Raw genomic sequence first — 144,179 nt, 5'->3', positions numbered from 1 at the left:
CGTTTTCAACACAACTTTGGACAGCGCAAGACCCACATCCGCATTCGTGCATTTCGTTACCGAGGACCCAAAGATCGCCGTGGTCACTGGGAAAGACGTGTTACCCATAACTGAAAATGCTACCATTCAGATACGAGGGTTATTTTTAGGGCAAACATATGTCAAAGTTTTATCGAACAGTTCCGATTTAGCCTCCGGCAATGGGTCGTGCCTATCTAAGGGAAGTAACTCGGCTAACACTTGGTGTGAGTTGGATAAAAAATATGAAATTATTGTAAGTCGTAAAACGAGACCCATTGACACTGTGTTTAATGTGGTGGTCATTTGCCTTGTTGTTGTGGCAAATATTGCCATGGGCTGTAAAGTTGAAATTCCTGTTGTCAAGGAGACCATGAAGAGACCAATTGCACCAATCACAGGACTAGCATCCCAGTTTATCCTGATGCCAGTGGTATGTACAACTTTTACTTTGTTTTATTTTATGTATTCAAATTTAATTTCATTTAAACATAAATACCTTAGCTCTAATGTGATGTTGATAATTATTAATTGTGACTGACACATTTGCACTTTTCAGTTAACTTTTGTCCCTATTCGGACACCCGTACGCTTTAACGTTGCCGTGAGATATTCATGTTATTTGTCCTCAGACATGCGGAGGTCATCATGCTTTCAGACTGGAAGATTAGGGGCCGACCATTTCATATTCTGTATTTGTGTGCATGCTGGGATTTTATCCCCAAAAAACTTATTGTCCCAGAAAATGACTGAAAAAAGTTATTCTGCTTCAGATTGTTGAACAAAATATAGATTGTTGCAAGGTGTTTGGGTAAAAAATATTTAGGCTCATGGTTTTAATAAAATAAACATCTAGTTTTGCAGATGTAGCTCAAAGCTATCTAGTGTCCAGACAAAATCCAAATCAAATTCTTAAGTTCAGAGGTATTTTAACATTATATTTTAACGTCACTTTCAATATAATAAAAATAAATTAAATCCTCTTTCTGATTGTTAGTTCTGTCATCAATGATATGCAAGTCGGTTCTAAGTAAGGATAAGATATATGGACAAACAACTTCTTTCTTACAATTTGGAGTGTTGTTTCGGGGTAGGTTTTAACACTGTTGGTGTGGGTTATAGCTAAACTGGCACCTCAGCAAAATGTCACCTCGCCTCAAGCACCTTTTTTGTTTTTACCTTGGTTCTGAAAAAAATGAAATTAAACTCACATGGTCATTTGCAAACATCAATAATTGTGAAGTGTTCAACATTTGGTACCGAACACGCCAACAAAGCAGCTGAATCAGCACTTAAATTAGAAGAAGTAAGCATCAACCTTCAAATATCTACAAACAAAATTAAATATATTACTAAGGAAAAAATCTTCCAAAAGGGGCAAAAAAACTATCAGAAATCAAACTGCAATCTAAACACCTGCTACAAAAGCCACTCAAAAACCCAAATCCATCATAAAACAAAAAACATTGACAGGGCAATAACCAAATTACAAACAGGCCACCCTGAACTAAACTCACACCTACATCAAATTAAAAAACATCAACCGGTAAATGCCCACATTGCAACCAAACTTCAGAAACTCCTGAACACTTAATACTACATGTCACACATTACCAACAACACAGAACGACACTCAAATCCACACTAAACTACAACAACCAAATGACTAGCAACTCAATTAAACCCCTTCAACAACTTACAAACCTATAAAGCACTAGGCATTTATCTCATCAAATAGGTCTACTCTTCCACATTTAAAAAAACACAACCAATAAAACATAAATCATAAATCTATAAAAACACATAACCTCACAAACTCCTTTAGTTCCCCCACCATGGCATATTTCAAAATTCTCGACATCCTTTCTCGACATCCTTTCTCGACATCACTAAATGGCCTGGTGAGCCTGTGCGTGAAATTTACATATGTTGGAAAGCACATGTTAAAACCCAAACTAAGTAAGTGAGTGAGTGCTGTCAGATCACAATGAATCACAACGGCCTTTTGATGTGTTGCAAGTGAGAAGAATGTAAGTAAAAAACAACATGCTGTATCATTGACAACTGTGAATATCTGTGAATATCTGTGAATAACTGGAAAACAAGTAATGACAATGTAAAACCATCATAAACAACATAACATGATAAATAACATGTAAATTAAGTATAAATTCAACTACATAATTCATTCTAATTGATATTAAGAGAGGTGCTGTTTACGCCTGACAAATAGAAGCCTTAACGCCTGACAAATAGAAGCCTTAACGCCTGACAAATAGAAGCCTTAATGCCTGACAAATAGAAGCCTTTATGCCTGACAAATAGAAGCCTTAACGCCTGACAAATAGAAGCCTTAACGCCTGACAAATAGAAGCCTTTATGCCTGACAAATAGAAGCCTTAACGCCTGACAAATAGAAGCCTTAACGCCTGACAAATAGAAGCCTTAACGCCTGACAAATAGAAGCCTTTATGCCTGACAAATAGAAGCCTTAACGCCTGACAAATAGAAGCCTTTATGCCTGACAAATAGAAGCCTTTATGCCTGACAAATAGAAGCCTTTACGCCTGACAAATAGAAGCCTTTATGCCTGACAAATAGAAGCCTTTATGCCTGACAAATAGAAGCCTTTACGCCTGACAAATAGAAGCCTTTATGCCTGACAAATAAAAGCCTTTATGCCTGACAAATAGAAGCCTTTATGCCTGACAAATAGAAGCCTTTACGCCTGACAAAATAGAAACCTTTATGCCTGACAATTAGAAACCTTTACGCCTGACAAAATAGAAACCTTTATGCCTGACAAATAGAAACCTTTACGCCTGACAAATAGAAGCCTTTATGCCTGACAAATAGAAGCCTTTACGCCTGACAAATAGAAGCCTTTATGCCTTACAAATAGAAACCTTTACGCCTGACAAAATAGAAACCTTTATGCCTGACAATTAGAAGCTTTACGCCTGAAAAATCGGTGACGTTTTGGTGTGGTGCCATTTTAGCCTGCACCCATTGGTGTTGGTCACATGCTTGATAACAGTGTTAGAACCTACACTGAAAGGTCGATCCTAATTGTATTACAGTTGTTCATCCATATATCTTGTCCTTCCTGAGTACTTCAACTTCTAAATGCTTCTCAGAGAAAGTAAGTCTGCTTTTCAAAGCCACAACATTTATACTAGTCATTGGAAACTTAAGGAATTGTTTGCATTTGATGCACAGACTTGGGGTTGAACCTGAGCCTCTGATCAGGTGCAGCTAATGCCCGGTGCAGCTAATGCCCGGTGCAGCTAATGCCCGGTGCAGCAAATGCCCGGTGCAGCTAATGCCCGGTGCAGCTAATGCCCGGTGCAGCAAATGCCCGGTGCCGCTAATGCCCGGTGCAGCTAATGCCTGGTGCAGCCAATGCCCGGTGCAGATAATGCCTGGTGCAGCTAATGCCCGGTGCAGCTAATGCCTTGTGCAGCTAATGCCTTGTGCAGCCAATGCCCGGTGCAGATAATGCGTGGTGCAGCTAATGCCCGGTGCAGCTAATGCCTGGTGCAGCCAATGCCCGGTGCAGATAATGCGTGGTGCAGCTAATGCCTATTGCAGATAATGCCTGGTCACCTTACTGCAGATACCATGTAACTCACACCTAACTCACACAAGTTTATGTTTCAGATATCATTCCTGTTCGCATACTTCATTGCCTTCCAGCCTTCACTACGTCTGGGGTTCTTTGCCCTTGGCTGCTCACCAGGGGGCTCTGCCAGCAACATATACTCATACCTGATTGGAGGAGATGTCTCTCTCAGCGTTACCATGACATTCATCAGTACTGTGGCTTCTCTAGGTAACGAGCAACAAGAGAGGACTTCCCTCTATCAATATCACAAATATCACCTTCACAACAAAAAAACAGATAATTTCAGATCACTGACTGTGTTGATGTCCGACTTGCTGTGTTGATGTCTGAGTTGACTGTGTTGATGTCTGAGTTGACTGTGTTGATGTCCGAGTTGCTGTGTTGATGTCCGAGTTGACTGTGTTGATGTCTGAGTTGACTGTTGATGTCCGAGTTGCTGTGTTGATGTCTGAGTTGACTGTTGATGTCTGAGTTGACTGTGTTGATGTCCGAGTTGACTGTGTTGATGTCTGTGTTGACATAGCTGACTGTGGTGATGTCCGAGTTGACTGTGTTGATGTCTGTGTTGACATAGCTGACTGTGGTGATGTCCGAGTTGCTGTGTTGATGTCTGAGTTGACTGTGGTGATGTCTGAGTTGACTGTGTTGATGTCTGTGTTGACATAGCTGACTGTGTTGATGTCCGAGTTGACTGTGTTGATGTCTGTGTTGACATAGCTGACTGTGGTGATGTCCGAGTTGCTGTGTTGATGTCTGAGTTGACTGTGGTGATGTCTGAGTTGACTGTGTTGATGTCTGTGTTGACATAGCTGACTGTGGTGATGTCTGTGTTGACTGTGTTGATGTCTGAGATGACTGTGTCAGGGTTCCCCCTAGACTCCAATATCTGAGAGTCACCTTGACTCAGCCTATGAATTTTTGGGAGTCAAATGTTTTATTGTATGATTAATGAAAAACTAGACGTAAATTTTAAGATGTTTGCATATATTGTCTTCAGATAATGTTTATAAATCAAGTTCAGGTGAGTAATTGTAATATTTTCATTCCAAAGCTGGTAAACAATTTCTGGACGTATTTTTCCTTAATTGAGAGTCATATACGCAAGAATTCTGCATCAGGGGAAACCCTGCTGTGTTGATGTCTGAGTTGCTGTGTTTCCATTGATAGAGTTGACTGTTGATGAAGTTGACTGTTGATGTAGTTGACTGTGTTGATGTCTTTGTTGACTGTGTTTATATCTGAGTTGACTGTTGATGTCTGAGTTGACTGTGGTGATGTCTGAGTTGACTGTGTTGATGTTTGAGTTGACTGTGTTGATGTCTGAGTTGACTGTGGTGATGTCTGTGTTGACTGTGGTGATGTCTGCGTTGACTGTTGATGTCTGAGTTGACTGTTGATGTCTGTGTTGACTGTGGTGATGTCTGCGTTGACTGTGGTGATGTCTGCGTTGACTGTTGATGTCTGAGTTGACTGTGGTGATGTCTGTGTTGACATACCTGACTGTGTTGATGTCTGAGTTGACTTAACTGACTGTGTTGATGTCTGAGTTGACATAGCTGACTGTGTTGATGTCTGAGTTGACTGTGGTGATGTCTGAGTTGACTGTGTTGATGTTTGAGTTGACTGTGTTTATGTCTGAGTTTACTGTGGTGATGACTGTGTTGACTGTGGTGATGTCTGCGTTGACTGTTGATGTCTGAGTTGACTGTGGTGATGTCTGTGTTGACATAGCTGACTGTGTTGATGTCTGAGTTGATATAGCTGACTGTGTTGATGTCTGAGTTGACTGTGTTGATGTCTGAGTTGACTGTGTTGATGTTTGAGTTGACTGTGTTGATGTCTGAGTTGACTGTGTTGATGTCTGTGTTGACATAGCTGACTGTGTTGATGTCTGAGTTGACTGTGGTGATGTCTGAGTTGACTGTGTTGATGTTTGAATTGACTGTGTTGATGTCTGACTTGACTGTGTTGATGTCTGCGTTGACTGTTGATGTCTGAGTTGACTGTGGTGATGTCTGTGTTGACATAGCTGACTGTGTTGATGTCTGAGTTGATATAGCTGACTGTGTTGATGTCTGAGTTGACTGTGTTGATGTCTGAGTTGACTGTGTTGATGTTTGAGTTGACTGTGTTGATGTCTGAGTTGACTGTGTTGATGTCTGTGTTGACATAGCTGACTGTGTTGATGTCTGAGTTGACTGTGGTGATGTCTGAATTGACTGTGTTGATGTCTGAGTTGACTGTTGATGTAGTTGACTGTTGATGTAGTTGACTGTGTTGATGTTTGAGTTGACTGTGTTGATGTCTGTGTTGACTGTGGTGATGTCTGAGTTGACTGTGGTGATGTCTGAGTTGACTGTGGTGATGTCTGAGTTGACATAGCTGACTGTTGATGTCTGTGATGATGTCTGTGTTGATGTCTGAGTTGACAGTGTTGATGTCTGTGTTGACTGTGTTGATGTCTGAGTTGACTGTGGTGATGTCTGAGTTGACATAGCTGACTGTGTTGATGTCAGTGTTGACTATGTTGATGTCTGTGGTGATGTCTGTGGTGATGTCTGTGTGGACTGTGTTGATGTCTGAGTTGACTGTGGTGATGTATGAGTTGACATAGCTGACTGTTGATGTCTGTGGTGATGTATGTGGTGATGTCTGAGTTGACTGTGGTGATGTCTGAGTTGACTGTGGTGATGTCTGTGTTGCCTGTGTTGATGTCTGAGTTGCCTGTGGTGATGTCTGAGTTGGCATAGCTGACTGTGTTGATGTCTGTGTTGACTGTGTTGATGTCTGTGGTGATGTCTGTGGTGATGTCTATGTTGACTGTGGCGATGTCAGAGTTGACTGTGTTGATGTCTGAGTTGACATAGCTGACTGTGTTGACTATGTTGATGTCTGTGTTGATGTCTGTGTTGATGTCTGTGTTGACTGTGTTGATGTCTGTGTTGATGTCTATGTTGCTGTCTGTGTTGATGTCTGTGGTGATGTCTGTGTTGATGTCTGTGTTGCTGTCTGTGTTGATGTCTGTGTTGACTATGTTGATGTCTGTGGTGATGTCTGTGTTGACTGTGTTGATGTCTGTGGTGATGTCTGTGTTGATGTCTGTGTTGACTGTGTTGATGTCTGTGTTGATGTCTATGTTGCTGTCTGTGTTGATGTCTGTGGTGATGTCTGTGTTGCTGTCTGTGTTGATGTCTGTGTTGACTATGTTGATGTCTGTGGTGATGTCTGTGTTGACTGTGTTGATGTCTGTGTTGATGTCTGTGTTGATGTCTGTGGTGATGTCTGTGTTGATGTCTGTGGTGATGTCTGTGGTGTTGACTGTGTTGATGTCTGTGTTGATGTCTGTGGTGATGTCTGTGTTGATGTCTGTGTTGATGTCTGTGTTGACTGTGTTGACTGTGTTGATGTCTGTGTTGATGTCTGTGTTGATGTCTGTGTTGATGTCTGTGTTGACTGTGTTGATGTCTGTGGTGATGTCTGTGGTGATGTCTGTGGTGATGTCTGTGGTGATGTCTGTGTTGATGTCTGTGTTGATGTCTGTGGTGATGTCTGTGTTGATGTCTGTGTTGATGTCTGTGTTGATGTCTGTGTTGACTGTGTTGACTGTGTTTATGTCTGTGTTGATGTCTGTGTTCATGTCTGTGTTGATGTCTGTGTTGATGTCTGTGTTGATGTCTGTGTTGACCGTGTTGATGTCTGTGTTGATGTCTGTGTTGATGTCTGTGTTGACTGTGTTGATGTCTGTGGTGATGTCTGTGGTGATGTCTGTGGTGATGTCTGTGTTGATGTCTGTGTTGATGTCTGTGTTGACTGTGATGATGTCTGTGGTGATGTCTGTGGTGATGTCTGTGGTGATGTCTGTGGTGATGACTGTGTTGACTATGTTGATGTCTGTGTTGACTATGTTGATGTCTGTGTTGACTGTGGTGATGTCTGTGGTGATGTCTGTGTTGACTATGTTGATGTCTGTGTTGACTGTGGTGATGTCTGTGGTGATGACTGTGTTGACTATGTTGATGTCTGTGTTGACTATGTTGATGTCTGTGTTGACTGTGCTGATGTCTGTGGTGATGTCTGTGTTGTCATGTTTCAGCTCTGATCCCCCTCTGGTTGTTTACACTGGGGACGCATGTCCTGGCTAAGGGAACTAACCTGAAGATTCCATTCACCAACATCTTCGCGTCCCTCGTGGGGCTGGTCATCCCCATCGCCATCGGTCTCCTCATCCAGCACAAGAGACCAGAATGGGCCAAGAAACTGGTGAAGATTATTCGACCAATTACTGTCATCTTCCTTGTGTTTGTTTTCACCGTTGGGGTGTACGCGAACTGGTACATATTCCGCCTGCTTGAACCAGTGGTCCTCATCGTCGGCTGCCTTCTGCCATACTGTGGCTTCTTCTTTGGGGGACTTGTTGCCTTCTTTGCTCGGCAGTCAAAGAAAAATATCATCACTATTGCCATTGAAACTGGAATTCAAAATACAGGAATAGCTATAGTTTTGTTGAGATTTTCCCTGCCTGCCCCAGCTAAAGATATCAGCATAGTAGCTCCTATAGCTTCTGCCATCTTCACTCCCATCCCCTTGGTCATTGCCATTCTGTATATTGAAATCAGGAAAAGATGCTTCAAGAAATATCCCGTGAACACCAAGGCCAGTTGTGATGACCATGCCGACATGATTGGTAATTCACACAATTCTTCCAAGGCCTCATCTAGGGCTCCAGTCTATGAAATTGCCAACAGCAAGGATCACGGAGATACGCTAGAGGGGTAGGTAGGTGTACGAGGAGAGTACGTTCCTATCAACATGTGGCTTCTTCTAATGTTCCACAGCAACTTCATGACCTGCTGCCTCGTGCTGCCTGACCGTCCGTGGAAACAGGAGAGACCTCTGTGTCTGTGTCTCATTCCTGTAGCCAGGAGTTGGACATGAACGTTAGCATGGCCAATGATTGTTGTGTGCAAAACATTTACATCAGTAGCAGTAATTAGGTGACAGTGTTGTAAAGGATTGTACATCAAAGATCATACTTCGAAAATCACACAATCAAAGATCATACTGGCTAGATTGGCTTTTGGTCGACAATTTCCTGTCTGCATTCTACACTGTGCATCCACTGTACAATCCCAGGGTTGTCAGAAGTTATAAATGGCTATAAAATGCTATATTTTGTACAAGGGTTCTATGGTTGTCCGCAGGCGTAATGGAACCACACGTCTCCCGATATGTGGGACTGCTGGTTCTGCTTGGTCAATACTGGTCAGTATGATGGCCAATCCTATGTTTTATGAAAGGTAGTCTTTTAACAAGTTTTATGACAGTGTTATAGATACACCCACATTGACCAGTGACAGTTTACATCCACGTTTTCTACCCCACTTGATCAATCAATGTCACCATGGTAAGGCTAAAAAAAAATAGTCTTGGTTCTCAGTTCTCAGCACAATTAGTTTTCATGTTCATTTTCAAAAAGAATTTAAAACTCCTAACACCTAAAAACAATGGTGTTCCAATATACATGTATATATGTTATGGTAATGGCGGCATGAGGAGTTTGTATGCATGTTCATGAAGGGAGGCACTTTCCCAGGTTGATGGTCCACAACTATTTAGGTGGTTACATACTAGTTGGAACAAGCAAAACACAAACTACTACCCGCTCGTACTATATTTTCAAAAGAACCAATTCTTTTCTTTTTTTTGCGCTTAATAGTCCCGTTTTTCTGGTGTGTACTGTTAAATACATAATGCTTAAGAGTGTCCTAAACACAAGAACACTGACCAAGCATTGGTGTCTGTATGCACACCAGCTTCACAAATCACATTGGTGGGAAGACCGCATTATGTGAAGAGTTGCGTTTGATATTGTTATGATGAATGATGTATGATCATGTATTTAGTATAGTGACCTACTGCAGGACTGCAAGCCCTGGGTCTTGTGGACCATGTTTATACACTGGTTCATAGACTGGACATGCAGGTTGTATCACTCGTACTATCAGGAACCTCATGGAATTATCTGTGAGTTGTTTTGAAACTATAATCTCAAAGTTGTCTCCCTTTGACCTTGGAGCATAATATGATAAGTCCGTAAGTTGCTGCCATATGTATAATCAGCTTAGTACGAGGCTATTTTTATGAAGATGATACCCCAGTATGTATGTGCCTTAATCTACATATGCCAAACCTGCATCCATTTCATCCCGGATGTCTCCCATCAGCTGTGACATCCATGTGTGAGGGTGAGAGAGGCGTGGTTTGTGAAGTCAATGAGAAAATATCCGTGTATGGTAAACATTAACAGATTCTCCAAAAGACCTTGTATCTGTTCCTGTGTGTTGTTGGTTATAGTCTTGTGTGAGTGTGGACACATACATGTGGCCTGTGTGTTGTTGGTTATAGTCTGTGTGAGTGTGGACACATACATGTGGCCTGTGTGTTGTTGGTTATAGTCTTGTGTGAGTGTGGACACATACATGTGGCCTGTGTGTTGTTGGTTATAGTCTGTGTGAGTGTGGACACATACATGTGGCCTGTGTGTTGTTGGTTATAGTCTTGTGTGAGTGTGGACACATACATGTGGCCTGTGTGTTGTTGGTTATAGTCTGTGTGAGTGTGGACACATACATGTGGCCTGTGTGTTGTTGGTTATAGTCTGGTGTGAGTGTGGACACATACATGTGGCCTGTGTGTGTTGGTTATAGTCTGTGTGAATGAGGACACATACATGTGGCCTGTGTGTTGTTGGTTATAGTCTGGTGTGAGTGTGGACACATACATGTGGCCTGTGTGTTGTTGGTTATAGTCTTGTGTGAGTGTGGACACATACATGTGGCCTGTGTGTTGTTGGTTATAGTCTTGTGTGAGTGTGGACACATACATGTGGCCTGTGTGTTTTTGGTTATAGTCTGTGTGAATGAGGACACCTACATGTGGCCTGTGTGTTGTTGGTTATAGTCTGTGAGAATGTGGACACATACATGTGGCCTGTGTGTTGTTGGTTATAGTCTGTGTGAGTGTGGACACATACATGTGGCCTGTGTGTTGTTGGTTATAGTCTTGTGTGAGTGTGGACACATACATGTGGCCTGTGTGTTGTTGGTTATAGTCTTGTGTGAATATGGACACATACATGTGTGGTTTACCTGACGTGGATGTCCATGTGGTAGACTCACCTGGACTTCCTGTCACTATGTATATTATAACATTATTTATTATCCAAAACTGGCTCTCATTGGTTACCATGACATCACAATCAAATGACATCACTAACGGCTCTGCTACTGAAGCTGCTAGCAGTACTTTTTACACTTAAGACACTGCTTATTACTGTCTACAAACTGAAAAAGTTGACAGAATGATGTAGGATGAAAACTAAAACTTCACCCTCGTGTCTTTTGATATAAAAAGTATCAACAAAAGACACTGGGGTGAGATTTTCTCTATGATTTCCTGTAGGGAGCAGTTATGTCTTTGTTCCTGTTTAAGTACAAATCTTAACATGTTTTACTTTATTTGGCGATTGAACATTTTTGAACGGGACCAAATTATGCATTTCACTGCCATGACATCACTTCCTGTCCAAGCCTTGTGTGGACTCCCAAGAACTGCAGTTCCAACCCCAGGATCACCATCATGGATCTGGCCTTGATGAGTGTGGTGAAGTTGGGTCAGGGAAACTCCCCGTGTTCCATATCCTGATGCTGCTGCACACTTTCCATTGTAGAAGCTGGAAACATGATGATGTTGTTGTTGTTGTTGTTGTTGTTGATACTCTATACATGTGTGAAACATCAAACCGGCAGGACCATGAATCGAAAGAAAGAATACGACGCTCGTTCTGGTTACATGTTCATTATGACATCAACACTCTGTCTGACCAGTGTTGGGCAGTATCAGCTGACCAATATATTTCTTCTAAATATTTTTATAACAAAAATTTAATATGAACTTGCTGTTGTCTGAAAATATACTAATTGAACCACAATGTATGAACAAGTCCTTCAAAGGCATTCAGGTGAAGGAGTAAGCATATACTCCGAAACTTTCTGATCCTCATTAAAAAGAAGTTGACACCCATAAATGCTCTTCTCTAATGTATGAACAAGTAGAATTTGAATGATTTTGTTGCGACTTTTGTAGCTAAACACAGAGTTGATGGTGACAGTTTCTGTCAAGGGTTGTACTGGTTGGATGGTGATATCCTGGATGGTGATATCTTGGATGGAGTTGACGAGTGCTGCTGTGTGTTTTCTCTATATTGATTGTATTGATTGCTCTATGTAGGTTCATGGCTACATGTTGGTATGTATATTCCATCCCTGTTGGTGATGGGGAACATGGCTACCACACCCCTGCCACAATCGTGTATACCTACCAAAACAACAATACTCAGGTGTGATGTCAGAGTTGGGGATGCCTTGATCTCTGTCGTCAGTATTACCAGTAGCACTGTGAAACACAACTGCTAGGGTTTTTTTAATGTCTAAAACTCACTGATCATGAGAGATTATTAATCCATGTACTTTATCCCAATGGCCCTGTGGAATATTTTTGATACATGTTATGAAATGGTCAGAGGTCAAGGTCATGAGATACAAAGATTACAAACACGATAACACATGGTTATATCATTCAAACACGATATCACATTGTTATATCTTTCAAACACGATAACACATGGTTATATCTCTGTAAGTTTCTAAGGAATGTTACCTGCATGAATGTTTCATGGGCAGTTACTGTTGCACGTGTGCAATCTTGGGACTTGGTAATTACTGGATCTTAACAAGTTGTTATTGAGGTCTGAAAGTGTGTGGTTGTACACTTTAGAACTTGGATGCAGTGGCAGTGGCAGGGCTGCTCTGTTCCTGCAAGTACCCGCAAACACCTGTAGATGATTCCCCTTTCACTTGTGTCTCTTGCAATGTAATACATATAGTTGAATATATAGTTATGTAAGTATTTTTGTGAATAATAAATAGTCATTCTGTTCATTTCCTTATTATTTTGAAACATGTACCGGGTACACACCTGGACAACAAATAACGAGGATGTTCTTTCAGCACAGTGGCGGTGGGTCACAGCTATACAAGCTGGATCACAGCTATACAAGCTGGGTCACGGCTATACAAGCTGGGTCATACCTATACAAGCTGGGTCACAGCTATACAAGATGGATCACACCTATACAAGCTGGGTCACAGCTATACAAGCTGGGTCACAGCTATACAAGCTGGATCACAGCTATACAAGCTGGGTCACAGCTATACAAGCTGGGTAACACCTATACAAGCTGGGTCATACCTATACAAGCTGGGTCACAGCTATACAAGCTTGGTCATAACTATACAAGCTGGGTCACAGCTATACAAGCTAGGTCATAACTATACAAGCTGGGTCACAGCTATACAAGCTGGGTCACAGTTATACAAGCTGGATCACAGCTATACAAGCTGGGTCATACCTATACAAGCTAGGTCACAGCTATTCAAGCTGGGTCACAGCTATACAAGCTGGTCATACCTATACAAGCTGGGTCATACCTATACAAGCTGGGTCACAGCTATACAAGCTGGGTAACAGCTATACAAGCTAGGTCACAGCTATACAAGCTGGATCACAACTATACAAGCTGGCTCACAACTATACAAGCTGGGTCACAGCTATACAAGCCGGGTCATTACTATACAATCTGGATCACAGCTATACAAGCTGGGTCATAACTATACAAGCTGGGTCACAGCTATACAAGCTAGGTCAAAACTATACAAGCTGGATCACAGCTATACAAGCTGGGTCATTACTATACAAGCTGGGTCACAGCTATACAAGCTAGGTCATAACTATACAAGCTGGGTCACAGCTATACAAGCTGGGTCACAATTATACAAGCTGGATCACAGCTATACAAGCTGTGTCACAGCTATACAAGCTGGGTCATACCTAAACAAGCTGGGTCACAGCTATTCAAGCTGGGTCACAGCTATACAAGCTGGGTCATACCTATACAAGCTGGGTCACAGCTATACAAGCTGGGTCACAGCTATACAAGCTGGGTCATACCTATACAAGCTGGGTCACAGCTATAGAAGCTGGGTCACAGCTATACAAGCTGGGTCACAACTATACAAGCTGGAACACAGCTATACAAGCTGGATCACAGCTATACAAGCTGGATCACAACTATACAAGCTGGGTCATACCTATACAAGCTGGGTCATACCTATACAAGCTGGGTCACAGCTATACAAGCTGGGTCATACCTATACAAGCTGGGTCACAGCTATACAAGCTGGGTCATACCTATACAAGCTGGAACACAGCTATACAAGCTGGAACACAGCTATACAAGCTGGATCACAACTATACAAATTGGGTCATACCTATACAAGCTGGGTCATACCTATACAAGCTGGGTCATACCTATACAAGCTGGATCACAACTATACAAGCTGGATCACAACTATACAAGCTAGGTCACAGCTATACAAGATGGATCATACCTATACAAGCTGGATCACAACTATACAAGCTGGGTCACAGCTATACAAGCTGGATCACAACTATAGAAACTGGATCACAACTATACAAGCTGGATCACAACTATACAAGCTGGATCACAACTATACAAGCTGGATCACAGCTATACAAGCTGGGTCACAGCTGCACAAGCTGGATCACAACTATAGAAGCTGGATCACAACTATACAAGCTGGATCACAACTATACAAGCTGGATCACAGCTATACAAGCTGGGTCACATCTATAGAAGCTGGGTCACATCTATACAAGCTGGATCACAACTATAGAAGCTGGGTCACATCTATAGAAGCTGGATCACAACTATAGAAGCTGGGTCACAGCTGCACAAGCTGGATCACAACTATAGAAGCTGGATCACAACTATACAAGCTGGATCACAACTATACAAGCTGGGTCATACCTATACAAGCTGGGTCATACCTATACAAGCTGGGTCATACCTATACAAGCTGGATCACAGCTATACAAGCTAGGTCACAGCTATACAAGATGGATCACGGCTATACAAGCTGGATCACAGCTATACAAGCTGGGTCACAGCTATACAAGCTTGATCACAGCTATACAAGCTGGATGACAGCTATACAAGCTGGATCACAACTATACAAGCTGGATCACAACTATACAAGCTGGATCACAACTATACAAGCTGGATCACAACTATTAAAGGTGGATCACAACTATAGAAGCTGGGTCACAGCTATACAAGCTGGATCACAACTATACAAGCTGGATCACAACTATAGAAGCTGGGTCACAGCTGCACAAGCTAGATCACAACTATAGAAGCTGGATCACAACTATACAAGCTGGATCACAACTATACAAGCTGGGTCACAACTATACAAGCTGGGTCACAGCTATACAAGCTGGATCACAGCTATACAAGCTGGGTCATACCTATACAAGCTAGGTCACAGCTATTCAAGCTGGGTCACAGCTATACAAGCTGGTCATACCTATACAAGCTGGGTCATACCTATACAAGCTGGGTCACAGCTATACAAGCTGGGTAACAGCTATACAAGCTAGGTCACAACTATACAAGCTGGATCACAACTATACAAGCTGGCTCACAGCTATACAAGCTGGGTCACAACTATACAAGCTGGGTCACAGCTATACAAGCTAGGTCATAACTATACAAGCTGGATCACAGCTATACAAGCTGGGTCATTACTATACAAGCTGGGTCACAGCTATACAAGCTAGGTCATAACTATACAAGCTGGGTCACAGCTATACAAGCTGGGTCACAATTATACAAGCTGGATCACAGCTATACAAGCTGTGTCACAGCTATACAAGCTGGGTCATACCTAAACAAGCTGGGTCACAGCTATACAAGCTGGGTCACAGCTATACAAGCTGGGTCATACCTATACAAGCTGGGTCACAGCTATACAAGCTGGGTCACAGCTATACAAGCTGGGTCATACCTATACAAGCTGGAATACAGCTATACAAGCTGGAACACAGCTATACAAGCTGGATCACAACTATAGAAGCTGGATCACAACTATACAAGCTGGATCACAACTATACAAGCTGGGTCACAACTATACAAGCTGGATCACAGCTATACAAGCTGGATCACAACTATACAAGCTGGATCACAACTATAGAAGCTGGGTCACAGCTGCACAAGCTGGATCACAACTATAGAAGCTGGATCACAACTATACAAGCTGGATCACAACTATACAAGCTGGGTCATACCTATACAAGCTGGGTCATACCTATACAAGCTAGGTCACAACTATACAAGCTGGGTCACAGCTATACAAGCTGGGTCACACCTGTACAAGCTAGATCACAGCTATACAAGCTGGATCACTAGACCGTTTCCATACATAACAAGGAGAGATCACACAACAATTTAAAAAGAATTTAATACTTGCAGTCTAATCAAACTTCATATTATTCACACACAGCAAAAGAAAGTATCAATCACAATAAAAACAGTCTTACTTTATGCTGTAATCCCAACATTTCGAACAAGATCCAGGGAATGTTTCATGTAATCCATAATTCACCTTAATTCACACATTGCCGACATGGCATACACAATTAAACTTTCCAATCTTGCCGACATGGCATGTCAGTTAACACCTAAACCCGACCTGGGAACTGACCACTTTGTCTACCTGTCGAGCAATAGCCAAGCCACAATTGCATAGATAGATAGATAGATAGATATTCTTTATTTCCTCCAGATATTGAAGATACATATCATATATGATATTATATATAATTACAGAGCTGTACAGTTGTACAATTTAACAATATTATGAGAAATGATAACTACAAAATGCATGAGAATCAAGCATTCTTATTACTGTTTTGTAACAGACACAGCCATTTCCTACAGTATCTTGACACAATAACCATAAGGTCACCCCATAGACTTTGAGATAAAGAGCTAACACACTCAGGCATACCGCCAAGTAGTACAGACAGGATTATATCATCGTCCTCACTACATAGTCTTGCAAATGTAGAGACATCTATCACCACAAATGATTTCAAATAGTTCATTTCTATCATTCATATTCAATGCACAATACAAAAAGACATGCTCAATAATATCATGAGCTACAATTCTACTTCGACATCCCCTAGATTCTATATTTAGACATCCCAGCCGTACAAGATGAGACAGGTTTGGGAACTGTTCAGGACGTTCAAGTGCAAGCAGCCAGTCTGTGTTCTTTATCATTACGTAGCGAAACATATCTATTTAAGTAAGTCTAGATAGCAGCTTAGAGCATACAGCTTCCTGGTCTGCAAAAATAATCCTTTCCTTAACAATATCAGACCATGCCTTTTTACTTGGGAAGCTACATTTAATTAGATAATCATCTATTTCTGCATAGAGATTGTATTTTTTGACAAGTCTAAGCATGTTGTATACAGGTGACAAAGCACATCGTTTTCTGAAGTTATCCAACGCTATTTCGTATCTAAACTGCCCAAGGCCAGTAATGAATACCTTTTTAAAAACATAGCTGTAACTGGACCGGCAGTAGTAGTAACAGTGACTGTTTGTCAATATAGGATTGGAGAGATATCAAGCCCATGTTGTCCACAGCAACAGTACCTGATGTACATTTTGGAAGGCCCTGTATTTTTCTACTGAAATGACGTTGAATAACTTCCAGCATATCGTATTCTTTGAGGGTTAATAGTCCCCAGACATTGCATCCATAGAGCCCGCATGGGAGTATCACTCGTTCCCAGATCAGTTTTGCTGGGATTGGATTCATGCCTCCAAACTTTAGTCCAGTATCGTTATTTCTATTTATTAACATTTTTAACTTTTCACAAGCTAATTGTGTTCGTTCTAAGGAAGACTTATCAGAGCTAATCCTGACACCTGCATATATTATAGATTGCTGAAGTGGAACACACATACTGCCCAGAGTACAGGGATTGAGAGCAGGTAAATTTACGCTGCACATCAAATATTAGAACAGCGCTTTTCGTGACATTGTACTTAAGCTGCCATTTATATGCATACTGATTTACAACATTGAAAAGATCTTGAAGGCCTGTTGGTGAGCTACTAAACAGTGTTGTATCATCTGCCAAGAGCTGGCCTGGAGTATGTGCCCACGGCAGATTTAGCCCTTGCTTAGAGCGTTCCAGCTCACATAACAGATCATTTATATATAATGTAAAGAGCCAAGCAGATATAACTCTACCTTGACCAACTCCTTGGCGTACATGAAACAAGTCTGATCTATTGCCTGCAAAGCTGACATAGGAGTACATAGACATATAAGAGCTACGTAGTATTCGCCATGTTTTACCCGTGATACCAAGGTCATAAAGTTTTAGAAAAAGTCCATCTAGCCAAACCCTGTCGAAGGCTTTTTCATTTTCTAGAAATGCACAGTAGACTGGAGAACTTCTTTCACTGTACATGTAATATGCTGTTGCTTCTAATAGTGTGAGGGCAGCAGTGTCTGACAGCTGCATTCTTGCGAAAGCCAAATTGGAGAAGATGTGGGAAATTACAGTTTTTAGTTACCCAGGATTCGATTCTGTTGAGTATGAACCTTTCCAAACGTTTACCAAAAGCAGATGTCATAGTTATTCCCCTGTAATTAGCAGGATCCGACTTGCTTTTACCATGACATTTATGCATTGGGAGGGTTTGACCTATGTTGTACTCACATGGTATATATTCATAGTCCACAACTGCATTGAATAAAACCATGAGATGGTGATGAATAGATCTACCTGCTTTTTTAATATGCTCGTTTGAGATTCCATCATGCCCTGGTGATTTACCTGTTTTAAGAGATTTGACAGTATCCATCAATTCTTCAGAAGTGAAGGGTTTTGAATGGGGAGATGCTATAGCTACACCATTATTGTCATGAGAATCAGTGCTATCTAATACCTCATTTTCAAGGTAATTAACACGTTGTTTGACGTGAGAGGAAAATAGAACATCATGTTTCGGATCAGTATCCGGGGCAGCTAGATTTCTGTAATATTCACCAAACATATCACATATATCTTTCGGGTCATTGGCGTCTTGTATCACGACCGCTTTCATTGTGACTGACATACTGAGGCAGTTCTTTCTCATCTTATGGTGATATTATTTGAATACACGTGTTGTGTAACTGAATACACGTGTTATGTCACTGAATACACGTGTTATGTCACTGAATACATGTGTTGTGTCACTGAATACATGTGTTGTGTCACTGAATACATGTGTTGTGTCACTGAATACATGCGTTGTGTCACTGAATACATGCGTTGTGTCACTGAATACATGTGTTGTGTCACTGAATACATGCGTTGTGTCACTGAATACATGTGTTGTGTCACTGAATACATGCGTTGTGTCACTGAATACATGTGTTGTGTCACTGAATACATGCTTTGTGTCACTGAATACATGTGTTGTGTCACTGAATACATGTGTTGTGTCACTGAATACATGCGTTGTGTCACTGAATACATGTGTTGTGTCACTGAATACATGTGTTGTGTCACTGAATACATGCGTTGTGTCACTGAATACATGCTTTGTGTCACTGAATACATGTGTTGTGTCACTGAATACATGCGTTGTGTCACTGAATACATGTGTTGTGTCACTGAATACATGCGTTGTGTCACTGAATACATGCGTTGTGTCACTGAATACATGTGTTGTGTCACTGAATACATGTGTTGTGTCACTGAATACATGCGTTGTGTCACTGAATACATGTGTTGTGTCACTGAATACATGCTTTGTGTCACCGAATACATGTGTTGTGTCACTGAATACATGTGTTGTGTCACTGAATACATGCGTTGTGTCACTGAATACATGTGTTGTGTCACTGAATACATGCGTTGTGTCACTGAATACATGTGTTGTGTCACTGAATACATGTGTTGTGTCACTGAATACATGCGTTGTGTCACTGAATACATGTGTTGTGTCACTGAATACATGCTTTGTGTCACTGAATACATGCGTTGTGTCACTGAATACATGTGTTGTGTCACTGAATACATGCGTTGTGTCACTGAATACATGCTTTGTGTCACTGAATACATGTGTTGTGTCACTGAATACATGTGTTGTGTCACTGAATACATGCTTTGTGTCACTGAATACATGTGTTGTGTCACTGAATACATGTGTTGTGTCACTGAATACATGCGTTGTGTCACTGAATACATGCTTTGTGTCACTGAATACATGCGTTGTGTCACTGAATACATGTGTTGTGTCACTGAATACATGCGTTGTGTCACTGAATACATGCTTTGTGTCACTGAATACATGTGTTGTGTCACTGAATACATGCGTTGTGTCACTGAATACATGTGTTGTGTCACTGAATACATGCGTTGTGTCACTGAATACATGTGTTGTGTCACTGAATACATGTGTTGTGTCACTGAATACATGCGTTGTGTCACTGAATACATGCTTTGTGTCACTGAATACATGTGTTGTGTCACTGAATACATGCGTTGTGTCACTGAATACATGTGTTGTGTCACTGAATACATGCGTTGTGTCACTGAATACATGCGTTGTGTCACTGAATACATGTGTTGTGTCACTGAATACATGCGTTGTGTCACTGAATACATGTGTTGTGTCACTGAATACATGTGTTGTGTCACTGAATACATGCGTTGTGTCACTGAATACATGCGTTGTGTCACTGAATACATGTGTTGTGTCACTGAATACATGCGTTGTGTCACTGAATACATGTGTTGTGTCACTGAATACATGCGTTGTGTCACTGAATACATGTGTTGTGTCACTGAATACATGCGTTGTGTCACTGAATACATGCTTTGTGTCACTGAATACATGTGTTGTGTCACTGAATACATGCGTTGTGTCACTGAATACATGTGTTGTGTCACTGAATACATGTGTTGTGTCACTGAATACATGCGTTGTGTCACTGAATACATGCTTTGTGTCACTGAATACATGTGTTGTGTCACTGAATACATGCGTTGTGTCACTGAATACATGTGTTGTGTCACTGAATACATGCGTTGTGTCACTGAATACATGCGTTGTGTCACTGAATACATGTGTTGTGTCACTGAATACATGCGTTGTGTCACTGAATACATGTGTTGTGTCACTGAATACATGTGTTGTGTCACTGAATACATGCGTTGTGTCACTGAATACATGCGTTGTGTCACTGAATACATGTGTTGTGTCACTGAATACATGCGTTGTGTCACTGAATACATGTGTTGTGTCACTGAATACATGCGTTGTGTCACTGAATACATGTGTTGTGTCACTGAATACATGCGTTGTGTCACTGAATACATGCTTTGTGTCACTGAATACATGTGTTGTGTCACTGAATACATGTGTTGTGTCACTGAATACATGTGTTGTGTCACTGAATACATGTGTTGTGTCACTGAATACATGTGTTGTGTCACTGAATACATGTGTTGTGTCACTGAATACATGTGTTGTGTCACTGAATACATGTGTTGTGTCACTGAATACATGTGTTGTGTCACTGAATACATGTGTTGTGTCACTGAATACATGCGTTGTGTCACTGAATACATGTGTTGTGTCACTGAATACATGTGTTGTGTCACTGAATACATGTGTTGTGTCACTGAATACATGCGTTGTGTCACTGAATACATGCTTTGTGTCACTGAATACATGTGTTGTGTCACTGAATACATGCGTTGTGTCACTGAATACATGTGTTGTGTCACTGAATACATGTGTTGTGTCACTGAATACATGTGTTGTGTCACTGAATACATGTGTTGTGTCACTGAATACATGTGTTGTGTCACTGAATACATGTGTTGTGTCACTGAATACATGTGTTGTGTCACTGAATACACGTGTTGTGTCACTGAATACACGTGTTGTGTCACTGAATACATGTGTTGTGTCACTGAATACATGTGTTGTGTCACTGAATACATGCTTTGTGTCACTGAATACATGCGTTGTGTCACTGAATACATGTGTTGTGTCACTGAATACATGTGTTGTGTCACTGAATACATGCGTTGTGTCACTGAATACATGTGTTGTGTCACTGAATACATGTGTTGTGTCACTGAATACATGTGTTGTGTCACTGAATACATGTGTTGTGTCACTGAATACATGTGTTGTGTCACTGAATACATGTGTTGTGTCACTGAATACATGCGTTGTGTCACTGAATACATGTGTTGTGTCACTGAATACATGTGTTGTGTCACTGAATACATGCGTTGTGTCACTGAATACATGTGTTGTGTCACTGAATACATGTGTTGTGTCACTGAATACATGTGTTGTGTCACTGAATACATGTGTTGTGTCACTGAATACATGTGTTGTGTCACTGAATACATGCGTTGTGTCACTGAATACATGTGTTGTGTCACTGAATACATGTGTTGTGTCACTGAATACATGTGTTGTGTCACTGAATACATGTGTTGTGTCACTGAATACATGTGTTGTGTCACTGAATACATGTGTTGTGTCACTGAGTACACGAGTTGAGGAACTAATTTATTTCGCGATACAGCTGGTTGTTGTATTGATGCCAGTGTAAACATGAAGTCACACCCGAGGCCATATAATAGTATGGTCTCTGGTGACACATACTAAATAAAATTGTGTGTAGATCTGGGCCTACATCCATTGAGGTAAAAACAATTGTAAGTTCCGACGTTCATACAATGTTTGGCCACGATCATCTCTCCTGCAGCAGTGACATCGTGAACACCATCATCTCTCCTGCAGCAGCGACACCGTGAACACGATCATCTCTCCTGCAGCAGTGACACCGTGAACACCATCATCTCTCCTGCAGCAGCAACACCGTGAACACGATCATCTCTCCTGCAGCAGCGACACCGTGAACACCATCATCTCTCCTGCAGCAGTGACACCGTGAACACCATCATCTCTCCTGCAGCAGCGACACCGTGAACACGATCATCTCTCCTGCAGCAGTGACATCGTGAACACCATCATCTCTCCTGCAGCAGCGACACCGTGAACACGATCATCTCTCTTGCAGCAGTGTCTCCTGCAGCAGTGCCACCGTGAACACAAGCAAGGCAATGCAATGCAAGGCAAGGCACGGCACGGCACGGCACGGCACGGCACGGCGAGGCGAGGCGAGGCGAGGCGAGGCAAGGCAAGGCAAGGCAAGGCAAGGCAAGGCAAGATAATTTACGGAGTTTGTTTTTCTCTTTAAAATGTTTGGTAACAAACTGTAATTTTCTCATTTCACTAGCAAATCGCCATGTGTGTGTGTGTGTGTGTGTGTGCATGTATGTGCGAGTGTATATATGTATGTATATATATATATTTATGTATGTATATATATGTATGTATATGTGTGTGTATACATATGTCTGAGTATGTGTGTTCGCCTGTGTGTGTGTCTGTATGTATGTGTATGTGTTGGTCTGTGTATATGTATGTTTTTGTATATATGTGTGTATATATACTGTATATATGTGTGTGTATGTGTGTCTGTGTCTGTGTGTGTGTCTGTGTATTTGTGGATATGCATGCATGCATGCATGTGTGCGTGTGTGTGTGCGTGTGTGTGTTGGACATACTTACAATCATTGTTAATGATACTATTTATATTCATGGTATTGTGCATGTTCTGTGTGGCCAGTGTGACTGTGACGTACAGTCAGATTTAAGTTTTAGAAGTTGCTTTATGCAGCTCCTCCATACATAGGAAGTCGAAAATCTTTGGCACACAGCACGTGCGAACATGTTGGAAACATTGCGATTCAACCAAAGAACACGCACGCAAGCACGCACGCACGCACACACTCTCTCTCTCTTACACACACACACACGTGCGCGCACGCGGTATGGAGACGAAAACGGATTAGTCGAGTTTCTACGAGACCGTTACCTACCAGCAGGGGTGTGAAACACGTGCCGTCGTCTCTACATTAGCATTGGATGACACGAAGCACATATGAGTCAACACATAAAGGATGAGCAACGTTTTATTCACGATTTATTTTGTTTGGGATAATAAACGTTTGAAAATATACAATGTACATACATATTCAACATAGAAACATCGCCCATTAAACCTGTTCCACAAAAACAACTGATTTCCGAGTACCCACGACAAACCACGGCTGAGGTACACACTGAGTCAAATATAACACACGGTAATACAGTAGGAGAGAACAATAGCCAACAATGATGAAGACGTTATTAGACACGTTGATGCTACATTTACAGATGAAGACGTTACCAGACACGTTAAAGCTACAGTAACAGATGAAGACGTTACCAGACACGTTGAAGCTACAGTAACAGATGAAGACGTTACCAGACACACTACAGTACAGGGTGAGGGGGTGAGGAGGGCTTGTTAAGGGGGGGGGGGGGGGGGCTTGTTTAGGGTGAGGGTGTGTGTGTGAGGGCTTGTTTAGGGGGGAGGGGGGAGGAGGTGAGGAGGGCTTGTTTAGGGTGAGGGGTGACGAGAGGCTATGATGAAGCAGGTATATAACATGTCGATGCCACAATGGTTTAGGAGAGAACGGGAGTATTGTGTGAGTCTTGGATGGCATCTGTGGACATAGCATTCCTTTAACATGCCATTCATGTTACATACCATCACGCATGCCTGGGTTTGTGTATGGCACATATGTGGTAAACGTCGAACGTAGAATAATTAAGGTTGTGGAATATTGTAACAAGGCTTGAATTGGTTCTTGAAGACAAACAGAGCTCCGGTCCGTGACTGACCGCGGGGTTCCATCACCAGAGTAAGGTGTGGTTGTGTTCCCACTCAGCGTCTTCTTGCAGCGGAGGAGGCTGTCGCGGTAGGTGGCACAAGGCGGCAGAGTAGGCAACGTGGTCACAACCTGACTGTAGATCACAGCTGATCACAAATCACAAGCACACACATCTATATAGATTCAATTTTCATTTCCAAAACAAACATGATCAATAAATATGCATCTTCCCGGGGCAAGAGCGTCCACTAGCCTATTATTAAATTCTAGTTTCCACCCTTGCCACTTCCCTGTGCTAAATATGATTGGAATGTACCACATATCGATAGTTCAATCAGAGAACATTTCATAAAATCAACATCCGGGTTCCGAAAACATGGCCGCTACAATATAACTTGTCGCAACAATTAAGCGGAGCCAAATATTTTCTAAGTTTTTCCAAGTTATAAATCGATTCGCCCAAGTTCTGTGCTTGTAAGCGGTACGATAATGAGAACAGTCATTAAACACGACTCGTACACATTCGTAGGAAAGTAATTTACAGCTGCCTGTCCCTTTTGACACACACATTTCTTTTGAGACCCTCGACGATTGCCATTGTTTGTCTGTCAGGGGTGAAATTGCGAATGTTTTCGTTATCTGATCGACGAGGTCGTCGACTATGGTAGTCGCCATCTTTGTGAAGCTGTACGAGATAAAAGCAGCTATCTGATTGGATATCGCGTTTTCATTACAAGGGGCACAACTCGTGATCTACGCGAGGTGGTGCCACAAATGGGTTTGATGTGGTAAGGGTAGAAGCTAGACTTTGCTATTGGCTTAGTAGACACACTGGCCTCGGGAAGATGATAAACATACTAAAGCCGTAATCCAGCTACATGTAACAAATACACACAGTCTGTGTCAACAGTACACGCAACCCACGACACGTTCTTCTGTCTGTATCATCTAATTAGTGAAAATGTTAGGAGGTACCCTTGTAGTTCCCCCTCCCTTCACACCTGCTACATCTCACTCAGCTTACACCGGCTACATCTGACCCAGCTTACACCGGCTACATCTGACCCAGCTTACACCTGCTACATCTGACCCAGCTTACACCTGCTACATCTGACCCAGCTTACACCTGCTACATCTGACCCAGCTTACACCTGCTACATCTGACCCAGCTTACACCGGCTACATCTCACCCAGCTTACACCTGCTACATCTGACCCAGCTCACACCTGCTACATCTGACCCAGCTTACACCTGCTACATCTGACCCAGCTCACACCTGCTACATCTGACCCAGCTCACACCTGCTACATCTGACCCAGCTTACACCTGCTACATCTGGCCCAGCTTACACCTGCTACATCTGACCCAGCTTACACCTGCTACATCTGACCCAGCTTACACCGGCTACATCTCACCCAGCTTACACCTGCTACATCTGACCCAGCTCACACCTGCTACATCTGACCCAGCTTACACCTGCTACATCTGACCCAGCTCACACCTGCTACATCTGACCCAGCTCACACCTGCTACATCTGACCCAGCTCACACCTGCTACATCTGACCCAGCTTACACCGGCTACATCTGACCCAGCTCACACCTGCTACATCTGACCCAGCTCACACCGGCTACATCTGACCCAGCTTACACCTGCTACATCTGACCCAGCTTACACCTGCTACATCTCACCCAGCTCACATCGGCTACATCTGACCCAGCTCACACCGGCTACATCTGACCAAGCTTACACCTGCTACATCTGACCCAGCTTACACCTGCTACATCTCACCCAGCTTAAACCGGCTACATCTCATCCAGCTCACACCTGCTACATCTCACCCAGCTCACACCTGCTACATCACACCCAGCTTACACCGGCTACACCTTACTCAGTTTACACCTGCTACATCTGACCCAGCTTACACCGGCTACATCTGACCCATCTTACACCTGCTACATCTGACCCAGCTTACACCTGCTACATCTGACCCAGCTTACACCTGCTACATCTGACCCAGCTCACATCGGCTACATCTGACCAAGCTCACATCCTCCTATACCAGGTGGACTCTACACAGACAAACAAGTCTCGTATGAAGAATGATTTGAACAAAAATCGCTATATGTAGTTCAAACACACATGAAGACACATCTAAACTACATAGTAAGAAATTATGCATCTACCGACTTTTATGATGCAACTTTTAAACACAGCTCAAATGTGATTTTATACAAAATGACGATATATAGACACATATTGTTGAAATATTCCGTGCAATCGACCTAACCATAGCGAAGGAGGATTGGGTAGAGTTGGGTGTGGTTGGTAGGGGCGGGGGAGTCATGGGGATCGAACTTCAACTAGTGATGATGGACCCGACTGACACCCGTACCGCTGCACTATGTTCGTTAAGTTAATCCCCTTTCTCAAAACATGCAGGGGCAGGCATTTTTTCCTGCTTGAATTCGACAATGAAAAAATAAACAATGTATAAAATCCAATAAACGTTATACGTGTTAAGATGTTTCCACGACAACGCGGAGATGTCATCACAATAATAACACACGTAGGTTAAGTGGGACAAACATACGTCCAAACATTCACAAGCTTTGCTAGTTGAACAAGGCATTAGATGCAGGTTTATATTTCTACGCGTATATGGAAATAAACCTACTTTAGCTTTACTGAAAAACAATAAGCTATGAACAAACTATGACTAATGAATGTTATATTACAAGCAGACGTCATTTAGAAAAGCTTAACATATCTCAGAAACAAGTGATTTATCTACTCCAACAGCACCTCGGGCTGAACACGGACTCGACAGTGGTCGAGGATATTGAAATACTCTTGTCACAAAGCAGAGGCAAACCATGGAAGATATATTTTCAAAGGCACTTTCAATAAAAAAAGCAGCCATAAACCGAGTAGGTCGTTGTACAGACATCACCATGGCAACACACAACAATAACAGAAAAAAATATATTGTACACGTTCACATATTCCAACCATGAGAGAGGCCGCAATACTTACTGGCATGGAGTTATCTATCATTTAGAGACTCACACAAACATACTGGACCTTAAACACCAACTGAGCACAGGCCTTGACAGGAATGACTTGTTTACCCTGACGTATCAACAAGTCGCCAAGGAAGTCGAAGTTTATGCTACAACCAATTGGATTTCTAAGGATCAGCCAAAGAGACTTAGTTGAACATGAACATATTAAAAGAACAACACACAATTGAGTATTAATTGATCGCGCTCTTAATTCTCCATAAGTGTAATTGATATTCGCGGATAAGAATTTTGCCCAGAGACCAAGCAACTGTCACATTCACCCATGAAACATGTGTTACATTCAACCCTGAAACACGTGTTACATTTAACCCTGAAACACATGTTACATTCAACCCTAAAACACGTGTTAAAGTTAACCATGAAACACTTGTTACAGGCAACCATGAAACACGTGTTACATTCAACCATGATACACGTGTCACTTTCAACCATGAAACAGGTGTCACATTCAACCCTAAAACACTTATTACATTCAACCCTGAAACACGTGTCACATTCAACCAGCAAACACGCGTCACATTCAACCATGAAACACGTGTTACATTCAACCATGAAACACGTGTCACATTCAACAATGAAACATGTGTCATATTCAACCCTGAAACACGTGTTACATTCAACTTTAAGCATCAAACATGTGGCACATTTATTTGGAATCCTAAATATTTAATACTGTATCCTGCACCCCATCCTCGGTTCTCCAGAGTACCATCTCTCTATTATGATACCTGGACCCTACACCTATAATTCGTTAGATTTCAATTCCATTCAGTTTACTACTCGGAAACCCACCAACGGTGGTCCTTGAGCATACATATATATACTGAACCGCAAAAGAAACGTCACCATTGATAGATATATGAGAAACCTTATTTGTCTAAACACTGTAAAGATACTTTGAGACATATTGAAAAGATGAAACTTGGCAAAACTGATCATCAAGGTTGAAATTAAAGTGACAAATGTTCTTTAAGTGAAACACAATACTAGTCTCTGAGAAAATGGCATCACTAGTCAGGATCTCGTGTGTCCGCTATGTGCATTGATGACTGCCGTGCAACGTCGATACATGGAATGGATGAGGCGGTTGATGAAGGACAAAGGCACTTGAGCCCACACTCTGAGGAACGCCTGACGCAGTTCAGCTGCAGTTGTCGGCCTTGGTCGGACGTCATTCAGCCGTCTTTGAATCTCGTCCCACAGGTGCTCACTTGGATTTAAATCGGGACTGAGGGCAGGCCACTGCATGGTTCTGCTGCCATTCTGCTGGAGAAAGTCTCTTGTTGCCCTGGCAGTGTGGGCACGGAAGTTATCATGATGAAACTCGTGGTTGCGGCGACGTGCCAAATGAGGTATGGCGTGTGGTCACAAGACTTGATCAATGTACCGAACTGCTGTGACACCATTGCTTCTCCCTGGACCGATGTTCTGGAAGACCACAGGGCCGACCCTCTGTGCAAGACCAATTCCACCCCACACCATGATGCGCGGACCACCCCTCTCTCAACAATACAAGCATCTGAATAACGTTCCCCGCGGCGTCGCCAGACTCTCTCACTGCCATCTGCTGTTGAGATACAGCAACGGCTCTTGTCTGAGAAGAGGACTCTTCTCCACTGCTGGTGGCGCCAATGTTGGTGCTGTGTTACCTACTGAAGACGGTCCCGGCGATGACGTGGTGTCAGAATGGGTACTCGGTGTGGCCTGTGACAGTGGCGGTGTCTGCTCTTCAATCGTCGACGCACGGTGTCCGCACTGATGTGTCGCTGGTGTGTCCCCATGGTCTGTCGAGCAGTTTCCGCAGCAGTAACAAAGCGATCTTGAAGATGCTGTCGCACGATCAGACGATCCTGACGTCGGGTGGTGACCCTTGGTCTTCCACTACGTGGTCGGTCATCTGTAGTGTCGGTGTGGTCTGGTACCGTTGCTGGAGCCGGTATATGGTCCTTACGTGGACTTGAAATGCATTGGCTGATTGCCGGGGAGTTTCCCCAGCTTGCAATCGTCCAAGGGCGTGGTGTCGCTGATTTCTTGTCATGTGATAGCAATTCAATAACGAATGAATGTTATCCGATCTGGGTGGATTTTTATCGGGCAAGAAATGTTTATTGTCGTCTGCTTTGATTTTTTATCATCAAATTTCATTTTTCAGATAGTTAAATGACAACTTTTTATGCAATGTTACTTGGGGTGACGTTTCTTTTGCGGTTCAGTATACATTTAATAAACAATACAAGCTGAAAGGTGTGGGGGTTTTGCTTCATCGGCGACATATTTAGACATAATATATTTAGAAAGATTCTTTATATTTTTCGCTTTCTTGGATGAGAACATTTCAATTTGTACATAATTGGCCAGTCATAGAATGGCTTGGGGATGTAAATAATTCGCCGCTGGATGAGAGCTTATAACAGATAGTGAATCTCCTCCCCACCTGCAGCAGCGTTACGTAGTTTACACTCTCGGAATGTTGTGCCAGCGGCCGGATTTAATGGACAAATTATGGTTATTAGTTATAAATTTGAGAATAGGACAACATGCATTATTGATCGAGAAGAAATACTATAAAAGATGAGTTTCTTTAAATTCTGTATAGTACAAACCCTTTGAACTTTCCCTCATGGAGCTTCGCCAGTTTCACAGATAATGATCTTTAAATCTTCCCTCTACCTTTGAAGCCAGTCATTGTGTAGATCAAAACCCGGTATCCCAAGCCTACCACCATTAAGCGTTTTATCATAAACAAATCCACTGCTGTTGATCTGCGGTGCGGGTTCCAGTGAGTGACGTCAGCGCTGCACTGCCCTCGTTCACGATCTGGCTTCAAAGTGCCCTTTCTCCATGCATTGAATCCCATAATTACTGCAGACTGTGATACACGAACTTTTACATGGAACACAAGCTTTCCTCAGAACAAGACAGGGGAAGGAAGTCAGTATGCTGCAAGACGTTCAGGTGAAATGAAGAGAGCCCACTAAAGTCAAATGGAGAACTTGTGATATCGCCCTCAATCATGAAAGTACATGTATGCCTAGACTACCATTTAGTCTATGAAAGTCTATAAATCACAATATCCTTCTTGACTCTAAAAAAATCAAAAAAATCCCTATGCTGATATCAGAGACTAAATGTTAGTCCTGCACCATGACCTTGGAATATATTTATTTTATAAAAAAAATAATATAGAAATGCATACAAAAGCAAGTCTAGCCAGCTCAAGCTAGCTCTATTCCACAGTCTCTGAAATCAGCATAGGGAATTTTTATTTTACTTTTAGAGTCAAGAAGGATATTGTGTAATATAAGATATCCGAGAATAGAGCTAGCTTGAGCTTGCTAGACTTGCTTTTGTATGCATTTCTAGGATTATTTCTTACATTTAATAAATATATTCCACGGTCATGGTGCAGGACTAATGCATGCCCTGATTCTGGAGTCATTCGACACGGACTCAGACGGAAGGTATGGTGGCGAATTGGTCCAGGACATTTATCCCAACACATACATGTTCTCACTATGTCACACATACATTCACATTCTATGACGCATACTGATTCTTACATTCTGAAACATACATATTCTCACATTGCGTAACACATACATATTCTCACATTCTTTAACACATACATATTCTCACATTCTCTAACAGATACTGATTCTCACATTCAATAAAATACTCTAACATTATGTAACAAATACATATTCTCACATTCTCTAACAAATACATATTCTCATATTCTATAACACATACAAATTCTCACATTCTGAAACATATATTCTCACATTCCATAACACATATATATTCTCACATTCTATAAAACAAAGTATTCTCACATTCTGTTACACATACATGTTTTCACGATCTACAAAGGCATGATAATCTCGCATTCTGTAACACATATATACACATTCCCACATCCTATAACACATACAAATTCTCACATGATTTTGTGACATGCTCTTTTTTGAATATTTTCGTCAGCAGATGCTTGCTTTTAGAGTAACACCCTTCTTCTTTGGCGTCCCTCTTCTTGGCGTTCACCTTCCGCTTGAGTCGGATCTGGCTGACGATGCCCACCAGGAGTTCGTCCACGTTGTGGTTCAGGACCACCGACGTCTCCGTGTATTTGCAGTCGTAGGTTTTGGCAACACTCTTGGCCTCTGAAAAATATATTATAAATCACAGGTCGGCTTTAACGTTGCACATGCACATGCCTGATACTCACCTCATTCGGGAACTAGATAAGTCGCTACACAATTTTAGAATAAGGAGATGTCACGTTCGATCGACCAGGCTGCACATTCCAGTGAACATGTTGCACACACAATCAGTGAACATGTTGCACACACAATCAGTGAACATGTTGCACACACAATCAGTGAACATGTTGCAAGCACAATCAGTGAACATATTGCAAACACAATCATTCTACATATTGCATACACACTCATTATACATATTGCACAAACACAATCAGTGAACATATTGCAAACACAATCATTATACACAGGGCACACACAACCAGCAAGCATGTGCACACACAATCAGTGAACACAATGCACACACAATCAGTGAACACAATGCACACACAATCAGTGAACACATTGCCCACACCAGCATTAACCACCAGCCTACTCCGCCGCACCCCAAAGGCACAAGGATACAGATTCTAAATACAGTTCAATTGTCACCTTCTGTTGTGATGTCCCGGGTTCTGACCAGGTCACACTTGTTGGCCACGAGAATGATGGCCGTGTTCATCTTGTCCACGTGTCGGATCTCGAACAGCAGGTCCGTGGCCTTCTCGAAGGTGGCGCGCTCGTCGATGCTGAACACCACCACGAAAGCGTCCACGCCCCCCTCGGAGTGCAGGCGCCAGTCCTGCAAGGAAATAATCGAGTCTGGACACGGCAAACCACTGCGACTGTTTGTTTGTTTGATAGTTGTTTAACGTCACACTCAGCAATATTCCTGGTATATGACGGTTGTCTGTAAATAATCGAGTCTGGACCAGACAATCCAGTGATTGACATCATGAGCATCGATCCACGCAGTTGTCATACGATAACATGCATCAACTAAGTCAGCGAGTCTGACCACCCGACACCCAGATACAATGTGGAACTGAAACCCCCGATAGTGGGTGTAAGTAGCACTAGAAATGTCACTAGAAACATGATCTAACGCTCTGCATCTGTGTTCAGGACTGTTGTCTACATGCCGGTGGTCCTGAGATGCAACGTCCCAGTTTCCAGGTGTAGGATAGACAACATAAGGGACGATTGTTAGGGAGGTTTCGCAGAGACTGAAGGTGGTGTGGGGTGTCTATGACAGTCTGGGGTGGAGTGTCTGTGACAGTCTGGGGTGGGGTGTCTGTGACAGTCTGGAGGGGGTGTCTGTGATAGTCTGGGGTGGGGTGTCTGAGAAAGTCTGGTGTGGGGTATCTGTGACAGTCTGAAGGGGGTGTCTGTGACAGTCTGAGTGGGGTGTCTGTGACAGTCTGGGGTGGAGTCTCTGAGACAGTCTGGGGTGGGGTGTCTGTGACAGTCTGGAGGGGGTGTCTGTGACAGTCTGGGGTGGAGTGTCTGTGACAGTCTGAAGGGAGTGTCTGTGACAGTCTGGGATGGGGTGTCCGTGACAGTCTGGAGGGGGTGTATGTGACAGTCTGGGGTGGGGTGTCATTGACAGTCTGGAGGGGGTGTCTGTGACAGTCTGGGGTGGGGTGTCTGTGACAGTCTGGGGAGGGGGTGTCTGTGACAGTCTGGGGTGGGGTGTCTGTGACAGTCTGGGGTGGGGTATCCGTGACAGTCTGTGTGGGGTGTCTGTGACAGTCTGGGATGGGGTGTCTGTGACAGTCTGGGGTGGGGTTCTGTGACAGTCTGTGTGGGGTGTCTGTGACAGTCTGGGATGGGGTATCTTTGACAGTCTGGGATGGGGTATCTGTGACAGTCTGGGGTGGGGTATCTGTGACAGTCTGTGTGGGGTGTCTGTGACAGTCTGGGATGGGGTGTCTGTGACAGTCTGGGATGGGGTGTCTGTGACAGTCTGGAGGGGATGTCTGTGACAGTCTCAAGGGGGTGTCTGTGACAGTCTGAGAGGGGGTATCTGTGACAGTCTGGGATGGGGTATCTTTGACAGTTTGGGATGGAGTATCTGTGACAGTCTGGGATGGGGTATCTGTGGCAGTCTGTGTGGGGTGTCTGTGACAGTCTGGGAAGGGGTATCTGTGACAGTCTGGGGTGGGGTGTCTGTGACAGTCTGGTGTGGGGTGTCTGTGACAGTCTGGTATGGGGTGTCTGTGACAGTCTGGGGTGGAGTGTCTGTGACAGTCTGGAGGGGGTGTCTGTGACAGTCTGAAGGGGGTGTCTGTGACAGTCTGGGGTGGGGTGTCAGTGACAGTCTGGAGGGGGTGTCTGTGACAGTCTGAAGGGGGTATCTGTGCCAGTCTGGGATGGGGTGTCTGTGACAGTCTGGGGTGGGGTGTCTGTGACAATCTGAAGGGAGTGTCTGTGACAGTCTGGGGTGGGGTGTCTGTGACTGGGGTGGGGTGTCTGTGACAGTCTGGGGTGGGGTGTCTGTGACAGTCTGGGGTGGGGTGTCTGTGACAGTCTGTGTGGGGTGTCTGTGAGTCTGAAGGGGTATGTGACAGTCTGGGGTGGAGTGTCTGTGACAGTCTCGAGGGGGTGTCTGTGACAGTCTGAAGGAATGTCTGTGACAGTCTGGAGTGGGGTGTCATTGACAATCTGGAAGGGGTGTCTCTGACAGTCTGGGGAGGGGGTGTCTCTGACAGTCTGGGGTGGGGTGTCTGTGACAGTCTGGTGTGGAGTGTCAGTGACAATCTGGGGTTGGGTGTCTGTGACAGTCTGGGGTGGGGTGTCTGTGACAGTCTGGGGTGGGGTATCCGTGACAGTCTGTGTGGGGTGTCTATGACAGTCTGGGATGGGGTGTCTGTGACAGTCTGGGGTGGGGTTCTGTGACAGTCTGTGTGGGGTTTCTGTGACAGTCTGGGATGGGGTATCTTTGACAGTCTGGGATGGGGTATCTGTGACAGTCTGGGGTGGGGTATCTGTGACAGTCTGTGTGGGGTGACAGTCTTGGATGGGGTGTCTGTGACAGTCTGGGGTGGGGTGTCTGTGACAGTCTGGGATGGGGTATCTTTGACAGTTTGGGATGGGGTATCTGTGACAGTCTGGGATGGGGTATCTGTGGCAGTCTGTGTGGGGTGTCTGTGACAGTCTGGGAAGGGGTATCTGTGACAGTCTGGGGTGGGGTGTCTGTGACAGTCTGTGTGGGGTGTCTGTGACAGTCTGGTATGGGGTGTCTGTGACAGTCTGGGGTGGGGTGTATGTGACAGTCTGGGGTGGGGTGTCTGTGACAGTCTGGAGGGGGTATCTGTGACAGTCTGGGGTGGGGTGTCTATGACAGTCTGGTGTGGGGTATCTGTGACAGTCTGTGTGGGGTTCTGTGACAGTCTGTGTGGGGTGTCTGTGACAGTCTGGGATGGGGTATCTTTGACAGTCTGTGATGGGGTATCTGTGGCAGTCTGTGTGGAGTGTCTGTGACAGTCTGGGAAGGGGTATCTGTGACAGTCTGGGGTGGGGTGTCTGTGACAGTCTGTGTGGGGTGTCTGTGACAGTCTGGTATGGGGTGTCTGTGACAGTCTGGGGTGGGGTGTATGTGACAGTCTGGGGTGGGGTGTCTGTGACAGTCTGGAGGGGGTATCTGTGACAGTCTGGGGTGGGGTGTCTGTGACAGTCTGGTGTGGGGTATCTGTGACAGTCTGGGGTGGGGTTCTGTGACAGTCTGTGTGGGGTGTCTGTGACAGTCTGGGATGGGGTATCTTTGACAGTCTGGGATGGGGTATCTGTGACAGTCTGGGGTGGGGTGTCTATGACAGTCTGGTGTGGGGTGTCTGTGACAGTCTGGTATGGGGTGTCTGTGACAGTCTGGGGTGGAGTGTCTGTGACAGTCTGGAGGGGGTGTCTGTGACAGTCTGAAGGGGGTGTCTGTGACAGTCTGGGGTGGGGTGTCAGTGACAGTCTGGAGGGGGTGTCTGTGACAGTCTGGTGTGGGGTATCTGTGCCAGTCTGGGATGGGGTGTCTGTGACAGTCTGGGGTGGGGTGTCTGTGACAATCTGAAGGGAGTGTCTGTGACAGTCTGGGGTGGGGTGTCTGTGACTGGGGTGGGGTGTCTGTGACAGTCTGGGGTTGGGTGTCTGTGACAGTCTGGAGGGGGTGTCTGTGACAGTCTGGGGTGGGGTGTCTGTGACAGTCTGTGTGGGGTGTCTGTGAGTCTGAAGGGGTATGTGACAGTCTGGGGTGGAGTGTCTGTGACAGTCTCGAGGGGGTGTCTGTGACAGTCTGAAGGAATGTCTGTGACAGTCTGGAGTGGGGTGTCATTGACAATCTGGAAGGGGTGTCTCTGACAGTCTGGGGAGGGGGTGTCTCTGACAGTCTGGGGTGGGGTGTCTGTGACAGTCTGGTGTGGAGTGTCAGTGACAATCTGGGGTTGGGTGTCTGTGACAGTCTGGGGTGGGGTGTCTGTGACAGTCTGGGGTGGGGTATCCGTGACAGTCTGTGTGGGGTGTCTGTGACAGTCTGGGGTGGGGTTCTGTGACAGTCTGGGGTGGGGTGTCTGTGACAGTCTGGGATGGGGTATCTTTGACAGTCTGGGATGGGGTATCTGTGACAGTCTGGGGTGGGGTATCTGTGACAGTCTGTGTGGGGTGTCTGTGACAGTCTGGGATGGGGTGTCTGTGACAGTCTGGGATGGGGTGTCTGTGACAGTCTGGAGGGGGTGTCTGTGACAGTCTCAAGAGGGTGTCTGTGACAGTCTGGGAGGGGGTATCTGTGACAGTCTGGGATGGGGTGTCTGTGACAGTCTGGGGTGGGGTGTCTGTGACAGTCTGGGATGGGGTATCTTTGACAGTTTGGGATGGAGTATCTGAGACAGTCTGGGATGGGGTATCTGTGGCAGTCTGTGTGGGGTGTCTGTGACAGTCTGGGAAGGGGTATCTGTGACAGTCTGGGGTGGGGTGTCTGTGACAGTCTGGGAAGGGGTGTCTGTGACAGTCTGGTATGGGGTGTCTGTGACAGTCTGGTATGGGGTGTATGTGACAGTCTGGGGTGGGGTGTCTGTGACAGTCTGGAGGGGGTATCTGTGACAGTCTGGGGTGGGGTGTCTGTGACAGTCTGGTGTGGGGTATCTGTGACAGTCTGTGTGGGGGTGTCTGTGACAGTCTGGTGTGGGGTATCTGTGACAGTCTGGGGTGGGGTGTCTGTGACAGTCTGGTGTGGGGTATCTGTGACAGTCTGGGGTGGGGCGTCTGTGACAGTCTGGGGTGGGGTGTCTGTGACAGTCTGGGGTGGGGTGTCTGACAGTCTGGGGTGGGGTGTCTGTGACAGTCTGGAGGGGGTATCTGTGACAGTCTGGGGTGGGGTATCTTTGACAGTCTGGGATGGGGTGTCTGTGACAGTCTGGTGTGGGGTATCTGTGACAATCTGTGTGGGGGTGTCTGTGACAGTCTGGTGTGGGGTATCTGTGACAGTCTGTGTGGGGGTGTCTGTGACAGTCTGGTGTGGGGTGTCTGTGACAGTCTGAAGGGGGTGTCTGTGCCAGTCTGGCGGGGTGGGATGGGGTGTCTGTGACAGTCTGGCGGGGTGGGATGGGGTGTCTGTGACAGGTTGGAGGGGTGAGATTGGGTGTCTGTGACACTCTGGCGGGGTGGTATGGGGTGTCTGTGAGAGTCAGGCGGGGTGGGATCAGGTGTCTGTGACAGTCTGGCGGGGTGGGATTGGGTGTCTGTGACAGTCTGGCGGGGTGGTATGGGGTGTCTGTGACAGTCTTGCGGGGTGGGATCGCTTGTCTGTGACAGTCTGGCGGGGTGGTATGGGGTGTCTGTGACAGTCTGGCGGGGTGGGATGGGGTGTCTGTGACAGTCTGGCGGGGTGGGATGGGGTGTCTGTGACAGTGTGGTTGGGTGGGATCAGGTGTCTGTGACAGTCTGGCGGGGTGGGATGTGGTGTCTGTGACAGTCTTGCGGAGTGGGATCGCTTGTCTGTGACAGTCTGGCGGGGTGGTATGGGGTGTCTCTGACAGTCTGGCGGGGTGGGATGTGGTGTCTGTGACAGTCTTGCGGAGTGGGATCGCTTGTCTGTGACGGTCTGGCGGGGTGGTATGGGGTGTCTGTGACAGTCTGGCGGGGTGGGATGGGGTGTCTGTGACAGTCTGGCGGGGTGGTATGGGGTGCTTGTGACAGTCTGGCGGGGTGGGATGTGGTAACTGTGACAGTCTGGCGGGGGGGTGTCTGTGACAGTCTGGTGTGGAGTGTCAGTGACAATCTGGGGTTGGGTGTCTGTGACAGTCTGGGGTGGGGTGTCTGTGACAGTCTGGGGTGGGGTATCCGTGACAGTCTGTGTGGGGTGTCTATGACAGTCTGGGATGGGGTGTCTGTGACAGTCTGGGGTGGGGTTCTGTGACAGTCTGTGTGGGGTTTCTGTGACAGTCTGGGATGGGGTATCTTTGACAGTCTGGGATGGGGTATCTGTGACAGTCTGGGGTGGGGTATCTGTGACAGTCTGTGTGGGGTGACAGTCTTGGATGGGGTGTCTGTGACAGTCTGGGGTGGGGTGTCTGTGACAGTCTGGGATGGGGTATCTTTGACAGTTTGGGATGGGGTATCTGTGACAGTCTGGGATGGGGTATCTGTGGCAGTCTGTGTGGGGTGTCTGTGACAGTCTGGGAAGGGGTATCTGTGACAGTCTGGGGTGGGGTGTCTGTGACAGTCTGTGTGGGGTGTCTGTGACAGTCTGGTATGGGGTGTCTGTGACAGTCTGGGGTGGGGTGTATGTGACAGTCTGGGGTGGGGTGTCTGTGACAGTCTGGAGGGGGTATCTGTGACAGTCTGGGGTGGGGTGTCTATGACAGTCTGGTGTGGGGTATCTGTGACAGTCTGTGTGGGGTTCTGTGACAGTCTGTGTGGGGTGTCTGTGACAGTCTGGGATGGGGTATCTTTGACAGTCTGTGATGGGGTATCTGTGGCAGTCTGTGTGGAGTGTCTGTGACAGTCTGGGAAGGGGTATCTGTGACAGTCTGGGGTGGGGTGTCTGTGACAGTCTGTGTGGGGTGTCTGTGACAGTCTGGTATGGGGTGTCTGTGACAGTCTGGGGTGGGGTGTATGTGACAGTCTGGGGTGGGGTGTCTGTGACAGTCTGGAGGGGGTATCTGTGACAGTCTGGGGTGGGGTGTCTGTGACAGTCTGGTGTGGGGTATCTGTGACAGTCTGGGGTGGGGTTCTGTGACAGTCTGTGTGGGGTGTCTGTGACAGTCTGGGATGGGGTATCTTTGACAGTCTGGGATGGGGTATCTGTGACAGTCTGGGGTGGGGTGTCTATGACAGTCTGGTGTGGGGTGTCTGTGACAGTCTGGTATGGGGTGTCTGTGACAGTCTGGGGTGGAGTGTCTGTGACAGTCTGGAGGGGGTGTCTGTGACAGTCTGAAGGGGGTATCTGTGACAGTCTGGGGTGGGGTGTCAGTGACAGTCTGGAGGGGGTGTCTGTGACAGTCTGGTGTGGGGTATCTGTGCCAGTCTGGGATGGGGTGTCTGTGACAGTCTGGGGTGGGGTGTCTGTGACAATCTGAAGGGAGTGTCTGTGACAGTCTGGGGTGGGGTGTCTGTGACTGGGGTGGGGTGTCTGTGACAGTCTGGGGTGGGGTGTCTGTGACAGTCTGGAGGGGGTGTCTGTGACAGTCTGGGGTGGGGTGTCTGTGACAGTCTGTGTGGGGTGTCTGTGAGTCTGAAGGGGTATGTGACAGTCTGGGGTGGAGTGTCTGTGACAGTCTCGAGGGGGTGTCTGTGACAGTCTGAAGGAATGTCTGTGACAGTCTGGAGTGGGGTGTCATTGACAATCTGGAAGGGGTGTCTCTGACAGTCTGGGGAGGGGGTGTCTCTGACAGTCTGGGGTGGGGTGTCTGTGACAGTCTGGTGTGGAGTGTCAGTGACAATCTGGGGTTGGGTGTCTGTGACAGTCTGGGGTGGGGTGTCTGTGACAGTCTGGGGTGGGGTATCCGTGACAGTCTGTGTGGGGTGTCTGTGACAGTCTGGGGTGGGGTTCTGTGACAGTCTGGGATGGGGTGTCTGTGACAGTCTGGAGGGGGTGTCTGTGACAGTCTCAAGAGGGTGTCTGTGACAGTCTGGGAGGGGGTATCTGTGACAGTCTGGGATGGGGTGTCTGTGACAGTCTGGGGTGGGGTGTCTGTGACAGTCTGGGATGGGGTATCTTTGACAGTTTGGGATGGAGTATCTGAGACAGTCTGGGATGGGGTATCTGTGGCAGTCTGTGTGGGGTGTCTGTGACAGTCTGGGAAGGGGTATCTGTGACAGTCTGGGGTGGGGTGTCTGTGACAGTCTGGGAAGGGGTGTCTGTGACAGTCTGGTATGGGGTGTCTGTGACAGTCTGGTATGGGGTGTATGTGACAGTCTGGGGTGGGGTGTCTGTGACAGTCTGGAGGGGGTATCTGTGACAGTCTGGGGTGGGGTGTCTGTGACAGTCTGGTGTGGGGTATCTGTGACAGTCTGTGTGGGGGTGTCTGTGACAGTCTGGTGTGGGGTATCTGTGACAGTCTGGGGTGGGGTGTCTGTGACAGTCTGGTGTGGGGTATCTGTGACAGTCTGGGGTGGGGCGTCTGTGACAGTCTGGGGTGGGGTGTCTGTGACAGTCTGGGGTGGGGTGTCTGACAGTCTGGGGTGGGGTGTCTGTGACAGTCTGGAGGGGGTATCTGTGACAGTCTGGGGTGGGGTATCTTTGACAGTCTGGGATGGGGTGTCTGTGACAGTCTGGTGTGGGGTATCTGTGACAATCTGTGTGGGGGTGTCTGTGACAGTCTGGTGTGGGGTATCTGTGACAGTCTGTGTGGGGGTGTCTGTGACAGTCTGGTGTGGGGTGTCTGTGACAGTCTGAAGGGGGTGTCTGTGCCAGTCTGGCGGGGTGGGATGGGGTGTCTGTGACAGTCTGGCGGGGTGGGATGGGGTGTCTGTGACAGGTTGGAGGGGTGAGATTGGGTGTCTGTGACACTCTGGCGGGGTGGTATGGGGTGTCTGTGAGAGTCAGGCGGGGTGGGATCAGGTGTCTGTGACAGTCTGGCGGGGTGGGATTGGGTGTCTGTGACAGTCTGGCGGGGTGGTATGGGGTGTCTGTGACAGTCTTGCGGGGTGGGATCGCTTGTCTGTGACAGTCTGGCGGGGGTGGTATGGGGTGTCTGTGACAGTCTGGCGGGGTGGGATGGGGTGTCTGTGACAGTCTGGCGGGGTGGGATGGGGTGTCTGTGACAGTGTGGTTGGGTGGGATCAGGTGTCTGTGACAGTCTGGCGGGGTGGGATGTGGTGTCTGTGACAGTCTTGCGGAGTGGGATCGCTTGTCTGTGACAGTCTGGCGGGGTGGTATGGGGTGTCTCTGACAGTCTGGCGGGGTGGGATGTGGTGTCTGTGACAGTCTTGCGGAGTGGGATCGCTTGTCTGTGACGGTCTGGCGGGGTGGTATGGGGTGTCTGTGACAGTCTGGCGGGGTGGGATGGGGTGTCTGTGACAGTCTGGCGGGGTGGTATGGGGTGCTTGTGACAGTCTGGCGGGGTGGGATGTGGTAACTGTGACAGTCTGGCGGGGGGGGGGGGGGGGGGGGGGGGGGGTCGGTGATGGTGATGAATCATTCTTGAAGCCTTTCAGTGCCACGGGCAGATATTTGTGCTTCGAATATTCTCGCTGTAACACAATGTGTTGCTATAGGAACGCACTCGTGGAGATATATCTTGCACAATACCTCAAGGGATTATAGTGTTTCTGGCTTCAAGGTGGATATTTCTAGACGCATATTACTTTTGTGAAATGATTTATTAAATGTCAGATTGTTAAATAAGTTATATTTCCAACGTCGTGACATATAGGTGACCATGACTGATGCTCGTGTTCCAAAGGCTAATGTCTCTGCTTGGAAGTGCACACATCTACAAACTAATCATTGCATCAAACATCATATGTCATAAGACATCTTGTGGACGTCAGGTTACAACGTTAGGGTCACTTTCTATCCGTCACGTTACAGTCACTTCCTGGCCCATTCGTGACCAGCTCGCTTTATTCCGGGACATGCCGCGTAGCGACTCGTGCCCCACTAGATGCCATTTTTGCGACTGGGTTTCGTCTTAAGCGCAAACGGGCAAAGCTTAAAGAATTGTCAACTCTTAGCGTAATTATTTACGTATATTTCCCCCATTTCATATATATTCCAGATGCTATTAAAACACATCCAGATTCACGGTATTATACAGTGTGATTGAATATGTTTAACTGTTTCTTGTGTATGTTTCTAGATGCAAGATGTATGTAAAATAAATAAAAAAATATTCCCGACGGATATTTTGACCCGAAGTACTTGAAGTCATACGCACATTCAGACTGGTTTGTCGCACATATCATTCATCGATAGGAGCCCGAGTCTTCTTGCAGGTGACGGAAAGAGGCGACTAGTGACGAATGTTCATGGCCGTCACGCTAAAGTAAAGGGGCTCCTGTTAGACTCCTATTGGACTCCTATGGGGCTCGTAACACACTCGTAGCGTACTCGTATGATTCTGGAAGTAACGTGGTCATCATGTTACAGTCACTTTCTGGAAGTAACGTGGCCATCATGTTACAGTCACTTTCTGGAAGTAACGTGGCCATCATGTTACAGTTACTTCCTGGTAGTTACGTGGCCATCATGTCCTTGTCATCATATTACAGTCACTTTCTGGAAGTAACGTGGCCATCATGTTACAGTTACTTTCTGATAGTAACGTGGCCATCATGTCCTGGTCATCATATTACAGTCACTTTCTGGTAGTAACGTGGCCATCATGTTACAGTGACTTTCTGATAGTAACGTGGCCATCATGTCCTGGTCATCATATTACAGTCACTTTCTGATAGTAACGTGGCCATTATGTTACAGTCACCTCCTAGTAGTAACGTGGCCTCCATGTAATGGTCATTATGTTACAGTCGCCTCCTAGTAGTAACGTGTCCATCATGTCCTCGCCATCGTCTTAAGTCACAGTTACAGATCACATTCTGTCCATCCCGATACAGTCACATCCTGTTCGTCACGTTACAGTCACATAATATCGTCACGTTACAGTCACATCCTGTTCGTCACGTTAGTCACATCCTCTCCGTCACGTTACAGTCACATCCTGTTCGTCACGTTACAGTCACATCCTGTTCGTCACGTTAGTCACATCCTCTCCGTCACGTTACAATCACATCCTGGTTGTTACGTTAGTCACATCCTCTCCGTCATGTTACAGTCACGTCCTGTTCGTCACGTTAGTCACATCCTCTCCGTCACGTTACAGTCACATCCTGGTTGTTACGTTAGTCACATCCTCTCCGTCATGTTACAGTCACATCCTCCCCGTCACGTTACAGTCATATCCTGTTCGTCACATAAGTCACATCCTCTCCGTCACGTTACAGTCACATCCTGTTCGTCACATAAGTCACATCCTCTCCGTCACGTTACAGTCACATCCTGTTCGTCACACAGGTCACATCCTCTCCGTAACGTTACAGTCACATCCTGGTTGTTACGTTAGTCACATCTCCTTCACGTAATGGTCACATCGTGGCCGTCACGCTACAGTCAGTTATTAGCCGTCATTTCACAGCCGTCACATAAGTCACATCTTCTCCTTCACGTTACAGTCACATCCTGGTTGTTACGTTAGTCACATCCTCTCCTTCACGTTACAGTCACGTCCTGTTCGTCACGTTAGTCACATCCTCTCCGTCACGTTACAGTCATATCCTGGTTGTTACGTTAGTCACATCCTCTCCGTCATGTTACAGTCACATCCTCCCCGTCACGTTACAGTCACATCCTGTTCGTCACATAAGTCACATCCTCTCCTTCACGTTACAGTCACGTCATGTTCGTCACGTTAGTCACATCCTCTCCGTCACGTTACAGTCACATCCTGTTCGTCACATAAGTCACATCCTCTCCGTCACGTTACAGTCACATCCTGTTCGTCACATAAGTCACATCCTCTCCGTCACGTTACAGTCACATCCTGTTCGTCACACAAGTCACATCCTCTCCGTCACGTTACAGTCACATCCTGTTCGTCACATAAGTCACATCCTCTCTGTCACGTTACAGTCACATCCTGGTTGTTACGTTAGTCACATCTCCGTCACGTTACAGTCACATCCTGGTTGTTACGTTAGTCACATCCTCTCCGTCATGTTACAGTCACATCCTCCCCGTCACGTTACAGTCACATCCTGTTCGTCACATAAGTCACATCCTCTCCGTCACGTTACAGTCACATCCTGTTCGTCACACAAGTCACATCCTCTCCGTCACGTTACAGTCACATCCTGTTCGTCACACAAGTCACATCCTCTCCGTCACGTTACAGTCACATCCTGTTCGTCACATAAGTCACATCCTCTCCGTCACGTTACAGTCACATCCTGGTTGTTACGTTAGTCACATCCTCTCTGTCACGTTACAGTCACATCCTGGTTGTTACGTTAGTCACATCCTCTCCGTCACGTTACAGTCACATCCTCCCCGTCACGTTACAGTCACATCCTGTTCGTCACATAAGTCACATCCTCTCCGTCACGTTACAGTCACATCCTGTTCGTCACATAAGTCACATCCTCTCCGTCACGTTACAGTCACATCCTGTTCGTCACATAAGTCACATCCTCTCCGTCATGTTACAGTCACATCCTGTTCGTCACACAAGTCACATCCTCTCCGTCACGTTACAGTCACATCCTGTTCGTCACATAAGTCACATCCTCTCCGTAACGTTACAGTCACATCCTGGTTGTTACGTTAGTCACATCTCCGTCACGTAATGGTCACATCGTCGCCGTCACGCTACAGTCAGTTATTAGCCGTCATTTCACAGTCACTCCACGTCACAGTCACAATCTTGCTATGACTTGTTATGACATTGTAATATTCTTATATACCTAAAGATAAGCACACCCCTATTTCTGAACCATGACAAATGGCACAAATCATGGCATGGGATGGCTGACCACAGGAGCTGGGCGATACCAATGTCATCGGATAGAACAAACATTTGATAACAAATAAATAAGATATTGGTGAGTTGTGATTGAAATATACTGACAAAAACACCATGGTAACACAGGTACTGTTTTTGATCTTAGACAATACCTAAAAAAAGTATGGAGCTGCTGGGTTAAGGAAACGAGTTACGTTTGATGTTTCATGTGAAAATGTTCCTTAATGTCTCAACTTGACATGACACGTGAACAGATCAGTAGCGGGTATACAGCCACGTGTCCGGATGACGCATTCCACCCTACTTCTCATGCCTCCAGTCAGACGTTGGATTTGTTCATTTGTTCAACAACCACTCCTGATGCAATGCTGCTCACAATTGGCATAAATCTTGTACAGGAGGATCTCGTGCCTGTATGCGCCGCCCCAGAATATCCCAAACATGTCCAAGGGGGTTCAAATCTTGGCTCATTGCTGGCCAGGGTAGAATCGTTATTGCATTGGCCCTCATGTAATCAACGACTGCATGCGAACGATGAGGCCTGGCATTGTCATCCATGTACTGAGGTCGAGTAGCAAGAGGGTGGCTGTCAAATTGAGGAACAACGACTGGCCTCAAAACGTCCCGGATGTACGGAGCTCCTGTTAAGTTGCCCCGTATGGTGACCAAATCCAACCTGCAATCATGAGAGAGACACCCTCACCATTACCAAGCCCCCGCCGTATGCAACAGTCGGTTCAATGTTCCTGGGGGTGTAGGTCGTGTTCCGGTGCTTCCAAACTCTCGTTCTTCCATCAGTGACTTGGAGCAGGAAGCGACTTTCGTCTGACCAGTGGATCCGTCTCCAAGTTCTCAGATTCAAGTGCTGTCGCGCAATACACCATGCTAAACGAGCAGCTTTGTGGTGATCTCTCAACAAGGGACGCTTTATGACTCGTCTAGCACTCAGTCCTGCTGCTTTCAGTCGGTTCCTTATAATTGGGCAACCACATCTGTCTCAGACGAGTACTTGTTAAAAAGGGTTCTCGGCGTATGAGACGAAGAAGGTCTCTGTCTTCGCGATGTGTCGTCACAGGAGATCTTCCGGATCTGGGACGGTACTGTAGAAACCTGTTTCTCGACAAGATGGCTTACGACAGTGAGATGATACCCCAAATTCCGACCAATGGCATTACAAGACATTCCTGCTTTATGCATGCCGATTATTTGCTATCTTGTGGCGTTTTATAATCGCCTTCGTGGCATGGTCACACAATGTCATGGAATAACTGTTTAAAACCGAGCTTAAGAAAGCAGTTTTAACGTTTGGATATACAGCTTTTAAAGATACTCGAGGGTAGCATGCTGCACGGGCATACCATGCATGGTACGTGAGCTTTCGTCACGCATGACTGATTACATCATCTCGAGAAAAAAAATTCTTCCCGGAATTATATCATTCATGAATGTTACAAATATTGGGACCAAACAATAATGGAATATATTAGGGTGTGCTTAACTTTTTGCTTTGTGTGTATCTTGTATCCCCAAGAAGAAAACAAAAAGGCAATCTCGACATATGATACCCGATTCTCCCTATGTTGTTAAATTACAGTGTACACAAGGAACCTACAAGTGATTCAGTGATAAATGCTTAACGCCGCAACAGCGATGTTGCAGCTATTCACCAATTAACAGCTTTGACATGTTTAGGTGTGTCGTGTGAGGTTTGTATCTTGCTTTCAGCCAAGGCTGATTCGATATCCATCAACCACCTCCTCGTGTCCTCGCCCCCAGATTGCAGTTAGCGATGTATTATATCTGCCCCCAGGCAGCTGGTGAGTCTCAACTGGCCAAATTCTCGAGTAAACAGTATCTTTTTGTCATTCCCTGACACATCATCGATTCCAGTGGTTGAACTTCGGTAAACCCGGTGCCACCTCGGCAGCATGGGTCTCTGTGGCAGCAGATCATTTAATGCCTGGGTTGATCTATTGAGACAAAACATAATTTCCATCCAAGTGTTTCTGGTAAATGTCCTTGCTATTACATTGGCATAGGCAGGACTGTGTGGTGGGAGTCACACTGCCATCAAGACGTGGTTGTGGTTGTGGTTGTGCGTTGGAGGCAACATGTGATGCCAAATGAGGAAATATGGGACGAGTCTTAAAAGGTCTTTTTAACTTGTCAATCTGCTGTGTGAGAACTACCCTGCCTGGCTGACCACAGTGATTCACTCTTTACGGCTTACTGGGGCTTGTCGGATGTGTTATAAATGTAATTTATTTCTTCTATTATATTTTGACGGAACAAATTATTGATCAGACCATCTCATGTTCGTGATGCACCAGAGTGATATAGTGATGACACGACAGACACCATCTTAAGTTTGTGATGCACCAGAGTGATATAGTGATGACAAGACAGACACCATCTTAAGTTCGTGATGCACCAGAGTAATATAGTGATGACAAGACAGACACCATCTTAAGTTCGTGATGCACCAGAGTAATATAGTGATGAGAAGACAGACACCATCTTAAGTTCGTGATGTACCAGAGTAATATAGTGATGACAAGACATACACCATCTTAAGTTCGTGATGCACCAGAGTGATATAGTGATGACAAGACAGACACCATCTTAAGTTCGTGATGCACCAGAGCAATATAGTGATGACACGACAGACACCATCTTAAGTTCGTGATGCACCAGAGTAATATAGTGATGACAAGACAGACACCATCTTAAGTTCGTGATGCACCAGAGTAATATAGTGATGACAAGACAGACAGCATCTCATGTCCGTTATGCACCAGAGTAATATAGTGATGACAAGACAGACACCATCTTAAGTTCGTGATGCACCAGAGTAATATAGTGATGACAAGACATACACCATCTTAAATTCGTGATGCACCAGAGTAATATAGTGATGAGAAGACAGACACCATCTTAAGTTCGTGATGTACCAGAGTAATATAGTGATGACAAGACATACACCATCTTAAGTTCGTGATGCACCAGAGTGATATAGTGATGACAAGACAGACACCATCTTAAGTTCGTGATGCACCAGAGCAATATAGTGATGACACGACAGACACCATCTTAAGTTCGTGATGCACCAGAGTAATATAGTGATGACAAGACAGACACCATCTTAAGTTCGTGATGCACCAGAGTAATATAGTGATGACAAGACAGACAGCATCTCATGTCCGTTATGCACCAGAGTAATATAGTGATGACAAGACAGACACCATCTTAAGTTCGTGATGCACCAGAGTAATATAGTGATGACAAGACAGACACCATCTTAAGTTCGTGATGCACCAGAGTAATATAGTGATGACAAGACAGACACCATCTTAAGTTCGTGATGCACCAGAGTAATATAGTGATGACAAGACATACAGCATCTTAAGTTCGTGATGCACCAGAGTAATATAGTGATGACAAGACATACACCATCTTAAGTTCGTGATGCACCAGAGTGATATAGTGATGACAAGACAGACGCCATCTTAAGTTCGTGATGCACCAGAGCAATATAGTGATGACAAGACAGACACCATCTAAAGTTCGTGATGTACCAGAGTAATATAGTGATGAGAAGACGGACACCATCTTAAGTTCGTGGCGCACCAGAGTGATATGGTGATGACACGACAGACACCATCTTAAGTTCGTGATGCACCAGAGTGATATAGTGATGAGAAGACAGACAGCATCTTAAGTTCGTGATGCACCAGAGTAATATAGTGATGACACGACAGACACCATCTTAAGTTCGTGATGCACCAGAGTAATATAGTGATGACACGACAGACACCATCTTAAGTTCGTGATGTACCAGAGTGATATAGTGATGACAAGACAGACACCATCTTAAGTTCGTGATGCACCAGAGTAATATAGTAATGACAAGACAGATACCATCTTAAGTTCGTGATGCACCAGAGTGATATAGTGATGACAAGACAGACACCATCTTAAGTTCGTGATGCACCAGAGTAATATAGTGATGACACGACAGACACCATCTCATGTTCGTGATGCACCAGAGTAATATAGTGATGACACGACAGACACCATCTTAAGTTCGTGATGTACCAGAGTAATATAGTGATGACAAGACAGACACCATCTTAAGTTCGTGATGTACCAGAGTAATATAGTGATGACAAGACAGACACCATCTTACGTTCGTGATGGGCCAGTGTAATATAGTGATGACAAGCTTGACAGGCTTGATGTGATTGTTACCAGAGATAATGCAAGAAATCCAAATACCATTATTTGTAAAACGGAGACAAAATATGAGTGAGTGAGTTGGGTTAAAGTGAGAGGAAAGCCTGAAGTACTAGTGATGCAGGGCTCAGACGTTTACCACGAGCACGGGTATGGTGCTGACAAACCTACAAACATAATCCTGGTGAACCGGGATTCGAACCGGCATAGGTTTCTGTGGTGCCCAAGGGACGCAACTCAAGACAGCGAGTTATGACGCCTTAGACGACTTGGCTACTTGTCCCCCCAGTCAAACATGAAGAGCCAAAATTTCTAAAACAAAAACAAAACCAAGGTTCTAAACTAGGGAACTACAAATATCGACAACCAGTTGAGAAATATCAGGCTTAAATCTGACTGGTATCAGTGGAGAGGTCAAGAGCAACATCAGAAAGGGACTAGCGCAAGTGTCTGCGGTGTGGCGCCCAGTTAGGTGATCATCATTCTACCATCACCTATACCTTGTAGCCAGTATTACATGTTTTCTACTAGCTCTAGTGACGAGTGTTAAACGAGATTTTGAAAAATGTTAACTTCTGATAGTGCTGATGTAATCTGACATCTCTATACATTTAATGACTGAAAAAATGACATGTAAATAATAAAATGTATTTCTATTTTTATTTATTACTTTAGTTTCATAGGTTAATGTGTATTAAGGTCTTCCTTCGGTCCGTATGCCAGTATTCCAGTTATAACACGGCGTGGCAGCTGAATATGGCAGCAAAGCCCGAAGTGATGAAGTGATGACATTGACCACTTCAGTGAACCCCAAGTGCACGGGTATGGTGCTGACAAACCTAGAAACGGGGCGAACCGGAATTCGAACCCACAATCAAAGGTTTTTGGGGTGCCCAACGGACGCAACTCAGACGACTGGTCAATCTAGTATGTACGAACTGTACGCAAGTGTTGGTAGTCTGTACGTACTGTACGCAAGTGTTGGTAGTCTGTACTCACTATACGCAAGTGTTGGTGGTCTGTATGTACTGTACGCATGTGTTGGTGGTCTGTATGAACTGTACGCAAGTGTTGGTAGTCTGTACGTACTGTACGCAAGTGTTGGTAGTCTGTACTCACTATACGCAAGTGTTGGTGGTCTGTACGTACTGTACGCAAGTGTTGGAGGTCTGTATGTACTGTACGCATTTGTTGGTGGTCTGTATGTACTGTACGCAAGTGTTGGTAGTCTGTACTCACTATACGCAAGTGTTGGTGGTCTGTACGTACTGTACGCAAGTGTTGGTAGTCTGTACTCACTATACGCAAGTGTTGGTGGTCTGTACGTACTGTACGCAAGTGTTGGTGGTCTGTACTTGGTGTACGCAAGTGATTGTAGACTGTACTTACTGTTTCATCCGAGTCAGGGTCTAGAAAGTCTATTGTGGATTCTTCTCCGTCCAGTAACACTGACACTATTCTTTCTCTCTCTCCATCTGAAAATACAACAGGTGCATGTCAAGTACAATGTATCTTGTGCTTTTAGTCAATCGTGAGATCTGTGTTGATGTTTGTTTAATATATAAGGGCTTTTATCAGCATCATGCATGCATCACTATCATAAGCTCCTACACAACGGCGGAAACATGAGGACATTACTCGGGCCCCACACTCAGGGGAGATAACTCATGGTGGCATAACTCGGGCCCCACGCTGGTCCTTGTGCAGGACAATCACAAACTCAGGGGAGATAACTCATGGTGGCATTACTCGGGCCCCACGCGGGTCCTTGTGCAGGACAATCACACACTCAGGGGAGATAACTCATGGTGGCATTACTCGGGCCCCACGCGGGTCCTTGTGCAGGACAATCACACACTCAGGGGAGATAACTCATGGTGGCATTACTCGGGCCCCACTCGGGTCCTTGTGCAGGACAATCACAAACTCAGGGGAGATAACTCATGGTGGCATTACTCGGGCCCCACGCGGGTCCTTGTGCAGGACAATCACACACTCAGGGGAGATAACTCATGGTGGCATTACTCGGGCCCCACTCGGGTCCTTGTGCAGGACAATCACACACTCAGGGGAGATAACTCATGGTGGCATTACTCGGGCCCCACGCGGGTCCTTGTGCAGGACAATCACACACTCAGGGGAGATAACTCATGGTGGCATTACTCGGGCCCCACTCGGGTCCTTGTGCAGGACAATCACACACTCAGGGGAGATAACTCATGGTGGCATAACTCGGGCCCCACTCGGGTCCTTGTGCAGGACAATCACACACTCAGGGGAGATAACTCATGGTGGCATTACTCGGGCCCCACGCGGGTCCTTGTGCAGGCCAATCACACACTCAGGGGAGATAACTCATGGTGGCATTACTCGGGCCCCACTCGGGTCCTTGTGCAGGACAATCACACACTCAGGGGAGATAACTCATGGTGGCATAACTCGGGCCCCACGCTGGTCCTTGTGCAGGACAATCACAAACTCAGGGGAGATAACTCATGGTGGCATTACTCGGGCCCCACGCGGGTCCTTGTGCAGGACAATCACACACTCAGGGGAGATAACTCATGGTGGCATTACTCGGGCCCCACACGGGTCCTTGTGCAGGACAATGACAAACTCAGGGGAGATAACTCATGGTGGCATTACTCGGGCCCCACGCGGGTCCTTGTGCAGGACAATCACAAACTCAGGGGAGATAACTCATGGTGGCATTACTCGGGCCCCACTCGGGCCCTTGTGCAGGACAATCACAAACTCAGGGGAGATAACTCATGGTGGCATTACTCGGGCCCCACGCGGGTCCTTGTGCAGGACAATCACACACTCAGGGGAGATAACTCATGGTGGCATTACTCGGGCCCCACTCGGGTCCTTGTGCAGGACAATCACACACTCAGGGGAGATAACTCATGGTGGCATTACTCTGGACCCAGGCGGGTCCTTGTGCAGGCCAATCACACACTCAGGGGAGATAACTCATGGTGGCATTACTCGGGCCCCACTCGGGTCCTTCTGCAGGACAATCACACACTCAGGGGAGATAACTCATGGTGGCATTACTCGGGCCCCACGCGGGTCCTTGTGCAGGACAATCATACACACACAGGGGAGATAACTCATGGTGGCATTACTCGGGCCCCACGCGGGTCCTTTTGCGGGACAATCACACACTCAGGGGAGATAACTCATGGTGGCATTACTCGGGCCCCACGCGGGTCCTTGTGCAGGACAATCACACACTCAGGGGAGGTAACTCATGAATACACAATGACATTCAGATGGTTGTCAAATGTAACAAATGTCACATTTGGGATTACATTTTCTTAGTAAAGCACAGATTGTAGTACTTCTTTTGGCCTCGGTGACTTTGTGTGCTGGCGATTAGGGGCCTCACTCGGTGTGTGTGTGTGTTCGAGTCCCGGATGGGACGCAACCCTAAAAAGTACTAGAATCTGCACTTTACTAAGTAAGCGTTAACCGAAATATATCATTTGTTACAGAGATACATGTTGGTTACACGAGAATACAGTTGGTCATTGTGCAGAACAATCACACACTCAGGGGAGATAACTCATGTTGGTGATGAAAATGATCCAACATTCGATCCAATTTCTAAAATGTCTTCTCTCCCAATCTCCAGTGAGTTTGTACACGAGGACTATTGTTTCCCACCTTCGTCCACTGTGTATTTAAAACTAATAACGACGGTCAACGGCGCCTGTCATAACGTGTCTTAATCACCGCCTGGTGACCATTACGGTCAACAGACGGTCATTATCACCTAAAACGTCCACGGCAGCTTTGTGAAATATCAAACACCATTAAAAGCGCATTCCCATCGTATTTAACAGCTAATGTGTTCGGGAAATGTGGCGTGTAGCCCCAGTAAGACTCGGCCCACATGAGGCTGGAGGCTACGCCTGCCCATGTGGAGGCTTTAAAAGATAATGTCCTGAAATGTTTAAGTGGCGTTTAGAAGCTGTAGCTTCCATGATGTCAGAACTGGCATGGCTTTATACTGTTTGGTCTCTGCTCTACCGAAAAATCGCACTGAAAGAATAAAAACAGCACAAAGCCATGTCGCACTTAATAAACTCAATACAAGATGAAATCTTTTGGTAGCTCATGCCATTATGTCCAGGAGTGCCTTAGCACCAGTACACGAAAAAGCGAAAACCAGATAACATTCAAAACATTTCACACACACAACATGCAAGTTGTATAGAAATTACTCAGACCCTAGCCTGCAGACTGCCATGGGGAATGTCGTTATTTGACACCAATGGATTCAGGCTGAAGCGCCACAATAATCCAACCTCAGCTACTAAGTCCAGCACGTTTAGGTCTGATAACAGCAAATAATTAATGTATTCTGGTCTTTCGACAGGAGGAAATACGGATATTTAGCCAATATCCCCCAACAGCGCCCGGAAGGTGATGAGATTTAGACGCGTGTAAACACTGATTGCTCTTCAAAGACAGCTCTTATAGCGGGATGCCGAACGTTCATTGGAAGGACGGACAATGAGGCAGACAGCACAGGGTAATACTCTGTACACCGACTTGCTTCAAACTGGACGAAATGTTGAAAGCTCGACATATTGTCGGCTCAGTGATGTTTTCTTCTCTGGGTAATTACGAACTGTATGATGAAAGGATTGTGAGGAGGTGCTTGTTTAAAGTAGGTCACGGAGCAGGACTAAAAATACGAAGAATCTAACTGTTAAAAGTGAATACACTGCTATAATCAAATGGGCGTCACGTAAAAAATGCCACAACAATTATCAAATAGCTCCGGGTATAAAGATGCTGATACACGTGCCCTGTTCCAGGTGTAGATAGACACACGTGCCGTGCTCCAGGTGTAGATAGACACACGTGCCCTGTTCCAGGTGTAGATAGACACATGAGCCCTGCTCCAGGTGTAGATAGACGCTCGTGCCGTGCTCCAGGTGTGTAGATAGACACACGTGCCCTGTTCCAGGTGTAGATAGACACACGTGCCCTGCTCCAGATGTGTAGATAGACACACGTGCCCTGCTCCAGGTGTAGATAGACACACGTGCCCTGCTCCAGATGTGTAGATAGACACACGTGCCCTGCTCCAGGTGTGTAGATAGACACACGTGCCCTGCTCCAGGTGTAGATAGACACACGTGCCCTGCTCCAGGTGTGTAGATAGACACACGTGCCCTGCTCCAGATGTGTAGATAGACACACGTGCCCTGCTCCAGATGTAGATAGACACACCTGCCCTGCTCCAGATGTGTAGATAGACACACGTGCCCTGCTCCAGGTGATATCACAGAGCCTTGGACCCGGTTCACAAAGCGAGCTTAAACTACTACCATGACTGTCACTGTTAAAGCCATGGAGTCCTGGATGCCGTTGCACAAAGCGATCCTAACGCTTAGGTGATCGTTACTCCGATACCGTAATATAGACTTACGACAGTCGTAGCGCTAAGGTTGTCTTAACAACGGCACCCCGATCGTCTGTGTCGACACACAGATGCAAACACTGACAAATATCAATCAATTACATGGAATTTGCTCTAATTATTTATTCTCTTGGATCTCCGAATCGTGTCACGTCATAGGGGAGACAACCCCTGCAGTTTCTACGTGAAGGTCGCGGACTCCCTGAGAGCCGCAGCTGAAGATTGGCGATAATAGCCTGAGAAGCAATGAGTGTGTTCAGCTGTTGACGACAGCCTCCTGTACCGACGCCGCAGTGCTAACATCTTCGTCAGCCAGAACAAATACCCGTACATGTCGACCAATGAATATACCCGTCTCCACGTGTAACAGGAGGCAATCTTGTGACAGTAGACTCACGATCGTTACACTGAGTCGTGGTACTCCTATATCCCTCCATCATGACTGAACCGCGCCCCGGGGAGCCCGTGCGGCGGAGTCAGCCAAGGCAAACATTCCCTGCAGTGACCCGCAATTACACAAAACTGTTGCCGACCTCTGCAAATATTGACCACGGCAAAGAACAGTGCAAATTAATTGCCCAATGAAAATATGTCAATAGCCTTAGCCACGTAACATTACTCTTGGGGCCTCTATAGGTTACAACCGGGGAATCATTGGATCCGACCGTGATTCGCCCAAACCAACAGAGTTGAGTGTCAGACGCGCGGATACGTGTCAGGCTTGTTTTAAGAGGCGACTAACGGGATCAGGCCCCGGGAAGTCAGGCTCGCTGGATGGTGGATGTCATCGTATCCCGAATAGGTGGATCGATGCTCATGATGTCAATCACTGGATTATCTGGTCCAGACTCGATTATTTACTGACCGCCGTCCTACAGCTGGAATGTTGCTGAGTGCGGCGTAGTCGCCTTTACGGCAAGCATGGGTTGCTGAAGACCTAATCTATCCCGAATCTTCACGGCAAGCATGGGTTGCTGAAGACCTAATCTACCCCAGATCTTCACGGGTGGCACAGGATGAGGATGAGGAACGTTTCTAACATATCAGTGGTACCCGCGATTGCATCTATACATCCGTGTCACGGTGTCGTAAAGGATGCATTCACTATAACCTATTCATTTCCATAAATATTCCGTTAGGTGCCAAGCAGGTCACTTCTGGAATACACATGTTGTGTTGTACAGAGTAGGTCTGCATGGGCAGACGCAAGGGGGAATTTGAACCGCATCCACATCCATAATAGAAGTGTAGTCTGGCAAACCAACACAAGCCGCTGACACCACTTACATATGTTACTGCTGCTGTAGTGAATCACCAGATAACTTTGATCCAGAGGATGTGGAAACATACCTGCCTTTGGATGCAAGTACCTTTACAGTCATAAAGCGCACATGGTGGAACAAATTGTAACTTGCCTGTTGTACTGTCAGAATCAGGAGACTTTGGCACATTTCATTTTAAATCTTACTGTGATATAACAGTAGAAAACAAACGTATTATGAGACGAAAACTAGTATTATGTTTGCACAGTGACAAGCCGAATAGCGACTCGTGCCCATCTCATAGCCATTTTTGCGACCGGGTTCCGTCTTAGCGCAAACGGCCATACCTAAAACAATTGTCAACTCGTTGCGTAATGGTTCACATATATTTCCCCCTATATTATATATATTTCAGATGCAACTTAAAGCAAATCTGGACATGCGGAATTATACAGAATGATTGAACACATTTAACTGTGTCTTGAGTATATTTTTAGATGCAAGACATATGTAAAATCAAAAATTAGTTCTGAGGGATTCTTTGATGAACAACTTGAAATCAAACGCGCTTTCTGATTGGTTTGTCGTAATTTCGCACATAACATTCATCGACAGGGGGACGAGTCTTCTTGCAGGTTACGGAAAGGGGCGAGTGGTGACGAATGCAAAGTGGACCTGCCCTGTATAACCTACTAATTGCCCCATGGCCAGCTTTATACGGTGATGGGCCAAGCTAACACCTAACACTGCATGCTTTGATTACACTGCATACTCGCTCAGCACATGAACTGACAGAATTGCTCAGACCAGCAAAGCATAAAGATGTAATCTTAAATAAGGTGAGTTAAATGGCTATAATCTCTGTTTTGTGTTGTTTAAAGTGTTATATTAAGTTAACTAAAAGTTTGTAATATAACATAAATGTTGGTTATGTCTAATTATTTAAATCTGCATAAGGTAAACTCAACAACCATTACTTATCACTAAAATATATTCTATCACTTCAATGAAATATGAGTAAGACTACCGCCATAATCCCCAGTACCAACTTAACCCGTCTGTTCGTAAACTGGTTTTATTCAGGTAGTCATCATATTCAAATGTGGGTGAATATGTTTAAAGCCTGTACATCACCATCCTTTAATACGCCGTATGTGATGTTGATATCTCATAAAAGAAATACACGACTCGTTGTCGTTGTTTATCTCCTCATGGTTTATTCTCCCTGCAGTGTTTTACTGCGCCCCTCGTGGTTTATTCTCCATGCAGTGTTTTACTGCACCCTCATGGTTTATTCTCTCTGCAGTGTTTTACTGCACCCTCATGGTTTATTCTCTCTGCAGTGTTTTACTGCGCCCTCATGTTTATTCTCTCTGCAGTGTTTTACTGCACCCTCATGGTTTATTCTCTCTGCAGTGTTTTACTGCGCCCTCATGGTTTATTCTCTCTGCAGTGATTTACTGCGCCCTCATGGTTTATTCTCTCTGCAGTGTTTTACTGCACCCTCATGGTTTATTCTCTCTGCAGTGTTTTACTGCGCCCTCATGGTTTATTCTCTCTGCAGTGTTTCACTGCGCCCTCATGGTTTATTCTCTCTGCAGTGTTTTACTGCGCCCCTCGTGGTTTATTCTCCCTGCAGTGTTTTACTGCGCCCCTCGTGGTTTATTCTCCCTGCAGTGTTTTACTGCACCCTCATGGTTTATTCTCCCTGCAGTGTTTTACTGCGCCCCTTGTGGTTTTTACTCCCTGCAGTGTTTTACTGCGCCCTCATGGTTTTTTCTCCCTGCAGTGTTTAACTGCGCCCCTAATGGTTTATTCACCCTGCAGTGTTTTACTGCGCCCCTTGTGGTTTATTCTCCCTGCATTGTTTTACTGCGCCCTTTAATGGTTTATTCTCCCTGCAGTGTTTTACTGCGCCCCTTATGGTTTATTCTCCCTGCAGTGTTTTACTGCGCCCCTTATGGTTTATTCTCCCTGCAGTGTTTTACTGCGCCCCTTGTGGTTTATTCTCCCTGCAGTGTTTTACTGCGCCCCTTGTGGTTTATTCTCCCTGCAGTGTTTTACTGCGCCCCTAATGGTCTTTGTTTCGCGATAGCGAGAACTAAGATTATATTCAAATGAGATTCGTGTTTTGTTTTAAAAGTTTGGTTACATTTTTCCAACTATTACTATCCCCAAACTTTCCCAAACCAAAAGCAAATAAAGTCCCTGGCGCCGTGCAATTAACACATACGTAACCTCAAGTTGCTTTAACACATGGAAATATGTTCCTGGGCAGGAGCGTCAATAAACCCTATCGATCTGTTTTCTACACAGGACATGTATTGTCCAATAACGACAAAACATTTCTCTATACCCATTACCTTGAGTGGAATGCTGAATGTGTGTTTTGCCAAGTTTTATTATTTTTGAACGTCTTTTCCGAAAGTAAATTCTGTCGCAAAAATTCCATATAATCCTTCAACAGCACATAAACAAGTCGGAGCGTGACTTGAAAACAAATATTCATCGAAATCAATAAGTAATTTTTTTCTGATGGGTCGAGAGTCTGTAAAGGACACGCGATGGAGTGCAGAGAAAGAGACGCTGGGAATCATTATTGATTGTGTCCATCTTTCCATACACCGCCACACCGTGGCCGGTCACTCACTCACCCAAACCCACTCACTCACTCACTCACTCACCCACCCACCCACCCACTCACTCACTCACTCAGTCACTCAGTCACTCAGTCAGTCACTCACTCACTCACTCACTCTGTCACTCACTCACTCACTCACTCACTCACTCACTCACCCACCCACCCACTTACTCACTCACTCACTCACCCACCCACCCACTCACTCACTCTGTCACTCACTCACTCAGTCACTCAGTCACTCACTCACTCACCCACCCACCCACCCACCCACCCACTCACTCACTCACTCACCCACCCACTCACTCACTCACTCACCCAACCACCCACCCACCCACCCACCCACTCACTCAGTCACTCACTCACTCACTCACCCACCCACCCACCCATCCACTCACTCACCCACCCACCCACTCACTCACCCACTCACCCACCCACCCACCCACTCACTCACTCACTCACCCACCCACCCACCCACCCACTCACTCACTCACTCACTCACTCACTCACTCACTCACTCACTCACTCACCCACCCACCCACCCACTCACTCACTCACTCACTCACTCACTCACAACACTGATAAACCTCTGTTTGAGGTTTGGATTAATTCCAATTTGATGCCGTTATACTTGTGCCGCTGTACTCGCCTGTGTTTAGTCATATCTTCTCATCATTTAACTCAACTGTTACAACTAACATATTAAAAACTATACAAAACCAAATTACAAGAGTGCTTTCTGAGTAGCTGGTGAAGCACAACACGCCTTCCACTGTAGATCTGACGTTATCTGAACACAGAACAGCCCCGTCCGTCACGTGACTGCCTGCAATGTCTCCTGAAGCAGTTGACGCCACGGAGTTCACTTGCAATTCATAATCGAGAGTCCAAACAACCCAACCCACTCACTTACTCTACACTCAGCCATTATTGACGTGTTGGATACAGATGTAGGGTGGCCCTGATCAATGTACTGCTTATCACTCATCTTCTTTATCTTCATCTGGTGACATCGTCACATATCGGCGCATCCAACCCTTCATGGGTATCGCACTGTTCATCTTCCGCCATACCATTATACTTGACAGCTTGAAATATCACCACCGGTATTGATATCCACACTCTGCCATCATCAGCTTACCCGGTTATAGCGTTAGTATCGACTATCCAGCTCTGTCCTCGTGGGCAAATCTTATCTGTTAAAAGGGGGGGGGGGGTGTGTGGGTTAATCACATTAATTATTATCCTGTGTGGGAGACATCAGGTTTAATCATATTTTCGAATTCATCGCTTGATGTGAGCCTTGACATAACGTTGAGAGAGGGATTCCTAGGGGGCGCTATGGTTACCTTTAAATGATATAGCGGTACACCGACCTTCCACTTCCTGCTACGATCACCGTTCTTCTCTCCCGGCTGGGTCGACACAGGAGGAAGATTACACGCAGCAATGCGTGACACTGTGAACAGTTTGTAACCACGTGAGTGAGTGATTGAGGTGGGTTGTCGCCAGTGTTTATGTGATGATCGTGTCAGCTAAATTTCCAGGGTAAATAAATATAGTAACGTTTACCACTTTAGCTAAACACTCCAGCGTGGGTATTTTTCTGACAGACCACAGTTCAACATCAATCCGAATGTTGGGTTCGAACCATGATCAGGGGATCCTGACACGCTAAAGGGACGCAACTCTGCTCAGCAAATTATTGCACATGTGATGACTTGGCTATCGACTTCTCCAGTAATCAAAAGGCTTGAAACACAATTAGACTAATAAAAGATGTAGTGTGATCTGATAACACAATTCCTGTGTTGTGTTTAGTTCTTTGTCTGAGACGCCGCAATTCGCAGCGGAGAGTTACGTCCCTTTGGCACTTCAGAATCCTATGTCTGCGGATTGGATCCCCGTTTCGACCCGATTATGTTTTCAGGTTTGTCAGCACCATACCAAAGTGGTTATTATACACAACACACAAAAGTTCCGAATTGTCATGTCTATTGTCTACAATACACAACTAACGTACGTCCCATTATTATGTCCACTGTCTCTTATACAGAAGAAACACAAGTCCAACTGATAGGCAGAGCATACGGATCCAGAATGAGAGATTTTTGAAGATTGTGGTCGACTGTGGTAAATTAACAGTCGATAAAACAACGCTGATCGTGTGTCAAACCTAGAGTGGGATATAACTAGTACGCCGCCTGTAGCATGACTGCCTGGAGCGTCTCCAGTAATCCAAGGGCAAAGAAGTGTGTCTTCCTGTCTCTTGCCTGACATCTCCCACGCCAGTACGTGGTATCACGATCTCTTTCCGTTTCATTGTCCTCTGGTCCTAGTTTTGAATGAACCCGGTAAGCTCCACATGGTGATGGTCGATGGTCTTTGACAATTTGTAGACACAATCTCCCTTCGTTCAACTATTGATCCTCAATAAAGTGGTTGACAGTTGAAAATAGCCGATATTGGCTATCCTACGTGTAAACATATCAACATGAACAGAGTGATGTTCATACAACGTCGTTATAATGTGAATAATACAAAGGAGTGCCTTCGTTAGTGTATGGTTGGGGGTTATAGCTGGAGACTCACTCAGGGGCCGGTCCAAGGTCACCTAATAACTGACGCAATGCTTTGATGCAGACACAACCACACAGCCAATAACCTCTGACAAAACGTCTGCGTATCACATCTGACAAAACGTCTGCGTATCACATCTGACATGACGTAGGCGTATCACATCTGACATGACGTAGGCGTATCACATCTGATATGACGTCTGCGTATCACATCTGACATGGCGTCGGCGTATATCACATCTGACATGACGTAGGCGTATCACATCTGACATGACGTAGGCGTATCACATCTGACATGGCGTCGGCGTATCACATCTGACATGGCATCGGCGTTTCACATCTGACATAACGTTGGCGTATCACATCTGACATAACGTTGGCGTATCATAGCTGACATTGCATCGGCGTATCACATCTGACATAACGTTGGCGTATCACATACGACATAACGTTGGCATATCATAGCTGACATGGCGTGGGCGTATCACATCTGACATGACGTAGGCGTATCACATCTGACCTGACGTAGGCGTATCACATCTGACATAACGTCGGCGTATCACAGCTGACATAACGTCGGCGTATCACATCTGACATGACTTCGGCGTGTCACATCTGATATGACGTCGGCGTATCACATCTGACATAACGTCGGCGTATCACATCTGACATGACAGCGTTCATATCAAACCCCCTGAGCTATCAGCTACTGTTATTTACTCGTTCACATGAGACAACAGTAAGCCTCTGTGAGTGGCCGACTTAGATCTACATTTTACATCTTAACTGATACTGATCCAGATCGCCATGACGTTGTGGTGTTTAATAAAGGACGGGGGTGCTTGTATCCATGACAACAGTCATGTGGCGTTGTACTTTAGGTAAAGGACGGAGGTGCTTGTATCCATGACAACAGTCATGTGGCGTTGTTCTTTGGGTAAAGGACGGAGGTGCTTGTATCCATGACAACAGTCATGTGGCGTTGTATTTTAGGTAAAGGACGGAGGTGCTTGTTTCCATGACAACAGTCATGTTGCGTTGTACTTTAGGTAAAGGACGGAGGTGCTTGTATCCATGACAACAGTCATGTGGCGTTGTACTTTGGGTAAAGGACGGAGGTGCTTGTGTCCTTGACAACAGTCATGTGGCGTTGTACTTTGGGTAAAGGACGGAGGTGCTTGTATCCATGACAACAGTCATGTGGCGTTGTACTTTGGGTAAAGGACGGAGGTGCTTGTATCCATGGCAACAGTCATGTGGCGTTGTACTATGGGTAAAGGACGGACATGCTTGTATCCATGGCAACAGTCATGTGGCGTTGTACTTTGGGTAAAGGACGGAGGTGCTTGTATCCATGGCAACAGTCATGTGGCGTTGTACTTTGGGTAAAGGACGGGTGTGTGTTTATGATTCCCTCCAGGTCTCACATGACGGACTGTCTGTTTGCCATGTGATCATGTCTCATCGTTTTACATCATCAAACTTCAATAGTGACAAATCCGTCAACTTAAATGTGAAGCCAAGTTGAATAAAATATAATAGATATAACTCGAGACAGAACGATTGCATCTAATAATGTTGTTTGGCCAGTGTTTACATGAGACTGTCTATCTTTATATTGGTCGTGATGTTGTTGTTAACACCCAGAAGCCAGTCTCTCCATCAAAACATGTTGTTAATCAAGCACTGAGTCGCCTCATCTGACGGTTGTGAATAGCTCGCTCATTAATGACATCTGGTCGCCGTCTCAATCCCACTCATCCAGGATCTGCTTTACTGAGCACTAAAGAGTAGCCTGCTTTTTGTGCATTACGGCTGTTTAGTAATGAGTGGTCCGTATTTAAAAAGGAACTGTCTGTTACTCACTGTCGTCCCATTACTAATATTACATCCGTGGGAGCGTTTATACTTAATAACCCCGATAACATTGATGTTTCTCTTTCCATCAGCTGATTGTCCATCACCATCATTCTATAGTCGACGATCGGGCTGCTGATGTTGGAGATATTTTGGTCTGAGAGATGTGATGCAGTTATAACCTCTATAAAGACTGAGTTGCCTGTACCGTGTCGCGTCTGCCGCAGAGGTAGCACGTCTTATCAGTGTGTATAGTGAGTGAGTGAGTGAGTGAGTTTGGTTTTACGCCGCTTTTAGCAATATTCCAGCAATATCACGGCGGGGGACACCAGAAATGGGCTTCACACATTGTACCCATGTCGGGATTCGAACCCGGGTCTTCGGCGTGACGAGCGAACGCTTTAACCACTAGGCTACCCGACCGCCCCCAGTGTGTATATGTAGCGGCCCGTGTCCCGTCATGGGATTCGAACCACAGACCTTCTCATCCGAAGTCGGAATCCTTGTCCACATGACTTGTGGGGTTATTTCGCCAGGAAGGTAACGGGTAAAGATATTACAGACCGTTTGGCTCCAAATGAGAACAGTGAATTGCAAAATAACTCAAAACCCGGAATAGTCTATTAAATGTCGATGCGGTAGACGGCAATGAATATAATGTACCACATTATATTTGCTGTTTGTTATTTTTATTCCTATCACTGGAAGAAAAGTTGTTTAAGAAACTATCATGATAATATGTGTAAAAGTTGACATCTTGAACGGAGGGGGAACAGCGCGTACAACACGTACTGCACGTGCTACCCAGCGGTACAGGGAATGACAACATAAGAGGGGTCGTCTCATCATAATTTAACTCGAAATCTGACTCGCTCATGTCACAGCCCTCGTCGTCGGAGTTGTTTGTGTCGCTGCTGATGGTCACAACCATTGGTTGCTTGCTGAAGTCCATCACGTGACCAGTATAGTTACTCGTTGACAACTTTAGTAACGATAGTCAGAGAAAAAAGACAAATGAATGCCGCTCGATCACCAGGTAAAGCAAGGAAAAACCACGCCATTCCTTCTCATGAACCGAGATCTCGCGTGATTCTTCTGGCCTTGACACCCCCAAAGTTGCAACAAAGAACCCAAAGGTGCTAACGCTGCGTTTGTATAGTTAGTCACGTGATGGATTGATAATCATGTTTACGAGAAGACAGAACGTTATTATCAAGCAGTGTTTTCCTGTTTCGACAGACATGAATGCCATCAATTCTAGACACTTGACAGAATATGTAGACGTAGCCGGGAGAACGGTTCAGTATGCATCTATATCTGTATATGTATCACGTGTGCTCGTGAGTTTCATCAAAGTGGTGAACGTCTACAATCTGGACTACTTCCGGCTTCCCGGTGTACTGTTCCCACCTGACCTACTGTGTTAACTGGCCTCACTCACTCACTCACTCACTCACTGATAACAGCTCCTATCCATGCACAGGTCGAATCCCATGTTGAATACACGCATGTCTGTAGTTGTAATTGTATCTGTATGCCTGGAGGGTGCAAGGTGAGATCTGAAGAACCTCCCTCGCCACCGTTACCTAGCTGCAGGGGAGACAATCCACCGAGTTGATCTCCACAACGTTAAATGTGAGGAATGTGAACTGAGGGAAGATCTTCCTATGGCGTGAAGACTGAGCAACACAGCAACACAGCAACACAGCAACACACACACATCCAAACTGAAATGAATAATTTAGAAGTTTTGGGACATGACGTAGACTTATGAAGGAGAAACGTTTCTGTGAAACATGGCGGGGACACATGACGGTGTCACATGACGGGACACACGACGGGGACACATGGCGGGGACACATGACGGTGTTACATGACGGGACACATGACGGGGACACATGACGGTGTCACATGACGGTGTCACATGACGGGACACATGTCGGGGACACATGACGGGGACACATGGCGGGGACACATGACGGGGACACATGGCGGGGACACATGGCGGTGTCACATGACGGGAACACATGAAGGTGTCACATGACGGGGACATATGGCGGGGACACATGACGGTGTCACATGACGGGACACATGACGGTGTCACATGACGGGACACATGACGGGGACACATGACGGTGTCACATGACGGGACACATGACGGGGACACATGACGGTGTCACATGAGGGGGACACACGACGGTGTCACATGACGGGACACATGACGGGACACATGACGGTGTCACATGTCGGTGTCACATGACGGGACACATGACGGGGACACATGGCGGGGACACATGACGGGGACACATGACGGTGTCACATGACGAGAACACATGAAGGTGTCACATGACGGGGACACATGGCGGTGTCACATGACGGGACACATGACGGGAACACATGACGGGACACATGACGGGGACACATGGCGGGGACACATGGCGGGGACACATGACGGGGACACATGACGGTGTCACATGACGGGGCACATGACGGGGACACATGACGGGACACATGACGGGGACACATGACGGGGACACATGGCGGGGAAACATGAGGGGGAACACATGACGGTGTCACATGACGGGTACACATGACGGGGACACATGGCGGGGACACATGGCGGGGACACATGGCGGTGTCACATGACGGGGACACATGACGGGGACACAGGGCGGGGACACATGATGGGGACACATGACGGTGTCACATGAGGGGGACACATGACGGGGACACAAGGCGGGGACACATGAGGGGGACACATGACGGGACACACGACGGTGTCACATGACGGGACACATGACGGGGACACATGACGGTGTCACATGTCGGTGTCACATGACGGGACACATGACGGGGACACATGGCGGCGACACATGACGGGAACGCATGACGGTGTCACATGACGGGGACACATGACGGGGAAACATGGCGGGGACACATGGCGGTGTCACATGACGGGGACACATGACAGGAACACATGGCTGTGTCACATGGCGGGGACACGTGACGGGGACACATGGCGGGGACACATGACGGTGTCACATGACGGGACACATGACGGGGACACATGACGGTGTCACATGTCGGTGTCACATGACGGGACACATGACGGGGACACATGGCGGCGACACATGACGGGAACGCATGACGGTGTCACATGACGGGGACACATGACGGGGAAACATGGCGGGGACACATGACGGGGACACATGACGGTGTCACATGTCGGTGTCACATGACGGGACACATGACGGGGACACATGGCGGCGACACATGACGGGAACGCATGACGGTGTCACATGACGGGGACACATGACAGGAACACATGGCGGTGTCTCATGACGGGGACACGTGACGGGGACACATGGCGGGGACACATGACGGGAACACATGACGGTGTCACATGACAGGACACATGACGGGGACGCATGACGGGGACACATGACGGGGACACATGACGGGGACACATGACGGGGACACATGAGGGGGACACATGAGGGGGACACATGAGGGGGACACATGAGGAGGTCGTGGAGTAGATACGTCGTGTATACACATGGACTACTATCACATTCCAGGGAGGTTGTACAGTAGCCTGGATGACTCCCCGTCTTCTCGGCTGGCCTTGATCGCCAGGGCAGAGAGCTGATTGCTTCCTGCGTTAAACAGCGCTAGATTACCTCGGGACATTATATATATATATATATATAACACATATACATGTGTGTTAACTGAGATTGCAAGGACAAGTTACTCCCCATACAAAACACGGACGTCCGTGTTAATACAACCTAATGCAGGCGACGCTCGCACTGCAAGTTGTACCTCCTCAGGCTGAAAGGGGACAAACGATGCCATGGAGACAGATGAACAACACTATTCAATCTTCCAATCGCTTCACGAGTATTGTTGTCATTAAAGTAGTGTCACAAGAACCCACAATAGATGGTGAGCTAATTAAGTGAAATCGATGATCACCTTGTTAAGGACAGCTGTTCCCAGTCTCAGTAGGCACGTGCAACACAACTACTCACGTGACATCCATTGTTGTAATGTACTTTTGTTTTGAGAAATCGGAATATTGAACCCTTGTTTGTATCAGTATGTGTCTGTGAACATGCTAGTCGAATACATTATCAGTGATATGTGATGTTTGTGATCCGCTGCTCGGCGAGTGAGTGAGTGATTCTGTTTAACCCTGCCTGCACAGATTCCAGTTATACCTCGGCGGGTCTGCTCCATGTGGGAGGGAAACCCGAGATGTAGGCTTGAAGCTACAGGTAACCACCAACAGCGGGTCTGCTCCATGTGGGAGGGAAACCCGAGATGTAGGCTTGAAGCTACAGGTAACCACCAAATGTTTACATAACGTCCCTCCGTGCCTTTATTTTGTCAGTCTTACTCGCAAATAACTCTTCTCTTATGCTGTGTATGAAGTGGTTTCCGTGGTTACGTGTTTCTTTGTAGAAACCATATGCCTGAAGATCACACAGAGAACATGAGATTAGTTCAGATTATGCCAACAGACGTTCTCCAATTCTGACTGAAACTCGATGTATTTGAATGCTGAGCTGAGGCGTCATGTTCTGTATCATCAGACAGCGTGGGCAGTGCAGCCTGACAAGGGTTAGGGTCATTCTAATAACAACACCCGTGAAGATCCGGGGCAGAGTAGGTCTTCAGCAACCAATACTTGCCGTAAGAGGGTGGTCAGGCACGTTGACTTGGTTGATGCATGTCATCGTGTCCCAATTGCGTGGATCGATGCTCATGGAGTCAATCACTGGTCGCATAGGTTATTGTCGTTAAGGTGCAGTGTTGATAGATTAGTACTTGACCAGCCAGGTCGGAGATTGAAAGCCTGATGTCAGCATCTACCGTCATGGGTAAATGACCCGACGTCAGACAGTCTCACCCCTTGCATGGTGAGATGACAAACAGGATCCAGGCTGATGACATCAGGATAGATCATCTACTTTACGACTTATTTCAAGTGAGTGAGTGAGTTATTTCTACAGTGTCACTTCACGAAGAAGAGCATGTACAGGGGGATGCCACCGACAGCCAACATACTATGGAACACATATGCTCGGTACAGATTACAGAGAACTTAAATTTGATACGCTGGATGGACATGAGGCCTGCAGATACAACACGACACTATTGGTGGTAGAATGCGCCACTATTGGTGGTAGAATGCGCCACTATTGATGGTAGAATGCTCCACTATTGGTGGTAGAATGCGCTACTATTGATGGTAGAATGCGCCACTATTGATGGTAGAATGCGCCACTATTGGTGGTAGAATGCTCCACTATTGATGGTAGAATGCGCCACTATTGATGGTAGAATGCTCCACTATTGATGGTAGAATGCGCCACTATTGATGGTAGAATGCGCCACTGTTGATGGTAGAATGCTCCACTATTGATGGTAGAATGCTCCACTATTGATGGTAGAATGCGCCACTATTGGTGGTAGAATGCGCCACTATTGATGGTAGAATGCGCCTCTATTGATGGTAGAATGCGCCACTATTGATGGTAGAATGCGCCACTATTGGTGGTAGAATGCGCTACTATTGATGGTAGAATGCGCCACTATTGGTGGTAGAATGCTCCACTATTGATGGTAGAATGCGCCACTATTGATGGTAGAATGCTCCACTATTGATGGTAGAATGCTCCACTATTGATGGTAGAATGCTCCACTATTGATGGTAGAATGCTCCACTATTGATGGTAGAATGCGCTACTATTAATGGTAGAATGCGCCACTATTGATGGTAGAATGCGCCACTATTGGTGGTAGAATGCGCCACTATTGATGGTAGAATGCTCCAACATTGTTAGAAGAACGTGACTTTATTGTTGGGAGAAAGTGACATTATCACACGGATATCTACTGGGGCGTCTGTCTGACATGGATATCTACTGGGGGTGTCTGTCTGACACGGATTTCTACTGGGGTGTCTGTCTGACATGGATATCTTCTGGGGCGTCTGTCTGACATGGATATCTACTGGGGCGTCTGTCTGAAACATATATCTACTGGGGCGTCTGTCTGACATAGACATCTACTGGGGCGTCTGTTTGACACGGATATATACTGGGGGTCTGTTTGACACGGGTATCTACTGGGGCGTCTGTCTGACACGGGTATGTACTGGGGGTCTGTCTGACATGGATATCTACTGGGGGTCTGTCTGACACGGGTATGTACTGGGGGTCTGTCTGACACGGATATGTACTGGGTGTCTGTCTGACACGGGTATGTACTGGGGGTCTGTCTGACATGGATATCTACTGTGGCTTCTGTTTGATATGGATATCTACTGGGGCGTCTGTCTGACATGTATATCTTCTGGGGCGTCTGTCTCACACATATATCTACTGGGGCGTCTGTCTGACACGGGTATCTACTAGGGCGTCTGTTTGACACGGGTATCTACTGGGGCGTCTGTCTGACACATATATCTACTTGGGCGTCTGTCTGACATGGATATCTACTGGGCGTCTGTCTGACATCTATATCTTCTGGGGCGTCTGTCTGACATGGATATCTTCTGGGGCGTCTGTCTGATATGCATATCTACTGGGGCATCTGTCTGATATGGATATCTACTGGGGCGTCTGTCTGACACATATATCTACTTGGGCGTCTGTCTGACATGGATATCTACTGGGCGTCTGTCTGACATCTATATCTTCTGGGGCGTCTGTCTGACATGGATATCTTCTGGGGCGTCTGTCTGATATGCATATCTACTGGGGCGTCTGTCTGATATGGATATCTACTGGGGCGTCTGTCTGAAACATATATCTACTGGGGCGTCTGTCTGACATAGATATCTACTGGGGCGTCTGTTTGACACGGATATGAACTGAGGGTCTGTCTGACACGGATATCTACTGGGGCGTCTGTCTGACATGGATATGTACTGGGGGTCTGTCTGATATGGATATCTACTGGGGCGTCTGTCTGACACGGGTATCTACTGGGGGTCTGTCTGACATGGATATCTACTGGGGGTCTGTCTGACAAGGGTATGTACTGGGGGTCTGTCTGACACGGGTATCTTATGGGGCGTCTGTCTGACACGGGTATGTACTGGGGCGTCTGTCTGACACGGATATCTACTTGGGCGTCTGTCTGACACGGGTATCTACTGGGGCGTCTGTCTGACACGGGTATCTTATGGGGCGTCTGTCTGACACGGATATCTACTGGGGCGTCTGTCTGACACGGGTATGTACTTGGGGTCTGTGTGACATGGATATCGACTGGGGCTTCTGTCTGACACGGGTATCTACTGGGGCGTCTGTCTGACACGGGTATCTTATGGGGCGTCTGTCTGACATGGATATCTACTGGGCGTCTGTCTGACATCTATATCTTCTGGGGCGTCTGTCTGACATGGATATCTTCTGGGGCGTCTGTCTGATATGCATATCTACTGGGGCGTCTGTCTGATATGGATATCTACTGGGGCGTCTGTCTGAAACATATATCTACTGGGGCGTCTGTCTGACATAGATATCTACTGGGGCGTCTGTTTGACACGGATATGAACTGAGGGTCTGTCTGACACGGATATCTACTGGGGCGTCTGTCTGACATGTATATCTTCTGGGGCGTCTGTCTCACACATATATCTACTGGGGCGTCTGTCTGACACGGGTATCTACTAGGGCGTCTGTTTGACACGGGTATCTACTGGGGCGTCTGTCTGACACATATATCTACTTGGGCGTCTGTCTGACATGGATATCTACTGGGCGTCTGTCTGACATCTATATCTTCTGGGGCGTCTGTCTGACATGGATATCTTCTGGGGCGTCTGTCTGATATGCATATCTACTGGGGCGTCTGTCTGATATGGATATCTACTGGGGCGTCTGTCTGAAACATATATCTACTGGGGCGTCTGTCTGACATAGATATCTACTGGGGCGTCTGTTTGACACGGATATGAACTGAGGGTCTGTCTGACATAGATATCTACTGGGGCGTCTGTCTGACACGGGTATGTACTGGGGCGTCTGTCTGACACGGGTATGTACTGGTGGTCTGGGGCCTCTGTCTGAAACATATATCTACTGGGGCGTCTGTATGACACGGATATGTACTGGGGGTCTGTCTGACACGGGTATGTACTGGGGGTCTGTCTGACACGGATATGTACTGGGCGTCTGTTTGACACGGGTATCTACTGGGGCGTCTGTCTGACACGGGTATGTACTGGGGGTCTGTCTGACATGGATATCTACTTGGGGTCTGTCTGACTCGGGTATCTACTGGGGGTCTGTCTGCCTAGGGTATCTACTGGGGCGTCTGTATTGAGAAAAATATCCACTGGGGCGTCTGTTTGACACGGATATCTACTTGGGCGTATGTCTTTCATGTAACAGTAAAGGTGGACAGATTTAGGGACAACAGGAACATGAAGACACCAGACGCATGCTACCTGAGAGAACTTTCAATAGTTTCTTTAAGAAATGTGTTTGTTTGTTTAACGCCGCACTCAGCAATATTCCAGCTAAATGACGCCTTAAAAAATATGAGCGTTTCTCTTGTTACAGAGATCGACAGAGATATGTATCCGACGTCAAGGGCCCTCCTCACTGATCAGCGAGCAGTCATACAACCACATGCAATTACATTGTAAATGTGTTCATGCTTTGATAGCCCTCTGTGCACGGCCATGACGGAGCCAACAGTGAGGTATCAAATGCGCTATACAACACAATGACACAATGAATTTATATTGGTATTTTTTAACTTCTATCAATACTCTGTTTCAATATCCTCGTATGTTATTTTCCACACCGATGAAACATATTGATTGCTTTGTCACATTCCACAGTCCTATTGTTAAAGTGCGTATACTGGATAGCATCTGTTGTCAGCATTATTCATTCCCCCCACAACATGAGTTGGGTCCTAATCGACAAAAACAATACTGAACAATAGTTACATATAATATGTTTAGATAAAACATATATCGAACCCGATAAAATCATGATCTTGAAAGGGTTTAGTTTCAAACAGTAGCCTAAACATTACACTAGACCAAGATTATGTCTTTATCTGAAGTGATGTTATATATGGCCTACGTTGTCACACGGTTGTCTGTGGTCTGCCTGGGTTATATATGGCCTACGTTGTCACACAGTTGTCTGTGGTCTGCCTGGGTTATATATGGGCTACGTTGTCACACGGTTGTCTGTGGTCTGCCCGGGTTATATATGGCCTACGTTGTCACACGGTTGTCTGTGGTCTGCCCGGGTTATATATGGCCTACGTTGTCACACGGTTGTCTGTGGTCTGCCCGGGTTATATATGGCCTACGTTGTCACACGGTTGTCTGTTGTCTGCCATGGTTATATATGGCCTACGTTGTCACACGGCTGTCTGTGGTCTGCCTGGGTTATATATGGCTTACGTTGTCACACGGTTGTCTGTGGTCTGCCTGGGTTATATATGGCCTACGTTGTCACACGGTTGTCTGTGGTCTGCCTGGGTTATGAATTGCTTACGCTGTCACACGGTTGTCTGTGGTGGTCTGCCTGGGTTAAATATGGGCTACGCTGTCACACGGTTGTCTGTGGTCTGCCTGGGTTATATATGGCCTACGTTGTCACACGGTTGTCTTTGGTCTGCCTGGGTTATATATGACCTACGTTGTCACACGGTTGTCTGTGGTGGTCTGCCTGGGTTACATATGGCCTACGTTGTCACACGGTTGTCTGTGGTCTGCCTGGGTTATATATGGGCTACGTTGTTACACGGTTGTCTGTGGTCTGCCTGTGTTATATATGGGCTACGTTGTCACACGGTTGTCTGTGGTCTGCCTGTGTTCAGATATCTGATTAGAGGACACGGCTGATCCTCGTCCTGTAGACAGGCGTGTCCAGATATCTGACGAGAGGACACGGCTGACCCTCGTCCAGTAGACAGGCGTGTCCATATATCTGACCAGAGGACACGGCTGACCCTCGTCCAGTAGAAAGGCGTGTCCAGATATCTGACGAGAGGACACGGCTGACCCTTGTCCTGTAGACAGGCGTGTCCAGATATCTGACGAGAGGACACGGCTGACCCTTGTCCTGTAGACAGGCGTGTCCAGATATCTGACCTGTAGACAGGGTCAATGTTCAGGTGTCTTCACTGCATCGATTTCTTCACGGGGGCTTGACGTATCGATGGCTGAATACATACTCCATCATCATCATTAATTTCGCCTCATCTTCATCACAGGTGGCGGATGTCCAGTGTATAATGACGTCTTGCTGAAGAAGACGAGGAGCCGTGTCGGACATGGAACAATGAAAAGCTACACGCCCAGAAACCATCAGTACTAATAGCGACTGACGACAGCATAGTGATTATAATCAGCTGCGTTAATTACAACTATAGCGACATTTTATGTTGATGCTAACAATATTCGTTGTCAAGCGGTATTAATGCCACACACGGATGAAGGATGTTGAGAGCATAGATTGTTTTCTTGACGATGGAGATGATATGGATAATTACTTTAAAGAAAAAGACAATGGTTTACCTGAGAACAGATCATACTGACTGTCGTGGAATGGGTGTGTGTGTGGTGTGTGGTGTGTGGTGTGTGGTGTGTGGTGTGTGGTGTGTGGTGTGTGGTGTGTGTTTGGGGGTGGGTGGGGAGGGGTTGGAGGTGTGTGTGTGTGTGTGTGGGGGGGGGGGGGGGGTTGGAGGGTTGGAGGTGGGGGTGTGTGTGTGTGTTGGAGGTGTGGGGGGTTGGAGGGTTGGAGGTGTGTGTGTGGGGGGTTGGGTTACATATGGCCTACGTTGTCACACGGTTGTCTGTGGTCTGCCTGGGTTATATATGGGCTACGTTGTTACACGGTTGTCTGTGGTCTGCCTGTGTTATATATGGGCTACGTTGTCACACGGTTGTCTGTGGTCTGCCTGTGTTATATATGGCCTACGTTGTCACACGGTTGTCTGTGGTCTGCCTGTGTTATATATGGCCTACGTTGTCACATGGTTGTCTGTGGTGGTCTGCCTGTGTTATATATGGCCTACGTTGTCACATGGTTGTCTGTGGTTGTCTGCCTGTGTTATATATGGCCTACGTTGTCACACGGTTGTCTGTGGTGGTCTGCCTGTGTTATATATGGCCTATATGGTATCATGATGTCAATCACTGGATTGTCTGGTCCAGACTCGATTATTTACAGACCGCCGTCAAATGGCCGGAATATTGCTGAGTGCGGCGTTAAACAACAAACAAACAAACAAACGTAACATGACGTTATACTGGTGTCACGTGACATCAGTTCAATGCCACGAAAACATTAAATACACTGAAACCATTGCCCTTAAACTGAAGGACACGATTGTTCTGTGCTGTGTAATGAATCTTGTGTTAGCGGTAGCCTGGTGTACGTTGAAATAACACTACGCGACCGTTGTAGATATATCACCAGTCAACATAATAAGGCATTTGGGAATTGACAAATTAGCCATTTTATCATCGGTAAAAATGGTCAATTCGATTTCGTGCTGTCGCTCATTTAGTAGTTTTTTTTAGCAGCATGGAATCGAATACTGACTTTTTACCAGGATAGATGCTTGCTAATTGTTGTAACTCCTGTATATGGTATAGTTCAGGGTGGCCTTGAGTATTCAGTGTATGAGTGAGTGAGTGAGTTTCAGGTTTAACGAAGCTTTGGACATTTATTCCACCGCGGGAGGGACGGATGGAAAGCCCAGAGTGATGCAGGTCTTGGACGTTGACCACTTTTGTGAAACCCATGATGACCAGCTTCATGTTGACAAATCTGGGATTCAAACCCCCAACACGGTTCATGGAGTGTGTGGGGTGTGTGAGTGTACGATGACGATGACGATGACGATGGCGTTGTCTCGGGTCCATCAACACAGACAGGCGTGTCCACGTGTCTGACCAGAGGACACAGCTGACCCTCGTCCAGTAGAAAGGCGTGTCCATATATCTGACCTGAGGACACGGCTGACCCTCGTCCTGTAGACAGGCGTTCTCCATATATCTGACCAGAGGACACGGCTGACCCTTGTCCTGTAGACAGACGTGTCCAGATATCTGACCAGAGGACACGGCTGACCCTCGTCCAGTAGACAGGCGTGTCCAGGTATCTGACCAGAGGACACGGCTGACCCTCGTCCAGTAGACAAGCGTGTCCAGATATGTGACGAGAGGACACGGCTGACCCTCGTCCAGTAGACAGGCGTGTCCAGATATCTGACCAGAGGACACAGCTGACCCTCGTCCAGTAGACAGGCGTGTCCAGGTATCTGACCAGAGGACACGGCTGACCCTCGTCCAGTAGACAAGCGTGTCCAGATATGTTACGAGAGGACACGGCTGACCCTCGTCCAGTAGACAGGCGTGTCCAGATATGTGACCAGAGGACACGGCTGACCCTCGTCCTGTAGACAGGCGTGTTCAGATATCTGATTAGAGGACACGGCTGATCCTCGTCCTGTAGACAGGCGTGTCCAGATATCTGACGAGAGGACACGGCTGACCCTCGTCCAGTAGACAGGCGTGTCCATATATCTGACCAGAGGACACGGCTGACCCTCGTCCAGTAGAAAGGCGTGTCCAGATATCTGACGAGAGGACACGGCTGACCCTTGTCCTGTAGACAGGCGTGTCCAGATATCTGACCAGAGGACACGGCTGACCCTTGTCCTGTAGACAGGCGTGTCCAGATATCTGACCTGTAGACAGGGTCAATGTTCAGGTGTCTTCACTGCATCGATTTCTTCACGGGGGCTTGACGTATCGATGGCTGAATACATACTCCATCATCATCATTAATTTCGCCTCATCTTCATCACAGGTGGCGGATGTCCAGTGTATAATGACGTCTTGCTGAAGAAGACGAGGAGCCGTGTCGGACATGGAACAATGAAAAGCTACACGCCCAGAAACCATCAGTACTAATAGCGACTGACGACAGCATAGTGATTATAATCAGCTGCGTTAATTACAACTATAGCGACATTTTATGTTGATGCTAACAATATTCGTTGTCAAGCGGTATTAATGCCACACACGGATGAAGGATGTTGAGAGCATAGATTGTTTTCTTGACGATGGAGATGATATGGATAATTACTTTAAAGAAAAAGACAATGGTTTACCTGAGAACAGATCATACTGACTGTCGTGGAATGGGTGTGTGTGTGGTGTGTGGTGTGTGGTGTGTGGTGTGTGGTGTGTGTTTGGGGGTGGGTGGGGAGGGGTTGGAGGTGTGTGTGTGTGTGTGTGTGTGGGGGGGGGGGGGGGGTTGGAGGGTTGGAGGTGGGGGTGTGTGTGTGTGTTGGAGGTGTGGGGGGTTGGAGGGTTGGAGGTGTGTGTGTGGGGGGTTGGAGGGTTGGAGGTGTGTGGGGGGGTGTTGGAGGTGTGGGTGTGTGTGGGGTGGGGGGTTGGAGGTGTGGGGTGTGGGGTTGGGGGGTTGGAGGTGTGGGGTGGGGGGTTGGAGGTGTGGGTGTGAGGGGTTGGAGGTGTGGGTGTGTGTGCGAGGGTGTGTAGGGGATAAGGACACTATTCAAGTAGAATGTATTGTGACCGCTGCCACCAACACGACGCTACACCCATACGGAATGAGGTTAGAACTTGAACTGAGCAAACCACTCTAAACTCCAGATATACTGTAAAATCTATTCGTTACAAGCGGTCTCGCAGCTACATACTGAGTCAGCACATTGTTATGAATCGTTCAATTCAAGTACTTATGACAGCCCGCGCAGCTACCCGGCATGACTGGCACGGAATTTAGATGTATCTTTGTCTCAGGCGTCTTCTTTATGATAACAAAACCTAAAGTACCGTTTACCGTTGTGACAGATGTGTGTTAAATCAAGGTCCCGCCACACAGACCCGCCACACAGACCCACCACACAGACCTACCACACAGACCTACCACAAAGATCTACCACACAGACCTACGTATATACCACACAGACCCACCACACAGACCCACCACACAGACCTACCCCACAGACCTACCACACAGACCCACCACACAGACCCACCACACAGACCTACCACACAGACCTACCACAGAACTACCACACAGACCTACCATACAGACCCACCACGCAGACCTCCACACGGACCAACCACACATACCTACAACACAGACCTACCACACAGACCCACCACACAGACCTGCCACTCAGGCCTATCACACAGACCTGCCACACAGACCTGCCACACACACACCTACTAAACAGATCTGCCACACATACCTACCACACAGACCTACCATACAGACCCACCACACAGACCTGCAAGACAGACCAACCACACAGACCCACCACACAGACCCGCCACACAGACCTGCCACACGGACCTACCACACAGACCTGCCACACAAACCTAGCACACAGATCCTTCACACAGACCTACCACACAGACCTGCCACACACACACCCACCACACAGATCCACCACACAGACCTACCAAACAGATCTGCCACGCAGACCTACCACACAGACCTACCATACAGACCCACCACACAGACCTGCCACACAGACCCACCACACACACCTACCACACAGACCTACCATACAGACCCACCACACAGACCTACCACACAGGCCTGCCACACACACACACCTACCACACAGACCTACCACCCAGACCTACAACATATCCTCCACATAGACTCACCACACAGACCTACAACATATCCTCCACATAGACCTACCACACAGACCTACAACATATCCTCCACATAGACCTACCACACAGACCTACAACATATCCTCCACACAGACCTACCACCCAGACCTACAACATATCCTCCACATAGACCTACCACCCAGACCTACAACATATCCTCCACATAGACCTACCACCCAGACCTACAACATATCCTCCACATAGACCTACCACCCAGACCTACAACATATCCTCCACATAGACCTACCACACAGACCTACAACATATCCTCCACATAGACCTGACACTTGAGGCATTAGGACTCCACCATGAAGGGGCAATTGCTAATTATCAGCAAGTTACCACACTCCATTTATTTCACCAAACCAAGAGGTCACGAGGTACAAGAAGGTCGCAACATACACAATGATCCTCTCCAAACCGATGGATCCAATACCATCTGGTGTATTTTGTCATCGATTGAGGAGCAGTTGAATGTCGATTCGTCCCAGCTGTGCAGATACCACAGCTAATCAAGTTAATAGTCGGTCATTGGACCGATACAAGAATGCGTGGTATGGATTTAGCGCTAATTACTACTCAAAATACCCATACTCTTTTTTCATTAAAACTTGCAGGAGGGCATGTGTTTAATTTGGGATTAGCGGATTAAATGTCACGTTTCTCTTTGCTGTTTCTGCACAGGGTCATTTAGAAATTATCGTGAATTAAACTTCCCATGAGACATAAAGCAAACCTTATCTTAAACCTACCCTGGATTTCCCTTGTCCACACTGTGTGACACTGAGATGGTCTGAGTATGACACTGAGATGGTCTATGTGACACTGAGATGGCCTGTGAGTGTGACACTGAGATGGTCTGTGTGTGACACTGAGATGGTCTCTCTTTGACACTGAGATGGTCTGTGTGTAACACTGAGATGGTCTGAGCATGACAATGAGCTGGTCTGCGTGACACTGAGATGGTCTGTGTGACACTGTGATGGCCTGTGAGTGTGACACAGAGGTGGTATGTGTGTTACACTGAGATGGTCTGAGTATGACACTGAGATGGTCTGTGTGACACTTGAGATGGCCTGTGAGTGTGACACAGAGATGGTCTGTGTGACACTTTGATGGCCTGTGAGTGTGACAATGAGATGGTCTGTGTGACACTGAGATGGTCTGTGTGATACTGAGATGGTCTGTGTGACACTTAGATGGTCTGTGTGACACTGAGATGGTCTGTGTGTAACACTGAGATGGCCTGAGTATGACACTGAGATGGTCTGTGTGACAATGAGATGGTCTGTGTGACAATGAGATGGTCTGTGTGACACTGAGATGGTTTGTGTGTGACACTGAGATTCCCTTGGACTATTGATATATTCATGAAACTATTTACACAAAGAAAGAACTATTGAAAACGTAAATAATTGACGTAAATGTTCACTCTTTGTGTAAGGGGAGCCAGAAAATATTGTTCATGTGTTGTATATCACGTGGATACACCTTTACATCTCACCTGTACATGATCTGCCGTTTGGGGAAGACTGAAATGTCAGAGTCAGTATGTGAGCAGACAGGTCTTCGTATATGGAGCCTCATTTGGTTTAATGGTTTACAGTCCTGCATGAGATTCATGTCCACAATCTTAAAATCTACGGGTCCGGAGTAGGTATGGAGTACGTCAACCGCCACATGACCATGCAGTATCTACCGCCAAGACACCTTCTGTTGTAAATTACGTTCAAATTAGAAAACTACCGAAAACGGTAAATTGTAGCCGATCAGGCTCGCCTTCACCCACCATCTTGCTGTTTGCTCGGCGCCCATACAGGGACACGTGTGATGCTGCGCATGCTCGTCAGTCGACAGTAATTGACAGTGTCATGGGCCGTAGATGTAGATTCGACATGAAGCATTGAGGGAGCTGGTTTCTAAAAGGTCAAGTTACAATTATCTCAAAGATCATTCATATTAGCTTGTGTTTCTCATCTCCATCGCCAGGTCCGAGGGCGTTGGGGGGATAACAGAAGCGGTCTGCTGTATAACAAACAGTAATAAAGCTTGCACTTCGACACTCTTATAATGCCCTTTGAACAATGGGAAAATGTGTTGGATAAAGATCACTACATGCAAGATCTCAGTAAAGCACAAAAAGTTGTATGATACACATGTGGAGGACATTTCCAAATTTGACGCATCAGTGACAAAAAATGATGTTCGATAAACCGCATTACATAAGAAGGGTGATAGGACTGACCCTAACAACTACAGGGCTATTGCACTAAGCAGCTGCTTAGGTAAGCTATTCTGTAAGGTTATTAATGAAAGAATAATGGAACACATGGACAAAAATCAATTACAAGACCACTGTCAGTCTGGATTTAGGAAGGGCTACCAAACATCAGATAATGTATTTGTTCTTAAAACATTAACACGTTCTACAAGAAGCAAAAAAGAAAAATATACACTTGCTTTGTAGATTTTCAAAAGGCCTTTGATTCATTTGACTGATCACTACTCCTAACAAATGTATTATCAAATAAAATCTCAGGAAACATATTTAAAATAATATCATTACTATACAGTGATATCTCTTATAAAGTGAAAACTGACAAGGGCATTTCACAATCCTTTAAATCCAACATTGGAGTACGACAAGGATGCATTTTGTCTCCCACATTATTTAATATATTCCTCAATGACCTTCCACATTATATAAAATCTGATAGCAATAATATAACACTCAATGGTTTCAACATTTGTCATTTGTTGTTCTATTGGCGATTCCCCCCAAAACTACAAGTGTTACTTGGTGGACTAAGTGTATTTTGTGCCACAAATAACCTAAAGATTAATAGTGACAAAACAAATGTTGTAGTGTTTGGAAAATCAATTAAAACAGAAGAAAAAAATACTTGGGCAATGGGTAATACAAAAATACTAGTTACGGATAGTTATAATTATTTAGGAATACGATTCGAAGAAAATGGTAAACTTAAAAACAGTGCTAAAACTCTCTTGAAAAAAGTCCTAGGGGCCTACCACAAGCTTCAGTCCACCATGTTTTAACCAATATATACCCATAGCTCTTGCTTGCAAACTATTTAAAACATTAATCGTGCCAGTAATTTTATATAATGGTGAAATCTGGAGAGTAAAATCAATCCTCCTGAACAAGTTTGATTCATTTATCTCCGAGAAACTGCAGGTCAAATTTTGTAAATCCTTGTTAGGTGTCAGCAAAACAACACACAACTGGGTAAGCCGAGCAGAACTAGGACTCAACCCTTTTATCGACACAGTATTAATCAAACTTAGGACATACAGGATAGTTAAAAAAATGAAATAAAATTAGAACCGAATCTCAGTCACTGTAAGAAAGAAAATATCGAGTGCACTTTTCTAAACTTATTAGGAGCGGTCGGGTAGCCTAGTGGTTAAAGCGATCGCTCGTCACGCCGAAGACCCGGGCTCGATTCCCGACATGGGTACAATGTGTGAAGCCCATTTCTGGCGTCCCCCGCCGTGATATTGCTGGGATATTGCTTAAATCGGCGTAAAACCATACACACTCACTCACACACACAAACATATTTAGTAACCATAAATTAAATATGGAAGACTTGGAAGACATACAAAGCCACCAATCCCACTTCATCAGAGGCTATGCTCTACATGTTCAACCATTGATGACGAAAAACACTACTTACTTTACTGTATTAAACACACTCAAGAAAGAAATATACTCTTTGGAAAATTATCCACACAAAACGTAAACGTAAATGTCCACAGTCATGAATACAAATTATTTCACTACATCCTGTCAAATAATGAAGCCGTCAATATCAACTGCATTTGTTTCCATGTCTATCATTTCAAATAATAAATACCCCTTCATCATCAACCGTTGACACTTTATGTATAATATCAAATATGTAATATTGATTGTTTTGTTTTTGTGTGTGTCTACAGACATGTAAATTATGTATGTCTGTATATATGTATAAATGAATCATAATGTTTGTTTTTTTTAAAAATGCACCTGTCCCGTAATGGAGCGTGCCCGCAATAAATAGTATCTTAGATATCTTATCTTAAGTCCCTGTGTTGACACATGTGTCTGTATCTTTCCAGGTGAACAATTGACTTGCTTTTGCATGTGGTTGTGATGGGTGCCACCGGTGGGACAGGATACGCTCACCTAGTCGTGAACACCTGGTTCCATCACTATTTGATAGTGAAACATAAACACATGCTCGTGATATAGTCTGAATCGCACAATCGACTCTGCTCTTAGTAGAGATTTCTGACGAATATCGAAATGGTTTTCTTCCTTTTGTTGACATGTGGGGGGCAGTATTGTTGGACAGATCATCATTCCGTCTTCAGGAAACACCAACGCCCTTGTATCGTGTCAGTTGTGAGTGCACTAGCAGGGCAGAGCAGGATGTAGTGTTATATCACGTCATAGGCCTGATGACGTTCTCCCACAACAAGGGGTGGAGTTTCTTTACATTCTCCCACAACAAGGGGCGGGGTTTGATTACGTCCTCCCACAACAAGGGGTGAGGTTTTATTGCATTCTCCCACAACAAGGGGTTGAGTTTCTTTACATTCTCCCATAACAAGGGGGCGGAGTTTCTTTACATTCAAGGGGCGGGGTTTAGTGACATTCACCCACAACAAAGGGAGGGATGATGACAATCTCCGACAACAAGGGGTAGAGTTTGATTACGTTCTCCCACAACAAGGGGTGAGGTTTGATTACATTCTCCCACAAAAAGGGGCGGGGTTTGATCACGTTCTCCCACAACAAGGGGTGAGGTTTAATTGCATTCTCCCACAACAAGGGGTTGAGTTTGGTGACATTCTCCCACAACAAGGGGTGGAGTTTCTTTACATTCTCCCATAACAAGGGGGCGGAGTTTCTTTACATTCAAGGGGCGGGGTTTAGTGACATTCACCCACAACAAAGGGAGGGATGATGACAATCTCCGACAACAAGGGGTAGAGTTTGATTACGCTCTCCCACAACAAGGGGTGAGGTTTGATTACAAGGGGTGGAGTTTCTTTACATTCTCCCATAACAAGGGGGCGGAATTTCTTTACATTCAAGGGGCGGGGTTTAGTGACATTCACCCACAACAAAGGGAGGGATGATGACAATCTCCGACAACAAGGGGTAGAGTTTGATTACGCTCTCCCACAACAAGGGGTGAGGTTTGATTACATTCTCCCACAAAAAGGGGCGGGGTTTGATCACGTTCTCCCACAACAAGGGGTGAGGTTTTATTGCATTCTCCCACAACAAGGGGTTGAGTTTGGTGACATTCTCTCACAACAAGGGGTGGAGTTTCTTTACATTCTCCCATAACAAGGGGGCGGAGTTTCTTTACATTCTCCCACAACAAGGGGCGGGGTTTAGTGACATTCACCCACAACAAAGGGAGGGATGATTACATTCTCCGACAACAAGGGGTAGAGTTTGATTACGTTCTCCCACAACAAGGGGTGAGGTTTGATTACATTCTCCCACAAAAAAAGAAAGGGGGGGGGGGGGGGGGGGGGGGGGGAGGGGTGATTACATTCTCCCACGAAAAGAGGTGGGGTTTAGTGACATTCTCCTACAAGAAGATGTAAGGGTTGGTGACATTCTCCCACAACAAGGGTCGGGGTTTGATTACACTCATGTCAATTATTAATCCCCATCAACGTCTTTCTGACTACAGGACTACTTAGCGGTGTGGTACGTCGTCACTCAGGACTGTCATGTGGGGGTGTCATGCGTTGCGCAGTCATATGGAAGTGCCTGCGGGACTGTAATTTGGGTAGCGTCATGTTGGGGTGTCATGTGTGGCAGTGTTATGTAGGGGTGTCATGTGTGGCGCTGTCATGTGGGGATGTCATGTGTGACACTGTCATGTGGGGACGTCATGTGTGGCACTTTCATGTGGGTGTGACACGTGGGGAAGCGACATGTGGGAGCGTCATGTGTGGCAGTGTCATGTGAGTGTGACACGTGGGGAAGCGTCATGTGGGAGCGTCATGTGTGGCAGTGCCATGTTGGGGGTGACATATGGTGAAGCGTCATGTGGGAGCGGCATGTGTGACAGTGCCATGTTGGGGGTGACATGTGGTGAAGCGTCATGTGGCACTGTCATGTGCGGGTGTGTTTCCCAGGTGATATCGTCTGTGCTGTATGCACCTGGCCTCAGTGTGGTGATAAAGTACGTACTTCGTGGTCGTGCAAGTCGAGCAAAAATTAGAAAAATTATCTGGATGGAATGTAGCAAGTTTCAAGACTTGCAGCAGATAAAACTAGACAGTGATAATCCGGTCCTGATGTGTGATAGTGGCGTCCTATGTTAGACTGATGTGTGATAGTGGCGTCCTATGTTAGACTGATGTGTGATACTGGCGTCCCATGTTAGACTGATGTGTGCTAGTGGCGTCCTACATTAGACTGATGTTTGATAGTAGCGTCCTACATTAGACTGATGTGTGATAATGGCGTCCTACATTAGACTGATGTTTGATAGTAGCGTCCTACATTAGACTGATTTGTGATAGTGGCGTCCTATATAAGACTGATGTGTGATAATGGCGTTCTATGTTAGACTGATGTTTGATAGAAGCGTCCTACATTAGACTGATGTGTGATAGTGACGTCCTATGTTTGACGAATGTATGATAGTGGCGTCCTATGTTAGACCAAAGTGTGATAATGGCGTCCTATGTTAGACTGATGTGTGATACTGGCGTCCTATGTTAGACTGATGTGTGATAGTGGCGTCCTATGTTAGATTGATGTGTGATAGTGGCGTCCTATGTTAAACTGATGTATGATAGTGGCGTCCTATGTTAGACCGATGTGTGATAGTGGCGTCCTATGTCAAACTGATGTATGATAGTGGCGTCCTATGTTAGACTAATGTGTGGTAGTGGCGTCCTATGTTAGACTGATGTGTGATAGGGGCGTCCTATGTTAAACTGATGTATGATAGTGGCGTCCTATGTTAGACTGATGTGTGGTAGTGGCGTCCTATGTTAGACTGATGTGTGATTGTGGCGTCCTATGTTAGACTGATGTGTGATAGTGGCGTCCTATGTTAGATTGATGTGTGGTAGTGGCGTCCTATGTTAGACAGATGTGTGATACTGGCGTCCTATGTTAGACTGATGTATGATACTGGCGTCCTATGTTAGACTGATGTGTGATAGTGGCGTCCTATGTTAGACAGATGTGTGATAGTGGCCTCCTATGTTAAACTGATGTATGATAGTGGCGTCCTATGTTAGACTGATGTGTGCTAGTGGCGTCCTACATTAGACTGATGTTTGATAGTGGCGTCCTACATTAGACTGATGTGTGATAATGGCGTCCTACATTAGACTGATGTTTGATAGTAGCGTCCTACATTAGACTGATGTGTGATAGTGGCGTCCTATATAAGACTGATGTGTGATAATGGCGTCCTATGTTAGACTGATGTTTGATAGAAGCGTCCTACATTAGACTGATGTGTGATAGTGACGTCCTATGTTAGACCGACGTGTGATAGTGGCGTCCTATGTTAGACAGATGTGTGATAGTGGCCTCCTATGTTAAACTGATGTATGATAGTGGCCTCCTATGTTAGACTGATGTATGATAATGGCGTCCTATGTTAAACTGATGTATGATAGTGGCGTCCTATGTTAGACTGATGTGTGGTAGTGGCGTCCTATGTTGAACTGATGGGTGATAGTGGCGTCCTACGTTAGACTGATGTGTGATAGTGGCGTCCTATGTTAGATTGATGTATGATAGTGGCGTCCTATGTTAAACTGATGTATAATACTGGCGTCCTATGTTAGACTGATGTATGATAGTGGCGTCCTATGTTAAACTGATGTATGATAGTGGCGTCCTATGTTAGGCTGATGTATGATAGTAGCGTCCTATGTTAAACTGATGTATGATAGTGGCGTCCTATGTTAAACTGATGTATGATAGTGGCGTCCTACATTAGACTGACATACCGAGGTACAGAAGCAGTAACACTCGACTTTTCCACAGCCTGCCAGACGCGGTGTTTTTTAGCTAAATGTGGACCAGGCTTCGGAGGTTCCTTCAGGAAACGGCGCACGTTTGATGGAAGTAGGCAGTTAACTTCAACAGGCCCGATACATCACCGTCCCTGCAGGCGGCGGCGAGGGCGTGGATGGTTGTTGCTGCTGCAAGTATTTCTGTAAATTTACAGAAATAACTTTGTGTTTGACATAACGTGAACTGCACGCAGATGAGGCGGGAGACAGTGTACACGCGTGGCGATGTATGAAGCTGAAACATGTACAATGTATGACCTCTAACCTCCACTATCGGACTAGCCATGAGAGTTCTGTATGACGTGCTGTCAACACATGTACAATGTATGACCTCTAACCTCCACTATCGGACTAGCCATGAGAGTTCTGTATGACGTGCTGTCAACACATGTACAATGTATGACCTCTAACCTCCACTATCGGACTGCCCGTGAGAGTTCTGTATGACGTGTTGTCAACACATGTACAATGTATGACCTCTAACCTCCACTATCGGACTAGCCATGAGAGTTCTGTATGACGTGCTGTCACACATGTACAATGTATGACCTCTAACCTCCACTATCGGACTAGCCATGAGAGTTCTGTATGACGTGCTGTCAACACATGTACAATGTATGACCTCTAACCTCCACTATCGGACTAGCCATGAGAGTTCTGTATGACGTGCTGTCAACACATGTACAATGTATGACCTCTAACCTCCACTATCGGACTAGCCATGAGAGTTCTGTATGACGTGCTGTCAACACATGTACAATGTATGACCTCTAACCTCCACTATCGGACTAGCCATGAGAGTTCTGTATGACGTGCTGTCAACATATGTACAATGTATGACCTCTAACCTCCACTATCGGACTGCCCGTGGGAGTTCTGTATGACGTGCTGTCAACACATGTACAATGTATGACCTCTAACCTCCACTATCGGACTAGCCATGAGAGTTCTGTATGACGTGCTGTCAACACATGTACAATGTATGACCTCTAACCTCCACTATCGGACTAGCCATGAGAGTTCTGTATGACGTGCTGTCAACACATGTACAATGTATGACCTCTAACCTCCACTATCGGACTAGCCATGAGAGTTCTGTATGACGTGCTGTCAACACATGTACAATGTATGACCTCTAACCTCCACTATCGGACTAGCCATGAGAGTTCTGTATGACGTGCTGTCAACATATGTACAATGTATGACCTCTAACCTCCACTATCGGACTGCCCGTGGGAGTTCTGTATGACGTGCTGTCAACACATGTAAAATGTATGACCTCTAACCTCCACTATCGGACTAGCCATGAGAGTTCTGTATGACGTGCTGTCAACACATGTACAATGTATGACCTCTGACCTCCACTATCGGACTGCCCGTGGGAGTTCTGTACTATTTTCTGGTGACACAAAGTGTGACAGTCTATTTGTATCCCGGAAGTAGACGGAGAAGCCTATGTAATTAGGTGTATGTCAAGAAGCTTTACGCAATTACACGAGAAACTACATCGTCCCTTTGATGTGACGCTTTAAAACGCCTGTTAATGGCTACAAGCTGTCCTTGAGATTACGTTGTTATTGTAAATAAGGCACTGCATCTCCAGATCTGGCGCCCTTTGCAACATGAGGATGTTTCTAACAGTGGTTAGCGTTTAATATTATTCAATGTGGTGTGCAATTACCTATAATAGCGAATGGTAATGCCATACGGTAATGTGTTTACCTACAGAGATGCGCCGCAGTAATTCCATCATGTCAATATCGATGTCTCGTTGTTTGTATTTCTTATTTTTGAATTATTAATAACCTAATCTTGCTTTCCTGAATGTAAACTAATAGATTAACGTAACACATAGTGACTGTTCAAAACATGCAGACATAGATTCGGTGATCTTGTCAGACATAGTCGGGCTCATAGAGACATAAGGTCTTAATTTGTGTTGAAACGTGAGTATCATAGAGACATAAGTGCTACATAAAGCAAGTGCTACAGAAAGCATGTGCTACATAAAGCAAGTTCTACATAAAGCAAGTGCTACATAAAGCAAGTTCTACATAAAGCAAGTGCTACACAAAGCAAGTGCTACATAAAGCAAGTACTACATAAAGCAAATGCTACATAAAGCATGTGCTACATAAAGCAAGTTCTACATAAAGCAAGTGCTACAGAAAGCATGTGCTACATAAAGCAAGTGCTACATAAAGCAAGTTCTACATAAAGCAAGTGCTACATATAGCATGTGCTACATAAAGCATGTGCTACATAAAGCAAGTGCTACATAAAGCAAGTGCTACATAAAGCATGTGCTACATAAAGCAAGTTCTACATAAAGCAAGTGCTACATAAAGCAAGTTCTACATAAAGCAAGTGCTACACAAAGCAAGTGCTACATAAAGCAAGTGCTACATAAAGCAAGTGCTACATAAAGCAAATGCTACATAAAGCATGTGCTACATAAAGCAAGTGCTACATAAAGCAAGTTCTACATAAAGCATGTGCTACATAAAGCAAGTGCTACATAAAGCAAGTTCTACATAAAGCATGTGCTACATAAAGCAAGTGCTACATAAAGCAAGTGCTCCATATAGCATGTGCTACATAAAGCAAGTGCTACATAAAGCAAGTTCTACATAAAGCAAGTGCTACATAAAGCAAGTTCTACATAAAGCATGTGCTACATAAAGCAAGTGTTACATAAAGCATGTGCTACATAAAGCAAGTGCTACATAAAGCAAGTTCTACATAAAGCATGTGCTACATAAAGCAAGTGCTACATAAAGCAAGTGCTCCATATAGCATGTGCTACATAAAGCAAGTGCTACATAAAGCAAGTTCTACATAAAGCAAGTGCTACATAAAGCAAGTTCTACATAAAGCAAGTGCTCCATATAGCATGTGCTACATAAAGCAAGTGCTACATAAAGCAAGTTCTACATAAAGCATGTGCTACATAAAGCAAGTTCTACATAAAGCAAGTGCTACATAAAGCAAGTTCTACATAAAGCAAGTGCTACATAAAGCAAGTGTTACATATAGCATGTGCTGCATAAAGCATGTTCTACATAAAGCATGTGCTGCATAAAGCAAGTTCTACATAAAGCAAGTGCTACATAAAGCAAGTTCTACATAAAGCATGTTCTACATAAAGCATGTGCTGCATAAAGCAAGTTCTACAATGGCTAAATGAGCGAGGACACTGGCAGTAAGTGTGTCAGTGGTACTTCCGGTGGAAGAACTCTCTCCGGCGGACCAAGGTTCACCTGCCAGTGTGATTCTGCCGCCTCCAAGCTGACGTGGCGACCTCGACCTTCATTCACGACGGGTGTTACCTAGACTTGCACAAACCTCTAAAGCAATAATTATTAGTTTAAATCTTAAGATCTAGATTATGTAAATTATAAGAACAAGCCTGGATTCCTGTACAGTCCACGTATTTAGACTTGCCTATTAGGAGGATAGAATTACTAAACATCAATGGACTCTTCTTTCAGTACAGCCTTGGAGCAAGGCTAGGTATTACGCAGCTTGACCATCACCTGGTATCACCATTGCAATTTGCCCCAGCACAAGGTGTCATCATTGCAATCTGCCCCAGCACAAGGTGTCATCATTGCAATCTGCCCCAGCACAAGGTGTCATCATTGCAATCTGCCCCAGCACAAGGTGTCATCATTGCAATCTGCCCCAGCACCTGGTGTCACAATTGCAATCTGCCCCAGCACAGGGTGTCACAATTGCAATCTGCCCCAGCACAAGGTGTCATCATTGCAATCTGCCCCAGCACAAGGTGTCATCATTGCAATCTGCCCCAGCACAAGGTGTCATCATTGCAATCTGCTCCAGCACAAGGTGTCATCATTGCAATCTGCCCCAGCACCTGGTGTCACAATTGCAATCTGCCCCAGCACCTGGTGTCACCATTGCAATCTGCCCCAGCACAAGGTGTCATCATTGCAATCTGCCCCAGCACAAGGTGTCATCATTGCAATCTGCCCCAGCACCTGGTGTCACAATTGCAATCTGCCCCAGCACCTGGTGTCACCATTGCAATTTGCCCCAGCACAAGGTGTCATCATTGCAATCTGCCCCAGCACAAGGTGTCATCATTGCAATCTGCCCCAGCACAAGGTGTCATCATTGCAATCTGCCCCAGCACAAGGTGTCATCATTGCAATCTGCCCCAGCACCTGGTGTCACAATTGCAATCTGCCCCAGCACAGGGTGTCACCATTGCAATCTGCCCCAGCACAAGGTGTCATCATTGCAATCTGCCCCAGCACAAGGTGTCATCATTGCAATCTGCTCCAGCACAAGGTGTCATCATTGCAATCTGCCCCAGCACCTGGTGTCACCATTGCAATCTGCCCCAGCACCTGGTGTCACCATTGCAATCTGCCCCTGCACAAGGTGTCATCATTGCAATCTGCCCCAGCACAAGGTGTCATCATTGCAATCTGCCACAGCACCTGGTGTCACAATTGCAATCTGCCCCAGCACCTGGTGTCACCATTGCAATCTGCCCCAGCACAAGGTGTCATCATTGCAATCTGCCCCAGCACAAGGTGTCATCATTGCAAACTGCCCCAGCACAAGGTGTCACCATTGCAATCTACCCCAGCACAAGGTGTCATCATTGCAATCTGCCCCAGCACAAGGTGTCACCATTGCAATCTGCACCAGCACCAGGTGTCATCATTGCAATCTGCCCCAGCACAAGGTGTCATCATTGCAATCTGTCCCAGCACCAGGTGTCATCATTGCAATCTGCCCCAGCACCAGGTGTCATCATTGCAATCTGTCCCAGCACCAGGTGTCATCATTGCAATCTGCCCCAGCACCTGGCGTCCGCCCGTACCTGCGCTGTGTGTCCTGAATGTATGTGTGACTGACAAGCATTATACTGCTCCGTGTTGCCCTCCGACAATGGCTCTGGAGTTACAAACTAATTATGGTTCAAGAGAATATGAGATCGATTCAGTTAAACATGGCAACTGTGCGAGAGTATAGTCGGCCCCTCCAGCTCGGTGTTATTATTTACCTCTCCGGTGACACCGGGTGTCATGTCCAGAGGATTCAACGTTGGCTGGCGCATCTGAGTGGGGGTTAAACAACACGTATCAGGCAGCATGGCTTCTTATGTTACCGAAGATTCGACATTAACAACGTAGCATCTCGAAACATCGTTACATACGCCATCCTACTCCATCGTTACATAGAGCATACCCCACCATCGTTACATACGGCATACCCCACCATCGTTACATACGGCTTACAACTCCATCGTTACATACGGCTTACAACTCCATCGTTACATACGGCATACCCCGCCATCGTTATATACGACATACCCCACCATCGTTACATACGGCATACCCAACCATCGTTACATACGGCATACCCCACCATCGTTACATACGGCATACCCCACCATCGTTACATACGGCATACCCCACAATCGTTACATACGACACACAACTCCATCGTTACATACGGCATACCCCGCCATCGTTACATACGAAATACCCCACCATCGTTACATACGGCATACCCAACCATCGTTACATACGACATACCCCACCATCGTTACATACGGCATACCCCACCATCGTTACATACGACATACGCCACCATCGTTACATACAGCATACCCGACTATCGTTACATACGGCATACCCCACCATCGTTACATACGACACACAACTCCATCGTTACATCCGGCATACCTCACCATCATTACATACAGCTTACAACTCCATCGTTACATACGGCTTACAACTCCATCGTTACATACGGCATACCCCACCATCGTTACATACGGCTTACAACTCCATCGTTACATACGGCATACCCTACCATCGTTACATAGAGCATACCCCACCATCGTTACATACGGCATACCCCACCATCGTTACATACGGCTTACAACTCCATCGTTACATACGGCTTACAACTCCATTGTTACATACGGCATACCCCGCCATCGTTACATACGACATACCCCGCCATCGTTACATACGGCATACCCAACCATCGTTACATACGGCATACCCCACCATCGTTACATACGGCATACCCCACCATCGTTACATACGGCATACCCCACCATCGTTACATACGACACACAACTCCATCGTTACATACGGCATACCTCACCATCATTACATACGGCTTACAACTCCATCGTTACATACGGCTTACAACTCCATCGTTACATACGGCATACCCCACCATCGTTACATACGGCTTACAACTCCATCGTTACATACGGCATACCCCACCATCGTTACATACGGCTTACAACTCCATCGTTACATACGGCATACCCCACCATCGTTACATACGGCATACCCTACCATCGTTACATACGGCATACCCCACCATCGTTACATACGGCATACCCCACCATCGTTACATACGGCATACCCAACCATCGTTACATACGGTATACCCCACCATCGTTACATACGGCATACCCCACCATCGTTACATACGACACACAACTCCATCGTTACAAACGGCTTACAACTCCATCGTTACATACGGCATACCCCGCCATCGTTACATACGACATACGCCACCATCGTTACATACAGCATACCCGACCATCGTTACATACGGCATACCCCACCATCGTTACATACGACACACAACTCCATCGTTATATACGGCATACCCCACCATCGTTACATACGACACACAACTCCATCGTTATATACGGCATACCCCACCATCGTTACATACGACACACAACTCCATCGTTACATCCGGCATACCTCACCATCATTACATACAGCTTACAACTCCATCGTTACATACGGCTTACAACTCCATCATTACATACGGCATACCCCACCATCGTTACATACGGCTTACAACTCCATCGTTACATACGGCATACCCCACCATCGTTACATACGGCATACCCTACCATCGTTACATACGGCATACCCCACCATCGTTACATACGGCATACCCCACCATCGTTACATACGGCATACCCCACCATCGTTACTTACGACACACAACTCCATCGTTAAAATTGACCGCACAACGAGATGTGATATACTTCTCCATTGTTTTTTCGACATTGGGCGATACGAGTTTAAATTCATAACCTCCCTCCCCTCCCTCCGTCCCTCCCTCCCTCCCTCACTCACTCACCCACTTACTCACGGACGAATCAACGTGGAGTGATAATGACAGATTAGAGTGAGTGAGTATGGTTTTACGCCGCTTCTAGCAATATGTCAGCAATATCACGGCGGGGGACAACAGAAATGGGCTTCATACATTGTACCCATGTCGAGAATCGAATCCAGGTCTTCGGCGTGACGAGCGATCGCTTTAACCACTAGGCTACCCGACCGCCCCTTTGACAGATTAGAATCACGCATATCCTAATGACGAAAAACTAGCAAATAGAGAGTCCAAATTGAATTTACAAGACCATGAAATTACGAAAAACGTTCATAGAAATCGTATTCCACCAAATCAATGACACACAGCGACACGGAAGCTCGCTCTGTGAGGCCAGCCAGGACCCTACTGACATCGACAGCTCCTCAACACACTGTGCCGGCCAATAGCTCTCCAATATATCAGAATCCAGGCGAGTGATCCCCCCAAAATGATATTGACAAGACTGGGTGTGCAATGTACTAGAAACCTCTACATCAACGTCCACTCCTCCACGTGACGTGCTATCTCCTCCGTGTAATGTACACTGATGTATGGTACGATACTCAAACTGCAGGGAGACGGTTCTTAGCGAGCTGGGAGGGCTTCAAGGCCCTCTATGTCGGGTGTGTGTGCAGCTAAACCGGAACACGTAACATTGTTCATATGGGCGGTCAATACAGGATTACTACCATGTGACTGTCACTTCATCATCAAATCAGATCGATTAAGATCAACGGAATGGGTGACACGATTATCAGCTGTTGTATCAGCGCTAAATAATGAAGTAACAAGATTAATCGGAGGAAACCATCCGATGCGATTAAAATTAAATCTGTGACATCCGAATCTTCAGCACCGCGGAGAGGTAAAGAACAAAAACTTCCGGATAGAGTTAGCGTGAAATATTTATACCAGCCCGGTGAACTGGAACGGGGTCAACGCCGTGCAACTGATCCGATTTGGTATCTTAAGATATATAACATTAGTCGGTTGGTTATGAAAGAAGGCGAGCCTTTTCTATATTATCTTAAAGATGGACGGGGCAGGAGATTTGTACGAGAAGTGTTGCTCATAGTTCCCAGCGATACAGTATTACCGCCCTAAGTAACCATAAGCATAGGTAGTTACACCATCCTTATCAATCCATCTCTTTGTATCTAAGGGGGATAATGATGTCTTGTTCATTCTTAATCCATATATCCTGTGATTGTCACGTCACATACGTTTTGGCAGGTTTTTATGAAAGTCCAAATGTATTTATTATATTAAACTCCTGTTAGTCACGATATGGCTGAAATATTGCCGATGTGACTTTTTACTCACTCACTAACTCACTCACAACCGGGTACCCATTACGTCACTACCGGGTACCCATTACGTCACTACCGGGTACCCATTACGTCACTACCGGGTACCCATTACGTCACTACCGGGTACCCATTACGTCACTACCGGGTACCCATCACGCATCAGGCCCTCGTCACGTCTGGTTTAAGGCTGCAGGGATCCTTGTGGAACAACTACTCCGACTAGCCCCATAATCTATGTTGGTTCTACTTCCACTGAACTGGCGCAGTATTTATAGAACTTAAACTAACAACAAGGAACATGGGGCCGGTCGCTTTTGTCTCCCCGATTCCATCCACAATCACATTATCAGCAAAACAAGATGGAATATCGATATGACCAGCAGTTGGGGGTGGACATTCTTCTTCCAGTTTGGTAAGAGGCGGACATCTGACGGTGCTAAATTAGATCAGAACCACGAGGCAGTATGTTTCTAACTCTCTCATGAGAAATACCTATACTGTATTGGCTATGTGACGTGTGGTGAGTCGTCGATCTTCCATTATCATGTCATGTATTTTATCCACAGTCGAACAATCGTTGTCATGGTGTCTGTATGCTGCATTCATCCAGTCCAACAATCGTTGCCTTGGTGCCGGTATCTTGCCTTAATCCAGTCCAACACTGGTTGTCATGGTGCCTGTATGTTGCCTTAATCCAGTCCAACACTGGTTGCCATGGTGCCGGTATGTTGCCTTAATCCAGTCCAACAATCGTTGCCTCGGTGCCTGTATGTTGCCTTAATCCAGTCCAACACTGGTTGTCATGGTGCCTGTATGTTGCTTTAATCCAGTCCAACACTCGTTGCCATGGTGCCTGTATGTTGCTTTAATCGAGACCAACAGTCGTTGCCATGGTGTCTGCATGTTGCCTTAATCCAGTCCAACAATCGTTGCCTTGGTGTCTGCATGTTGCCTTAATCCAGTCCAACACTGGTTGCAATGGTGCCTGTATGTTGCCTTAATCCAGCCCAACACTGGTTGCCATGGTGCCTGCATGTAGCCTTAATCCAGCCGAACACTGTTGGTCATGGTGCCTGTATGTTGCCTTAATTCAGTCCAACACTGGTTGCCATGGTATGTTGTCTTCATCCAGTCGAACACGCGTTGCCATGGTGACTGTTTGTTGCTTTCATATGAAGAAGATTGAAATCCAGGCCGTGTCTACTGGATGCATCACAAGGACGTTCTGACATTTACCTTCAAATTACTTTTTTATTATTTCAATGAAGAAAGTATCAAAGTGATATCTTTTATCTTTGAAGAGAAAGCGTCACGTTTCAAAAAATTAATTATATCCGGAGAACTACAACCCTACATGCACAGACCCAGGATGGCCGCAGTCAAAGACTAAACGTTCTGATCCAAAGGTCGGATTAAATGTGAACCGCGTTGTGTAAGTAAGAGATGAAGATGTTGTGTTGTGTAGAGTAACACAGCCGTGTGTGAAGTGTAGTGTCATACAACCGTGTGTGAAGTGTAGAGTAACACAGCCGTGTGTGAAGTGTAGTGTCATACAGCCGTGTGTGAAGTGTAGTGTCATACAGCCGTGTGTGAAGTGTAGTGTCATACAGCCGTGTGTGAAGTGTAGAGTAACACAGCCGTGTGTGAAGTGTAGTGTCATACAGCCGTGTGTGAAGTGTAGTGTCATACAGCCGTGTGTGTAGTGTAGTGTCATACAGCCGTGTGTGAAGTGAAGTGTCATACAACCGTGTGTGAAGTGTAGTGTCATACAGCCGTGTGTGAAGTGTAGTGTCATACAGCAGTGTGTGTAGTGTAGTGTCATACAACCGTGTGTGAAGTGTAGTGTCATACAGCCGTGTGTGAAGTGTAGAGTAACACAGCCGTGTGTGAAGTGTAGTGTCATACAGCCGTGTGTGAAGTGTAGAGTAACACAGCCGTGTGTGAAGTGTAGTGTCATACAGCCGTGTGTGAAGTGTAGTGTCATACAGCCGTGTGTGAAGTGTAGTGTCATACAGCAGTGTGTGTAGTGTAGTGTCATACAGCCGTGTGTGAAGTGAAGTGTCATACAACAGTGTGTGAAGTGTAATGTCATACAGCCGTGTGTGAAGTGTAGTGTCATACAGCAGTGTGTGTAGTGTAGTGTCATACAACCGTGTGTGAAGTGTAGTGTCATACAGCCGTGTGTGAAGTGTAGAGTAACACAGCCGTGTGTGAAGTGTAGTGTCATACAGCCGTGTGTGAAGTGTAGTGTCATACAGCCGTGTGTGAAGTGTAGAGTAACACAGCCGTGTGTGAAGTGTAGAGTAACACAGCCATGTGTGAAGTGTAGTGTCATACAGTTGTGTGTGAAGTGTAGTGTCATACAGCCGTGTGTGAAGTGTGGTGTCATACAACCGTGTGTGAAGTGTAGTGTCATACAGCCGTGTGTGAAGTGTAGTGTCATACAACCGTGTGTGAAGTGTAGTGTCATACAACCGTGTGTGAAGTGTAGTGTCATACAATCGTGTGTGAAGTGTAGTGTCATACAGCCGTGTGTGAAGTGTAGTGTCATACAATCGTGTGTGAAGTGTAATGTCATACAACCGTGTGTGAAGTGTAGTGTCATACAGCCGTGTGTGAAGTGTAGTGTCATACAGCCGTGTGTGAAGTGTAGTGTCATACAACCGTGTGTGAAGTGTAGTGTCATACAGCCGTGTGTGAAGTGTAGTGTCATACAACCGTGTGTGAAGTGTAGTGTCATACAGCCGTGTGTGAAGTGTAGAGTAACACTGCCGTGTGTGAAGTGTAGTGTCATACAGCCTTGTGTGAAGTGTAGTGTCATACAACCGCATGTGAAGTGTAATGTCATACAGCCGTGTGTGAAGTGTAGTGTCATACAGCCGTGTGTGAAGTGTAGTGTCATACAACCGTGTGTAAAGTGTAGTATCATACAGCCGTGTGTGAAGTGTAGTGTCATACAGCCGTGTGTGAAGTGTAGTATCATACAGCCGTGTGTGAAGTGTAGTGTCATACAGCCGTGTGTGAAGTGTAGTATCATGCAGCCGTGTGTGAAGTGTAGTGTCATACAGCCGTGTGTGAAATGTAGTGTCATACAGCCGTGTGTGAATAGTGATCAAACTAAGACCTCTGACGTTGTCCTCTTAGGGGTGGATTAAACTAATACATGTTGTACAGCCTACCTCAGGACGGGAAGCGGGTAGCCTTGTGGTTAAGTCACGCCGTAGCCTCGGGTTCGATTGCCCTGGTGACTTCAACACGTGACACTCGTCTTTAGGAAGGATTAAACTTATACGCGTGACACTATCTTCCTTAGGAAGAATCAAACTAATACACGGGTCACTCAACTTTAGCAAGGATCCAACTAATACATGTGCCTCTGTCTTCTTTGACTTTTAACCTAATGACGTCGTATTGCTGCAAATCGCACAGAATCGGTGTTGTCACTAAACGTCGAGTTAACCTGATGACATGGTACGTCTCCCATGACATATGGCTGCATCATACCTTTGTGGTATCTCATGCGGAAGCCAGTTTTGGATGCCATGTCCGACAAGCTGGTTTCACTGCGATGTCCGACAAGCTGGTTTCACTGCCATGTCCGACAAGTTGGTTTCACTGCGATGTCCGACAAGCTGGTTTCACTGCCTTGTCCGACAAGCTAGTTTCACTGCCATGTCCGACAAGCTGGTTTCACTGCGATGTCCGACAAGCTGGTTTCACTGCCATGTCCGACAAGCTAGTTTCACTGCCATGCCCGACAATCTGGTTTCACTGCCTTGTCCGACAAGCTGGTTTCAGTGCAATGTCCGGCAAGCTGGTTTCACTGCCTTGTCCGGCAAGCTGGTTTCACTGCCTTGTCCGACAAGCTGGTTTCACTGCCTTGTTCGACAAGCTGGTTTAAACTGCCATATCCGGCAATCTGGTTTCACTGCCTTGTCCGACAAGCTGGTTTCACTGCCATGTCCGACAAGCTGGTTTCACTGCATTTTCCGACATGCTGGTTTCACTGCCATGTCCGACAAGCTGGTTTCACTGTCATATTTCATACATACACAGACACACACACAGACACACACACAGACAAACACACAGACAGACACACACACACAGACGCACGCATGCACGCACGCACGCACGAACGAACGCATGCACGCACAAACAGACAGAAACACGCACGCACGCACGCACGCACGCACACACACTCACACACACACACATCCTTGGCTCTCCATACTGCGGCCTAATGTTACCCGGCCGTTGAGTGCTATTGTTGTGATGACTCCACGCATTAACGGGCTATACTACCTGGAGCCTTCCATGCTGCCCCCAGTGTACTTAATGTGGGATCTCATCAGCTGTCAGGTGAGCCTGCCTGTGCGTATCAGGTTGACTGTCTCCCGTAGCATCATTTAATTCAGTTTTCTATATTTCACGGAAAGTCTGCCGATGTGCGCTGTACGATTTACAGCAAGCATCTTCATCTCCGACTGGTTTCAAATTCTGAAATTATTTCTAATATATATACCAACATTTAATCTCTTCAAAATTTATTTACCTCTACTTGCTTTATTTCATCGAAAATGAACCCTGAATAAGGATTCCGGATCGAAAACAAAAACCTCTGGGGTTTTTGTAGGAGCCGCCAGCTTTGTTTTTCAAAACCCGTACCAGTTTATGATTTTAATCTTAAATCAATATTGTGTTCAGAAGAGGAAATGACTGCAGGAATGTATGTTAGCGAGGATAGAAATATGACACATCAACGCCACAGAATAACTCGTCTCGATTACAAGCCGAACAGATAACATTGGGCGTATATGGCGAAATAGCGTTAAAATGTATGTGAATGTATGGCTACAAATCAGTGATGACACCAGGTGTTCGTGTATGGCTACAAATCAGTGATGACACCAGGTGTTCGTGTATGGCTACACATCAGTGATGACAACAGGTGTTCGTGTATGGCTACAAATCAGTGATGACACAAGGTGTTCGTGTATGGCTACAAATCAGTGATGACACCAGGTGTTCGTGTATGGCTACACATCAGTGATGACACCAGGTGTTCGTGTATGGCTACAAATCAGTGATGACACCAGGTGTTCGTGTATGGCTACACATCAGTGATGACAACAGGTGTTCGTGTATGGCTACACATCAGTGATGACACCAGGTGTTCGTGTATGGCTATACATCAGTGATGACACCAGGTATTCGTGTATGGCTACAAATCAGTGATGACACCAGGTGTTCGTGTATGGCTACACATCAGTGATGACACCAGGTGTTCGCGAGAAGGATCAGCGTGTTCTGCCCTGCCATGAGCACCCGACAGTCGCTGATGTAGCACAACAGTCAAGTGGCTCGGAGCTCACACTTGATTCTACTGCAGCCATCAGGCGCAAGAAAGGACTTTCGTCTTCGGAGGAAGTAATTTCTGTGAGATGGAAGAAACAGATTAATTTCACCAGAAACAGTGAATGAACACCAGCTGGAATGGGGATTCGCGATTCCAAATAGGAAACATGCAAACACTCAATCGATCGGGTAAGCTATTGAAATATCGCGCATAGTCAATCCTGGTGCCTATTTGTTAAACAGACATAGCATGCTTCGTGTGATAGGTGCATATTTGTTCTTTAGATGGGACGCATAAGACCACATTTACCCCCAGGGATCCCGCAAAACCGATATCTTACTGACATTGTAAAAAAACGTTTAAACAAATTCTTCAGCATTGATAGAAAACAACTGTTCAATTGAGTTAAGGTTAATATAACTTGTGCCATGTCACGTGAGTATCACTGACTCGGGGGAAAAAGCGTCTGCTTTTTACTTCGAAGCGGGGTATAAGGGATATATACTCCATCTGAGAAATAAACGTGCACACTGTTATCTTCGTGGTGGGTTATAAGGAATTTATTCCCCCTCTCAGAAATTCAAGTGCAGCCTGTCTTATTCGTGTCGGGGTATAAGAGATTGATTCTACCGCTGAGAAATGTATTTCCCTCCAAGGCGGGACACATCAAGGTCACGTGAACCAATCAGATCTCATCATTCTGATATGGATGTATTCTAAATACATGTTATTCAGATATATCATTCGTCGTTACGACAGATACATAGGTGTTACACAGAAATATCATTTGTCATTACGGTATACATATAAACATCATCATTTAGACCCTTTTAACTTGAATTTAGCGTTTTAGCATACATTGGGATAAGTCAGAAAGTTTGATTGCGTGTCCGTTCAAGGATATTCTCGCTACGACCCCCCCCCCCCCTCGCTACAACCCATCCTCGCTACAACCCATCCCCGCTACAACCCATCCCCGCTACAACCCATCCTCGCTACAACCCATCCTCGCTACAACCCATCCTCGCTACAACCCATCCCCGCTACAACCCATCCTCGCTACAACCTATCCCCGCTACAACCCATCCTCGCTACAACCCATCCCAGAGAACAAAAGGAAGGAAAGTACATCCAAACTTTCGTAGTATCGACTCGATCCGTGTCTAGACTACAGTGACAATCTAGTATCACAGTACACCTTAGTATCACAGTACACCTTAGTATCCCAGTACACCTTAGTATCACAGTACACCTTAGTATCACAGTACACCTTAGTATCACAGTGCACCTTAGTATCACAGTGCACCTTAGTATCACAGTACACCTTAGTATCACAGTACACCTTAGTATCACAGTACACCTTAGTATCACAGTACACCTTAGTATCACAGTGCACCGTAGTATCACAGTACACCTTAGTATCACAGTACACCTTAGTATCACAGTGCACCTTAGTATCACAGTGTACCTTAGTATCACAGTACACCTTAGTATCACAGTACACCTTAGTATCACAGTACACCTTAGTATCACAGTACACCTTAGTATCACAGTGCACCGTAGTATCACAGTACATCTTAGTATCACAGTGCACCGTAGTATCACAGTACACCTTAGTATCACAGTACACCTTAGTATCACAGTACACCTTAGTATCACAGTACACCTTAGTATCACAGTACACCTTAGTATCAATGTGGCACATCTTTTACTTTTCAATCATCGGCCAACACTATGACTGACACATCATATAGCCACAGGTTCATTAACAACTTCTGAAATTTCTCCCGTCACGTTTATTATGTCGTATCATGACGTGTGGTCCTTGACTAACTGAGGTAGTTCATAACAGACCTTTCTCATCTAATGAGGATACTATTTGAATACATTTCTTGTAAGGAAACAACAAAGTTGTTCCCGTAGAACACGTTGAGCATACATACTCTCATTTCACTACTCGTTTTGAGGAACTATTCTATTCCGCGACACAGCTGGTTGTCAGTGGAAACATGAAGTCACACGTACTAAATATACTAAAATAAAAAAAGTATAAGCATTTACTTTCACTTTCTCACAGGCTCCGACGTTCATACAGTTTGACCCTCACACTATGATGGGTCAATATATTATTCTTAAATGTCATTCGTCGTTACGGTAGATATGTATGTGTTACATAGGTATAGCATTCGTCGTTACGGTAGATAAGTATGTGTTACAAGGGTATAGCATTCGTCGTTACGGTAGATATACATGAATATAGGGGTATACCATTCGTCGTTACGGTAGGTATATATGTGTTACATGGGTATAGCATTCATCGTTACGGTAGATATATATGTGTAATACGAGTATACCATTCGTCGTTACGGTAGGTATGTATGTGTTACATAGGTATAGCATTCGTCGTTACGGTAGATATACATGAATATAGGGGTATACCATTCGTCGTTACGGTAGATATATATGTGTTACATGGGTATACCATTCGTCGTTACGGTAGATATGTATGTGTTACATGGGTATAGCATTCGTCGTTACGGTAGATATACATGAATATAGGGGTATACCATTCATCGTTACGGTAGATATATATGTGTAATACGAGTATACCATTCGTCGTTACGGTAGATATGTATGTGTTACATGGGTATAGCATTCGTTGTTATGGTAGATATACATGAACATAGGGGTATACAATTCGCCGTTACGGTAGATATATATGTGTTATACGAGTATACCATTCGTCGTTACGGTAGATATACATGTGTTACATGGGTATACCATTCGTCGTTACGATAGATATATATGTGTTACATTGGTATACAATTCGCTGTTACGGTAGATATGTACGTGTTACATGGGTATACCATTCGTCGTTACGGTAGATATATATGTGTTACATGGGTATAGCATTCGTTGTTACGGTAGATATACATGAATATAGGGGTATACCATTCGTCGTTACGGTAGATATGTATGTGTTACATGGGTATAGCATTCGTCGTTACGGTAGATATATATGTGTTACTTGGGTATAGCATTCGTCGTTACGGTAGATATATATGTGTTACATGGGTATACAATTTGTCGTTACGGTATATATATATGTGTTACATGGGTATAGCATTCGTCATTACTGTATATATATATATATATATATATATATATATATATATATATATATATATGTGTGTTATACGGGTATACCATTCGTCGTTACGGTATATATATATATATATATATGTGTTATAAGGGTATACCATTCGTCGTTACGGTATATATATATATATATATATATATATATATACATGTGTTATACGGGTATACCATTCGTCATTTGATGTTAGAACCTACATCTAGAGTAGATGGTACATTTTGAAAACAGGTGGTGGACGCCACTTCTATATATCTGTTACGAATGTTACAATTCATGTCAGTTTCAACTGTCTCGTCATGTCATGCTCTTGTAACATTAGCCCTGCCTTCAACACACTCCATGCATGGTTGTCAGTACAGATGTCGCTTGAGGGAAACACGCAACCCCACGTAACATTACACCTGCCTTCAACATACTCCAACACGCAACTACACGTGCAGGTCACCCACACAGTCTCTAGTTTCTCATATATACTACTCAAAACAAGTTAAGGGTGAACCAGTTTGAAGCAATAATGAGGTCATTGGACCAGAACCTGTATATACAAAATGCACCATTTCAACGAAAATGAGTATTAACAAGTATTCTTGAATCATTTGTCACGCGCCATGTGTCGTACATGTGTTGCACAAGTGTTGTACAAGTGTCGTACAGTTGTCGTTTAAGTGTCGTTTAAGTGTCGTTCAAGTGTCGGACAGCTGTGCAAGTGTCGTTCAAGTGTCGGACAGCTGTGCAAGTGTTGTTCAAGTGTCGTGCAAGTGTTGTTCAAGTGTCGGACAGCTGTGTAAGTGTTGTTCAAGTGTCGTACAGCTGTGCAAGTGTCGTTCAAGTGTCGGACAGCTGTGCAAGTGTCGTGCAAGTGTCGTGCAAGTGTCGTTCAAGTGTCGGACAGCTCTGCAAGTGTTGTTCAAGTGTCGTTCAAGTGTCGTTCAAGTGTCGGACAGCTGTACAAGTATCGTTCAAGTGTCGTGCAAGTGTCGGACAGCTGTGCAAGTGTTGTTTAAGTGTCGTGCAAGTGTCGGACAGCTGTACAAGTGTTGTTCAAGTGTCGTGCAAGTGTCGGACAGCTGTGCAAGTGTTGTTCAAGTGTCGTGCAAGTGTCGGATAGCTGTGCAAGTGTTGTTCAAGTGTCGTACAGCTGTGCAATTGTCGTTCAAGTGTCGGACAGCTGTGCAAGTGTCGTTCAAGTGTCGGACAGCTTTGCAAGTGTTGTTCAAGTGTCGTGCAAGTGTCGTTCAAGTGTCGTACAGCTGTGCAAGTGTCGTTCAAGTGTCGGACAGCTGTGACAAGTGTCGTTCAAGTTATATATATATATATATATATATATATATATATATACAGTAATGACGAATGCTATACCCATGTAACACATATATATATACCGTAACGACAAATTGTATACCCATGTAACACATATATATCTACCGTAACGACGAATGCTATACCCAAGTAACACATATATATCTACCGTAACGACGAATGCTATACCCATGTAACACATACATATCTACCGTAACGACGAATGGTATACCCCTATATTCATGTATATCTACCGTAACAACGAATGCTATACCCATGTAACACATATATATCTACCGTAACGACGAATGGTATACCCATGTAACACATACATATCTACCGTAACAGCGAATTGTATACCAATGTAACACATATATATCTATCGTAACGACGAATGGTATACCCATGTAACACATGTATATCTACCGTAACGACGAATGGTATACTCGTATAACACATATATATCTACCGTAACGGCGAATTGTATACCCCTATGTTCATGTATATCTACCATAACAACGAATGCTATACCCATGTAACACATACATATCTACCGTAACGACGAATGGTATACTCGTATTACACATATATATCTACCGTAACGATGAATGGTATACCCCTATATTCATGTATATCTACCGTAACGACGAATGCTATACCCATGTAACACATACATATCTACCGTAACGACGAATGGTATACCCATGTAACACATATATATCTACCGTAACGACGAATGGTATACCCCTATATTCATGTATATCTACCGTAACGACGAATGCTATACCTATGTAACACATACATACCTACCGTAACGACGAATGGTATACTCGTATTACACATATATATCTACCGTAACGATGAATGCTATACCCATGTAACACATATATACCTACCGTAACGACGAATGGTATACCCCTATATTCATGTATATCTACCGTAACGACGAATGCTATACCCTTGTAACACATACTTATCTACCGTAACGACGAATGCTATACCTATGTAACACATACATATCTACCGTAACGACGAATGACATTTAAGAATAATATATTGACCCATCATAGTGTGAGGGTCAAACTGTATGAACGTCGGAGCCTGTGAGAAAGTGAAAGTCAATGCTTATACTTTTTTTATTTTAGTATTTTAGTACGTGTGACACTTGTACGACAACTTTACGACACATGTTCGACACTTGCACGACACTTGCACAGCTGTACGACACTTGAACGACAACTGTACGACACATGTTCGACACTTAAACGACACTTGCACAGCTGTCCGACACTTGAACGACACTTGCACAGCTGTACGACACTTGCACAGCTGTCCGACACTTGAACGACACTTGAACGACACTTGCACGACACTTGAACGACACTTGCACAGCTGTACGACACTTGAACAACACTTGCACAGCCGTACGACACTTGCACAGCTGTCCGACACTTGAACGACACTTGAACGACACTTGCACGACACTTGAACGACACTTGCACAGCTGTACGACACTTGAACGACACTTGCACAGCTGTACGACACTTGCACAGCTGTCCGACACTTGAACGACACTTGAACGACACTTAAACGACACTTGCAAGACACTTGAACGACACTTGCACAGCTGTACGACACTTGCACAGCTGTCCGACACTTGAACGACACTTGTGTCAAGTGTCGGACAGCTGTGCAAGTGTCGTACAGCTGTGCAAGTGTCGTTCAAGTGTCGTACAGCTGTGCAAGTGTCGTTCAAGTGTCGTGCAAGTGTCGTTCAAGTGTCGTTCAAGTGTCGGACAGCTGTGCAAGTGTCGTACGGCTGTGCAAGTGTTGTTCAAGTGTCGTACAGCTGTGCAAGTGTCGTTCAAGTGTCGTGCAAGTGTCGTTCAAGTGTCGTTCAAGTGTCGGACAGCTGTGCAAGTGTCGTACAGCTGTGCAAGTGTCGTTCAAGTGTCGGACAGCTGTGCAAGTGTCGTTCAAGTGTTGTGGAAGTGTCGTTCAAGTGTTGTACAGCTGTGCAAGTGTCGTGTAAGTGTCGAACATGTGTCGTACAGTTGTCGTTCAAGTGTCGTACAGCTGTGCAAGTGTCGTGCAAGTGTCGAACATGTGTCGTAAAGTTGTCGTACAAGTGTCGTAAAGTTGTCGTACAAGTGTCGTTCAAGTGTCGTACAAGTGTCGTACAGCTGTACAAGTGTCGTACAGTTGTCGTACAAGTGTCGTATAGTTTTCATAGACGCCTCGTCTCGTATAAGTGCCGTACAATTGTCTTTCAAGTGCCGTGCTGTCGAAATGGAGGTGACAACTTTCAAATACAGAATCATTCACCCACCTGTGTTTATCCCTTACTTATCATCCATCTATCCCTCGTTCATCCTCCATTTTTCTCTGCTTATCCTTTAGTTATCCCTGTCTTATCCTTTATGTATCTCTCGCTTATCCCCTATTTATCCCCTGCTTATCTTCCATTTATCCATTACTTATCCTCTATTTATTCTTGCTTATCTTCTATTTATCCATTACTTTTCCTCTATTTATCCCTTGTTTATCCAGGGGGCACGGGTGGCCCAGTTGTCTAAGGCGCCGCGATTCGCTGTGCAGAGTTGCGTCACTTCGGCACGCCAGAAACCTATGATTGTGGGTTCGAATCCCGGTTCGCCCCAATTATGTTTCTAGGTTTGTCAGCACCATACCCGTGCTCGTGGGTTTCACCGAAGTCGTAAACATCTAAAACCTGCATCACTTCGGGCTTTCCTCCCACATTAAGCTGACACGCCGCGATATGACTGGAATACTGTTAAAAGCGGCGTTAAACCTAACTCACTCACTCACACCTTGCTTTTCCTCATGTATCCCTGGCTTATCATCTATTTATCCCCGGCTTATCCTCTATGTACCCCTGGCTTATCCTCTATGTATCCCTGGTTAATCCTCTATTTATTCTCGGCTTATCCTCTATTTATCCCCGGCTTATCCTCTATGCATCCCTGGCTTATCCTCTATTTATCCCCAGCTTATCCGCTATGTACCCCTGGCTTATCCTCTATTTATCCCTTGCTTGTCATCTATTTATCCCTCGCTTGTCATCTATTTATCCCTCGCTTATCCTCATGTATCCCTGGCTTATCCTCTATTTATTCCTTGCGTATCCTGTATTTATCCCCAGCTTGTCCTCTATTTACCCATGCCATCTGCCCTATCATTGATTCGAGGACTGATCAGCAAGCAGCTGGTTGAAATGTTCCCAAGCTGGTGTTGAGACACACAAAGCTGATCAGGTTCAGTATGCACTTTGCTTGTTAGTGACTGCATTCACGGCTAGGTACATATGGCAGCCTAGTGGTGCCTTCACGTCAGGGTATATATGAGAGCTCAGTGATGCCTTCACGGCAAGGTACATATGGCAGCCTAGTGATGCCTTCGAGTCAGGGTATATATGACAGCTCAGTGATGCCTTCACGGCATGGTATATATGGCAGCCCAGTGATGCCTTCACGGCAAGGTACATATGGCAACCCAGTGATGCCTTCACGACAAGGCATATATGGCAGCTCAGTGATGCCTTCAAGGCAAGGTACATATGGCAGCCTGGTATGTGGATCCCTTTTACCTTACCTCGGACAATGTCCGCATGCGTTTTCTGAAATAGATTCAAAGTTTTTATCTCGGTAGTTAAGTTTCTCAAAGCACGAAATATAGATTACCTTGGTAGTTGGTGATTACTTGCAGTGGCAGGGTTACATCCCCTGTTGTCGAGAGAGGTGACGCTCGCCTCGCCACACCAACGGGATTTACAAGTCCATTACTACACTCTTCTTTAAGTGGATTTAGACCGCGGAACTATCGCCCTAGTATCTCCCTCAACTATCATCTGGAACAATCTCCCTTGTGCAGTACTAGACAGCTGAGTATTTGCTATCAAGTAACAAATTAATCACCATGTTTTCGTGGGGTTGGGTAGGCAAGAATCATCAACTCTGTACGACGTATTATCCGACCAGAACGGTCATCCATCTTCTTCAGCGCCACATATGAACACAGCATAGCCTAACCCCTCACCCCGCGTCAACACTTTACTCTTTCTGGACGTCGTCATAACATAATGACACACACACCCGTACGCATGCACGCTCGCACACACGCACACACACGCACACGCACACACACACAGAGGCAGATATATACACCGACTTATAGTTCGGTCAGTACAGGAGTATCACAGTTAGGTGAATGCAACAGTGTCACAGTTAGGTAAGTACAGGAGTATCACAGTTAGGTGAATGCAACAGTGTCACAGTTAGGTAAGTACAGGAGTATCACAGTTAGGTGAATGCAACAGTGTCACAGTTAGGTAAGTACAGGAGTATCACAGTTAGGTGAATGCAACAGTTTCACAGTTAGGTAAGTACAGGAGTATCACAGTTAGGTAAATGCAACAGTGTCACAGTTAGGTAAGTACAGGAGTATCACAGTTAGGTGAATGCAACAGTTTCACAGTTAGGTAAGTACAGGAGTATCACAGTTAGGTAAATGCAACAGTGTCACAGTTAGGTAAGTACAGGAGTATCACAGTTAGGTGAATGCAACAGTGTCACAGTTAGGTAAGTCTGAAATATTCAGAGAAAGTTGGTTTAAAGATGACACAGTTTCGTTCCACAATCACCGTCCTTATTTTGTCGTATTCGTTTTCTATTGTGTGCATGCATTATTTCTGCATCTATTGAGGACAATAGGGCCACTGGTAATCAAACAAAACCAATTGTGTTTTGATATCGACCGCAAAGTAAATTATCAAAGTAAAGGTTATTTGTCAAGTAGAAATGTTGTTTTTTTATTGTCGCACACAATATAGACTCAATGCACGGCATTTCCCCCGATAGTTTTAACCATCTATTGTTTAGGCGTTTTCCAGATAGTTTTAAGTATCTATTGTTAGTGGTGTTTTATCACCTAGCTTGGATAATCCTGATAAACAGATTTTCCAGAATGACGAATCTGACTGCGGAATAACGTTCGTGCAGAGGTTTACACTGCAATAGAGCATGCGGGTCCCTTGTACACTGCAATAGAGCATGCGGGTCCCTTGTACATCGCAATAGAGCATGCGGGTCCCTTGTACACGGCAATAGAGCATGCGGGTCCCTTGTACTCGGCAATAGAGCATGCGGGTCCCTTGTACACGGCAATAGAGCATGCGGGTCCCTTCTACACGGCAATAGAGCATGCGGGTCCCTTGTACACGAGAATAGAGCATGCGGGTCCCTTGTACACGGCAATAGAGCATGCGGGTCCCTTGTACACGACAATAGAGCATGCGGGTCCCTTGTACACGGCAATAGAGCATGCGGGTCCCTTGTACACGGCAATAGAGCATGCGGGTCCCTTGTACACGACAATAGAGCATGCGGGTCCCTTGTACACGGCAATAGAGCATGCGGGTCCCTTGTACACGGCAATAGAGCATGCGAGTCCCTTGTACTCGGCAATAGAGCATGCGGGTCCCTTGTACACGACAATAGAGCATGCGAGTCCCTTGTACACGGCAATAGAGCATGCGGGTCCCTTGTACACGGCAATAGAGCATGCGGGTCCCTTGTACACGGCAATAGAGCATGCGGGTCCCTTGTACACGACAATAAAGCATGCGGGTCCCTTGTACACGGCAATAGAGCATGCGGGTCCCTTGTACACGACAATAAAGCATGCGGGTCCCTTGTACACGACAATAGAGCATGCGTCCCTTGTACACGGCAATAGAGCATGCGGGTCCCTTGTACACGGCAATAGAGCATGCGGGTCCCTTGTACACGGCAATAGAGCATGCGGGTCCCTTGTACACGACAATAAAGCATGCGGGTCCCTTGTACACGGCAATAGAGCATGCGGGTCCCTTGTACACGACAATAAAGCATGCGGGTCCCTTGTACACGACAATAGAGCATGCGGGTCCCTTGTACACGGCTCTCGTGCTGTCTGTGTGTCCGACTCTGTATAATGGCTGGAGTGATAAACTGCTATTTTATCTGACCACTTCATGTCGGGACTACTTTCACACAAAACAATTTTTTTTGGTCAAATAACATGTTTATCTCATCTCCTGGTTTAGTTTTGATTGCTTGCGTCACTCAGGAAAACATCAGCATGTCCACATCACTCAATAACATAAACATGTAATATGACAAAAAAAGAAAGAAATAGTTTTGTGTGTAATGTTTTTGTGTACTGATCTAAAAACCCTGGGCCGACAGAGTTATCCTGTATGTGCTGTCCAGTGTCGCGAGCCCAGGAGAAGCCCAGCATGTCTCCGTTCATCGGAGTCATCTCGTTCTCCCGATCAATTCACATTGTGTTTACATGTACAATATGTCGCCAGCAATAAAACACTCGTTTGGAAACACATGCCTGAAATATTAAAAAGCACCACATATGCCTTTTGATGAAGTACTTTAATGTGCTGGTATAACGTTCACACCACACTATACGTGAAGGTGCTGTTTTAGTGCCCGAGGCTGACCTCTGGTTGTTAAACGCCAGCACCTGTTTCACCAGTCCACGGGCATGCCGCACATCAAGATGTCCTCTGATAAAAACAACTAACTCGTATATCGTGATACGGTCCTCTGATCAAAACAACTAACTCGTATATAGTGATACGGTCTTCTGATCAAAACAACTTTGTCGTATATAATGATACGGTCCTCGGGCCAAACAACTATGTCGTGACACGGTCCTCGGGCCAAACAACTATGTCGTGATACGGTCCAGCGTGCGGGGTGATTGCAAGGGACAACTGGCGTTAATCATTCATGATATTGATATAGTGGACATTCCTGTCCAGCGTAAAACGACTCTCCCTTGAGGCTAATTATCCCACCATCCACACAATGCCTGCCTTCTATCACATGCGGCCTCATCACTGCTACATTGGAAAAGGATATACTGTTAGAAATAGCGACCAGAACCCACTACATCCGTCACATACAGACTGCTACACGGTTTGAGATCTGTAGATGCCGCCGAGGATGTTAACAACGTGGGCAGTTCATCTAGCGGCGACATCAACATCGACGTCCTTGGGACCAGAGCTTGACAGAACGAGCTCTGATGATAGACTGTTTATGTAGTGAAGACCAAACACTGACATGATGTCCTACCAGAGTTGTTCTCCCCGTCATCACAACAATCAGCTGGTACAGTGTACAGTATGCGACTAAGTGGTGCTGCACAATGTTGGTCAATATAAATTATTCTTCCTAATAAACAAACAACATTCGAAATGTTTCAATACATATAAATCATTCTGTGAATAAGTAGAAAAGCGTTAAACACCTTCGCTCTTCTTGACATGGGGGTTAAACAATGTGATGCGCTGCCATGTCTTGGCTCGATCTCCCCTCCAAGCCTACCTCCCCTGTTAACACTGCAACAGTCTCGACTCGGACCTTCGTAGTCCTGCACCATGACCGTGGAATATATTTATTTTATGAAAAAATAATAATCTAGAAATGCATACAAAAGCAAGTCTGAAATCAGCATAGGGAATTTTTTTTATTTTTAGAGTCAAGAAGGATATTGTGTAATATAAGATTTCAGAGACTAAATGTTAGTCTAGGACCTTCGCTATTAAAGTGTGTGTGTGTGTGTGTGTGTGTGTGTGTGTGTGTGTGGAGGGGGGGGGGATCATTGTTTTATCGGGGACAGTGAAATAATGGAGTTATGGATTACTCAAAGATCGTTTGTTTGTAGCAACCTGCAACTCACAGCTGTGTGTCGTCCGTGCTGCACGACGCCAGCGTGACTGATCACACAGGCATGGGAGGAATGGAAACCCAGTGTTAACACTAAAGGAGTCGACCACACTCTCTTATAAAATAATTGATCGGGTGGTCAGGCTCGTTGATTCATGTCATCGTATCCTAATTGCGTGCATCGGTGTTCACGATGTCGATCACCGAATTGCCTGGTCCAGGCTCCATTATTTACAGAACGCCGGCATATAGTTGGAAAATTGCTGAGTGCGGCGTTAAACAAAAAACAAACAAACAAATAAACAAACAAAAACTGACTTGATACGCAACAGTCAGACATCAGTTCAGTCGAGGAGTCCACATGGGACGACATAGCCCATGTTTCATAGGGCATAGGACGAGATATAGGAGGCATAGATGTTCATATTAATATGAGGTTGGGGCTTATATAGCCGATGTATTGCTAAAGAGCCGATGAATTGCTGTATAACAGATGTATTGTCTGTATGAATGATGTAAAAGCCTTTTCGATTGGATTTGGTACCATTGTCTGTCATGGTACCGAGGCCCGTGGGTGCTGACTGGTTTGTAGATTCAGAACACAAACATAGCTGCTGGTGACGGATTTACCGGAGACGCATGTGGTCACCGTGGTCAATGATTGATTCAAGTGTAGTTACTTTCTTAATGTACTAACACCGCCTCAACCACATCTGCTGGCTAAGCCTGTGAGTGACGATGTTAGGATCACATGTAAGTGTTATACTCAGGTCTGTGTCGGAGTGTAGTTGTTACCTCCACGCATGGCGTAGTGCAGTGTGAGAGGTTCTTCAAACAGTTTATATGTACTTACCTATGCTAATGTCTAGATCTCCCAGGTAGTCTGACGTCGTGAACTGGCGAGCGATGGACGTTTTTCCCACGCCCATAGTTCCAACAACTAAAACTTTGAAAGGGTTAATCCCGAACGCTGACCCGGTGCTGTTGGCCACGCTGCTCTGAGACAGCGAACTGGACGTTCGGGAGAGGGGGGTCAACTCTGTCATACTCCCGCTGCCAGAACTCAGCACACTGTTAGTACTCCTTGACCGGAGCGAGTCCCCTCTGTTCACGACACGCCCTTTAGAAGTTGTCACAAAAGACCTCAGAGTATACACACTGTCATATTCCGCACTTTCGCTGTATGGAGACAGGTACTGCACTGGCTTCTTTAAGTCGTTTCGTGATGGCAAGCTGCTAGTCCTGGGTCTCATTTCTTCTAATTCAACATTTTCTAAAAATCGTCTTTTAGGTTTCTTCAGAGAGGTTGCCCTTTTCTTGGGGCGAGGACTTATGTTTAAGTTGGACATTTGTTTGACTGGGCTGCCCCTCGAGAGACTCCCGGATTCTCCCTGGTACTCCGCCATCCCTACTGTGCAGCCCCACAGACGTAGGGATAATCCTGACCACCTCGTCACAGCGAACGCTGCATTGATTTTCACCACAACCCTCTGCAAGCGTTCTCCAATACCCAGTGTGACAGTGCTGCCGTAGTAGCCTATAGTCGCACAGGTTGCCGGAGTGAATGACTGTTTAATGCGCAGCTTAACATCGGCCAGAGTGTGCGTGGTCATTGCTATTCACAACAGGCCGCCAGCGGTTATCAGCAGAAGACATTGCGGGTTTACACAGCTCCTAGTTCCGTGGTACATAGCTCAAGCCTCAGACGCTTGTGTCGGGAGGTGCAGAAACTGTTGTAGTTGTGTCTTGTGTTATTGTGTTGCATGATATCGTTTTTTTATTAGCTTCTAGTGTCAGAACACGTGTGATCAGTGTTGTGTTTTCACAAGGGAAGGTATCTTTAATTCACCAGCTTCAGCTACTCTGTTCTAGGGGTGGTGGGTAGCTAAGTCGGTAAAACGTTCGCTCGTCACGTCGAGGACCCGGGTTCGATTTCCGACATGGGTACAACGTGCGAAGCCGGCCATTTCTGGTGTCCCCGTCGTGATATTGCTGGAATATTGCTAAAACGACGTAAAACCATACTCACTCACTCACTCACTTTACTGTTATACTTGACACCACTCCTCACCCCGTGGGGGACATCGGCTGCCACAGCACGGGGACGTGGTTCTCCCTGGTTCCGGCTCGAGACGGTTACGTCAAACACTGTAACGTGTAGGTCTGTAACGTCAAACACTGTAACGTGAAACTCTGTAAGGTGAAACACTGTAACGTGTAACTCTGTAAGGTGAAACACTGTATCAATCAATCAGTTTATTCATATATAACTGTAAGGCCACAGGCCCATAGTACAGAATACATGACAATGTGGAAGCCGTTAGGAATGTTACAAGGATTCATTTCTTAATAACATGAACAAAGAGAGAGAGAGATTTTGTATAGCCGTTTGGCTCACGTGTGAAATTAAAGAGATAAACTTGTATTTATTTGGATGTACATAGTATTTCTGTTCAATATATTTTTTCCTTAAATTATCATATTTACAACATACAAGTAGAAAATGAAAGTCATCTTCGACAACATTTAATGAACATTGTTTAACTAATCTTAAACATTTGGGTATTTTGTTTTGCCTGCCAACTTCAACCATTAACCTGTGTGAGCTGCATCTAAATTGTGTTAATGATATTCTGCGTTTTCTTATATTTACATCAGTTAAATATTTTTCTGCGCATATTTGCATTTTAAAATATCTATAATATTCGCATTTGCTAGAAACATCTACAGTAGATCTCCATGTTTGAAAGTACATGTCAAAAAGCGTCTGCCTTATTTTCAATATGAACATGGCATGATTCTCTAAGAAACATTTGTTTTCCTAGATGTAACCATACCCACATTTATACAGTAGACATTTAACATTGTATGCCCAATTTTGATCTCCATTCTTTTCATACAATACCATCATATTATAACATATTTTTGGCAATCTACTTACTGGCATTTTTAGTAATTTTAACCAGTATCTTATGATTTTTAAGTAGTGATATATATACAAGGGCATGCGACCACATTCACCATAAACCATTACGTTAGACGTACTATGTTTAACACCAAGAAATCTTTTGCATGCGTATAAATGTACGAATTCAATTTCTTTAGCCTCTGCAAAACCCCATATTTATGAAACATAGGAAAGAATAGGAGCTATTTTTGTGTCAAAGATTTTGAAGAAAGATTTATAAGCACACTCGCTAAAATGTTCAAACGTTTGTAAAATGCCCAATAGCATCTTTTTAGCTTGGGTTGCTGCATTACATATATGTCGGTTCCATGATAATTTACTTGAAAATATTACACCAAGATATTTATATGAGGTTTCAGTTTGGAGTAACTGTCCCCGAAAGTACCACTTTTCGTTGTTTGACAGCGTATTTCCTTTGCTAAATACAACAATTTTTGTCTTATCTAGATTAACATTAAGTTTCCACGTATCACAGTACAATTCTAGCTGATTTATCAAAGTTTGTAAACCTTTTACAGTACTCGAGAACATGATTATATCATCTGCAAATAGTAACATAAATATTTTCATAAGTTCAGGATGTAATTGTATACCATCATCATAATTTCTTTTGATTTGGCCTGCAAGCTCATTAATAAAAAAAACAGAACAAAAAGGGGCTTAATATACATCCTTGGCGTACACCAGTACGACATATAAAAGAATCTGAATACATGCCGTTTTGTTTAACACATGATTTAACTTCCTTATAAATACCACATAACAATTTACCCATTTTATTACTGACACCATGTGAATTAAATAGATACCATAACTTGTCTCTACAGACTGAATCGAATGCTTTCGAAAAATCTACAAATATAGCATACAATTTTCCACGTTTACGTTGAATATACCTATCTATAAGAGCCTGGAGAATAAACATATTATCAGTGGTTGAGTAACCTTGTCGAAAACCTGCTTGCTCTTCCTCAATCTTATCAAGTGCTTCCGATCGCAATACCAAGCGTTTATTAATAATGCTAAGAAATATCTTACTGAATATACTGGTAAGTGTAATTCCCCTATAATTTTCAACATCAGACACTGAGCCTTTTTTTGTGAATTGGAACGATAGTTCCAAGTGTCCAACCTTTTGGAAAGTAAGAGGTATCCATTATTGTATTGAATAATATTTCCAAATACGACAGGGTATTATCAAGAGAGTATTTAAAGAATTCTGTTCAGATTTGGAATAACAGATTTAATTTCTTCTTTGAGATTGGGGAATCTAATATTTCCGTTGCAAAATTGGTTTCATCATTATCAAAAGAGTTCAACTGGAAGTTGTTTGTGGAATCATCACCGCTGAAAAGATTTTTGAAGTAATTAAACCACTCATGCATTTCTATGTGACTTTTAGTTTCCTTCTGTTTGCTGATGCTTTTCAAGGTCGTCCAAAACTGTTTTGATGAGCTGATACTTTCTTCTAGTTTTTCTCTGCTTCTATCCATGACATTTTGTTTCTTTTTTCTGCAAGAAGCTTTATACATATTTTTCGAATCAGTGTACTTAGCAAGTGAGTCTTTATCCTTTAATTTCCTGAAATGGTTTAAAAGAGTGCATCTTTCCTTCTTTAACAACTCACATTCCCAGTCAAACCACTGTTTACTTTCTCTGTTAGGGGTTACTTCCCTTTTCATTACATTCCCTGCATATGTAATAGCTTCTGTAAATAACAATACACTTTCATCAATATTTGTAAAAACAGAATCAATAGCTTCTCTTAGGAGGCATGCAAAGGTGTCTGATAACAGTCGTTCTTGGAAAATATCTGCTTTGCTGTTATCCCACTTAAACATTGAATGACTATGGTATGCGTTTTCAAATGATGTTTTTCCACCTGAATGAAGCGCTCGTAATGACCTTGTGATAGGCAGGTGCTGTGATTCGTGGCGTGACTCAATATCAAAATGTTGGCACAAGTCAAATATATCTATGGTGCTAAAAATGTAGTCGATAACCCTTGCTCCAGCATTGCCAACAAATGTAAAATCACCTTTCTCGGAATCACTTGCACAGCGGCCATTCATAATGTGTACATTTAAAACAGCACATAAATTGATAAAACATTTTCCAAAGTTATTAAGAATGGTATAGTTTGAATATCTACACAGATTAAACCTGTCTAAGAGGAAGTCCCAGTATGAAGTATCCTGTCATGGAGATATTCAAGTATATCATCCTCTACATAATCTGGCTCTTTGCCAGTTCTTGCATTAAAGTCACCCCCTAAAATGCACGAAATGTCAGCTAGGATGTCAAGCAGTTCATCCTGAAATAGCACTATACCGTTTGTAGATCCAACATTACTGTCGTACCATGTAGATCCTTCTTGGTGAATATACACACAGCAGTATAACACGTGTTTTTCAAGTCCAAACAGTGACCTGTCTAGTAAAAGATATACACCATTTGCTGTGATCCATGAGTTTTTAACACAAGCTAAAAGATGCTTTTTAACGAGAACACAAATTCCACCTGAAGGTCTTCCAAAATTTGCTATCTTGTCTGCTGTCTTAATAAAGTCGGTATATTCGCAGAACGTATCATCAAAATTTAGTTTCTGGGTCCATGTCTCTGTCAAACCAATTATGTCAAATGTTTTTAAAAATGATAGACACTCACAGTCTGATAACTTTGAGAGCAACCCTGAGATATTCCAAAACACTAGTTTCACAGCATTAATGATTGCTAATTTCATGTCTTCTAGGTTTTTATTTAATGGCCCAGGGTTTAACTCTATGTCTCCTGACAGATATATAAGAGTACATGCACATGGGTTACACATCCAACTGTCTCGAGACTAGTCTGGTGTCGAACATACTCAGATAAGAACACACGTAGCTTGCGTTGTTTGCAATGGCCATACCTGAAGTGTAGATCGACAGTAATAACACTGTGCAAAGTAGTATCCGATATGCCATGTCTGTTCCTGGCGTCCATTGCGATGTTGATCGATACGGTTGCATTTTTTCAGTCCGTTCGTAACCCCTTGGCTGCTGAAAACATCCGATCCGGGCTCTCCATATCTTTATCGGAACACCCATGCTTACTGAGTAGGATTTTGTCACTTATATACCTTCTTTTCAAATCCTTTTCTCCGATGTTTGTGGGAGCTATGATAACAACAACCGCTTCCAACGGGAGGTAACTCACCATAACACTGTAACTTGTAACTCTGTAACATGTAACTCTATAAGGTGGAACACTGTAACGTGTAACTCTGTAACGTGTAACTCTGTAAGGTGAAACACTGTAACTTGTAACTCTGTAACATGTAACTCTATAAGGTGGAACACTGTAACGTGTAACTCTGCAAGGTGAAACACTGTAACGTGCAACTCCGTAAGGTGAAACACTGTAACTTGTAACTCTGTAACATGTAACTCTGTAAGGTGAAACACTGTAACGTGTAACTCTGTAACGTGTAACTCTGTAACGTGTAACTCTGTAAGGTGAAACACTGTAACATGTAACTCTATAAGGTGAAACACTGTAACGTGTAACTCTGTAAGGTGAAACATTGTAACGTGTAACTCTGTAACGTGAATCACTTTAACGTGTAACTCTGTAAGTTGAAACACTGTAACGTGTAACTCTAACCCGGAACTCTGTCACGTGAAACACTGTAACGTGTAACTCTGTAACGCGACGGGGCGGTCGGGTAGCCTAGTGGTTAAAGCGTTCGCTCGTCACGCCGAAGACCCGGGTTCGATTCCAGACATGGGTACAATGTGTGAAGCTCATTTCTGGTGTCCCCCGCCGTGATATTGCTGGAATATTGCTAAAAGCGGCGTAAAACCATACTCACCCTGTAACGTGTAACTCTCTAAGGTGATCACTGTAACGGGAAACACTGTAACGTGTAACTCTGTTACGCGACGGGGCGGTCGGGTAGCCTAGTGGTTAAAGCGTTCACTCGTCACGGCGAAGACCCAGGTTCGATTCCCGACATGGGCACAATGTGTGAAGCTCATTTCTGGTGTCCCCTGCCGGGATATTGCTGGAATATTGCTAAAAGTGGCGTAAAATCATACTCACTCACTCACTCACTGTAACGCGACACACTGTAACGCGACACACTGTAACGTGAAACACTGTAACGTGTAACTGTAACGTGAAACACTGTAACGTGTAACTCTGTAATGTGAAACACTGTAGCGTGTAACTCTGTAGGGTGAAGCACTGTAACGTGTAACTCTGTAATGTGAAACACTGTAGCGTGTAACTCTGTAGGGTGAAGCACTGTAACGTGTAACTCTGTAACGTGAAACACTGTAACGTGTAATTCTGTTACGTGAAACACTGTATCGTGTAACTATAACGTGAAACACTGTAACGTAAAACACTGTAACGTGTAACCCTGTAACATTTAACTCTGTAAGTGAAACACTGTAACGTGTAATTCTGTAATGTGAAACACTGTAACGTGTTACTCTGTAGCATGAAACACTGTAACGTGTAACTGTGTAACGTGAAACACTGTAACGTGTAACACTGTGGCGTGTAACTCTGTAAGTTGAAACACTGTAACGTGTAACACTGTGGCGTGTAACACTGTAAGGTGTAACTCTGTAATAGGGTGAGCCACCTGCCAACCCTCCTCCCACAGCACACATGGCATACACAGACAACAGGGTGAGCCACCTGCCAACCCTCCTCCCACAGCACACATGGCATACTCAGACAACAGGGTGAGCCACCTGCCAACCCTCCTCCCACAGCACACATGGCATACTCAGACAACAGGGTGAGCCACCTGCCAACCCTCCTCCCACAGCACACATGGCATACTCAGACAACAGGGTGAGCCACCTGCCAACCCTCCTCCCACAGCACACATGGCATACTCAGACAACAGGGTGAGCCACCTGCCAACCCTCCTCCCCAACACATGGCATACACAGACAACAGGGTGAGCCACCTGCCAACCCTCCTCCCACAGCACACATGGCATACTCAGACAACAGGGTGAGCCACCTGCCAACCCTCCTCCCACAGCACACATGGCATACACAGACAACATTTTTAAAAACAAGATTATTTGTCTAATATATACATATTTCCGAGAGGCATTTCACAAAATATTTCATGAACTGAGAATTATACTAAGAATCTGGCCAAGCTGCTGAATGACATAGGACAAAGACAGGTATCTGTACACTCCAGCATTCAACTTATAATATGTACAAAAGCGCTTGAGGTGTATATTCTCATGGTCGTCCAGCTGATGGCGTCCTCGTCGGATCGCACGGTTCTTGGTTTGACAGGTCCAGATGAACTGTCAACTATCAACTGTCACGTGATTCAGGGATCTTGATGTGATAGGTCCAGACGAGATGAAACGTCTTCTAATGATGTTTTAGCAATTTTCTAGAACGACTCGCACAACAACATCACTACTTCCCGCGGAGAGGTGAACACTGTGGCGTACAGAATAAGTCATTACGACGACCTTTGATGTCCTGACTATCTGACAACCGTCAAGGAGCACAACATACATATCTGATTACCGCGCAGCCAAGCACCTCTACCTCCAGCAAACACTGGCCATCAAATCCAGGCGTTATCGCAGCGGATATATCGCCATTGCTTTCATTGCTGAGACGCGAAGTCCGACATGAGTTATTTCCAGTGATTACCTGACTTGACAACATGCAATTGACAAATCCTTATTGTGCATATCATAGCTGACTGAGTATACCGGCCTCTCGCATGCACTTCCTTCAGGGCTGTCTGGCATCGTGTGATCTGTACGTACATTCATTATAGGGAGCGACGTCCGTGTTTGTTGTTCAGGTGGATAATCCGGCTCATAATCTGCCTTATCTCTGCTGTGGACTCCCCACTATAGGTCGCGCACTTTACAGGGAATCAGTGAGCTTTGTTTGTCTTTTGTTTGTTTCTTTGTTTATTTGCTTGCTGTTTAACGCCCCATTCAGCAATAATCTAGCTATATGACCGCGATCGGTACACAATCGCGTCTGGACCAATCCAGTGATCGACATCATGAGCTTGTATCCACGCAATTGGGATACAACGACATGCATCAACCTAGTCAGGGGGGGGGGAGGGGCCAGGCCTGATTGACCTGACTGGTTTCTTATCTACTGGCCAAGAGCAGGATTAAAAGTTGGAACACTATACAGGAACGGAGGCAGGCCTCTTTCAAAACATAAAACATAAGTACAACAGTGAGCGCACTAACTTTAATTATAGGGCATGCTACTTGTTGATGCTGCGACGTATTTGACCCATTGTATTACATTTTTGATGTAAAACTGTGTTTAGATAAAGCGTATTAATTATTCATGACAAAACAAGAAGGAACGCTAGAGTTCTGATTCCACTCCATACCTCACAATGAACACGCCTTTTCACACCCACTAGAGGTATATACGTTCTGATTCCACTCCATACCTCACAATGAACATACATTTTCACACCCACTAGAACACTAGCACTGTGAACAACTCTTTTTGCGCGCACGCATGTGTGTATGTGTTTATGCGTGGGTGCGTGCGTGCGTGCGTGCGCGTGAGTTAGATAGATAGATCTTTATTTCCTGAAGATAACAAGGTATACAATGAAAAGACAACATCTATAGTATAATTGTGCACACACACACATACATATGTATATTACATATTTGTCAGAAGTAGTTCATATACAAATGTATCATATTGGTTAATTGTGTTATTAGATGGACAATTAGCATGTGCTATTTACGAATATACACTTGCTTACAATACATACATTGTTTGGTATAAGCAGCTTTGATGACTTCTTCCCACTTTTTAACTGCACCACCAATATTTATAATGCCCTCTGCCCATACATTGTAGTTTAATTCAACTTCAAGTTGTTTAGGTAAACCGCCAAGCAGAAATGTCAGAAAGGTGTCATCTTCTACACAGATTCTCACAAATATTTTAACATCAAGCAAATCGATGATTTTATCAAATATGATATTTCTTTCTTCTAAATTCTTTTGACATGACATGAAAACGTGTTTCAGTATATCTTTCGCAACTGTTCCACAAATACATTCCTTTGAATCTATTGGCATAAATTGTTGGGTAAATCTATTTGTTCAGCATTTATTTTAGACTATGATTACAACTTGACACCCCTACAGTGGGAGATGTCACGTTGATTTCCAAGAAATGATTTGGTCCAAGCAATGATTATATGCAGTATGTTGATTCCCAAGAAATGATTTGGTCCGAGCAATGATTATATGCAGTATGTTGCGAGGATATGAAATCTATATCTATGGAGGGTTATTTCATCAATTACTTTTGAAAACCTATCTACTATGTAACCATTATTTTGAACCAGTCAATAATAACCGTATATGATAGTGTATCGGAGTAATGTTTGTAATGTGTTTCGGTACATGTGCACCTTAGAAGCAGGTTCTAAGAAAACTGGCCTGTGAAATCGAGTGTAATTATGCTGCCATACACCTACGACTTTTACAGCGTTCTTGCTGTTTTGTCCTACTGTTGTGAAATTTGACGTAGTCTCTGATGATTAGATACATCCAATTTATACATTTGAAACTACGCTAAAGCGTCCGGTTCCAAATTAAAATGAAAGGTATTTAAGCTATAGTGGGACTACATCAAATTTCACAACAGGTTAATCTCCTGATTGATCTTGTGCGGTGATTCACTCAGTTCCCAGTTTTGCCCTGTGTGTTCCGACTTCTGGATTAACCTGTGTTTCAATGTGAATCACCTCGTGACACTATGTAGTATTTCTGTGCACATGACTGACACAGTGACAGAGAATCAACACTGGACCAGAACGTGACTGACACAGTGACAGAGAATCAACACTGGACCAGAACGTGACTGACACAGTGACAGAGAATCAACACTGGACCAAAACGTGACTGACACAGTGACAGAGAATCAACACTGGACCAGAACGTGACTGACACAGCGACAGAGAATCCACACTGAGCCAGAACGTGACTGACACAGCGACAGAGAATCAACACTGAGCCAGAACGTGACTGACACAGTGACAGAGAATCAACACTGGACCAGAACGTGACTGACACAGCGACAGAGAATCAACACTGAGCCAGAACGTGACAGACACAGTGACAGAGAATCCACACTGGACCAGAACGTGACTGACACAGCGACAGAGAATCCACACTGGACCAGAACGTGACAGACACAGTGACAGAGAATCAACACTGCACCAGGACGTGACTGACACAGTGACAGAGAATCAACACTGAGCCAGAACGTGAGGTGACCAGGCGCCAGGGAATTGCCAGCAGAAGCACTGTACAGCGGAATGATCGCTTCTCGTTTGATGGCATGATACACTCAGGTTCTCGGGTATCACTCTCGTTAATTCACGTTGTGTAGGATGGGACACACATGCCTCATGACTTCCGGTTTCTGGTCCATTTCCGGTAACTAGCCTCTTGTATAGACTTGCTGGTGTTGACTACTGTACCATTAATACTCACTTCAGCACAGCGTGGACGTCATGCCGTGACTTCATTAAGGTGACGTCTTTCTGATCACCAGATCACACAGTCTAGTCACGTGTTTGGTGAGGGGTGAGGGGTAGAGAGGGGTAGAGTGAGGGGCAGAGTGAGGGGTAATGTGAGGGGCAGAGTGAGTGGTAGAGTGAAGGGTAAAGTGAGGGGCAGGGTGAGGGGCAGAGTGAGGGGCAGAGTGAGGGGAAGAGTGAGGGGCAGAAAGAGGGGTAGAGTGAGGGGCAGAGTACGAGGAAGAGTGAGGGGTAGAGTGAGGGACAGAGTTAGGGGCAGAGTGAGGGGTAGAGTGAGGGGCAGATTGAGGGGTAGAGTGAGGGGTAGAGTGAGGGGTGGAGTGAGGGGTAGAGTGAGGGGCAGAGTAAGGGGCAGATTGAGGGGTAGATTGAGGGGTAGATTGAGGGGTAGAGTGAGGGGTAGAGAGAGGGGTAGAATGAGGGGCAGAGTGAGGGGCAGAGTGAGGGGTAGAGTGAGGGGCGGAGTGAGGGGTAGAGTGAGGGGCAGAGTGAGGGGCAGAGTGAGGTGCAGAGTGAGGTGCAGAGTGAGGGGTAGAATTACGGGGTAGAGTGAGGGGTAGAGTGAGGGGTAGAGTGAGGGGCAGAGTGAGGGGCAGAGTGAGGGGCAGAGTGAGGGGTAGAGTGAGGGGCAAAGTGAGGGGTAGAGTGAGGCTGGCACAATGTCAAGCTGCAACTGAAAATTGTTTATTTCAAAAACGAGAATGTGTGCTTAACTGTACAGAGCCAGAAGGTTAAATAGTATGTTTAACTGTAGAGAGGGAGAAGGCGAGATAGTATGTTTAAGTGTAGAGAGGGAGAAGGCGAGATAGTATGTTTAACTGTACAGGAGGAGAAGGCGAGATAGTATGTTTAACTGTAGAGAGGGAGAAGGCGAGATAGTATGTTAAACTGTACAGGAGGAGAAGGCGAGATAGTATGTTTAACTGTAGAGAGGAAGAAGGCGAGATAGTATGTTTAACTGTAGAGAGGGAGAAGGCGAGATAGTATGTTTAACTGTAGAGAGGGAGAAGGCGAGATAGTATGTTTAACTGTAGAGAGGGAGAAGGCGAGATAATATGTTTAACTGTAGAGAGGGAGAAGGCGAGATAATATGTTTAACTGTAGAGAGGGAGAAGGCGAGATAGTATGTTAAACTGTACAGGAGGAGAAGGCGAGATAGTATGTTTAACTGTAGAGAGGAAGAAGGCGAGATAGTATGTTTAACTGTAGAGAGGGAGAAGGCGAGATAGTATGTTTAAGTCTACAGGAGGAGAAGGCAAGATAGTATGTTTAAGTGTAGAGAAGGAGAAGGCGAGATGGTATGTTTAAGTGTAGAGAGGGAGAAGGCGAGATAGTATGTTTAAGTGTAGAGAAGGAGAAGGCGAGATAGTATGTTTAAGTCTACAGGAGGAGAAGGCGAGATAGTATGTTGAACTGTAGAGAGGGAGAAGCGAGATAGTATGTTTAAGTGTAGAGAGGGAGAAGGCGAGATAGTATGTTTAACTGTAGAGAGGGAGAAGGCGAGATAGTATGTTTAACTGTAGAGAGGGAGAAGGCGAGATAATATGTTTAACTGTAGAGAGGGAGAAGGCGAGATAGTATGTTAAACTGTACAGGAGGAGAAGGCGAGATAGTATGTTTAACTGTAGAGAGGAAGAAGGCGAGATAGTATGTTTAACTGTAGAGAGGGAGAAGGCGAGATAGTATGTTTAAGTGTAGAGAGGAAGAAGGCAAGATAGTATGTTGAACTGTAGAGAGGGAGAAGGCGAGATAGCATGTCATGCACCCGGTCCCAATCCCTTTGTCTTTTTGGACAATGAAACATGTTTGAATAAAAACGTCCTTGGTGATTGACTGTGATGTACTCGGTGATTGACTGTGATGTACTCGGTGATTGACTACGATGTACTCAGTGGTTGACTGTGAAATACTTGGTGATTGACTATGATTCTCTCGGTGATTATCTGTGATGCTTTCGGTGATTGACTGTGATGTTTTCATGATTGACTGTGATGTACTCGGTGACTGACTGTCATGTACTCGGTGATTGACTGTGATGTACTCGGTGATTAACTGTGATGCTTTCGTTGATTGACTGTGCTGTTTACAGTGATTCGCTGTGATGTACTCGGTAATTGACTGTGATATACACAGTGATTGACTATGATGTACTCAGTTAGTTGACTATGATATACTCAATGATTGACTTCGAAGTACTCGGTGATTGACTATGATTCTCTCGGTGATTAACTGTGATGTTTTCGGTGATTGACTGTGATGTACTCGTAGATTGATTGTGATGTACTTGGTGATTGACTGTGATATACTCAGTGATTGACTGTGATGTACTCGGTGATTGACTGTGATATACTCAGTGATTAACTATGATATACTCGGTGATTGACTGTGATATTTTCGGTTATTAACTGCGAAGTACTCGGTGATTGACTTTTGGTGAATGAACCTCATAGACAGTACACCCTCCCCAACACGTATCCTGCCATACAACAGCCTGGCCTGGTACACGTGACAAGACGGTCCTCACATGGTGGTGCACATAGCTGATGCATGTCTGCTGTGCTCTTTACTTGCACCATCCTATAATGTTCCACCGGGTGTCGTGTCGGACAGCATGCATCGGGTGTCGTGCCGGACAGCATGCATCGGGTGTCGTGTCGGACAGCATGCACCGGGTGTCGTGTCGGACAGCATGCATCGGGTGTCGTGCCGGACAGCATGCATCGGGTGTCGTGCCGGACAGCATGCATCGGGTGTCGTGTCGGACAGCATGCATCGGGTGTCGTGTCGAACAGCGTGCACCGGGTGTCGTGTCGGACAGCATGCATCGGGTGTCGTGTCGGACAGCGTGCACCGGGTGTCGTGTCGGACAGCATGCATCGGGTGTCGTGTCGAACAGCGTGCACCGGGTGTCGTGCCGGACAGCGTGCACCGGGTGTCGTGTCGGACAGCGTGCACCGGGTGTCGTGCCGGACAGCGTGCACCGGGTGTCGTGCCGGACAGCGTGCACCGGGTGTCGTGCCGGACAGCGTGCACCGGGTATCGTGCCGGACAGCGTGCACCGGGTGTCCTGTCGAACAGCGTGCACCGGGTGTCGTGCCGGACAGCGTGCACCGGGTGTCGTGCCGGACAGCGTGCACCGGGTATCGTGCCGGACAGTGTGCACCGGGTGTCCTGTCGAACAGCGTGCACCGGGTGTCGTGCCGGACAGTGCGACAACGGTGGCTGGCCCCGCCCACACAGCACACATGCGTGTCTGTCCTCGTGCTGTGACCCTCATGGCATTCTTTGTAGGATGCTCTCAGTCACGTCCAGCTGTCACGTAAAAAGACACAGCCTGTGAATATGTCACGGACACATTGTCGTTGTGTAGATGTTGTGACCTCTCTACCACACATCTCGCCAGTCGATACACTGATACAGACTGTCCAACATGCGAAGTACTTAAACAGGTGCACCTGTCACTACATGTATCCAACCTGTTTACGTCAATCACCCCACCCCCACCCCCACCCACCCCCACCCGACTCCGAAACCCACACCACTCCCACAGCCCATATTGCACAGGTGTTTCTGTAGCCACGAGTATGACATCAGCAGGTTTATCTTGTGAATTAGGTTTTTAAACTGTGTAACATCAGTTGCTTTTAGACCAGCACATGGAACTTTCGATATACATGTATGAATATGACAATATGTGATGTCACCGAGTCTAACTGCAGCTTCATTACTTGTGTGACTCTCTGTAAAAGGTCCCAGTACAACATACAGTGTACTGAACGTCTTCCCTACAAACAAGTCATTAATAGGCATTGGGAGAACATGAATACATGACACTTTTTTATGGATGGCAGCTTCATTCATTCTCTGTACGTTTCAGAGCTACTCCTTGCTCCTTCATTCACCGGAAGGAGTTGCTATCCATAAAAAACTGTCATATGATCATGCTCCTTGTAAAGGTTGCAAAAGAAAGGACATTTTAAAATTTGCATAATTAAATAGAAGTGTGAAATCAGCGACCATCTCCTGGTGCTTCTACCGCTGCATGATCAATTCCGGACCACCAATCCCCGGGAATTATCACATTACATCTCACACGACTCTATTTGCTTAATTGATTGATTGAACTCAAGGTGTTCTTGTCAAGACGGCTGGCCTTTGTGCTGGCAATGGTTGGTCGATTTCAGTTATAGCCTCTTGCATTGAGATTTAATAGAGAAGGACAGCCTTCACACATTTATAATCTCATGTAATGGACAGACTCCAGCAGAGTGGCCAATACAGCTGGAGAATACCACACGGAAGACCCATCTGATGGCTAGTACGTTGATAGACAACCACACGGAAGACCCATCTGATGGCTAGTACGTTGATAGACAACCACACGGAAGACCCATCTGATGGCTAGTACGTTGATAGACAACCGCACGGAAGACCCATCTGATGGCTAGTACGTTGATAGACAACCACACGGAAGACCCATCTGATGGCTAGTACGTTAATAGACAACCACACGGAAGACCCATCTGATGGCTAGTACGTTGATAGACAACCACACGGAAGACCCATCTGATGGCTAGTACGTTGATAGACAACCGCACGGAAGACCCATCTGATGGCTAGTACGTTGATAGACAACCACACGGAAGACCCATCTGATGGCTAGTACGTTGATAGACAACCACACGGAAGACCCATCTGATGGCTAGTACGTTGATAGACAACCACACGGAAGACCCATCTGATGGCTAGTACGTTGATAGACAACCACACGGAAGACCCATCTGATGGCTAGTACGTTAATAGACAACCACACGGAAGACCCATCTGATGGCTAGTACGTTGATAGACAACCGCACGGAAGACCCATCTGATGGCTAGTACGTTGATAGACAACCACACGGAAGACCCATCTGATGGCTAGTACGTTGATAGACAACCGCACGGAAGACCCATCTGATGGCTAGTACGTTGATAGACAACCGCACGGAAGACCCATCTGATGGCTAGTACGTTGATAGACAACCGCACGGAAGACCCATCTGATGGCTAGTACGTTGATAGACAACCACACGGAAGACCCATCTGATGGCTAGTACGTTGATAGACAACCGCTCGGAAGACCCATCTGATGGCTAGTACGTTGATAGACAACCGCACGGAAGACCCATCTGATGGCTAGTACGTTGATAGACAACCACACGGAAGACCCATCTGATGGCTAGTACGTTGATAGACAACCACACGGAAGACCCATCTGATGGCTAGTACGTTGATAGACAACCGCACGGAAGACCCATCTGATGGCTAGTACGTTGATAGACAACCACACGGAAGACCCATCTGATGGCTAGTACGTTGATAGACAACCACACGGAAGACCCATCTGATGGCTAGTACGTTGATAGACAACCACACGGAAGACCCATCTGATGGCTAGTACGTTGATAGACAACCACACGGAAGACCCATCTGATGGCTAGTACGTTGATAGACAACCACACGGAAGACCCATCTGATGGCTAGTACGTTGATAGACAACAGTGAAGAAGAACATTCCGACCGGATGATAAAGTTGTATAGCGATGTCATGGACGAGAAACACCCTCAATATATGTGTTTGAAACCAGGCTCCCGTCTGACTGTATCTTTGTTATGGATCCTTTCTTCAAAGCCGCAGCAATCACGTGACAAGTAATTTCAGTCAGTGCCACAGAACCGTTATACAGCCAGTTTGTGCCAGTGTGTACCAGTTTGTGTTGGAAGAGTCGCTCGTTGGAAACAGATATGTTCACTTGCGTGTATAGTCGTGTGCTCGGAATTAAAGCTGTAACTCTTCATGATAATAAACAACAATCACATCAAGGAACAACGGAATAGGGTCAAATGTCGTCGCCCACAGCAGAGAAATGGTTGCACTGTCCGCTCTTTAATACTCATGGACATAGCCAGTGGCAGCGCGAAGCCTTCAAGTCTAGTGGGCTTTCGTGTCATGGCTCAATACTCATTTTTCTCTTAAATGGAAAATCGAGAAAAAGGAACCAACTGACAACTGAACTACAGTGCCCCAAAAGCTCAGTTATCAGTAAACATGTTGATGTGTTTATTCCGTGTTCCGATGTTTTAGAGATGATGTCTCCCACTAAACGGTTATATACTGAACCGAAAAAGAAACGTCACCCCAAGTAACATTGCAGGAAAAGCTGTCATTTAAATATCTGGCTAAATTTTGTCAAAGTTTCTAAAATTTAACATTACCTTGTCCGGAAAAATGAAATAATGATGATAAAAAAACAAAGCAGATGACAATAAAACCGATCGCCCAAACGTATTACGGCAGCTGCCATGGTAACCCGAGTTCCGAGTAAATTGAAATGCACATGCGTTCCCCCAGTTCTTGCCCTACAAAAATCCTCCCAGATCGGATAACATTCATTCATTATTGAATTGCTACCACATGCCAAGATCGACAAGCAATCAGCGACACCAAGCCCTTGGACGATTGCAAGTTTGACAAACCGCCCGGCAAGTAGCCAATGCATTTCAGGTCCACGTAAGGAACATTTCAGGCTCCAGCAACGGTACCAAAACCACCAACACTACAAATGACCGACCACGTAGTGGAAGACCAAGGGTCACCACCCGACGTCACGATCGTCAGATTGTGCGACAGCATCTTCAAGGTCACTTTGTTACTGCTGCGGAAACTGCTCGACAGACCATGGAGACACACCAGCGACGCATTAGTGCGGACACCGTGCGTCGACGATTGAAGAGCAGACACCTCCACTGTCACAGGCCACATCGAAGGCCCAAACTTACACCACGTCATTGCCGGGACCGTCTTCAGTGGGTAACACAGCAGCAGCATTGGCGCAACCAGTAGTGGAGAAGAGTCCTCTTCTCAGACGAGAGCCGTTACTGTATCTCGACAGCAGATGGCAGAGAGTGAGAGTCTGGCGACGCCTTGGTGAACGTTATTCGGATGCTTGTGTTGTTGGGAGAGACTCGTTGGGTGGTCGGAGCATCATGCTGTGGGGTGTAATTGGTCTTGCACAGAGGGTCGGCCCTGTGGTCTTCCAGAATAACGGTCCAGGGAGAGGCAATGGTGTCACAGCAGCTCGGTACATTGATCAAGTCTTCAGGCCAAACGCCAAACCTCATTTGGCACGTCGCCGCAACCACGAGTTTCAGCATGATAACGTCCGTGCACACACTGCGATAGCAACAAGAGACTTCCTCCAGCAGAATGGCATCAGAACCATGCAGTGGCCTGCCCTCAGTCCCGATTTAAATCCCATTGAGCACCTACGGGACGAGATTCAAAGAGGGCTGAATGACGTCCGACCAAGGCCGACAACAGTTACCGCAGCTGAACTGCGTCAGGCGTTCCTCAGAATGTGGGCTCAAGTGGCTATGGCCTTCATCAACCTCCTCATCCATTCCATGTATCGACGTTTCACGGCAGTCATCAATGCACATGGCGGACACACGAGATGCTGACTTGTGATGCCATTTTCTCAGAGACTAGTGTTGTTTTTCACTTTAAGAACATTTGACACTTAAATTTAAACCTTGATGATTAGGTTTGTCAATTTTTATCGTTTCGATATGTCTCAAAGTATGTTTACAGTGTTTGGACAAATAAGGTTTCTCATAAATCTATCCATGGTGACGTTTCTTTCGCGGTTCAGTATATTTCCTACATGCAGACATTTCAAACAATGCATGTATATGTATCCTTTAGATGCCCTGTACTAAGGTACAAACACAATCACAGTCACGGACACGACACAGTGGCATACCTTAACAAGGACATACAGCAGTCTCAGCACTGAGGTGATCGTAACACACCTTAACAAGGACATACAGCAGTCTCAGCACTGAGGTGATCGTAAAACACCTTAACAAGGACATACAGCAGTCTCAGCACTGAGGTGATCGTAACACACCTTAACAAGGACATACAGCAGTCTCAGCACTGAGGTGATCGTCACACACCTTAACAAGGACATACAGCAGTCTCAGCACTGAGGTGATCGTAACACACCTTAACAAGGACATACAGCAGTCTCAGCACTGAGGTGATCGTAACACACCTTAACAAGGACATACAGCAGTCTCAGCACTGAGGTGATCGTAACATACCCTAACAAGGACATACAGCAGTATCAGCACTGAGGTGATCGTCACACACCTTAACAAGGACGTACAGCAGTCTCAGCACTGAGGTGATCGTCACACACCTTAACAAGGACATACAGCAGTCTCAGCACTGAGGTGATCGTAAAACACCTTAACAAGGACATACAGCAGTCTCAGCACTGAGGTGATCGTAACACACCTTAACAAGGACATACAACAGTCTCAGCACTGAGGTGATCGTAACATACCTTAACAAGGACACACAGCAGTCTCAGCACTGAGGTGATCGTCAAACACCTTAACAAGGACATACAACAGTCTCAGCACTGAGGTGATCGTAACACACCTTAACAAGGACATACAGCAGTCTCAGCACTGAGGTGATCGTAACACACCTTAACAAGGACATACAGCAGTCTCAGCACTGAGGTGATCGTAACACACCTTAACAAGGACATACAGCAGTCTCAGCACTGAGGTGATCGTAAAACACCTTAACAAGGACATACAGCAGTCTCAGCACTGAGGTGATCGTAACACACCTTAACAAAGACATACAGCAGTCTCAGCACTGAGGTGATCGTAAAACACCTTAACAAGGACATACAGCAGTCTCAGCACTGAGGTGATCGTAACACACCTTAACAAAGACATACAGCAGTCTCAGCACTGAGGTGATCGTAACACACCTTAACAAGGACATACAGCAGTCTCAGCACTGAGGTGATCGTAACATACCTTAACAAGGACATACAGCAGTCTCAGCACTGAGGTGATCGTAACACACCTTAACAAGGACATACAGCAGTCTCAGCACTGAGGTGATCGTAACATACCTTAGCAAGGACATACAGCAGTCTCAGCACTGAGGTGATCGTAACATACCTTAACAAGGACATACAGCAGTCTCAGCACTGAGGTGATCGTAACACACCTTAACAAGGACAAACAGCAGTCTCAGCACTGAGGTGATCGTAACATACCTTAACAAGGACATACAGCAGTCTCAGCACTGAGGTGATCGTAACATACCTTAACAAGGACATACAGCAGTCTCAGCACTGAGGTGATCGTAACACACCTTAACAAGGACATACAGCAGTCTCAGCACTGAGGTGATCGTAACACACCTTAACAAGGACATACAGCAGTCTCAGCACTGAGGTGATCGTAACACACCTTAACAAGGACATACAGCAGTCTCAGCACTGAGGTGATCGTAACATACCTTAACAAGGACATACAGCAGTCTCAACACTGAGGTGATCGTAACATACCTTAACAAGGACATACAGCAGTCTCAGCACTGAGGTGATCGTAACACACCTTAACAAGGGCATACAACAGTCTCAGCACTGAGGTGATCGTAACACACCTTAACAAGGACATACAACAGTCTCAGCACTGAGCTGTTTCGTACCACGGTGCACATGTCATTCGACACAGATCAGACAGCTCCAGACAACAGTCACCCCATTCAATACTGACGAAACGCACGCTACTAAGGTGCTGCTGTAGTTGTATGTCAGTATAACACAAGGGTGGTTGTATTTCACAATGTTGGTATAACACAAGGGTGGTTGTATTTCACAATGTCAGTATAACACAAGGGTGGTTGTATTTCACAATATTGGCATAACACAAGGGTGGTTGTATTTCACAATGTTGGTATAACACAAGGGTGGTTGTATTTCACAATATCAGTATAACACAAGGGTGGTTGTATTTCACAATATCAGTATAACACAAGGGTGGACGTATTTCACAATGTCAGTATAACACAAGGGTGGTTGTATTTCACAATGTCAGTATAACACAAGGGTGGTTGTATTTCACAATGTCAGTATAACACAAGGGTGGTTGTATTTCACAATGTCAGTATAACACAAGGGTGGTTGTATTTCACAATATCAGTATAACACAAGGGTGGTTGTATTTCACAATATCAGTATAACACAAGGGTGGTTGTATTTCACAATGTCAGTATAACACAAGGGTGGTTGTATTTTACAATGTCAGTATAACACAAGGGTGGTTGTATTTCACAATGTCAGTATAACACAAGGGTGGTTGTATTTCACAATATCAGTATAACACAAGGGTGGTTGTATTTCACAATATCAGTGTAACACAAGGGTGGTTGTATTTCACAATATCAGTATAACACAAGGGTGGTTGTATTTCACAATATCAGTATAACACAAGGGTGGTTGTATTTCACAATGTCAGTATCAGTACAGTTGTCACATCATTTGCCAGGAGGCATCAGGTGTTGTGCTGGTGTGTTCAGGGGGAGCACTATGAGGCTCTTACGCCGGAGTGCCGCATCAAGGAATGTGTCTCCTTCAGTTGACATCGTGGTTGTTACCGTGGTAACAATTGTTTCCATAAAAAACAATCCCCTGACGCAACGTGTCACTTTGTGTGAATCTCGGTGTCCTGCATAGCGGGCGCCTTCACAAGGGAACAGTCCCAGATATGACGTCAGTGTCAAGCATACTCCTGTCACATGGCAAAGGACTGTATAACATCGACCACACACCCCAATTATAGAAACATGGTCAATTTCATCGCAACCTGTTGCGAACATTGCAATGCTTGGACTCAATTGAATCATTTATTTAAAATCAAATTGAAATTTTCATTTGTATGGGGGACAATTTGTAGAAATAATGACAAAAATCATGAACTGATAATTCCCTACACACATCCATAAATAACATTAAGCACCCATTCGTTTGAAATAACTCCCCGGCGGTCAATACATATTCAGAATGACGATCTCTCAAACATGACCTTGGACCTCGAAGACTTTATTTCACTCTTCACTGCCTGTGGCCGCCATAATAGCTGTTTATGATGACCGTATTATTTACATATTTCACTGCGGCAAAGGCGCAGGTTGATTTACAGCTTATTCCAAATTCTAAGTGGGGTTGGTATTTTGCATTTACCGGATACAAGTTCATGCTTTAGACCGGACGTCAAATTTCCATTCATTGGAAATATTCCCATAGAGGATTTCCGATCACCATTAACACCAAAGTTGATTTTGTCATGAAGCACAATAATATGTCACTGGGCAGAAGGTCGACGCCAACAAGATCATCTCGAGGAGGGGCCTAGCGGTTAAAGCGTTCGCTCGTCACGCCTAAGACCCGGGTTCGATTCCCGACAAGGATACCATGTGTGAAGCCCATTTCTGGTGTCCCCCGCCGTGATATTGCTTGAATATTGCTAAAATGCTTGTTAACTTTGAGATATCTAATGGAGTCAGGTACCTGATCTTAATGTAATCGGAATAAAGCATTCTTCGGTGTTTTGGATTAATCGACCTGTCAATTCAAAGACAATCTGTAGAGAACTTAAAACAAGACTGGATAAATACAATCTTGGTACCTACCTTCGTACATATACTCAGTACGGTACTTTCCCTACAAAATTGAAATGGAGAAATCTTGCTAATGAAACTATATGCAAATACGAAGAACAATTATGTATGGCTCACATACGTAATGAATAAGGCAAGCATGCCCCATTATACGAGAATCCATACGAAATTAACATGCCATGTACTTTCGCAAATAGCTTTTCTGTACCCGGAATATCGACCTGCTTTACACCTTTGTGTGAAAGTCTCATCACGCAGTAAACATTCGAAAGAGTGCATGCTCTGTGATAGTCATGCTTTCGGCTATGACAGCCACATTATTTTACATTGTGAAGCGCCTATATCAGAAAGAAATGCGTTTTAATGCAAGACGAAACAGACATGTTATCATTCTTATTTGGGGCTGAAACAAACTTTCCTCACAATCTGGATCAACACATCTGTGAAACTATCATGCTACAATTTGCCTCTCATCTGAATGAAGCACGTGACTATCCCACACACTATAATATACTACATGTGAAATAGAGAGCCACAAAGACAGTTAGATCGTCCGCGTGTGTTATTCATTACATTTAGCGATTTCTTTGCGGTGTTGGAAGACTGGAGGTTCCGTATCAGCAACTCTACAGTTCATACTTTTGCCAAGAAAACTCTTTAATCCCAGCAGCAGTAATTTTAAAGTAGGCGGTCCATCCTCCTGGCACCGCCGACCTGTTGTAGATACTTCACAGTTAGTGCCGGTGTTGTTGGGAAGCACTCAGCCTGTCACGTGACTCGGTTGCACTTGGCCTTGACCCTTTAATAATGAGTGACGATCTTGCATTTGTTGACGGTGGAATAATATATCACGATCAAGTGTAAAATAGGATGCCATGAAGCTTTTAAGCTAACGACCTGTAATTACCTTTTGTCAGTCACAGCTAAACCAAAACATCAAAATACCAACAACTCACTTCACAGTGGGTGTACAAAGTCTGTTGGAAGTGAAGGTTGATTTTGTCCGTCACGATTTTTGTTAAAAACACCCAGTTATGCAGTACCGAGAGTGTCAGGATATCGTGATGACCATGCGTAACTCACACACGAAACAGGAGAGGCTCTGTCACCTGTCACGTGATACACATATGTACCTGTCTCTGTCACCTGTCACGTGATACACATATGTACCTGTCTCTGTCACACGCAATGTGATACATATATACTCTCATCTGACTGCCTTTTGACAGGAAAAATATCAACACAAGTCCCTTAAAGTCGCAGGACACAGTGTTGATTGCAATGATTAACAAACTAATTTTGCGATGCTTAATATTTGTGAAGAGTACTATCTAATTATGATGTGAACCATTTTCCAATACTGTTCCTCCTCTACTAAGCGATGAACACTCAACTATGCTCCTTGACTTGTGTACTTGATCGTCTCTTTCAGGATTGATTGCCGCAACACTCGTTCCCCACAGACACTCCTGGAACGTTAGGACTGAGAGGGGTTAATTCGAGCAGAAACGTCATTGAAATCCTGAAAACAGATCTTGATGCACAGAAACCCTATTACCATCCCATCACCATTCCATCACGATCCTGGAACCATCCTATCGTCATCCTATCACGATCCTGGCACCATCCTATCGTCATCCTATCACGATCCTGGCACCATCCTATCGCCATCCTATCGCGATCCTGGCGCCATCCTATCACCACCCTATCACGATCCTGGCACAATCCTATCACGATCCTGGCGCCATCCTATCACCATCCTATCACGATCCTGGCACCATCCTATCACCACCCTATCACGATCCTGGCACCATCCTATCACCACCCTATCGCGATCCTGGCACCATCCTATAACCACCCTATCACGATCCTGGCACCATCCTATCACCACCCTATCACGATCCTGGCACCATCCTATCACCATTCCATCACGATCCTGGCACCATCCTATCACCACCCTATCACGATCCTGGCACCATCCTATCACCATTCCATCACGTTCCTGGCACCATCCTATCACGATCCTGGCACCATCCTATCACCATTCCATCACGATCCTGGCACCATCCTATCACCATTCCATCACGATCCTGGCACCATCCTATCGCCATCCTATCGCGATCCTGGCACCATCCTATCACCATCCTATCGCGATCCTGGCACAATCCTATAGCCATTCCATCACGATCCTGGCACCATCCTATCGCCATCCTATCGCGATCCCGGCACAATCCTATCACCATCCTATCGCGATCCTGGCACAATCCTATCGCCATTCCATCACGATCCTGGCACCATCCTATCGCCATCCTATCGCGATCCTGGCACAATCCTATCACCATCCTATCGCGATCCTGGCACAATCCTATAGCCATTCCATCACGATCCTGGCACCATCCTATCGCCATCCTATCGCAATCCTGGCACAATCCTATCACCATCCTATCACGATCCTGGCACCATCCTATCGCCATCCTATCGCGATCCCGGCACAATCCTATCACCATCCTATCGCGATCCTGGCACCAACCTATAACCACCCTATCGCGATCCTGGGACAATCCTATCACCATCCTATCACCACCCTATCACGATCCTGGCACCATCCTATAACCACCCTATCGCAATCCTGGCACCATCCTATCACCACCCTATCGCGATCCTGGCACCATCCTATCACCATCCTATCACGATCCTGGCACAATCCTATCACCACCCTATCGCGATCCTGGCACAATCCTATCACCACCCTATCGCAATCCTGGCACCATCCTATCACCACCCTATCGCGATCCTGGAACCATCCTATCACAATCCTATCACGATCCTGGCACCATCCTATCACCACCCTATCGCGATCCTGGCACAATCCTATCACTAACCCTATCGCGATCCTGGCACAATCCTATCACCACCCTATCGCGATCCTGGCACCATCCTATCACCATCCTATCACGATCCTGGCACCATCCTATCACCACCCTATCACGATCCTGGCACCATCCTATCACCATCCTATCACGATCCTGGCACCATCCTATCACCATCCTATCACGATCCTGGCACCATCCTATCTCTATCCTTTCACCGCCCTGTCACCATCATCTCATTACCCTGTCACCATCTTGTCATTACCGTGTCACCATCTTGTCAACACCCTATCACCATCCTGTCACCACTATATCACCATCCTGTTTCCACGTCAGCACCTGCCTCACAATATACATCTGATGTCTCCACGTCCACACCTGCCTCACAATATACATCTGATGTCTCCATGTCCACACCTGCCTCACAATATACATCTGATGTCTCTATGTCCACACCTGCCTCACAAAATACATCTGATGTCTCCATGTCCACACCTGCCTCACAATATACATCTGATGTCTCTATCTCCACACCTGCCTCACAATATACATCTGATGTCTCCATGTCCACACCTGCCTCACAATATACATCTGATGTCTCTATGTCCACACCTGCCTCACAATATACATCTGATGTCTCTATGTCCACACCTGCCTCACAATGTCTCCATGTCCACCCCTGCATCACAATATACATCTGATGTCTCTATGTCCACACCTGCCTCACAATATACACCTGATGTCTCCATGTCCACACCTGCCTCACAATATACATCTGATGTCTCCATGTCCACACCTGCATCACAATATACATCTGATGTCTCCATGTCCACACCTGCATCACAATGTCTCCACGTCCACACCTGCCCCACAATATACATCTGATGTCTCCATGTCCACACCTGCATCACAATGTCTCCACGTCCACACCTGCATCACAATATACATCTGATGTCTCCATGTCCACACCTGCATCACAATATACATCTGATGTCTCTATGTCCACACCTGCATCACAATGTCTCCATATCCACACCTGCCTCACAATATACATCTGATGTCTCCATGTCCACACCTGCAACACAATGTCTCCACGTCCACACCTGCCTCACAATATACATCTGATGTCTCCATGTCCACACCTGCCTCACAATATACATCTGATGTCTCCATGTCCACACCTGCCTCACAATATACATCTGATGTCTCTATGTCCACACCTGCCTCACAATATACATCTGATGTCTCTATGTCCACACCTGCATCACAATATACATCTGATGTCTCCACGTCCACACCTGCCTCACAATATACATCTGATGTCTCTATGTCCACACCTGCCTCACAATATACATCTGATGTCTCTATGCCCACACCTGCATCACAATATACACCTGATGTCTCCATGTCCACACCTGCCTCACAATATACATCTGATGTCTCTATGTCCACACCTGCCTCACAATATACATCTGATGTCTCCATGTCCATACCTGCCTCACAATATACATCTGATGTCTCCATGTCCACACCTGCCTCACAATATACATCTGATGTCTCTATGTCCACATCTGCATCACAATATACATCTGATGTCTCCACGTCCACACCTGCCTCACAATATACATCTGATGTCTCTATGTCCACACCTGCCTCACAATATACATCTGATGTCTCTATGTCCACACCTGCATCACAATATACACCTGATGTCTCCATGTCCACACCTGCCTCACAATATACATCTGATGTCTCTATGTCCACACCTGCATCACAATATACATCTGATGTCTCTATGTCCACACCTGCCTCACAATATACATCTGATGTCTCCATATCCACACCTGCCTCACAATATACATATGATGTCTCTATGTCCACACCTGCCTCACAATATACATATGATGTCTCCATGTCCACACCTGCCTCACAATATACATCTGATGTCTCCATGTCAAGTACTGGTTCATACTTCATGCTTGATGTCTCCATGTCAAGCACTGGTTTACAATGTATGTGTGATGTTTCCATGTCAAGCACTAGTTCAGAATGTATGTGTGATGTCTCCATATCAAGCACTGGTTCATACTTCATGCTTAATGTCTCCATGTCAAGCATTGGTTCACAATGTATGTGCGATGTCTCCATGTCAAGCACTGGTTCACAATGTATGTGCGATGTCTCCATGTCAAACACTAGTTCACAATGTATGTGCGATGTCTCCGTGTCAAGCACTGGTTCACAATGTATGTGCGATGTCTCCATGTCAAGCACTAGTTCACAATGTATGTGCGATGTCTCCGTGTCAAGCACTGGTTCACAATGTATGTGCGATGTCTCCATGTCAAGCACTAGTTCACAATGTATGTGCGATGTCTCCATGTCAAGCACTAGTTCACAATGTATGTGCGATGTCTCCGTGTCAAGCACTGGTTCACAATGTATGTGCGATGTCTCCATGTCAAGCACTAGTTCACAATGTATGTGCGATGTTCAAACGAACTTCTAGACACCCAAGATACCCACCTCTCCACAAACAGTAATCCGACTCATCAACTCCTGCATCAGCTCAACATACTTCGCCTGTCACACATCAACCATCAACAAGAGCTATATGAAGCCGTCACACATGACCCATCACCGTGATCTACATGAAGCCGTCACACATCACACATCACCCATCACCGTGATCTACATGAAGCCGTCACACATCCCCCATCACCGTGATCTACATGAAGCCATCACACATCACACATCACCGTGATCTACATGAAGCCATCACACATCACACATCACTGTGATCTACATGAAGCCGTCACACATCACACATCACACATCACACATCACCGTGATCTACATGAAGCCCTCACACATCACCCATCACCGTAATCTACATGAAGCCGTCACACATCACACATCACCGTAATCTACATGAAGCCGTCACACATCACACATCACCGTAATCTACATGAAGCCCTCACACATCACCCATCACCATCACCGTGATCTACATGAAGCCGTCACACATTACCCATCACCGTGACCTACATGAAGCCCTCACCCATCACCCATCACCGTGATCTGCATGAAGCCATCACACATCACCATCAACGTGACCTACATGAAGCCCTCACACATCACCCATCACCGTGATCTACATGAATCCCTCACACATCACCATCACCGTGATCTACATGAAGCCCTCACACATCGCCATCACCGAGATCTGCATGAAAACCTCACCCATCACCCATCACCAAGATCTGCATGAAAACCTCACACATCACCCATCACCGTGACCTACATGAAGCCCTCACACATCACCATCAACGAGATCTAGATGAAGGCCTAACACATCACCCATCACCGTGATCTACATGAAGCCGTCACACATCACCATCACCGTGATCTGCATGAAGACCTCACCCATCACCATCACCGTGATCTGCATGAAGACCTCACACATCACCAATCACCGAGGTCTATATGAAGCCCTCACACATAACCCATCACCGAGATCTACATGAAGCCATCACACATCACCAATCACCGAGATCTATATGAAGCCATCACACATCACACATCACCGATATCTACATGAAGCCGTCACACATCACCATCACCGAGATCTACATGAAGCCATCACACATAACCCATCACCGAGGTCTATATGAAGACCTCACACATCACACATCCCTGAGGTCTATATGAAGCCATCACACATCACACATCACCGATATCTACATGAAGCCCTCACACATCACCCATCACCGAGATCTATATGAAGCCATCATACATCACACATCACCGAGATCTACATGAAGACCTCACACATCACCCATCCCTGAGGTCTATATGAAACCATCACACATCACACATCACCGATATCTACATGAAGCCCTCACACATCACCATCACCGTGATCTAGATGAAGGCCTAACACATCACACATCACCGAGATCTACATGAAGACCTCACACATCACCCATCCCTGAGGTCTATGTGAAGCCATCACACATCACACATCACCGATATCTACATGAAGCCCTCACACATCACCATCACCGTGATCTAGATGAAACCAACATCCACATATGCAGCTCATCATGTTAGAAAAAACCAACACCCATGCATGCAGCTGACCATACTAGAAGAAACCAACACGCACACATACAGCTCATCATGGAAGAAGGAACTAACACCAACGCATGCAGCTCATCATGGAAGAAGAAACCAACACCCACGCATGCAGCTCACCATGGAAGAAGAAACCAACATCCACGCATACAGCTCACCATGTTAGAAGAAATAAACATCCAAGCATGCAGCTCATCATACTAGTAGAAACCAACATCTACGCATACAGCTCAACATGTTAGAAGAAACCAACACCCACGCATGCAGCTCATCATGGATGAAGAAACCAACATCCACGCATGCAGCTCATCATGGATGAAGAAACCAACATCCACGCATGCAGCTCACCATGGAAGAAGAAACCAACTTCCACACATGCAGCTCATCATGAAAGAAAGGAACCAACACCAACACATGCAGCTCACCATGGAAGAAGAAACCAACTTCCACGCATGCAGCTCACCATGGAAGAAGAAACCAACACCCACACATGCAGCTCACCATGGAAGAAGAAACCAACACCCACCCATGCAGCTCATCGTGGAAGAGGAAACCAACACCCACACATGCAGCTCATCATGGAAGAGGAAACAAACATCCACACATGCAGCTCATCGTGGAAGAGGAAACCAACACCCACACATGCAGCTCACCATGGAAGAGGAAACCAACATCCACACATGCAGCTCATCGTGAAAGAGGAAACCAACACCCACACATGCAGCTCATCGTTGAAGAGGAAACCAACACCCACACATGCAGCTCATCATGGAAGAGGAAACAAACATCCATGCATGCAGCTCATCGTGGAAGAGGAAACAAACATCCACACATGCAGCTCATCGTGGAAGAGGAAACCAACACCCACACATGCAGCTCACCATGGAAGAGGAAACCAACATCCACACATGCAGCTCATCGTGGAAGAGGAAACAAACATCCACGCATGCAGCTTATCGTGGAAGAAGAAACCAACACCCACGCATGCAGCTCTCCATGTTAGAAGAAACACCCACGCAAAAAGAGGTTTCGCTCTTTATTTCACACTCTTCAAAGAAAAAGAAACACACAGGTAGATTTTTTGTAAATTTATTGTACCTAATAAAATCGATATATTTCATAGATATATGACATTTTGGAGCTCGATGGTCACATGTTGGCGATGTACAAAGGCATTGAAAACTGTTCATTGTCATGTCTCATTAGGCCACAAGGTAGCGCTGAACACGCCCCGGGCAGCAATCAGGCTCTGCATCTCCTCGGCACTGATTTGATAAGTGTACGAATTCTGTCCTGCAGAATTCTGCGCCATTCTCTTTGTAACGCGTTGTGGGATTGTCTGTGGTGTGCTCTGATGTTGACGTACACGTCGATCGAGTTCCTCACAGAGGTGTTCGATTGGGTTGGGATCTGGAGGTCTCGAAGGCCAGGGCAAGACGTTGATGTTTGCATTATGAAGGATGTCTACCGTGACACGAGCTATGTGCGATGGAGCGTTGTCCTGGTGCTGTCAATGGTTAGAAGAAGGTGAGGTTGGAAAATTTGATTCATGTAGCGATTTGATGTCAAATTTCCCTGACCCCAACCAAGTCAGATCTTGTGGTGTAGGATATGGTCCCCCACACCACGACACTACCGCCACCGAATTGGTCGAATTCACGTACATAATGAAGGGCAAAACGCTCATTTCGACGACGATAAACACGTTGTCTTCCATCTCGCCGGTGAAGAAGAAATCGTTATTCATCGCTTAACCACACTTGTCTCGAGTTTCTCAAATTCCTAGACTGTATAGTATGGCACCAACGCATCGCTGTCGATGGATCTGTTGCAAAACAGGGACGATAAGTGGCCTTCTGGGTCGGATTCCAGCCTCGCGAAGATGGTACATGACAGTCTGGTCCGATATCCTCCTCAAACCAGGGATGCGTTCTGCAATCTCCGTAGCTGTGGCATTGGAATGTAGCGATCCTGTGCAGGGGTGGTAACTCTTGGACGACCGATTCTCGGACGGTCTGCAGTGGAATTGAACTTTGCGTATCGGTCACAAAGACGGCTAATGGTGCTGTGGTGGACGTTGAAGTGGCGATTCCCCTCTTTGGATACGTTCTATGGTGATGTTCCGATCGGCAGCGCATTCAAGTCTCGGCATTGTCTAACTTGAAAAATGTTGACAATTGAATGACAAGTTATTGGCTTATGCTTGCCTTTTTATAGCCACTACCACGAGTTACGAATGCCATAACTTGCACGTGCATTTTGCTTTACTGTTTTCCTCCATGAAATTTAAGACATTGCAAATCGACAATGGCTACGTGTTAACGCACCGTTTGTCGAATATCCGGTCACCAACATTTTCCAATAACATATATCCAATTTATATACCGGATTTTTTGTGTAGTTAGGTTCAGTTAACTACATACCACGAGTGCGTTTCTTTTTTGGAAGAGTGTGAGAGGAATTTGCCAGTTTCTCGTTAAGCTGATGTACAAATCTGTATTAAAGACATTGACATGGGAGTCAAGATAAGGTTTGTTTTAGTTTCACAAAATGATAGGATGCACAGATGCACAACAATATTCCCGCTTGACTCATTAGGTTTGCATTGCTTAGAACAAC

At 45.4% G+C, this 144,179-nt stretch overlaps 2 protein-coding genes across 2 annotated transcripts in view; one reads left to right on the top strand and one right to left on the bottom strand.

The window, feature by feature from the left end:
- LOC139454584 (ileal sodium/bile acid cotransporter-like) overlaps positions 1–12,640 on the top strand; it is a 13,224-nt gene extending 584 nt beyond the window's left edge. The window contains exons 1-3 of the mRNA XM_071236385.1: positions 1–451; positions 3,679–3,850; positions 7,737–12,640. The exon at positions 1–451 is cut by the window's left edge and continues 584 nt beyond it. Coding sequence (XP_071092486.1) covers positions 1–451; positions 3,679–3,850; positions 7,737–8,419 — 1,306 coding nt within the window. The 3' untranslated portion in view covers positions 8,420–12,640. The remainder of the gene's footprint in view (positions 452–3,678; positions 3,851–7,736) is intronic.
- An 18,315-nt stretch (positions 12,641–30,955) lies between these two features.
- LOC139453035 (GTP-binding protein Rit2-like) lies at positions 30,956–112,875 on the bottom strand. The gene is made up of 4 exons (XM_071234662.1): positions 112,323–112,875; positions 50,242–50,327; positions 32,228–32,417; positions 30,956–31,696 (listed from the first exon to the last, which is right to left on the bottom strand). Exons 1-4 carry the CDS (start codon positions 112,873–112,875, stop codon positions 31,455–31,457), a joined length of 1,071 nt encoding a protein of 356 aa, XP_071090763.1. The 3' UTR covers positions 30,956–31,454.
- Positions 112,876–144,179: the final 31,304 nt, after the last annotated feature.

This window comes from Haliotis cracherodii, unplaced genomic scaffold, assembly GCF_022045235.1.
Source record: "Haliotis cracherodii isolate W230 unplaced genomic scaffold, xgHalCrac1.p SCAF_10, whole genome shotgun sequence".
NCBI lineage: Eukaryota > Metazoa > Mollusca > Gastropoda > Lepetellida > Haliotidae > Haliotis > Haliotis cracherodii.
This window is presented reverse-complemented; position numbering and strand designations above follow the sequence as displayed.

Bases quoted from the DNA above. Each gene is read 5' to 3' on its own strand.
- LOC139453035 (XM_071234662.1), bottom strand. From the start codon at position 112,875: ATGGCGGAGTACCAGGGAGAATCCGGGAGTCTCTCGAGGGGCAGCCCA. The intron at 50,328-112,322 runs GTAAGTACATAT...TTGTATTTTCAG, and splicing joins AGATCTAGACATTAGCATAG to ATGGAGAGAGAGAAAGAATA. The intron at 31,697-32,227 runs GTGACAATTGAA...TATATTTTTCAG, and splicing joins CCGGGACATCACAACAGAAG to AGGCCAAGAGTGTTGCCAAA.